The sequence below is a fragment of the Aegilops tauschii genome, chromosome 5, assembly GCF_002575655.3.
Source record: "Aegilops tauschii subsp. strangulata cultivar AL8/78 chromosome 5, Aet v6.0, whole genome shotgun sequence".
NCBI classification, from domain to species: Eukaryota; Viridiplantae; Streptophyta; class Magnoliopsida; order Poales; family Poaceae; genus Aegilops; species Aegilops tauschii.
The window spans coordinates 542,423,952-542,568,130 of record NC_053039.3 but is presented as its reverse complement, the minus strand read 5'-3'; positions in this window follow the sequence as shown (position 1 = coordinate 542,568,130).

Sequence of the window (144,179 nt, the reverse complement as noted above, 5' to 3'; positions counted from 1 at the left end):
TTTTTTTTTAGTCCGGAGTCTCATCTCGACTTGTGGGGGAATCATAGTCTCCATCATCCTTTCCTCACTTGGGACAATGCTCTAATAATGATGATCATCACACTTTTATTTACTTACAACTCATGAATTACAACTCAATACTTAGAACAAAATATGACTCTATGTGGATGCCTCCGGCGGTGTACCGGGATATGCGATGAATCAAGAGCGACATGTATGAAAGAATTATGAATGGTGGCTTTGCCAAAAATAGAATGTCAACTACATGATCATGCAAAGCAATATGACAATGATGGAGCGTGCCATGATAAACGAAACGATGGAAAGTTGCATGGCAATATATCTCGGAATGGCTATGGAAATGCCATAATAGGTAGGTATGGTGGCTGTTTTGAGGAAGATATAAGGAGGTTTATATGTGATAGAGCGTATCATATCACGGGGTTTGGATGCACCTGCGAAGTTTGCACCAACTCTCAAGGTGAGAAAGGGCAATGCACAGTACCGAAGAGGCTAGAAAATTGCGGAAAGGTAAGTGTGCATATAATCCATGGACTCACATTAGTCATAAAGAACTCATATACTTATTGAAAAATTTTATTAGCCCTCGAAGCAAAGTACTACTACGCATGCTCCTAGGGGAAGGGTTGGTAGGAGTTAACCATCGCGCGATCCCGACCGCCACACAAAGGATGACAATCAATAAATACCTCATGCTCCAACTTCGTTACATAACGGTTCACCATACGTGCATGCTACGGGAATCACAAACTCCAACACAAGTATTTTTCAATTCCACAATTACTCAACTAGCACAACTATGATATTACCACCTTTATATCTCAAAACAATTATCAAGCATCAAATTTCTCATGATATTATAATTAAAGCAAATTGCCATGCTATTTTAAGACTCTCAAAATAATATAAGTGAGGCATGAGAGATCAATAGTTTCTATAAAACAAATCCACCGCAATGCTCTAAAAGATATAAGTGAAGCACTAGAGCAAAAACTATATAGCTCAAAAGATATAAGTGAAGCATATAGAGTGTTCTAACAAATTCCGAATCAAGTGTGACTCTCTCAAAAGGTGTGTACAGCAAGGATGATTGTGGCAAACAAACAAATAAAGAATCAAATAATACAAGCCGCTCCAAGCAAAACACATATCATGTGGTGAATAAAAATATAGCTCCAAGTAAAGTTGCCGATGGAAGTAGACGAAAGAGGGGATGCCTTCCGGGGCATCCCCAAGCTTTGGCTTTTAGATGTCCTTAGATTATCTTGGGGTGCCATGGGCATCCCCAAGCTTAGGCTCTTGCCACTCCTTGTTCCATAATCCATCAAATCTTTCACCCAAAACTTGAAAACTTCACAGCACAAAACTCAGCAGAAAATCTCGTGAGCTCCGTTAGCGAAAGAAAACAAAACACCACTTCAAGGTACTGTAATGAACTCATTCTTTATTTATATTGGTGTTAAACCTACTGTATTCCAACTTCTCTATGGTTTATAAACTATTTTACTAGCCATAGATTCATCAAAATAAGCAAACAACACACGAAAAACAGAATCTGTAAAAAACAGAACAGTCTGTAGTAATCTGTAACTAACGCAAACTTCTGGAACTCCAAAAATTCAGCCAAAATAGGAAGACCTATAATTTTTTCTATTGATCAGCAGCAATTGGAATCAATATTTTATCGCGTTCTGGTGATTTTTAACAATTATTTTCGTGAACAGAAAGTTTCTGGAATTTTCAGCAAGATCAGATAACTATCATCCAAGAAGATCCTATAGGTTAAACTTGGCACAAACACTAATTAAAACATAAAACACATCTAACCAGAGGCTATATCAAATATTTATTCCTAAACAGAAGCAAAAAGCAAAAAACTAAAAATAAAATTGGGTTGCCTCCCAACAAGCGCTATCGTTTAACACCCCTAGCTAGGCATAATAGTAAGGGTAAATCTAGGTATTGCCATCTTTGGTAGGCAATTCTTCAATGAGACATCTATCACCCTTAGGAGTTTCTTTCTTTTTATTAATTATCAAACTTCTAGGCACAAAACCGAAAAATTCATTTGTAGCAAATGGTTCCTTAATGATAGCAAAAAGATTGGGATGAATACTTATAGATTTGAGATCCGCAGTTTCCTTATTAGAGGATTCACCCTTATTTTTAGGAACATACATAAGCTTGGCAATTTTAGTTGGAGGACTTGGAGTATTCTTTACGGAAGAAAAAGAGGTTCCCAAGTTGGTAATAATACCCTCAAGTTTATCGATTCTAGTGGAATCCTGATTTATTCTTTCATTAACTATGGGTTCCTTCTCCTTAATATTTTTCAAAGTGACTCCTACTTTAGATCCATATTGGGTAATTTGGTTGTGAATCTTTTTATCCAAATTTTCAATTAACTCTACGGTAGCAACTTTATTTTCAATAATTTCAAGTCTTTCCATTACATGCTCCAAAGTTAACATAGTTCCATTAACCAAAAGAGGTGGTGAGCCAAACAAATCTATCATAGCATTATAAGAATCAAAAGTATGGCTACCCAAGAAATTCCCTCCGGTAATGGTATCAAGGATATATCTGTACTAAGGAGTAGCGCCTACATAAAAATTGCGGAGAAGAACGGAAGTAGATTGTTTCCTGGTAGATCTATTTTGAGCATTGCAAATTCTATACCAAGCGTCTTTCAGATTTTCTCCTTCCGTTTGCTTAAAATTAAGTACTTCATTCTCGGGAGACAACGGAGAAGATAGGGAACTAGCCATAACGACAAGCAAGTGAAAAAAAAGAGGCGAACGAAAGAGAGAGGGCGAATAAACGGCAAGGGTGAAGTGGGGGAGAGGAAAACGAGAGGCAAATGGCAAATAATGTAATGCGGGAGATAAGGGTTTGTGATGGGTACTTGGTATGTTGACTTTTGCATAGACTCCTCGGTAACGGCGCCAGAAATCCTTCTTGCTACCTCTTGAGCACTGCGTTGGTTTTCCCTTGAAGAGGAAAGGGTGATGCAGTAAAGCAGCGTAAGTATTTCCCTCGGTTTTTGAGAACCAAGGTATCAATCCAGTAGGAGGCCATGCACGAGTCCCTCGCACCTACACAAACAAATAAAATCCTCGCAACCAACGCAATAAAGGGTTGTCAATCCCTTCACGGTCACTTACGAAAGTGAGATCTGATAGATATGATAAGATAATATTTTTGGTATTTTTATGATAAATATGCAGAGTAAAGAAAGCAAAATAAAAATAGCGCCAGAAATAGCTTGTTGACGGGAGATTAATATGATGGAAAATAGACCCGGGGGCCATAGGTTTCACAAGTGGCTTCTCTCGAGAGCATAAGTATTACGGTGGGTAAACAAATTACTGTTGAGCAATTGACAGAATTGAGCATAGTTTTGAGAATATCTAGGTACGATCATGTATATAGGCATCACGTCTGTGACAAGTAGACCGACTCCTGCCTACATCTACTACTATTACTCCACACATCGACTGCTATCCAGCATGCATCTAGAGTATTAAGTTCAAAAGAACAGAGTAATGCTTTAAGTAAGATGACATGATGTAGAGGGATAAACTCATGCAATATGATATAAACCCCATCTTGTTATCCTCGATGGCAACAATACAATACGTGCCTTGCTGCCCCTGCTGTCACTGGGAAAGGACACCGCAAGATTGAACCCAAAGCTAAGCACTTCTCCCATTGCAAGAAAGATCAATCTAGTAGGCCAAACCAAACTGATAATTCGAAGAGACTTGCAAAGATAACCAATCGTACATAAAAGAATTCAGAGAAGATTCAAATATTGTTCATAGATAAACTTGATCATAAACCCACAATTCATCGGTCTCAACAAACACACCGCAAAAGAAGATTACATCGAATAGATCTCCACGAGAATCATGGAGAACTTTGTATTGAGAACCAAAGAGAGAGAAGAAGCCATCTAGCTAATAACTATGGACCCAAAGGTCTGAGGTAAGCTACTCACACATCATCGGAGAGGCTATGGTGTTGATGTAGAAGCCCTCCGTGATCGATGCCCCCTCCGGCGGAGCTCCGGAAAAGGCCCCAAGATGGGATCTCATGGGTACAAAATGTTGCGGAGGTGGAATTAGGTTTTTGGCTCCGTATCTGGTAGTTTGGGGGTACGTAGGTATATATAGGAGGAAGAAGTTCGTCGGTGGAGCAACATGGGGCCCACCAGGGTGGAGGGCGCCCAGGGGGGTAGGCGCGCCCCCCAACCTCGTGCCTTCGTGGTTGATGTCTTGACGTAGGGTCCAAGTCCTCTGGATCACGTTCGTTCCGAAAATCACGTTCCCGAAGGTTTCATTCCGTTTGGACTCCGTTTGATATTCTTTTTCTGCGAAACTCTGAAATAGGCAAAAAACAACAATTCTGGGCTGGGCCTCCGGTTAATAGGTTAGTCCCAAAATAATATAAAAGTGTATAACAAAGCCCATTAAACATCCAAAACAGAATATAATATAGCATGGAACAATAAAAAATTATAGATACGTTGGAGACGTATCATGTCACTCTGAGGCTTATGGAGGACACCACGCTGGAGATAGAACTGCACATAAGGTCTTGCAATCCGGTTTTTATTGGCCTACTCTCTTCAAGGATGCCCGTAAGTTTGTCTTATCTTGTGATGAATGTCAAAGAATTGGTAATATTAGTAGACGTCAGGAAATTCCTATGAATTATTCACTTGTTATTGAACCATTTGATGTTTGGGGATTTGATTATATGGGACCGTTTCCTGCCTCTAATGGATATACACATATTTTAGTTGCTGTTGATTACATTATTAAGTGGGTAGAAGCTATTCCAACTAGTAGTGCTGATCATAACACTTCTATTAAGATGCTTAAAGAAGTTATTTTTCCGAGGTTTGGAGTCCCTAGATATTTAATGACTGATGGTGGTTCACATTTTATTCATGGCGCTTTCCGTAAAATGCTTGCCAAGTATGATGTTAATCATAGAATTGCATCTCCTTATCACCCACAGTCTAGTGGTCAAGTAGAATTGAGTAATAGAGAACTCAAATTAATTTTGCAAAAGACTGTTAATAGATCTAGAAAGAATTGGTACAAGAAACTTGATGATGCATTATGGGCCTATAGAACTGCATATAAAATCCTATGGATATATCTCCGTATAAAATGGTTTATGGAAATGCATGTCACTTACCTCTCGAACTGGAACATAAGGCATATTGCGCCATTAAAGAGCTCAACTATGATTTCAAACTTGCCGGTGAGAAGAGGTTATTTGACATTAGCTCACTTGATGAATGGAGAACCAAGCCTATGAGAATGCCAAGTTGTTTAAAGAAAAAGTTAAAAGATGGCATGACAAAAGAATACAAAAGCGTGAGTTTAATGTAGGTGATTATGTATTGCTATACAACTCTCGTTTAAGATTTTTTGCAGGAAAACTTCTCTCTAAATGGGAAGGCCCTTACGTTATCGATGAGGTATATCATTCCGGTGCCATAAAAATCAACAACTTCGAAGGCACAAATCCAAAGGTGGTGAACGGTCAAAGAATCAAACATAACATCTCAGGTAACCCAATAAATGTTGAAACTAATGTTATTGAAACCGTAACCCCGGAGGAATACATAAGGGACACTTTCCAGAACGTTTCAGACTCCGAAAAGGAATAGGTACATGGTACGGTAAGTAAACCGACTCCAAAATAGTTCTAATGGCAATTTTTCTCTGTTTTGGAATATTTAGAAAAATAGAAAAATAAGAAGCAGTCCGGGAAGGACACGAGGGCTCCACGAGGGTGGAGGGCGCGCCCTACCCCCTGGGCGCGCCCCCTGCCTCGTGGGCACCTCGTGTGCTTTCCGGACTCCGTTTTCTTGCACAATACCTATTTTGGTAGGTAAAAATCCATTATATAATCTCCCGAAGGTTTTGACCACCGTATCACGTGAATATCCTCTGTTTTTGTTTCGAGCTGTTTCTGCCACAGATTAGAGCAAGATGTCTTCTCAAGAGTCAGTCGGGGAGAGCTGGGTGTCTCATCCGGCATCGATATCAAGGACAAATAGCGATGCTGAACACTTTGGGCTAGCAACGGAGGAAGAGATGGAGGCTGATTTGAAGAGGATAGATGCCATGGAGGAGGATCAAGAAGTCACTTATCGCTTCCGAGCTGGATTCACAATGGGGGAACTACAAAGCTCGGCTATTCCAAACTCGGTTATCCCTTCCAATGTTAGATTTCTTTCTTATGAGAATATGAAAAAGAGTGTTACTTGTTCCCCCGCAGCTATGCAACATCCATGGGTGCAAGGAGCTTTAACCGTCACGGGTGAGCTCCGTAAGGAGATAATGGATCTCAAGCAGCAACTCAATAAGCTCGAGGAAGAGAATCGTATCCTGAGGAGTATCATCGCCAAGAATATCACACCATCACCGAAAAACGAGATCTAATCACATGGGTATGGGCACTCCCCTTGGCAACTGCCAAGCTTGGGGGAGGTGCCCCGGTATCGTATCATCATCACATCTCTATCTTTACCGTTTTTCTTAGTTCGATCCTTTTAGTAATATCTTGATCTAGTAGAATAAAGTTTTTGGTGTGATCTAGTTTTGAGTTTTGCTTTATGATCCTTGTATGTAATCGAGTCCGTGAGCTATATAATAAAGATTAGTGTTGAGTCAAGGGCTTGATTATTTTGCCATGATCTTGAGGGAATAAAAGAAAAGAGAAAATAATAATAATAAAAAAGAAGTAAAGAGATCATATTGATCTTATGGAGAGTAATGACTTCACATAGAAAGAGTATGATGATTAAAAGTTGTTGAGAGTTGACAAACATAGCTTTGGTCATCGTTGCAATTAATAGGAAGTAATAAAGAAAGAGAGGTTTCACATATAAATATACTATCTTGGACATCTTTTATGATTGTGAGCACTCATTAAAATATGACATGCTAAAGAGTTGATGTTGGACAAGGAAGACAACGTAATGGGTTATGTTTTCGTATATCTGAACTAAAGTATATTGTCATGGATCATCCAACATGTTGAGCTTGCCTTTCCCCCTCTTGCTAGCCAAATTCTTTGCACCAAGTAGAGATACTACTTGTGCTTCCAAATACCCTTAAACCCAGTTTTGCCATGAGAGTCCACCATATCTACTTATGGATTGAGTAAGATCCTTCAAGTAAGTTGTCATCGGTGCAAGCAATAAAAATTGCTCTCTAAATATGTATGATTGATTATTGTGGAGGAAATAAGCTTTATACGATATTGTGATGTGGAAGAAATAAAAGCGACAGACTGCATAATAAAGGTTCATATCACAAGTGGCAACATAAAGTGACGTTCTTTCGCATTACTATTTTGTGCATCCAACCCTGAAAGCGCATGACAACCTCTGCTTCCCTCTGCGAAGGGCCTATCTTTTACTTTTATCTCCTACCTTATGCAAGAGTCATGGTGATCTTCACCTTTTCTTTTTACATTTTATCCTTTGGCAAGCTCAGTGTGTTGGAAAGATCCTGATATATATATCTAATTGGATGTAAGTTAGCATGAACTATTATTGTTGACATTACCCTTGAGGTAAAAGGTTGGGAGGCGAAACTATAAGCCCCTATCTTTCTCTGTGTCCGATTAAAACTCTGTAACTACAAGTATTGCGTGAGTGTTAGCAATTGTGAAAGACTAAATGATGGTTGAGTATGTGGACTTGCTGAAAAGCTCTGACATAGACTCTTTCCGATGTTATGATAAATTGCAATTGCTTCAATGACTGAGATTATAGTTTGTTGGTTCTCAATGAAGTTTTTGATTCATACTTGACGTTGTGAATAGATTATTACTTGAGCATAAGAAATCATATGACAATATCCATATATGTTGCTGTTATAAGAATGATCATGATGCCCTCATGTCCGTATTTTATTTTATCGACATCTCTACCTCTAAATATGTGGACATATTTATCGTTATCGGCTTCCGCTTGAGGACAAGCAAGGTCTAAGCTTGGGGGAGTTGATACGTCCATTTTGCATCATGCTTTTATATCGATATTTATCGCATTATGGGCTGTTGTTACACGTTATGTCACAATACTTATGCCTATTCTCTCTTATTTTACAAGGTTTTCATAAAGAGGGAGAATGCCGGCAACTGGAATTCTGGGCTGGAAAAGGAGCAAATATTAGAGACCTATTCTGCACAACTCCAAAAGTCCTGAAACTCCATGGAAGTTATTTTTGGAAATAATAAAAAATACTGAGCGAAGAAAATACCAGAGGGGACCCACACCCTGGGGACAAGGGTGGGGGGCGCGCCCTACCCCCCTGGGCGCGCCCCCTGCCTCATGGCCCCCCTGGTGGCCCTCCGGTGCCCATCTTCTGCTATATGAAGTCTTTCGTCCAAGGAAAAATCATAAGAAAGCTTTCGGGACGAGACTCCGCCGCCACGAGGCGAAACCTTGGCGGAATCAATCTAGGGCTCTGGCGGAGCTGTTCTGCCGGGGACACTTCCCTCCGGGAGGGGGAAATCATCGCCATCGTCATCACCAACGCTCCTCTCATCGGGAGGGGGCCAATCTCCATCAAAATCTTCACCAGCACCATCTCCTCTCAAACCCTAGTTCATCTCTTGTATCCAATTCTTGTCTCTAAGTCTGAGATTGGTACCTGTAGGTTGCTAGTAGTGTTGATTACTCCTTGTAGTTGATGCTAGTTGGTTTATTTGGTGGAAGATCATATGTTCAGATCCTTTATGCATATTAATACTCCTCTGATTATGAACATGAATATGCTTTGTGAGTAGTTACGTTTGTTCCTGAGGACATGGGAGAAGTCTTGCTATTAGTAGTCATGTGAATTTGGTATTCGTTCGATATTTTGATGAGATGTAGGTTGTCTCTCCTCTAGTGGTGTTATGTGAACGTCGACTACATGACACTTCACCATTATTTGGGCCTAGAGGAAGGCATTGGGAAGTAATAAGTAGATGATGGATTGCTAGAGTGACAGAAGCTTAAACCCTAGTTTATGCGTTGCTTCGTAAGGGGCTGATTTGGATCCATATGTTTCATGCTATGGTTAGGTTTACCTTAATACTTATTTTGTAGTTGCGGATGCTTGCAATAGGGGTTAATCATAAGTGGGATGCTTGTCCAAGTAAGGACAACACCCAAGCACCGGTCCACCCACATATCAAATTATCAAACTACCGAACGTGAATCATATGAACGTGATGAAAACTAGCTTGACGATAATTCCCATGTGTCCTCGGGAGCGTTTTCTTTCATATAAGAAATTGTCCAGGCTTGTCCTTTGCTACAAAAAGGATTGGGCCATCTTTCTGCACTTTATTTACTTTTGTTACTTGTTGCTGTTACAAATTATCTTATCACAAAACTATCTGTTACCTATAATTTCAGTGCTTGCAGAGAATACCTTGCTGAAAACCGCTTATCATTTCCTTCTGCTCCTCGTTGGGTTCGACACTCTTACTTTTTGGAAGGACTACGATAGATCCCCTATACTTGTGGGTCATCACAGACTCATATTTAGAAGAAGCTCTACAAGGCCCATGTTGCTGAGAAGATGGCGCGTCGCAGGCAGATTCAGTTGATGAGGCACCTCAATGTGCCAGATGTGAAGAGTGGCTCCGAGAAGACCATCACTCCTGAGGATACATGGTGCTTGGAGAACTGGCAGTGGTCTGATAAAGCGCCTACTACCTCCTCTGTCCGTGTTCCTGAGGCGGCTACTACGAGATCTGTGGAGTCTGAGGAGGCTGAGGAGCCGAACGATGATGTTGATGATGATGCTTCTGACAACTCTGCGGCAACTGGCGAGGAGATCTATTGAGCCCTGGGGCGCTAGCTTCGCTCTTTTCCTTTTTGGTGTCTTGATGCCAAAGGGGGAGAGGGCTCCATTAGGTCACGGGAGTTGCATCGGGGTTTTATTTGCAGTTGGTCTTGTGAGTTTATTTGCAGTTGCTCTTTCTAGTGTCTTGTGGACTTATCCCGTGTTGTGATCTCGTGCATGGTGTAAGACATGCGTCCCTTATCCTTTTATCTATGCACTCATCTATCAATAGAGTTTATGTGTTGTTGGTGCCCGTATCCTTGTCTCTACTGCTTTCTGTTTTGTTGTGTTTGTTTTGCTGTCTCCGGTTGGTCTATAAAATCCAGGGGGAGCATTGATCCTAGTGTGCACACTTTGCATTCCAAAAGAAAACTCTAAATAGTGCTCACACTCAGGGGGAGCCCCTTCTTTATTTTCTAGAACTCCCAGGCTTCTCGTGTGGTTGTCATCATCCACCAAAAAGGGGGAGATTGTAAGGGCATCTTCTGCCTTATGGTTTTGGTGATGATGACAAAACACGTGTGGACTAATCGTGCGCCATAGTTATCTCAGGTACACATTGTGTGGCGCAAGACGGTTAGGATTTCCCTCTATGCGAAAAAGATCAAAGACGAAGTTTCCGATGTTGTTTTTCCTTTGGTCGTAGGATATCTGTACTATTAAGAGGGAATCCACATCGGAAGGTATTGGGTGAATCACTTCACGTACACATTCTCTGCACCCACCATATACCCTCAGTTCAAGGAGAGAGAGATTCCCCGTCCTCTGTCCTGTGCAGTTCTGCCCATGGCGGTAGTACCGCTGGCCGACAGTTCCGGTCTTACTACCGCTCCAAGTACCGCTCAAGGGTGACTCCCTTATGTACCGGGTACGGTGGTAGACTGGTGGTGGAATGGTAGTTCTGGTTTGTCTTGACAAATCGGTACTACCGGTGCTCAGGGCGGTAGGACCACCTCGGACTCCACCACTCAGGGACTGCTAGCCCAGCGGTAGTTCCGGCCCAACCTCCACTCCAACTACCGGCCTGAGGGGTTTACTTTCTGTATGTGGCCCGGTAGTCGAGCGGTGGTGGTGCGGTAGTTCCGGTTTATTCCGATAGACTGGTACTACCGGGTGCGCCACCGGAAGTACCGCCCTGGTGCCCTAGCAGGGGTTTCCCACATTCACCGGTTGTACCGGTGTCTATTGTGGAAGTACCGGTCCTATGCGTTTCTGCACATAACAGTTGGATCTATGGGGGGCCTATTTAAGGAGGTGCTTCTCCTAGCTCCCACCTAGGACTGGGCATCCCAGTTACCAGCCATTTTCTCGTGAATGATGAGCGGAGTCCACTCATCGTGAGAATAACCCACCTAGCATGGAAGATACTGACAGCCCCTAGTCGCTACATGAGCGATTCGGGCATACAAAACAGATTATTATTTGAAGGTTTAGAGTTTGGCACATGCAAATTTACTTGGAATGGCAGGTAAATACCGCATATAGGTAGATATGGTGGACACTCATGGAATAAACTTGGTTCAAGGAATTTGGATGCACAAGCAGTATTCCCGCTTAGTACAGATATTTTGGCTAGCAAAGGATTCTAAATAGCAAGCACCACATGTTAGAGGATCCATAACAATATAACTTCTATACAAATATACCCAAGTGTAACTCATTATGTTGTCTTCCTTGTCCAACTTCAACTAATTTGCTCAGGTTTGAAAATAATTAATGGGGCTCACAATCATAGAAGATGTCCAAGATAGTATATTTATATGTGAAATCTCTCTTCATTCAACATTCTTTCATGAATTGTTGAAGTGACCAATACAATGTTTGCTAACCTTCAAAAAATTTACCACCTCCACTTCTTATATGTGAAGGCATTACTCCCCATGGGAAAGGCATATGAAACATATATAATCTCAGATTTATGACATTCATATCATTCAACCATTACTCATAGGATATAAGTGAAGCACACGAGTAAATGACAAACTACTCCAAAAAGATATAAGTGAAGATCAATTAGTAGTTAAATAATTATGTAGCCATGTGAAGACTCTCTCTCATTTAAGAGTTTCAGATCTTGGTATTTTATTCATACAGCAAGCAAAGCAAAAGAAAATAAAATGACGCTCCAAGCAAAACACATATCGTGTGGTGAATAAAAATATAGCTCCAAGTAAAGTTACCGATGAACGAAGACGAAAGAGGGGATGCCTTCCGGGGCATCCCCAAGCTTAGGCTCTTGGTTGTACTTGAATATTACCTTGGGTGCCTTGGGCATCCCCAAGCTTAGGCTCTTGCCACTCCTTATTCCATAGTCCATCAAATCTTTACCCAAAACTTGAAAACTTCACAACACAAAACTCAACAGAAAACTCGTAAGCTCCGTTAGTATAAGAAAATAAATCACCACTTTTGGTACTGTTGTGAACTCATTCTAAATTCATATTGGTGTAATATCTACTGTATTCCAACTTCTCTATGGTTCATACCCTCCGATACTACTCATAGATTCATTAAAATAAGCAAACATCACATAGAAAACAGAATCTGTCAAAAACAGAATAGTCTGTAGTAATCTGTCTCAAACGTATACTTATATAACTCCAAAAATTCTGAAATAAATTTTTGGACCTGAGGAATTTGTCTATTAATCTTCTTCAAAAATAATCAACCTAATATCACTCTCCAGTAAAAAGTTGTAGCTAATCGCGTGAGCGCTAAAGTTTCTATTTTTTACAGCAAGATCGCAAAGACTTCACCCAAGTCTTCCCAAAGGTTCTACTTGGAACAAACACTAATTAAAACAATAAAACCACATCTAAGCAGAGGCTAGATGAATTATTTATTACTAAACAGGAGCAAAAAGCAAGGAACAAAAATAAAATTGGGTTGCCTCCCAACAAGCGCTATCGTTTAACGCCCCTAGCTAGGCATGATGATTTTAATGATGCTCACGTAAAAGATAAGAATTGAAACATAAAGAGAGCATAATGAAGAATATGACTAGCACATTTAAGTCTAAACCACTTCCTATGCATAGGGATTTTGTGAGCAAACAACTTATGGGAACAATAATCAACTAGCATAGGAAGGCAAAACAAGCATAACTTTAAAATTTTAAGCACATAGAGAGGAAAGTTGATATTATTGCAATTCCTACAAGCATATATTACTCCCTCCTAATAATTTTGAGTAGCATCATTAATGAATTCAACAATATAACCATCACATAAAGCATTCTTTTCATGATCTACAAGCATAGAAAATTTACTACTCTCTACATAAGCAGAATTCTTCTCATTCGGAATAGTGGGAGTATCATAAGAAACTTGAATACTATAAATTGTTTCCATATTAAAAGAGTAATGTTCAGAAAAAGGGTAATCATAATCATGACAAGTTTTATAAATATAATCATCACTACTTTTTATAGCATAAGTGTCATCACAATAATCATCATAAGTAGCAACTTTGTTCTCATCATAATCAATTGAAACCTCTTCCAAGATAGTGGGATCATTACTAAATAAAGTCATGACCTCTCCAAATCCACTTTCATAATTGTCACAATAAGATTCAACATCCTCCAAAATAGTGGGATCATTACTTCCTAAAGTTGACACTCTTCCAAACCCACTTTCATCAATATAATCATCATAAGTAGGAGGCATGGTATCATCATAATAAATTTGCTCATCAAAACTTGGGAGGTTAAAAATATCATCTTCATTAAACATAGCATCCCCAAGCTTGGGACAAACATTAATTGCAGAAAATATATTCTCAAACATGTCATTCTCATCAAACATATCATCCCCAAGCTTGGGCCTTTTCATATCATAAGCATAATCACTCTCATCATTAATAGTATGGATAGCACCAATAGTATAGCAATTATCATCATCACAATGAGTAATAGGAGCAACATCTTTTGGGAGGGATACCTTGTTACCTTTGCTTCTCCGTCTTTTATTTTTCTTCTTCACATCATGTGTGGGTTTAATCTTCTTTTTGGAGCTCCTTATTAGTGAGATTGGTTGAATAGAAGGCTCCTCCTCGTTACCTGATTCATCATAATAAATAACAGGAGGATATTGGGAAGTCTCTTCCCTTTCATTAGTATTCTCTTCATCTTCTATTTGTTTTCTTGTCTTTATGTAATTGGAAATATAAGGATTTTCAATGCAATTCACTTCACAATACATATAAATTTCCTCTAGATCAAAATCAAGAACTTTATCAAGGACAAATTCTGGCATAACCTTAGTTATACGTTTCATTTCTTCATAACCCACAAGCAAACTAAGTCCATTATGATGCGCAAGGGAAATCAAGTCATCACAATTTTTGGACATGATACGATCATGAAACAATTTGCATTGGGGATTTAAATGATCACGTTCATTGCAAAGTTCACAAGGATGGCAAAGAAATTTTAAATTTTCAGCACAAGCATCTAGCCTTTCTTGCAACCATTTAGTTCCTAAGTACTTATGCCTCTTGCAAAATCTATCTTCCCTATTTGGTGTGTACTTGCAAACACTATGCACTCCACAAAAATTGACATGCTTATAAGAGACATTTTCATCATGACTAGTGCAATCATCATTAGTGCTATGGATATTCAAAGAGTTCATAATAATGACATTGCAATCATGCTCATCATTCAAAGATTTAGTGCCAAACATTCTAACGCATTCTTCTTCTAACACTTGAGCACAATTATTGGAATTCTTATTTTCATGAAAGATATTAAAAAGATGAAGCATATGAGGCACCCTTAGTTCCATTTTTTTGTAGTTTTCTTTTATAGACTAAACTAGTGATAAAACAAGAAACTAAAAGATTCGCTTGCAAGATCTAAAGATATACCTTCAAGCACTCACCTCCCCGGCAACGACGCGAGAAACTGCTTGATGTCTACTACACAACCTTCTTCTTGTAGACGTTGTTGGGCCTCCAAGTGCAGAGGTTTAGAGGACAGTAGCAAATTTCCCTCAAGTGGATGACCTAAGGTTTATGGGATAATTAGATTTATGCCCCTAGTTGTGTCCCACTCGTCTGTTTTACCCCTAATTCCCAAAAGTCACCGGTTCTGTCCAAGTCACTTTGCTCCTCTTATGCTTTTGCCCTTTGACCGTTTGACCGTCAGTTTGAAAACTTCATAACTAATTCATACTAAATCAGAAAAATGCAAATAAGATACCAAAATGTTCAGAAAAACATCACCTATATGTCAGTGTCATTTGCATTCAAGAAAAAAGTGTTGGAAAGTGCCCATCCGAGTTTTAGCTCTTATGCTACCACCATGAATAGTAAAATCTAAAAAAGTTCGAAAAAATTCAAAAAAATTGGTGGCAAAGAATGAAAAATGTTTTAAGTGCCTGCCAAGTTTCATCAGGGAATAACATTCGTGGGTGCCGCGGCAAAAAAACAATCAGCACTCCAAAACAAATGTTCTAAGTGCTTGCCAAGTTTCATTAGGGAACGACATTCGTGGAAGTCGTGGCAAGAAAATAATCTATTTTGGAGTGCTGATTGTTTTTTTGCCGCGGCACCCATGAATGTTATTCCCTGATGAAACTTGGCAGGCACTTAAAACATTTTTCATTCTTTGCCACCAATTTTTTTTGAATTTTTTTGAACTTTTTTAGATTTTACTATTCATGGTGGTAGCATAAGAGCTAAAACTCGGATGGGCACTTTCCAACACTTTTTTCTTGAATGCAAATGACACTGACATATAGGTGATGTTTTTCTGAACATTTTGGTATCTTATTTGCATTTTTCTGATTTAGTATGAATTAGTTATGAAGTTTTCAAACTGACGGTCAAACGGTCAAAGGGCAAAAGCATAAGAGGAGCAAAGTGACTTGGACAGAACCGGTGACTTTTGGGAATTAGGGGTAAAACAGACGAGTGGGACACAACTAGGGGCATAAATCTAATTATCCCATAAACCTTAGGTCATCCACTTGAGGGAAATTTGCTACTGTCCTACAAACCTCTGCACTTGGAGGCCCAACAACGTCTACAGGAAGAAGGTTGTGTAGTAGACATCAAGCAGTTGCTGGCGCTGTTGCCGGGGAGGTGAGTGCTTGAAGGTATATCTTTAGATCTTGCAATCGAATCTTTTAGTTTCTTGTTTTATCGCTAGTTTATTCTATAAAAGAAAACTACAAAAAATGGAATTGAGGGTGCCTCATATGCTTCATCTTTTTAATATCTTGCATGAAAATAAGGATTCGGATAATTGTGCTCAATTGCTAGAAGAAGAATGCATTAGAATGTTTGGCACTAAATCTCTGAATGATGAGCATGATTTCAATGCTGTTAGTATGAACTCTTTGAATATCGATAGTACTAATGATGATTGCACTAGTCATGATGAAAATATCTCTTTATAAGCATGTCGATTTTTGTGGAGTGCATAGAGTTTGCAAGTACATACCAAATAGGGGAGATAGATTTTGCAAGAGGCATAAGTATTTGGAAACTAAATGGTTGCAAGAAAGGCTAGATGTTTGTGCTGAAAATTTAAACTTTCTTAGCCGTACTTGTGAACTTTGCAATGAACGTGATCATTTTAGTACCCAATGCAAATTGTTTCATGATCGTATCGTGTCCAAAAATTGTGATGACTTGATTTCCCTTGCACATCATAATGAACTTAGTTTGCTGTTGGGTTATGAAGAAATGAAACGTATAACTAAGGTTATTCCGGAATTTTCCCTTGATAGAGTACTTGATATTGATCTAGAAGAAATTTATATGTATTGTGCGGTGAATTGCATTGAAAATCCTTATATTGCCAATTACATAAAGAAAAGAAAACAAATAGAGGATGAAGAGAATACTAATGAAAGGGAAGAGACTTCCCAAGATTCTCCTATTATTTCTTATGATGAATCAGGTAACGAGGAGGAGCCTTCTATTCAACCAATCTCATTAATAAGGAGTTCCAAAAAGAGGATTGAACCCACACATGATGTGAAGAAGAAAAAGAAAAGACGGAGAAGCAAAGGTAGAAATGTATCTCTCCCAAATGATGTTGCTCCTATTACTCATCGTGATGATGATAATTGCTATACTATTGGTGCCATCCATACTATTAATGATGAGAGTGATTATGCTTATGATATGAAAAGGCCCAAGCTTGGGGATGCTATGTTTGATGAAGATGATGTTTTTGGGAATATATTTGCTGCAATTAATGTTTGTCCCAAGCTTGGGGATGCTATGTTTAATGAAGATGATATTTTTAACCTCCCAAGTTTTGATATGCAAATTTATAATGATGATAGCATGCCTCCTACTTATGATGATTATATTGATGAAAGTGGGTTTGGAAGAGTGTCAACTTTAGCAAGTAATGATCCCACTATTTTGGAGGATGTTGAATCTTATTATGATAATTATTAAAGTGGATTTGGAGAGGTCATGACTTTATTTAGTAATGATTCCAGTATCTTGGAAGAGGTTTCAATTGATTATGATGAGAACAAAGTTGCTACTTATGATGATTATTGTGATGAAACTTATGCTATAAAAAGTAGTGATGATTATATTTATAAAACTTGTCATGATTATGATTACCCTTTTTCTGAATTATACTCTTTTAATGTGGAAACAATTTATAGTATTCGAGTCTCTTATGGTACTCCCACTATCCCGAAAGAGAAATTTTTTGCTTATGTGGAGAGTAATAAAATTTCTATGCCAGTAGATCATGAAAAGAATGCTTTAGGTGCTGGTTATATTGTTGAATTCATTCATGATGCTACTGAAAATTATTATGAGGGAGGAATATATGCCTGTAGGAATTGCAATAATATCAAGTTTCCTCTCTATGTGCTTAAAGTTTTGAAGTTATGCTTGTTTTGCCTTCCTATGCTAGTTGATTATTGTTCACATAAGTTGTTTGCTCACAAAATCTCTATGCATAGGAAGTGGGTTAGACTTAAATGTGTTAGTCATATTCTTCATGATGCTCTCTTTATGTTTCAATTCTTATGTTTTATATGAGCATCATTGAAATCATCATGCCTAGCTAGGGGCGTTAAACGTTAGCGCTTGTTGGGAGGCAACCCAATTTTATTTTAGTTCTTTGATTTTTGGTTCTGTTTAGGAATAAATAAATCATCTAGCCTCTGGTTATATGTGGTTTTATGTTTTATTTAGTGTTTGTGCCAAGTAGAACCTTTGGGAAGACTTGGGTGAAGTCTTTATGATCTTGCTGTAAAAAACAGAAACTTTAGCGCTCACGCGATTAGCTACAACTTTTTACTGGAGAGTGATATTAGGTTGATTATTTTTGAAGAAGATTAATAGACAAATTCCTCAGGTCCACAAATTTATTTCAGAATTTTTGGAGTTATATAAGTATACGTTTGATACAGATTACTACAGACTATTCTGTTTTTGACAGATTCTGTTTTCTATGTGATGTTTGCTTATTTTAATGAATCTATGAGTAGTATCGGAGGGTATGAACCATAGAGAAGTTGGAATACAGTAGATATTACACCAATATGAATTTAGAGTGAGTTCACAACAGTACCTAAGTGGTGGTTTTATTTTCTTATACTAACGGAGCTTACGAGTTTTCTGTTGAGTTTTGTGTTGTGAAGTTTTCAAGTTTTGGGTAAAGATTCGATGGACTATGGAATAAGGAGTGGCAAGAGCCTAAGCTTGGGGATTCCCAAGGCACCCCAAGGCAATATTAAAGGACTACCAAGAGCCTAAGCTTGGGGATGCCCCGGAAGGCATCCCCTCTTTCGTCTTCGTTCATCGGTAACTTTACTTGGAGCTATATTTTTATTCACCACATGATATGTGTTTTGCTTGGAGCGTCATTTTATTGTATTTTGTTTTGCTTGCTGTTTGAATAAAATACCAAGGTCTGAAATTCTTAAATGTTAAAGAGAGTCTTCACATAGTTACATAATTATTCGACTACTCATTGATCTTCACTTATATCTTTCGAAGTAGTTTGTTGTTTGCTCTAGTGCTTCACTTATATCCTTTTAGAGCATGGCGGTGGTTTTATTTTGTAGAAATTATTGATCTCTCATGCTTCACTTATATTATTTTGAGAGTCTTTTAGAACAGCATGGTATTTGCTATGGTTATAAAATTGGTCCTAATATGATGGGCATCCAAGTTAGGTATAATAAAAACTATCATAAGAAGTGAATTGGATGCTATGATCAATTTGATGCTTGATAATTGTTTTGAGATACAAAGGTGGTAATGTTAGAGTCATGCTAGTTGAGTAGTTGTGAATTTGAGAAATACTTGTGTTGAGGTTTGCAAGTCCCGTAGCATGCACGTATGGTAACCGTTGTGTGACAAATTTGAAGCATGAGGTGTTTCTTTGATTGTCTTCCTTATGAGTGGTGGTCGGGGACAAGCGATGGTCTTTTCCTACCAATCTATCCCCCTAGGAGCATGCGCGTAGTGCTTGGTTTTTGATGGCTTGTAGATTTTTGCAATAAGTATGTTAGTTCTTTATGACTAATGTTGAGTCCATGGATTATACGCACTCTCAACCTTCCACCATTGCTAGCCTCTTCGGTACCGTGCATTGCCCTTTCTCGCCTTGAGAGTTGGTGCAAACTTCGCCGGTGCATCCAAACCCCGTGATATGATACGCTCTATCACACATAAGCCTCCTTATATCTTCCTCAAAACAGCCACCATACCTACCTATTATGGCATTTCCATAGCCATTCCGAGATATAATGCCATGCAACTTTCCACCGTTCCATTTATTATGACACGCTTCATCATTGTCATATTGCCTTGCATGATCATGTAGTTGACATCGTATTTGTGGCAAAGCCACCATGCATAATTTTCATACATGTCACTCTTGATTCATTGCCCATCCCGGTACACCGCCGGAGGTACTCATATAGAGTCATATTTTGTTCTAGTATCGAGTTGTAATCATTGAGCTGTAAATAAATAGAAGTGTGATGATCATCATTAATAGAGCATTATCCCAATAAAAAAAGGCAAAAAGGGCCAAAAAAAAGAGAAAGGCCAAAAAAAGGGGAGGCCCAAAAAAAGAGAAGGGACAATGCTACTATCCTTTTTCCACACTTGTGCTTCAAAGTAGCACCATGATCTTCATGATAGAGAGTTTCTTGTTTTGTCACTTTCATATACTAGTGGGAATTTTTCATTATAGAACTTGGCTTGTATATTCCAACTGTTGGGGAACGTAGTAATTTCAAAAAATTTCCTACGCACACGCAAGATCATGTTGATGCATAGCAACGAGAGGGGAGAGTGTAGTCCACGTACCCTCGTAGACCGAAAGCGGAAGCGATATCACAACACGGTTGATGTAGTCGTACGTCTTCACGATCCGACCGATCAAGTACCGAACGCACGGCACCTCCGAGTTCAGCACACGTTCAGCTCGATGACGTCCCTCGAACTCCGATCCAGCCGAGTGTTGAGGGAGAGTTTCGTCAGCACGACGGCGTGGTGACGATGATGATGTTCTACCGACGCAGGGCTCCGCCTAAGCTCCGCAACGATATTATCGAGGTGTAATATGGTGGAGGGGGGCACCGCACACGGCTAAAATATCGTATATCAATTGTGTGTCTAGAGGTGCCCCCCTGCCCCCGTATATAAAGGAGCAAGGGGGGAGGCCGGCTGCCCTTGGGCGCGCCAAGGAGAGGGGGGGAGTCCTCCTCCTAGTAGGAGTAGGACTCCCCTTTCCTAGTCCAACTAGGAAGAGAGAGGGGGAAGGAAAGAGAGGGAGAGGGAGAGGGAAAGAGGGGCCGCGCCCCCTTCCCCTAGTCCAATTCGGACTCCTCATGGGAGGGGGCTCGCCACCTCCTGGCTGCTGCCCTTTCTCTCCCCTCAAGGCCCACTAAGGCCCAATACTTACCCAGGGGGTTCTGGTAACCCCTCCGGCACTCCGGTTTTATCCGAAACTTCTCCGGAACACTTCCGGTGTCCGAATATAGTCGTCCAATATATCAATATTTATGTCTCGACCATTTCGAGATTCCTCGTCTTGTCCGTGATCACATCCGGGACTCCGAACAACCTTCGGTACATCAAAACATATAAACTCATAATATAATTGTCATCCTAACTTTAAGCGTGCGGACCCTACGGGTTCGAGAACTATGTAGACATGACCGAGACACCTCTCCGGTCAATAACCAATAGCGGAACCTGGATGCTCATATTGGTTCCTACATATTCTACGAAGATCTTTATCGGTCAGACCGCATAACAACATATGTTGTTCCCTTTGTCATCGGTATGTTACTTGCCCGAGATTCGATCGTCGGTATCTCGATACCTAGTTCAATCTCGTTACCGGCAAGTCTCTTTACTCGTTCCATAATACATCATCCCGCAACTAACTCATTAGTCACAATGCTTGCAAGGCTTATAGTGATGTGCATTACCGAGTGGGCCCAGAGATACCTCTCCGACAATCGGAGTGACAAATCCTAATCTCGAAATACGCCAACCCAACAAGTACCTTTGGAGACAGCTGTAGAGCACCTTTATAATCACCCATTTACGTTGTGACGTTTGGTAGCACACAAAGTGTTCCTCCGGTAAACGGGAGTTGCATAATCTCATAGTCATAGGAACATGTATAAGTCATGAAGAAAGCAATAGCAACATACTAAACGATCGGGTGCTAAGCTAACGGAATGGGTCAAGTCAATCACGTCATTCTCCTAATGAGGTGATCCCGTTAATCAAATGACAACTCATGTCTATGGCTAGGAAACATAACCATCTTTGATTAACGAGCTAGTCAAGTAGAGGCATACTAGTGACACACTGTTTGTCTATGTATTCACACATGTATTATGTTTCCGGTTAATACAATTCTAGCATGAATAATAAACATTTATCATGATATAAGGAAATAAATACTACTTTAATATTGCCTCTAGGGCATATTTCCTTCAGTCTCCCACTTGCACTAGAGTCAATAATCTAGATTACACAGTAATGATTCTTACACCCATGGAGTCTTGGTGCTGATCATGTTTTGCTCGTGGAAGAGGCTTAGTCAACGGGTCTGCAACATTCAGATCCGTATGTATCTTGCAAATTTCTATGTCTCCCACCTGGACTAAATCCCGGATGGAATTGAAGCGTCTTTTGATGTGCTTGGTTCTCTTGTGAAATCTGGATTCCTTGGTAAGGCAATTGCACCAGTATTGTCACAAAAGATTTTCATTGGTCCCGATGCACTAGGTATGACACCTAGATCGGATATGAACTCCTTCATCCAGACTCCTTCATTTGCTGCTTCCGAAGCAGCTATGTACTCCGCTTCACATGTAGATCCCGCCACGACACTTTGCTTAGAACTGCACCAACTGACAGCTCCACCGTTCAATGTAAATACGTATCCGGTTTGCGATTTAGAATCGTCCGGATCAGTGTCAAAGCTTGCATCAACGTAACCACTTACGATGAGCTCTTTGTCACCTCCATAAACGAGAAACATATCCTTAGTCCTTTTCAGGTATTTCAGGATGTTCTTGACCGCTGTCCAATGATCCACTCCTGGATTACTTTGGTACCTCCCTGCTAAACTTATAGCAAGGCACACATCAGGTCTGGTACACAGCATTGCATACATGATAGAGCCTATGGCTGAAGCATAGGGAACAACTTTCATCTTCTCTCTATCTTCTGAAGTGGTCGGGCATTGAGTCTTACTCAAGCTCACACCTTGTAGTACAGGCAAGAACCCTTTCTTTGCTTGAAACATTTTGAACTTCTTCAAAACTTTGTCAAGGTATGTGCTTTGTGAAAGTCCAATTAAGCGTCTTGATCTATCTCTATAGATCTTAATGCCTAATATATATGCAGCTTCACCGAGGTCTTTCATTGAAAAACTCTTATTCAAGTATCCCTTTATGCTATCCAGAAATTCTATATCATTTCCAATCAGCAATATGTCATCCACATATAATATCAGAAATGCTATTGAGCTCCCACTCACTTTCTTGTAAATACAGGCTTCTCCAAAAGTCTGTATAAAACCAAATGCTTTGATCACACTATCAAAGTGTTTATTCCAACTCCGAGAGGCTTGCACCAGTCCATAAATGGCTCGCTGGAGCTTGCACACTTTGTTAGCTCCCTTTGGATCGACAAAACCTTCCGGTTGCATCATATACAACTCTTCTTCCAGAAATCCATTCAGGAATGCAGTTTTGACATCCATTTGCCAAATTTCATAATCATAAAATGCGGCAATTGCTAACATGATTCGGACAGACTTAAGCATCGCTACGGGTGAGAAGGTCTCATCGTAGTCAATCCCTTGAACTTGTCGAAAACCTTTCGCAACAAGTCGAGCTTTATAGACAGTAACATTACCATCAGCGTCAGTCTTCTTCTTGAAGATCCATTTATTTTCAATGGCTTGCCGACCATCGGGCAAGTCAACCAAAGTCCATACTTTGTTCTCATACATGTAGCCCATCTCGGATTTCATGGCTTCAAGCCATTTTGCGGAATCTGGGCTCACCATCGCTTATTCATAGTTCGTAGGTTCGTCATGGTCTAGTAACATAACCTCCAGAACAGGATTACCGTACCACTCTGGTACGGATCTTGATCAGGTTGACCTACGAGGTTCAGTAATAACTTGATCTGAAGTTTCATGATCATTATCATTAACTTCCTCACTAATTGGTGTAGGTGTCGCAGAAACTGATTTCTGTGATGATCTACTTTCCAATAAGGGAGCAGGTACAGTTACCTCATCAAGTTCTACTTTCCTCCCACTCACTTCTTTCGAGAGAAACTCCTTCTCTAGAAAGGATCCATTCTTAGCAACGAATATCTTGCCTTCGGATCTGTGATAGAAGGTGTACCCAACAGTCTCCTTTGGGTATCCTATGAAGACACATTTCTCCGATTTAGGTTCGAGCTTATCAGGTTCAAGTTTCTTCACATAAGCATCGCAACCCCAAACTTTAAGATACGACAACTTTGGTTTCTTGACAAACCATAGTTCATAAGGCGTCGTCTCAACGGATTTCGATAGTGTCCTATTTAGAGTGAATGCAGCCGTCTCTAAAGCATAACCCCAAAACGATAGCGGTAAATCAGTAATAGACATCATAGATCGCACCATATCTAATAAAGTACGATTACGACGTTCGGACACACCATTACGTTGTGGTGTTCCGGGTGGCGTGAGTTGCGAAACTATTCTGCATTGTTTCAAATGTAGGCCAAACTCGTAACTCAAATATTCTCCTCCACGATCAGATCGTAGGAATTTTATTTTCTTGCTACGATGATTTTCAACTTCACTCTGAAATTCTTTGAACTTTTCAAATGTTTCATACTTATGTTTCATTAAGTAGATATACCCATATCTGCTCAAATCATCTGTGAAGGTGAGAAAATAATGATATCCGCCACGAGCCTCAATATTCATCGGACCACATACATCTGTATGTATGATTTCCAACAAATCTCTTGCTCTCTCCATAGTTCCGGAGAACGGTGTTTTGGTCATCTTGCCCATGAGGCACGGTTCGCAAGTACCAAGTGATTCATAATCAAGTGATTCCAAAAGTCCATCAGTATGGAGTTTCTTCATGCGCTTTACACCGATATGACCCAAACGGCAGTGCCACAAATAAGTTGCACTGTCATTATCAACTCTGCATCTTTTGGCTTTGACATTATGAATATGTGTATCACCACTATCGAGATTCATTAAAAACAGACCACTCTTCAAGTGTGCATGACCATAAAAGATATTATTCATATAAATAGAACAACCATTATTCTCTGATTTAAATGAATAACCGTCTCGCATTAAACAAGATCCAAATATAATGTTCATGCTCAACGCTGGCACCAAATAACAATTATTTAGGTCTAAAACTAATCCCGAAGGTAGATGTAGAGGCAGCGTGCCGACGACGATCACATCGACTTTGGAACCATTTCCCCGCGCATTGTCACCTCATCCTTAGCCAATCTTCGCTTAATCCGTAGCCCCTATTTCGAGTTGCAAATATTAGCAACAGAACCAGTATCAAATACCCAGGTGCTACTGCGAGTATTAGTAAGGTACACATCAATAACATGTATATCACATATACCTTTGTTAACCTTGCCATCCTTCTTTTCCGCCAAATACTTGGGGCAGTTCCGCTTCCAGTGACTAGTCTGCTTACAGTAGAAGCACTCAGTTTCAGGCTTAGGTCCAGACTTGGATTTCTTCTCCTGAACAACAACTTGCTTGCTGTTCTTCTTGAAGTTCCCCTTCTTCTTCCCTTTGCCCTTTTTCTTGAAACTAGTGGTTTTACTGACCATCAACACTTGGCGCTCCTTTTTGATTCTACCTCCGCTGCCTTTAGCATTGCGAAGAGCTCGGGAATTGTCTTATCCATCCCTTGCATGTTATAGTTCATCACGAAGCTCTTGTAGCTTGGTGGCAGTGATTGAAGAATTCTGTCAATGACGCTATCATCCGGAAGATTAACTCCCAGTTGAATCAAGTGATTATTATACCCAGACATTTTGAGTATATGCTCACTGACAGAACTATTCTCTTCCATCTTGCAACTATAGAACTTATTGGAGACTTCATATCTCTCAATCCGGGCATTTGCTTGAAATATTAACTTCAACTCCTGGAACATCTCATATGCTCCATGACGTTCAAAACGTCATTGAAGACCCGGTTCTAAGCCGTAAAGCATGGCACACTGAACTATCGAGTAGTCATCAGCTTTGCTCTGCCAGACGTTCATAACTTCTGGTCTTGCTCTTGCAGGAGGCCTGGCACCTAGCGGTGCTTCCAGGACGTAATTCTTCTGTGCAGCAATGAGGATAATCCTCAAGTTACGGACCCAGTCCGTGTAATTGCTACCATCATCTTTCAACTTTGCTTTCTCAAGGAACGCATTAAAATTCAACGGAACAACAGCACGGGCCATTTATCTACAATTAACATAGACAAACAAGATACTATCAGGTACTAAGTTCATGATAAATTCAAGTTCAATTAATCATATTACTTAAGAACTCCCACTTAGATAGACATCCCTCTAATCATCTAAGTGATTGCGTGATCCAAATCAAGTAAACCATGTCCGATCATCACGTGAGATGGAGTAGTTTCAATGGTGAACATCACTATGTTGATCATATCTACTATATGATTCACGCTCGACCTTTCGGTCTCCGTGTTCCGAGGCCATATCTGCATATGCTAGGCTCGTCAAGTTTAACCTGAGTATTCCGCGTGTGCAACTGTTTTGCACCCGTTGTATTTGAACGTAGAGCCTATCACACCCGATCATCACGTGGTGTCTCAGCACGAAGAACTTTCGCAACGGTGCATACTCAGGGAGAACACTTTTATCTTGAAATTTTAGTGAGAGATCATCTTATAATGCTACCGTCAACCAAAGCAAGATAAGATGCATAAAAGATTAACATCACATGCAATCAATATAAGTGATATGATATGGCCATCATCATCTTGTGCTTGTGATCTCCATCTCCCAAGCACCGTGCTTGTGATCTCCATCTCCGAAGCATCGTCATGATCACCATCGTCACCGGCGCGACACCTTGATCTCCATCGTAGTATCGTTGTCGTCTCGCCAACTTATTGCTTTTACGACTATCGCTACCGCTTAGTGATAAAGTAAAACAATTACATGGCGATTGCATTGCATACAATAAAGCGACAACCATATGGCTCCTGCCAGTTGCCGATAACTCGGTTACAAAACATGATCATCTCATATAATAAAATATAGCATCATGTCTTGACCATATCACATCACAACATGCCCTGCAAAAACAAGTTAGACGTCCTCTACTTGGTTGTTGCAAGTTTTACGTGGCTGCTACGGGCTTAGCAAGAACCGTTCTTACCGACGCATCAAAACCACAACGATAGTTTGTCAAGTTGGTGCTGTTTTAACCTTCGCAAGGACCGGGCATAGCCACACTCGGTTCAACTAAAGTGAGAGAGACAGACACCCGCCAGTCACCTTTAAGCAACGAGTGCTCCCAACGGTGAAACCAGTCTCGCGTAAGCGTACGCGTAATGTCGGTCCGGGTCGCTTCATCTCACAATACCGCTGAACCAAAGTATGACATGCTGGTAAGCAGTATGACTTATGTCGCCCACAACTCACTTGTGTTCAACTCGTGCATAGCATCAACGCATAAAACCAGGCTCGGATGCCACTGTTGGGGAACGTAGTAATTTCAAAAAATTTCCTACGCACACGCAAGATCATGGTGATAAATAGCAATGAGAGGGGAGAGTGTAGTCCATGTACCCTCGTAGACCGAAAGAGGAAGCGTTATCACAACGCGGTTGATGTAGTCGTATGTCTTCACGATCCGACCGATCAAGTACCGAACGCACGACACCTCCGAGTTCAGCACACGTTCAGCTCGATGACGTCCCTCGAACTCCAATCCAGCCGAGTGTTGAGGGAGAGTTTCGCTAGCACGATGGCGTGGTGACGATGATGATGTTCTACCAACGCAGGGCTTCGCCTAAGCTCCGCAATGATATTATCGAGGTGTAATATGGTGGAGGGGGGCACCGCACACGGCTAAAATATCGTATATCAATTGTGTGTCTAGAGGTGCCCCCCTGCCCCCGTATATAAAGGAGCAAGGGGGGAGGCCGGCTGCCCTTGGGCGCGCCAAGGAGAGGGGGGAGTCCTCCTCCTAGTAGGAGTAGGACTCCCCTTTCCTAGTCCAACTAGGAAGAGAGAGGGGGAAGGAAAGAGAGGGAGAGGGAGAGGGAAAGAGGGGCCGCGCCCCCTTCCCCTAGTCCAATTCGGACTCCTCATGGGAGGGGGCGCGCCACCTCCTGGCTGCTTCCCTCTCTCTCCCCTCAAGGCCCACTAAGGCCCAATACTTCCCCGGGGGGTTCTGGTAACCCCTCCGGCACTCCGGTTTTATCCGAAACTTCTCCGGAACACTTCCGGTGTCCGAATATAGTCGTCCAATATATCAATCTTTATGTCTCGTCCATTTCGAGACTCCTCGTCTTGTCCGTGATCACATCCGGGACTCCGAACAACCTTCAGTACATCAAAACATATAAACTCATAATATAACTGTCATCGTAACTTTAAGCGTGCGGACCCTACGGGTTCGAGAACTATGTAGACATGACCGAGACACCTCTCCAGTCAATAACCAATAGCGGAACCTGGATGCTCATATTGGTTCCTACATATTCTACGAAGATCTTTATCGGTCAGACCGCATAACAACATATGTTGTTCCCTTTGTCATCGGTATGTTACTTGCCCGAGATTCGATCGTCGGTATCTCGATACCTAGTTCAATATCGTTACCGGCAAGTCTCTTTACTCATTCCGTAATACATCATCCCGCAACTAACTCATTAGTCACAATGCTTGCAAGGCTTATAGTGATGTGCATTACCGAGTGGGCCCAGAGATACCTCTCCGACAATCGGAGTGACAAATCCTAATCTCGAAATACGCCAACCCAACAAGTACGTTTGGAGACACCTGTAGAGCACCTTTATAATCACCCATTTACGTTGTGACGTTTGGTAGCACACAAAGTGTTCCTCCGGTAAACGGGAGTTGCATAATCTCATAGTCATAGGAACATGTATAAGTCATGAAGAAAGCAATAGCAACATACTAAACGATCGGGTGCTAAGCTAATGGAATGGGTCAAGTCAATCACGTCATTCTCCTAATGAGGTGATCCCATTAATCAAATTACAACTCATGTCTATGGCTAGGAAACATAACCATCTTTGATTAACGAGCTAGTCAAGTAGAGGCATACTAGTGACACACTGTTTGTCTATTTATTCACACATGTATTATGTTTCCGGTTAATACAATTCTAGCATGAATAATAAACATTTATCATGATATAAGGAAATAAATAATACTTTATTATTGCCTCTAGGGCATATTTCCATCACCAACGATGGGCTTCCTCAAATGCCCTAGGTCTTCATGAGCAAGCAAGTTGGATGCACACCCACTTAGTTTCTTTTGTTGAGCTTTCATACATTTATAGCTCTAGTGCATCCATTGCATGGCAATCCCTACTCCTTGCATTGACATCAATTGATGGGCATCTCCCTAGCCCGTTGATTAGTCGCGTCAATGTGAGACTTTCTCCTTTTTTTGTCTTCTCCACACAACCCCCATTATCATATTCTATTCCACCCATAGTGCTATATCCATGGCTCACGCTCATGTATTGCGTGAAGGTTGAAAAAGTTTTAGATTACTAAAGTATGAAACAACCGCTTGGCTTGTCATCGGGGTTGTGCAAGATGAGAGCATTCTTGTGTGACGAAAATGGAGCATGACAAAACTATATGATTTTGTAGGGATGAACTTTCTTTAGCCATGTTATTTTGAGAGGACATGATTACTTTGTTAGTATGCTTGAAGTATTACTATCTCTTATGTCAATATGAACTTTTATTTTGAAACATTTGGATCTGAACATTTATGCCACAATAAAGAAAATTACATTGAGAAATATGCTAGGTAGCATTCCACATCAAAATTCTGTTTTTATCATTTACCTACTCGAGGACGAGCAGGAATTAAGCTTGGGGATGCTTGATACGTCTCCAACTTATCTATAATTTTTGATTGTTCCATGCTATTATATTACCTGTTTTGGATGTTTATGGGCTTTACTTTACACTTTTATATCATTTTTGGGACTAACCTACTAACCGGAGGCCCAACCCAAATTGCTGTTTTCTTGCCTATTTCAGTGTTTCGAAGAAAAGGAATATCAAACGGAGTCCAAACGGAATGAAACCTTCGGGAGAGTTATTTTTGGAACGGAAGCAATCCAAGAGACTTGGAGTGTACGTCAGGGAAGCAACGAGGTGGCCACGAGGCAGGGAGGCGCGCCTGCCCCCCTGGGCACGCCCCCACCCTCATGGGCCCCTCGTGGCTCCCCTGACCGACTTCTTTCGCCTATATATATCCAAATACCCTAAAACTTCGGGGAACAGAATTGATCGGGAGTTCCGTCGCCGCAAGCCTCTAGCCACCAAAAACCAATTGGGACCATGTTCCGGCACCCTGCCGGAGGGGGGGGGATCCCTCACCCGTGGCCATCTTCATTATCCCGGCGCTCTCCATGACGAGGAGGGAGTAGTTCACCCTCGGGGTTGAGGGTATGTACCAGTAGCTATGTGTTTGATCTCTCTCTCTCTCTCTCTCTCTCTCTCTCTCTCTCTCTCGTGTTCTTGAGGTGGTACGATCTTGATGTATCACGAGCTTTGCTATTATAGTTGGATCTTATGATGTTTCTCCCCCTCTATCTCTTGTAATGGATTGAGTTTTCCCTTGAGGTTATCTTATCGGATTGAGTCTTTAAGGATTTAAGAACACTTGATGTATGTCTTGCATGTGCTTATCTGTGGTGACAATGGGATATCACGTGATCTACTTGATGTATGTTTTGGTGATCAACTTGCGGGTTTCGTAACCTCGTGAATCTATGCTTAGGGGTTGGCACACGTTTTCGTCTTGACTCTCCGGTAGAAACTTTGGGGCACCCTTTGAAGTACTTTGTGTTGGTTGGATAGATGAATCTGAGATTGTGTGATGCATATCGTATAATCATACCCACGGATACTTGAGGTGACATTGGAGTATCTAGGTAACATTAGGGTTTTGGTTGATTTGTGTCTTAAGGTTTTATTCTAGTATGAACTCTATGATAGATTGAACGGAAAGAATAGCTTCGTGTTATTTTACTACGAACTCTTGAATAGATCGATCAGAAAGGATAACTTTGAGGTGGTTTCGTACCCTACCATAATCTCTTCATTTGTTCTCCTCTATTAGTGACTTTGGAGTGACTCTTTGTTGCATGTTGAGGGATAGTTATATGATCCAATTATGTTATTATTGTTGAGAGAACTTGCACTAGTGAAAGTATGAACCCTAGGCCTTGTTTCCTAGCATTGCAATACCGTTTTTGCTCACTTTTATCATTACTTACCTTGCTGTTTTTATATTTTCAGATTACAAAAACCTATATCAACCATCCATATTGCACTTGTATCACCATCTCTTCGCTGAACTAGTGCACCTATACAATTTACCATTGTATTGGGTGTGTTGGGGACACAAGAGACTCTTTGTTATTTGGTTGCAGGGTTGTTTGAGAGAGACCATCTTCATCCGATGCCTCCCACGGATTGATAAACCTTAGGTCATCCACTTGAGGGAAATTTGCTACTGTCCTACAAACCTCTGCACTTGGAGGCCCAACAACGTCTACAGGAAGAAGGTTGTGTAGTAGACATTAGTGGACGTGGGGAAGGCGACGATAATGAAGCCGAAGGAACCATTGTTCCACAGCCGGCTGATCCCCCCGAACGTCTTCAAGGTTTCCGTGGCCAGTGTCAAACCGGGCCACGAGAATTTGCCTCCTCTGGTACTAGTGGGGGATGACGACGAGACCCCGTGGCAGCTTGGTGATTGTTGCAATGGGTGGGTCCTGTTGTGGCCAAAGAGTCTGCTTCGTCTAGAGGCGGCCGGGAGCACACCGACAAGCACGCAGTTAGGTATGAACATCAACACCTCACCTACCCAATTAGCGTCGGCTGTCGTGCTGGGTGATAGCGGAGGGGGTGAGGAAAAGGCTCCGTTAGTCGCTGGTGACGTCGCCATAGATGAGGATGAGGATGACGATGGCACTCAACAGTATGTCTATACTGGCGCCTACTTAGGGTTTGAGCATCATGAGTCGGCGCCTGAATTGCTGTCTACGGAGGCTGAACGTATTATGGACGACCTCCCGGTAGTAAAGAAGTCTAGGAAGAGATCGAGTAAAGGCAAAAAAGCTGATTCTATGATCCAGCCGCCTCAGCAGCCTCGGGTTCAAGACCATATAGCTATCCTCGGTGCGGATAAATGGCATATCCCCGGTCAACCAATCCTACCTGCAGCAGCGCTAGGGGGCAGATTCGGCGATCTCAGGAGACTTCATGACGATGTGTTGCGTATAGAGAAAGGCCTCATCACCTCGAAAGATCCAGGATACCCACTCTATGTGGTTAACGTTCCGCGGCAATTGTCGTACATCGACAAATTCCCCGCAGAGAAGTTCTTCCTTCGATTCGATTACATATTCGACATGTTTCACGTGAAGAAGCTGGATTTTACGTTTGTCCGCCTTTATGCCTTGCACATGAACTACATCATCGGGGTTGAGCAGATACCTCATATCTGTGTCGCTGACCCGTACTTCATGCACGAGGGCTTCTTGGGAGTCTGCGCAAAGCACCGTGAATACGCGAGGGAATACATCGTCAATTTCATGCTCGCCAATAAGGACAAGGAGGTGATTCTCTTGCCTTATCATCCCCTGTAAGTCATCCGTGTGGATATCCTTCCTTCGATTTCAATCATTCATTTGCACAGTGGAGGCTAATTAATTTGAGGTGTACTTATTTTGCACAGTGGCGGGCATGCCGTCCTCATCATCCTCTACCCCCGATACTCCCACGCTTTTTACTTGGACTCGTTGATGAACATTAACAAAAATGATTACACCCACATCAAGGATGTTCTCGACAGTGCTATGTTTTACTACGACGCACGGTGTGGAGAGGTCAAGGACAAGAAGAGAAGGAACGGCAGGCCCACCTTCGGCCATAAGACCGACTTCTGCTGCATCCAGCAACCGAGTGATTCTCGTAATGATGGATTCTATGTCCTACACAACATGCTGGAGTACAGACGGGATCACCAGAACCTTCGCATGTCACCTACATCCGGCGATGCCCATATTCTGCAATGGGCAAAGAACATAGGAGATATCGAGGATCATCGACTTCGAGTTGAGTTCTATCACATCCAGCGCGAACTTGCCCAAATCATCATGAAGGAGGTCGTCGGAAAAACAGCGATGTTCTACGAAGAAGGACAAATGTCGCGGGAAGACGTCCGAACACGGGTAGCCTCTCAGCGTCTCGACCTGAAGCCTTTCACTAGGCTCGGGAACTATCTCCCTGACTTGGATGGATGGCATGACATGTTGGAGTGATTGTCGATATATGACAATGTGTCCGTTTAGTCCATACTTTCTGTATGACGAAACTTTGAGTTATGCACGACGAAACTTTATTTGTGATGTAACTAAACCATCCTCCTCGACTAGCGACGAGCACTCTAGTTAGGGCATTTTGGGTACGATCAACTTTGTTATTTATGCTTATGATATGTTGCTTCTATTTTTTCCAAGTCTGTCTCTTTCTGTTTCTCAACTATATATGTTGCATATCATCGACTCATGTGACGATGCAGGTGCATAGATCACCGATGGCGAAGAAGTGCTACGCCAGGAGTATATATACGATGAGTGGCCGGAGTGTCAGGCCCAGGTGTACTGGTTTCCGGTTTCCGAGCGATAGGCAGTAGTTAGTTTAGGTTCACGCTAATGCGAGAGAGGGATACAAACTCATGTATTGCATAGTTCCGCTCTCACTCGAAGTGATAGCTCTCGCGTATATCATTGTTTAGATCGATGACGATGTAGTTGCAAGTAATCGATACTTGTATCGCTATTTTCGAGATGATAACGAGAGACCACTTTGTGTTGGATGATGATTATAATGATGACAGGATTTGATGAGACTAGTTGTATGTATATGCTATGATTACATTTGTATGTGTATGATATGCTAAAGATTATTGTATAAAGCCTATTCAAATACAAAACAAATATGCAGAAAAAAACTAATAAAACTAGCAGTAGCGAGGGGAACAAAGTTAGCAGCAGCGCCGCCTTACCAGTAGCGCTTCCTGCTAAAAAGCGCTGCAGATATTAGTAGCAGCGCTCTTCACTAAGGCGCGCTACTGCTAGTTATGTATAGCAGTTGCCTGGGACGACAGGCGCTACTGCTATACGTTAGCTGTAGCGCCTTATCAGTAGCGCGTCGTCCCGCGCTACTGATAGGCAAAATACCCGCGCTACTGCTAGGGTTTTCCCTAGTAGTGATTTCATGATGCTCATCGGCGTGCGTGAGTAATTCCATCCTAGGCTTGCTGGACGGTGATGGGTTGGATGAGATTTACCATGTAATCGAGTTAGTTTTGTTAGGGTTTGATCCCTAGTATCCTTTATGTTCTGAGATTGATGTTGCTATGACTTTGCTATGCTTAATGCTTGTCACTAGGGCCCGAGTGCCATGATTTCAGATCTGAACCTATTATGTTTTCATGAATATATGTGAGTTCTTGATCCTATTTTGCAAGTCAATAATCACCTACTATGTGTTATGATCCGGTAACCCCGAAGTGATAATAATCGGGACCACTCCCGGTGATGACCGTAGTTTGAGGAGTTCATGTATTCACTAAGTGTTAATGCTTTGGTCCGGTTAGTGTTAATGCTTTGGTCCGGTACTCTATTAAAAGGAGGCCTTAATATCCCTTAGTTTCCAATAGGACCACGCTGCCACGGGAGAGTAGGACAAAAGATGTCATGCAAGTTCTTTTCCATAAGCACGTATGACTATATTCGGAATACATGCCTACATTAATTGATGAACTGGAGCAAGTTCTGTGTCACCCTATGTTATAACTGTTGCATGAGGAATTGCATCCGACATAATTCTCCATCACCGATCCAATGCCTACGAGCTTTTCACATATTGATCTTTGCTTAGTTACTTTTCCGTTGCCACCGTTACAATTACTACAATACTGCTACTGTTACTTTTGCCACCGTTACCGTTACTTCCATACTACTTTGCTACTAAATACTTTGCTGCAGATATTAAATCTTACAGGTGTGGTTGAATTGACAACTCAACTGCTAATACTTGAGAATATTCTTTGGCTCCCCTTGTGTCGAATCAATAAATTTGGGTTGAATACTCTACCCTCGAAAACTATTGCGATCCCCTATACTTGTGGGTTATCAAGACTAGTTTCTGGCACCGTTGCCGGGGAGCATAGCTCTATTCTTTGAGTCACTTGGGATTTATATCTGTTGGTCACTATGAGGAACTTGAAAGATGAAAGAACAAAGATTTTTCCCTCAACTACGAGGGGAGGTAAGGAACTGCCATCTAGCTCTGCACTTGATTCACCTTCTGTTTTGAGTAAGCTTGCGACACCTAAACCTGCTTCTGCTATTAATTCTGATATGTCGCATGTTATTGATGATGCCACTTCTGCTATGCATGATACTTATGATGAAACTACTTCTATGCTTGAAACTACTGTGCCATTAGGTGAATTTCTTGATGAACAACTTGCTAGGGCTAGAGAGAATGAAATTATTGAAACTGATAATATTGATGAAAGTGATGATGAAGATTCTCCCCCTAGATATAAATTGCCTATTGTGCATGAGGTTTAGGTTATGGATGAAGAAAGTGCTAGAGAGTTTCTTGCTTGCAATGATAGATATGATCTTAAGATATTATTAGCTAAGCTGAAAGAAAAATCTTTGAATGCTAGAATGAAATATGACCCTGCTTTTGCTACTTCACCTATCTATATTTCCGATAAGGATTATGATTTCTCTGTCGACCCTGGGATAATTACTTTGGTTGAATCTGATCCTTTTTATGGCTATGAATCTGAAACTGTTGTGGCACATCTTACTAAACTAAATGATATAGCCACCCTATTCACTAATGATGAGAAAACTCGTTACTACTATATCCTTAAGCTATTTCCGTTCTCATTAAAGGGTGGTGCTAAAACATGGTTTAATTCTCTTGATCCTGGCTGTGTGCGTAGTCCCCATGATATGATTTATTACTTCTCTGCTAAATATTTCCCCGCTCATAAGAAACAAGCTGCCTTAAGGGAAATATATAATTTTGTGCAAATTGAAGAAGAGAGTCTCCCACAAGCTTGGGGGAGGCTTCTAAGATTACTTAATGCTTTGCCTGATCATCCTCTCAAAAAATGAAATACTTGATATCTTTTATAATGGACTAACCGATGCTTCCAGAGACCACCTGGATAGTTGTGCTGGTTGTGTTTTCAGGGAAAGAACTATTGATCAAGCTGAATTGCTATTGAATAATATGTTGAGTAATGAAAATGATTGGACACTTCATGAACCAACTCCTAAGCCAACTCCGAAAAAAAGTGCTATTCTATTTCTCAGTCCTGAAGATATGCAAGAGGCAAAGAAATCTATGAAAGAAAAGGGTATTAAAGCTGAAGATGTTAAGAATTTACCACCTATTGAAGAAATACATGGTCTTGATAACCCGACACAGGTAGTAAAGGTAAATTCTCTCTATAGATTTGATGAAGGTGATATCCCTCGTTATAAGTCTGCTAGCCAATGCTTAGATGAGTTTGATAATTTTATTGTTAAACAAGAAAACTTCAATTCTTATGTTGGTAGACAATTGAAATGAAATGCTTATATGATTGAACACTTGCATGATTATATGTCTAGAGTTAAAGGTGAAATTAAACTCATTAGTAAACATGCTTCTATGGTTACCACAAGTAGAACAAGTGCTTAAAGCTCAAAATGATTTGCTCAATGAATTAAATAATAAGAAAAATGATAATGCTGTTAGAGTTATGACTAGAGGGGGTAAAATGACTCAGGAACCTTTGTATCCCGAGGGCCACCCCAAGAGAATTGAGCAAGATTCTCACCGAACTAATGTTGATGCACCTAGTCCTTCTAAAAAGAAGAAAAAGAAAAATGATAGGACTTTGCATGCTTCTAGTGAACCTGCTATTGACACACCTGAGAATCCCAATGATATTTCTATTTCTGATGCGGAAACACAATCTGGTAATGAACATGAACCTAGTGATAATATTAATGATGATGTTCATGTTGATGCTCAACCTAGCAATAACAATGATGTAGAGATTGAACCTGCTGTTGATCTTTATAACCCACAATCAAAGAATCAACATTATGATAAGAGAGACTTCGTTGCTAGGAAGCACGGTAAATAAAGAGAACCATGGGTTCAGAAACCCATGCCTTTTCCTCCTAAACCATCCAAGAAAATGTAACATCCCAAATTTTCAATTTGGAATGTTATACATAGGTCATTCATGCATATCATATTTTATTGCATTTCGTTTCGCGATCCTCGAAATTCTAAGCAACTCAATGACCCTCGGAGAGAGTTGGGGATTTCACCGGTTTCATATTTGAATTTTCTCGAATATCGAAACAAGGATCACTTTGGTTTTATTATTTTCTCTCCGAAAGTATTTCGTATTAGAAAGTATGAGAGGAGATAATATGACTTGTCCAAAATAAATGAAATATTGGAGGAAAAATACTAAAATCAAATAATATATTTTATTTGGGTTTTATCGCTATTTTATTTGAATTAGGAAAAATATGCGTTTTTCAAAATTGCATTATACGCCCAAATAAATGTTCACCTTGTCCGCAATATTTTTAGAGGACGGGGAAAATTTATTCCATGATTTTTGGAGTCCGTTTAGTATTTCTTTTCTTCCTTTTTCTACGCCTCGGAATATTAAAAAAAAGTAACCGACCTAACCGGGCCGTGCCCGACTAGGACACCGCCCTGTTGGGGAACGTAGTAATTTCTAAAATTTTCCTACGCACACGCAAGATCATGGTGATGCATAGCAAGAAGAGGGGAGAGTGTTGTCCACGTACCCTCGTAGACCGAAAGCGGAAGCGCTATCACAACGCGGTTGATGTAGTCGTACGTCTTCACGATCCGACCGATCAAGTACCGAACGCACGGCACCTCCGAGTTCAGCACACGTTCAGCTCGATGACATCCCTCGAACTCCGATCCAGCCGAGTGTTGAGGGAGAGTTTCGTCAGCACGACGGCGTGGTGACGATGATGATGTTCTACCGACGCAGGGCTTCGCTTAAGCTCCGCAACGATATTATCGAGGTGTAATATGGTGGAGGGGGGCACCGCACACGGCTAAGAGATCAATAGATCAATTGTTGTGTCTGGGGTGCCCCCCTGCCCCCGTATATAAAGGAGCAAGGGGGAGGCGGCCGGCCAAGGGGAGAGGCGCACCAAGGGGGGAGTCCTACTCCCACCGGGAGTAGACTCCTCCTTTCCTTGTTGGAGTAGGAAAAGGGAAGGGAGAAGGAGAAAGAAGGAAGGGGGCGCCCCCATCCCTAGTCCAATTCGGACTAGTCCATGGGGAGGGGTGCGGCCTCCCTTTGGGGCCTTTCTCTCCTTTCCCGTATGGCCCATTAAGGCCCCATACGAATTCCCGTAACTCTCCGATACTCCGAAAAATACCCGAATCACTCGGAACCTTTCCGAAGTCCGAATATAGTCGTCCAATATATCGATCTTTACGTCTCGGCCATTTCGAGACTCCTCGTCATGCCCCGATCTCATCTGGGACTCCGAACTCCTTCGGTACATCAATATACATAAACTCATAATAAAACTGTCATCGTAACATTAAGCGTGCGGACCCTACGGGTTCGAGAACTATGTAGACATGACCGAGACACCTCTCCGGTCAATAACCAATAGCGGAACCTGGATGCTCATATTTGTTCCCACATATTCTACGAAGATCTTTATCGGTCAGACCGCATAACAACATATGTTGTTCCCTTTGTCATCGGTATGTTACTTGCCCGAGATTCGATCGTCGGTATCTCGTTACCTAGTTCAATCTCGTTACCGGCAAGTCTCTTTACTCGTTCCGTAATACATCATTCCGCAACTAACTCATTAGTTACAATGCTTGCAAGGCTTATAGTGATGTGCATTACCGAGTGGGCCCAGATATACCTCTCCGACAATCGGAGTGACAAATCCTAATCTCAAAATACGCCAACCCAACAAGTACCTTTGGAGACACCTGTAGAGCACCTTTATAATCACCCATTTACGTTGTGACGTTTGGTAGCACACAAAGTGTTCCTCCGGTAAACGGGAGTTGCATAATCTCATAGTCATAGGAACATGTATAAGTCATGAAGAAAGCAATAGCAACATACTAAACGATCGAGTGCTAAGCTAACGGAATGGGTCAAGTCAATCACATCATTCTCCTAATGATGTGATCCCATTAATCAAATGATAACTCATGTCTATGGCTAGGAAACATAACCATCTTTGATCAACGAGCTAGTCAAGTAGAGGCATACTAGTGACACTCTGTTTGTCTATGTATTCACACATGTATCAAGTTTTCGGTTAATACAATTCTAGCATGAATAGTAAATATTTATCATGATATAAGGAAATAAATAATAACTTTATTATTGCCTCTAGGGTATATTTCCTTCAGTCTCCCACTTGCACTAGAGTCAATAATCTAGTTCACATCGCCATGTGATTTAACATCAATAGTTCACATCACCATGTGATTAACACCCATAGTTCACATCATCATGTGACCAACACCCAAAGGGTTTACTAGAGTCAGTAATATAGTTCACATCGCTATGTGATTAACACCCAAAGAGTACCAAGGTGTGATCATGTTTTGCTTGTGAGATAATTTTAGTCAACGGGTCTGTCACATTCAGATCCGTAAGTATTTTGCAAATTTCTATGTCTACAATGCTCTGTACGGAGCTACTCTAGCTAATTGCTCCCAATTTCAATATGTATCTAGATCGAGACTTAGAGTCATCTAGATTAGTGTTAAAACTTGCATCGACGTAACCCTTTACGAAGAACCTTTTGTCACTTCCATAATCGAGAAACATATCCTTATTATAATTTTGACCGCTGTCCAGTGATCTACTCCTAGATCACTATTGTACTCCCTTGCCAAAATCAGTGTAGGGTATACAATAGATCTGGTACACAGCACGGCATACTTTATAGAACCTATGGCCGAGGCATTGGGAATGACTTTCATTCTTTTTCTATCTTCTGCCGTGGTCGGGCTCTGAGTCTTACTCAATTTCACACCATGTAACACAGGCAAGAAACTCTTTCTTTGACTGTTCCATTTTGAACCACTTCAAAATCTTGTTAAGGTATGTACTCTTTGAAAAAAATTATCAAGCGTCTTGATCTATCTCTATAGACCTTGATGCTCAATATGTAAGCAGCTTCACCGAGGTCTTTCTTTGAAAAACTCCTTTCAAACACTCCTTTATGCTTTGCAGAATAATTCGACATTATTTCCGATCAACAATATGTCATTCACATATACTTATCAAAAATGTTGTAGTGCTCCCACTCACTTTCTTGTAAATACAGGCTTCACCGCAAGTCTGTATAAAACTATATCCTTTGATCAACTTATCAAAGCGTATATTCCTACTCCGAGATGCTTGCACCAGTCCATAGATGGATCGCTGGAGCTTGCATATTTTGTTAGCACCTTTAGGATTGACAAAACCTTCTGGTTGCATCATATACAACTCTTCTTTAATAAATCCATTAAGGAATGCAGTTTTGTTTATCCATTTGCCAGATTTCCTAAAATGCGGCAATTGCTAACATGATTCGGACAGACTTAAGCATCGCTGCGAGTGAGAAAATCTCATCGTAGTCAACACCTTAAACTTTGTCAAAAACCTTTTTCCGACAAGTCTAGCTTTGTATATAGTAACACTACTATCAGCGTCCGTCTTCCTCTTGAAGATCCATTTAATCTCAATGGCTTGCCGATCATTGGGCAAGTCAATCAAAGTCCATACTTTGTTCTCAAACATGGATCTCATCTCAGATTTCATGGCCTCAAGCCATTTTGCGGAATCTGGGCTCACCATCGCTTCTTCATAGTTCGTAGGTTTGTCATGGTCTAGTAACATAACCTCCAGAACAGGATTACCATACCACTCTGGTGTGGATCTTACTCTGGTTGACCTACGAGGTTCAGTAATAACTTGATCTGAAGTTTCATGATCATCATCATTAACTTCCTCACTAATTGGTATAGGCGTCACAGAAACTGGTTTCTGCGATGAACTACTTTCCAATAAGGGAGCAGGTACAATTACCTCATCAAGTTCTACTTTCCTCCCACTCACTTCTTTCGAGAGAAACTCCTTCTCTAGAAAGGATCCATTCTTAGCAACTTGCCTTCGGATCTATGATAGAAGGTGTACCCAACTGTCTCCTTTGGGTATCCTATGAAGACACATTTTTCCGATTTGGGTTTGAGCTTATCAGGATGAAACTTTTTCACATAAGCATCGCAACCCCAAACTTTAAGAAACGACAACTTTGGTTTCTTGCCAAACCACAGTTCATAAGATGTCGTCTCAACGGATTTAGATGGTACCCTATTTAACGTGAATGCAGCTGTCTCTAATGCACAACCCCAAAACGATAGTGGTAGATCGGTAAGAGACATCATTTATCGCACCATATCTAATAAAGTACGGTTACGATGTTCGGACACACCATTACACTGTGATGTTCCAGGTGGCGTGAGTAGTGAAACTATTTCACATTGTTTTAACTGAAGGCCAAACTCGTAACTCGAATACTCTTCTCCACGATCAGATCATAGAAACTTTATTTTCTTGTTACGATGATTTTCCGCTTCACTCTGAAATTATATGAACTTTTCAAATGTTTCAGACTTCTGTTTCATTAAGTAGATATACCCATATCTGCTCAAATCATCTGTGAAAGTCAGAAAATAATGATACCTGCTACGAGCCTCAATTTTCATCGGACCACATACATCTGTATGTATGATTTCCAACAAATCTGTTGCTCTCTCCATAGTTCCGGAGAACGGCGTTTTAGTCATCTTGCCCATGAGGCACGGTTCGCAAGCATCAAGTGATTCATAATCAAGTGATTCCAAAATCCCATCAGTATGGAGTTTCTTCATGCGCTTTACACCAATATGACCTAAACGGCAGTGCCACAAATAAGTTGCACTATCATTAATAACTTTGCATCTTTTGGCTTCATTATTATGAATATGTGTATCACTATGATCGAGATCCAACAAACCATTTTATTGGGTGTATGACCATAGAAGGTTTTATTCATGTAAACATAACAACAATTATTCTCTAATTTAAATGAATAACCGTATTGCAACAAACATGATCAAATCATATTCATGCTCAACGCAAACACCAAATAACACTTATTTAGTTTCAACACTAATCCCGAAAGTATAGGGAGTGTGCGATGATGATCATATCAATCTTGGAACTACTTCCAACACACATCGTCACCTCGCCTTTTACTAGTCTCTGTTTATTCTGCAACTCCCATTTCGAGTTACTACTTTAGCAACTGAACCAGTATCAAATACCGAGGGGTTGCTATAAACACTAGTAAAGTACACATCAATAACATGTATATCCAATATACCTTTGTTCACTTTGCCATCCTTCTTATCCACCAAATAGTTGGGGTAGTTCCGCTTCCAGTGACCAGTCCCTTTGCAGTAGAAGCACTTAGTCTCAGGCTTAGGACTAGACTTAGGCTTCTTCACTTGAGCAGCAACTTGCTTGCCGTTCTTCTTGAAGTTCCCCTTCTTTCCTTTGCCCTTTTCTTGTAACTAGTGGTCTCGTCAACCATCAACACTTGATGTTTTTCTTGGTTTCTATCATCGTCGATTTCAGCATCACGAAGAGCTCGGGAATTACTTTCGTCATCCCTTGCATACTATAGTTCATCACGAAGTTCTACTAACTTGGTGATGGTGACTAGAGAATTCTGTCAATCACTATTTTATCTTGAAGATTAACTCCCACTTGATTCAAGCGATTGTAGTACCCAGACAATCTGAGCACATGCTCACTGCTTGAGATATTCTCCTCCATCTTTTAGCTATAGAACTTGTTGGAGACTTCATATCTCTCAACTCGGGTATTTGCTTGAAATATTAACTTCAACTCCTGGAACATCTCATATGGTCCATGACGTTCAAAACGTCTTTGAAGTCCCGATTCTAAGCCGTTAAGCATGGTTCACTAAACTATCAAGTAGTCATCATATTGAGCTAGCCAAACGTTCATAACGTCTGCATCTGCTCCTGCAATAGGTCTGTCACTTAGCGGTGCATCAAGGACATAATTCTTCTGTGCAGCAATGAGGATAATCCTCAGATCACGGATCCAATCCGCATCTTTGCTACTAACATCTTTCAACATAATTTTTCTCTAGGAACATATCAAAAATAAACACAGGGAAGCAACAACGCGAGCTATTGATCTACAACATAATTTGCAAAATACTATCAGGACTAAGTTCATGATAAATTTAAGTTCAATTAATCATATTACTTAAGAACTCCCACTTAGATAGACATCCCGCTAATCATCTAAGTGATTACGTGATCCAAATCAACTAAACCATGTCCGATCATCACGTGAGATGGAGTAGTTTCAATGGTGAACATCACTATGTTGATCATATCTACTATATGATTCGCGCTCGACCTTTCGGTCTCCGTGTTCCGAGGCCATATCTGCATATGCTAGGCTCGTCAAGTTTAACCTGAGTATTCTGCGTGTGCAACTGTTTTGCACCCATTGTATTTGAACGTAGAGCCTATCACACCCGATCATCACGTGGTGTCTCAGCACGAAGAACTTTTGAAACGGTGCATACTCAGGGAGAACACTTTTATCTTGAAATTTTTAGTGAGAGATCATCTTATAATGCTACCGTCAATCAAAGCAAGATAAGATGCATAAAAGATTAACATCACATGCAATCAATATAAGTGATATGATATGGCCATCATCATCTTGTGCTTGTGATCTCCATCTCCGAAGCACCGTCATGATCACCATTGTCACCGGCGCGATACCTTGATCTCCATCGTAGTATCATTGTCGTCTCGCCAACTTATTGCTTTTACGACTATCGCTACCGCCTAGTGATAAAGTAAAACAATTACTTGGAGATTGCATTGCATACAATAAAGCGATAACCATATGGCTCCTGCCAGTTGCCGATAACTCGGTTACAAAACATGATCATCTCATACAATAAAATATAGCATCATGTCTTGACCATATCACATCACAACATGCCCTGCAAAAACAAGTTAGACGTCCTCTACTTTGTTGTTGCAAGTTTTACCTGGCTGCTACGGGCTTAGCAAGAACTGTTCTTACCTACGCATCAAAACCACAACGATAGTTTGTCAAGTTGGTGCTGTTTTAACCTTCGCAAGGACCGGGCGTAGCCACACTCGGTTCAACTAAAGTGAGAGAGACAGACACCCGCCAGTCACCTTCAAGCAACGAGTGCTCGCAACGGTGAAACCAGTCTCGCGTAAGCGTATGCGTAATGTCGGTCCGGGCCGCTTCATCTCACAATACCGCCGAACCAAAGTATGACATGCTGGTAAGCAGTATGACTTATATCGCCCACAATTCAGTTGTGTTCTACTCGTGCATAACATCAACGCATAAAACCAGGCTCTGATACCACTGTTGGGGAACGTAGTAATATCTGAAATTTTCCTACGCACACGCAAGATCATGGTGATGCATAGCAACGAGAGGGGAGAGTGTTGTCCACGTACCCTCGTAGACCGAAAGCGGAAGCGTTATCACAACGCGGTTGATGTAGTCGTACGTCTTCACGATCCGACCGATCAAGTACCGAACGCACGGCACCTCCGAGTTTAGCACACGTTCAGCTCGATGACGTCCCTCGAACTCCGATCCAGCCGAGTGTTGAGGGAGAGTTTCATCAGCACGACAGCGTGGTGACGATGATGATGTTCTACCAACACAGGGCTTCGCCTAAGCTCCGCAACGATATTATCGAGGTGTAATATGGTGGAGGGGGCACCGCACACGGCTAAGAGATCAATATATCAATTGTTGTGTCTGGGGTGCCCCCCGGCCCCCGTATATAAAGGAGCAAGGGGGAGGCGGCCGGCCAAGGGGAGAGGCGCGCCAAGGGGGGAGTCCTACTCCCACCGGGAGTAGGACTCCTCCTTTCCTTGTTGGAGTAGGAAAAGGGAAGGGAGAAGGAGAAAGAAGGAAGGGGGCGCCCCCTCCCTAGTCCAATTCGGACTAGTCCATGGGGAGGGGTGCGGCCTCCCTTTGGGGCCTTTCTCTCCTTTCCCGTATGGCCCATTAAGGCCCAATATGAATTCCCGTAACTCTCCGGTACTCTGAAAAATACCCGAATCACTCGGAACCTATCCGAAGTCCGAATATAGTCGTCCAATATATCGATCTTTACGTCTCGGCCATTTCGAGACTCCTCGTCATGTCCCCGATCTCATCCGGGACTCCGAACTCCTTCGGTACATCAACATACATAAACTCATAATAAAACTGTCATCGTAACGTTAAGCGTGCGGACCCTACGGGTTCGAGAACTATGTAGACATGACCGAGACACCTCTCCGGTAAATAACCAATAGCGGAACCTGGATGCTCATATTGGTTCCCACATATTCTACGAAGATCGTTATCGGTCAGACCGCATAACAACATACGTTGTTCCGTTTGTCATCGGTATGTTACTTGCCCGAGATTCGATCGTCGGTATCTCGTTACCGGCAAGTCTCTTTACTCGTTCCGTAATACATCATCCCACAACTAAGTCATTAGTTACAATGCTTGCAAGGCTTATAGTGATGTGCATTACCGAGTGGGCCCAGAGATACCTCTCCGACAATCGGAGTGACAAATCCTAATCTCGAAATACGCCAACCCAACAAGTACCTTTGGAGACACCTGTAGAGCACCTTTATAATCACCCAGTTACGTTGTGACGTTTGGTAGCATACAAAGTGTTCCTCCGGTAAACGGGAGTTGCATAATCTCATAGTCATAGGAACATGTATAAGTCATGAAGAAAGCAATAGCAACATACTAAACGATCGAGTGCTAAGCTAACGGAATGGGTCAAGTCAATGACATCATTCTCCTAATGATGTGATCCCGTTAATCAAATGACAACACATGTCTATGGCTAGGAAACATAACCATCTTTGATCAACAAGCTAGTCAAGTAGAGGCATACTAGTGACACTCTGTTTGTCTATGTATTCACACATTATCAAGTTTCCGGTTAATACAATTCTAGCATGAATAATAAACATTTATCATGATATAAGGAAATAAATAATAACTTTTTTATTGCCTCTAGGGCATATTTCCTTCACGCCTAGCCAGCCTTTATAAGCTGCGCTGCCCGAGCCGCCTCAGCCCACCGAAGCCCGCGCCGCGCCCAACCGTAACCCTAGCCGCGCGACCCCGCCGCCGCCGCCAACCCGCCCCGCCGTCTCGCGCTGCCGCTGGAGCAGCCGCCGCCCCGCGACCCCGCCGCTGTCGCCGGAACCCCGCTGGAGGTAGCCTCCGCCGCCTTGCCGTTCGCCAGTTTTTCGCGAGAAAACCGTTTTTTTGGTTCGTTCGGTTTTTTTAGAAACCCTAGATCCATTTTTTTATTGATCGGTTCGGTTTTTGCGCCGGCTTATTTATTTAGCGGACGTTTGTCTATACGTTCATTTTAACGAACATTGTTCGCCCGTTAGCCGCAGACAGCGAACGTTCGTTCGTTAGCCTATTCGTCGGTTTTTCTTTTTCCAGGGTTTTTCCGCGATTATTTTCGATCGCGATTTCTGCCCTAAACTTCGTTTTAGTTTATCTTTTCGCTCGTTTATCGGAATCAGGCGATTCAAGTGCCTAGATCTTTGTCTCGAAGCCTCTTGCTGTTTAACCAACTTGAACAAGATTTTGGTACTGTAAAATTTGACTTTGGTCCAGATTAGTAAACGGATCTTGTTTCTTTCGCAGTTTGAGTTTCGTTGCTTCGTTTGATTTGATTCTTTTGCTAACCGGAGTTCTTCAGTTGAACTTTCTAGTTAGATCTTCTTATTTTAGTTTTACCCTTGCATCTATGCTTGAGTGCTTATGTATGCTATTGTTTGTTTGCGATAGAATTCCCGGGTTGCGAAGCGTGCTACTACGAGTCTCTAGGTTTTGCAGATCGTCAGCAAGGCAAGTAACACATTGATCATACTCTTTTCATACCCATTTTTTATGCATTAGTACCAATCCTCAAACATTGCATGATTAGGATGTGTTTAACTTGTGGGTATTGAGAAGTAGATGGTGAGGTAGAACCTATTGCCCTGTTTATTATCAAACCCTTGGGAGTTACTTCTACGTTATGCTTATATTGCTATGCTATGCTCGTAGACATGGTTTGGGTGAGTGAATCCATGACAGATGTGAGATTGTTAATTAATGGTTAACTTAAGGTGGCAACTTTAATACACATCTGGGTGGATTGCTTGTGGGCACCTGGAGATTCCAGTGTTGTCCTAGGATATCCCGGAGTACCCGTGTGATCATCCTACGGTCCGCCACCCAGGCTCAAAGGGATCATAAGATTATTCATGCTAGAAACTTCCGTGTGCAGCCACAAGCTATTATGGGCTCTAGCATAGTTGAGTATGTCGCATGACCTCTTCCAGTTGTAGGCTAGCAGATGTAGGGGATGTAGGTTGGTACTGTCTACCCAGGGTTAGAGTTAATGCTTCTGAAAGACTGTGTCTCGGTCATCCGTTTCTCAAACACCATGTAGTGCGAGAAATCCAACGGAGGAGATCGAGTCTTGTGGGGAAAAGTGCGGAAACCTCTGCAGTGTATAAACTAATCATGGTTAGCTGTGTCCCTGGTTATGGACATCTTGAGTATATGGTTCTTGGATTAATATATGGATCTCATCACTCTAAATTAATTTTGTTGGGTTGATAATTACTTTTAATTGGGATTGAGTTGGAGGAACCTTCTCAATGTTGATCAACTACCATGATAGTTAAATAAAATATATTCCTTTGTTGTAGGAAAAAATTGGCTTTTCGCAAAACATATTAACCTTACAGCCTCCACCAGCCATATATGCATATAGTGATAGCCTTTATCTGTTCATTGCTCTACTGTGTTATATTGCCAGCATATTCCATGTGCTGACCGGTTTTCTACATGAGCCATAGGTCACTATTCTCTACTCATTTCTGACTCCTCTCCATTTTCTATTCTTTAGGATGGCGGATTCAAGGAACAAGTTTGCACAACCGGATGAAGACACACCCTTTGGACGACACTTGAAGGAAGTCACTAGGTACTTGAACATAGGAATACCAAGCTTCACCGGGACCTACACCGCCAAATTACCAGAAGAGGAGCGTTGGATGATTCGAGTTCAAGTTCCAGGAAGGACATTCACGCCAGCCACTGAGCCCATAGAGTTTTCCTTTGATGCACCAACCTGGAGTCTAGGCAAGAGCATGGCAGCCCACATTGCTATGGGACGTATTGGAGAAGTCTACAATCAGGAGCTGAAGGACACTATCTACCAGATATGTAGCCGCCGGGACGAGCAATGGGAGATGATCAGCACCCGGAAGGACAGGTCCATTGCAGCTTTCATCCAGGAGTTAAACCAGCACATTCGACGGCAGGAGAACCAGATGTGCGCAGGCATGATAGATTTAAAGAAGGCAATGACCAGGATCATGGAGATAGAAGAGGAACTCAAGTCTACACGCGATGGATATGAGGAGGAAATCACCATACTAGTGGAGAAGAATGACGACCTGACAAGGAAGCTAGGAGTATTCCTGGGAGACCCCGCGCCAGGAGGAGAAGACGACGATTCCACTTGTCCGGAGAACTACAACATCATCGATGACACCGACTCAGACCCCGACAGTAGTGATGATGACTATGAAGATGAAGCTGTAGCAGATATTATGGAGTCTTCCACCGATCAAAATTTCTAGTAGACTACCATATGACCAAGTAGTTTTTCCCCATGTATATAGTATAGTCTGAGCACTGTACGATAGTTAGACCGATTGTATGCCCTTGCTTGATTGATTGAGTGATATGATATGATTGTGTTTGTCTCATGTGCATATGGGTAGTGTTTTCTCACTAGACCTCATTCTATTCTAATCTCTCCCCTCTAACCCACCAGTTACCCTTAACCATTGGCAACCATGTTTTCCCCTCAGACCTGATAATTTTGGAATCACAAGGATTAGATGTGATACTGGGAATGGATTGGCTATCGAAGTATGGAGGAAACATTGATTGCGCTAGCAAGTCAATTCTGCTCACTACCCCGGAGGGAAAACAGATTAAGTATGTATCCAGGGATGCACCAAGGAGGACCCATGTAAATTCCCTCTCCAGAGTTGTCCAGGAGGAAGTGCCTGTTGTGAAGGATTACCCAGATGTTTTTCCAGAAGAGTTACCAGGCATGCCGCCAGATCGAGACATTGAGTTCTTGATAGAACTGTTGCCATCCACCGAACCTATATCAAAGAGACCCTACCGGATGCCCGCAAATGATCTAGAGGAGATCAAGAAGCAGATTAAGGAGTTATTGGAGAAGGGATACATCCGACGAAGTTCATCACCATGGGGAGCCCTAGTGCTCTTGGTTAAGAAGAAGGATGGATCATTGAGAATGGTTGTAGATTATCGTGCGCTGAATGAAGTGACGATCAAGAACAAGTACCCACTACCGATGATCAATGATTTGTTTGACAAGCTGCAAGGAGCTGAAGTGTTTTTGAAGATTGATCTGTGATCAGGATATCACCAGCTGAAGATCCGAGAAAAGGATATACCTAAAACAGCAGTCACCACAAGGTACGGGTTATATGAGTATACGGTTATGTCATTCGGATTGACTAATGCCCCTGCCTATTTCATGAGTATGATGAACAAGGTGTTCATGGAGTTCTTGGATAAGTTTGTTGTGGTGTTCATTGATGATATCTTGGTATACTCGAAGAATGAAGAGGAACACAAGGAGCATTTGCGTTTAGTTCTCGAGAAGCTCAGGGAACATCAGTTGTATGACAAGTTCAGTAAATGTGAGTTTTGGTTGAAGGAAGTTGGATTCCTTGGACACGTTATATCAGGAGAAGGTATAGCAGTAGACCCCACCAAGGTTCAGTCAGTCACTGAGTGGTTAGCACCCACCTCAGTTGGAGAAATCCGCAGTTTTCTTGGACTAGCAGGATATTACCGGAGATTTATTGAGAATTTCTCTACAATTGCGAAGCCCATGACGGAGTTGTTGAAGAAAGACACTAAGTTCAAATGGACTGAAGATTGTGAAGCAAGTTTCCAGGAGTTGAAGAAACGTCTGACTACAGCCCCAGTGCTGATTCTGCCGGATATACGCAAGGATTTCCAAGTGTATTGCGATGCATCTCGCTTAGGACTTGGAGGAGTGCTTATGCAGGACGGAAGAGTTGTGTCTTATGCCTCACGAAAACTTCGACCGCATGAGTTGAATTATGCCACGCATGATTTGGAATTAGGAGCCGTAGTGCATACGCTTAAGACCTGGAGACATTTTCTTATTGGAAACCGTTGTGATGTGTACATGGATCATAAGAGTTTGAAGTACATATTCACACAGAAGGAGCTGAACTTCAGGCAGAGGAGATGGTTGGAGCTTATAAAGGATTATGATATGAAGCTGCACTATCATCCAGGAAAGGCCAATGTCGTAGCAGACGCATTGAGCCGGAAGGGTTATGCCAATACCCTCATAAGCGGAGGAATGCCAAAGGAGTTAGCAGAAGATCTCAGGGAACTTCGTTTGGAGATTGTTCCTAGAGGTTTTGTTGCAGCAATGGAAGTTCAGTCGACATTGTTGGGAAAGATTCATGAAGCTCAGAAGGATGACACGGAAATTGCTGAGATAAAAGAGAGGATGAGAAAAGGAAAGGCCAAAGGTTTTCGTGAGGATGAGCACGATACCTTGTGGCTTGAGGACCGCATTTATGTGCCCAATAATGCAGAGATCAGGAAGCTGATACTTCAAGAAGCTCATGATTCGCCATACTCGATACACCCCGGAAACACCAAGATGTATTTGGATTTGAAGGAGCATTTCTGGTGGACTGGTATGAAGAAGGATATTGCGGAATATGTAGCTATATGTGACGTATGTTAGAGAGTGAAGGAAGAACATCAGAAGCCAGTAGGATTACTGCAACCTATGCCGATACCCGAATGGAACTGGGATAAGCTTGGCATGGATTTTATCACCGGATTACCCAGGACCCAATCGGGATATGATTCTATCTGGGTAGTAGTGGATCGCTTGACCAAGATAGCTCACTTTATCCCAGTGAAAACCACCTATACCAGTGTGAAGTTGGCCAAGATATACATGACCAGAATCGTATGTCTGCACGGAGTTTCGAGGACCATCATATCAGATAGAGGAACATAGTTTACTTCAAAGTTTTGGCACCAGCTGCACAAGACCTTGGGTACCAGGCTGGAGTTCAGTACAGCCTTTCATCCACAGACAGATGGACAGACTAAGAGAGTCAATCTAGTTCTGGAGGACATGTTGAGAGCTTGTGCGCTAGAGTACGGGTCTAGTTGGGATGATAATTTGCCATACGCGGAGTTCTCATACAACAATAGCTACCAGGCCAGTTTGAAGATGGCACCTTTCGAAGCCCTGTATGGAAGAAGGTGCAGAACACCGTTGATGTGGGATGAAGTTGTACACCGTCAGTTGTTTGGACCGGATTTGATCAAAGATTCTGAAGAGAAGGTTAAGCTGATTCGAGATAGACTGAAGGTAGCTCAGTCCAGGCAGAAGAGTTATGCCGATTCAAAACGCAAGGAGGTAGTCTATGAAATTGGAGACAGAGCATACCTGCGAGTGTCGCCTCTGCGTGGAGTTAAGCGTTTTGGAGTTAAAGTAAAGTTAGCCCCGAGATTTGTAGGACCATACCAAGTTTTGGAACGCATGGGAGAGGTTGCCTACAAGTTGGAGTTCCCGAAGGACTGTCAGGAGTTCATGATGTGTTTCACGTTTCCCAGTTGAAGAAGTGTCATGCAGTGATGGCCAATATCCCTCTGAGAGACACAGTACCCCTGGAAGCAATTCAGTTGGACAGTGATTTGACATATGAGGAGAAACCAGTCAAGATTCTCGAGTTTGCCAGCCGAGTTACTCGCAGCAAAGTTATTAAGTTTTGCAAAGTTCAGTGGAGCCACCATACCGAGGATGAAGCCACCTGGGAGCAAGAGGATGATCTACGCAAAGACCACCCACACCTATTTTCTAGCCAACCCGAATCTCGAGGGCGAGATTCATCTTAAGGGGGGTAGGTTTGTAACATCCCAAATTTTCAATTAGGAATGTTATACATAGGTTATTCATGCATATCATATCATATTTTATTGCATTTCGTTTCGCGATCCTCGAAATTCTAAGCAACTCAATGACCCTCGGAGAGAGTTGGGGATTTCACCAGTTTCATATTTGAATTTTCTCGAATATCGAAACAAGGATCACTTTGGTTTTATTTTTTTCTCTTCGAAAATATTTCATATTAAAAAGTATGAGAGGAGATAATATGACTTCTCCCAAATAAATGAAATATTGGAGGAAAAATACTAAAATCAAATAATATATTTTATTTGGGTTTTATCGCTATTTTATTTGAATTAGGAAAAATATGCGTTTTTAAAAATTGCATTATAGGCCCAAATAAATGTTCACCTTGTCCCCAATATTTTTAGAGGACGGGGAAAATTTATTTCAGGATTTTTGGAGTCCGTTTAGTATTTATTTTCTTCGTTTTTCTATGGGTCGGAATTTTTTTTAAAAGTAACCGACCTAACCGGGCCGTGCCCGACTAGGACACCGCCCAGCTGGCCTTTATAAGCCGCGCCGCCCGAGCCGCCTCAGCCCACAGAAGCCCGCACCGCGCCCAACCCTAACCCTAGCCGCGCGACCCCGCCGCCGCCTTGCGCGCCGCCGCCGCCAGCCCGCCCCGCCGTCCCGCGCCGCCGCCGGAGCAGCCGCCGCCCTGCGACCCCGCCGCCGCCGTCGCCGGAACCCGGCCGGAGGTAGCCACCGCCGCCTTGCCGTTCGCCGGTTTTTTGCGAGAAAACCATTTGTTTTTTTGGTTCGTTCGTTTTTTTAGAAACCCTAGATCCTTTTTTATAGATCGGTTCGGTTTTTCCACCGGCTTATTTATTTAGCGGACGTTCGTCAGTACGTTCTTTTTAACGAACGTTGTTCGCCCGTTAGCCGTAGACAGCGAACGTTCGTTCGTTAGCCTGTTCGTCAGTTTTTCTTTTTCCAGTTTTTTTCCGCGATTATTTTCGATCGCGATTTCTGCCCTAAACTTCGTTTTAATTTATCTTTTCGCTCGTTTATCGGAATCAGGCGATTCAAGTGCCTAGATCTTCGTCTCGAAGCCCTCTTTCTGTTTAACTAACTTGAATAAGATTTTGGTACTGTAAAATTTGACTTTAGTCAAGATTAATAAACGGATCTTGTTTCTTTCGCAGTTTGAGTTTCGTTGCTCCGTTTGATTTGATTCTTTTGCTAACCGGAGTTCTTCATTTGAACTTTCTGGTTAGATCTTCTTATTTGAGTTTTACCCTTGCATCTATGCTTGAGTGCTTATGTATGCTATTGTTTGTTTGCGATAGAATTCCCGGGTTGCGAAGCGTGCTACTACGAGTCTCTAGGTTTTGCAGATCGTCAGCAAGGCAAGTAACACATTGATCATACTCTTTTCATACCCATTTTTATGCATTAGTACCAATCCTCAAACATTGCATGATTAGGATGTGTTTAACTTGTGGGTTTTGGGAAGTAGATAATGAGGTAGAACCTATTGCCCTGTTTATTATCAAACCCTTGGGAGTTACTTCTACGTTATGCTTATATTGCTATGCTATGCTCGTAGACGTGGTTTGGGTGAGTGAATCCATGACAGATGTGAGATTGTTAATTAATGGTTAACTTAAGGTGGCAACTTTAATACACATCTGGGTGGATTGCTTGTGGGCACCTGGAGAATCCAGTGTTGTCCTAGGATATCCCGAAGTACCCTTGTGATCATCCTAAGGTCCGCCACCCAGGCTCAAAGGGATCATAAGATTATTCATGCTAGAAAAATCCGTGTGCAGCCACAAGCTATTATGGGCTCTAGCATAGTTGAGTATGTTGCATGACCTCTTCCAGTGGTAGGCTAGAAGATGTAGGGGATGTAGGTTGGTACTGTCTACCCAGGGTTAGAGTTAATGCTTCTGAAAGACTGTGTCTCGGTCATCCATTTGTCAAACACCATGTAGTGCGAGAAATCCAACGGAGGAGATCGAGTCTTGTGGGGAAAAGTGCGCAAACCTCTGCAGAGTGTATAAACTAACAATGGTTAGCCGTGTCCCCGGTTATGGACATCTTGAGTATCAGGTTCTTGGATTATCATATGGATCTCATCACTCTAAATTAATTTTGTTGGGTTGATAATTACTTTTAATTGGGAGTGAGTTGGAGGAACCTTCTCAATGTTGATCAACTACCATGATAGTTAAATAAAATATATTCCTTTGTTGTAGGAAAAAATTGGCTTTTCGCAAAACATATTAACCTTACAGCCTCCACCAGCCATATATGCATATAGTGATAGCCTTTATCTGTTCATTGCTCTACTGTGTTATATTGCCAGCGTATTCCATGTGCTGACCGGTTTTCGGGCTGCAACGTATCATGTTGCAGACTTTTCAGACGAAGAGTAAGGTTCGCTAGGCCGTTGTCGTGCACTCAGCCATGCCGTTGGAGTTGATGGACTCACTTTATCTTCCAAGCCTTCCACTGTTATCGTTTTTAGATGGCCTTAAGCCATATTTATTGTAATAAGTTCTCTCTGGAGACTATCGATGTAATAAGTGTGTGATTGCTACTCTGTTATAAATCCTTCGAGTACTGTGTGTGTCAGCATTACCGATCCAGGGATGACACTGAAGCACAGAGGCTTGACCGTCTGAGGTCGGGTCGCTACAGAAAAAGGATGATGAGGATTTTGAGCGCTTTGCTGAAATGATTAGACCTATCTTTTTATGTATGCGGTTGACTGATATGCTTAAAATGAATCCTTATGCTAAGTATATGAAAGAAATTGTTACATGTAAGAGAAAGATATCGGAAGCTAAAATTTCCACCATGCTTGCTAATTATACTTTTAAGGGTGGAATACCAAAGAAACTTGGAGATCCAGGAATACCCACTATACCATGCTCCATTAGAAGAAACTATGTTAAAACTGCTTTATGTGATCTTGGAGCCGGTGTTAGTGTTATGCCTCTCTCTTTACATCGTAGACTTGATTTGAATAAGTTGACACCTACTGAAATATCTTTGCAAATGGCCGATAAATCAACTGCTATACCTGTCGGTATTTGTGAGGATGTGCCTGTTGTGGTTGCAAACGTTACTATTTTAACGGACTTTGTTATTCTTGATATTCCTGAGGACGATAGTATGTCGATTATCCTTGGTAGACCCTTTTTGAATACTGCAGGGACTATTATTGATTGCAACAAAGGCAATGTCACTTTTCATGTTAATGGTAATGAGCATACGGTACACTTTCCGAGGAAACAACCTCAAGTCCATAGCATAAATTCTATTGGAAAAATTCCAACAATTACTATTGGAGGTTTTGAATTTCCTCTTCCTATTGTCAAGAAGAATATGATATTCTTATTGTTGGGTATGTGCATATCCCCGTTGAGGTAACCTAGTGCTATTCTAAATTTCTCCGATTCCATGTTATTCAGAATGAGTTTGTTAACAAGACTTGATCAACCTTGTTAGTGGATTCCTTTTGATGAGCATGAGATGGATGAAGTTAGAAAGCACAACCTTCTGTACCCTCCTTTTACTTTCTGTTATTTAGAATAAATAAAGCAAAAATAGTATTTTCGGTCTGTTTTCTGAATTATCCTTGCAATAAAAAATACCCAAAAAATAAAAGTTCTCCAAATGCCCTGAAATTGAAATATGATTTTTTGTAGAATATTTAAGAATTATTGGCACTGAGAACACACCTGGGGGCTACACCACCTGGCCACGAGGGTCTAGGGTGCGCCCACCCCCCTGGGGCGCGCCCCTGCCTCGTCGGCCCCATGTGGCCCCCCTCCACTTATTCCAGCACCCACACACTTCGTCTTCCTCCAGAAAAAATGACCACCTAGCTCAAACCCGTGTTCTAGCTCATTTTGCTGCCATTTTCGATCTCCTTGCTCAAAGCTCCACTCACAAAACTACTTTGGGGGATTGTTCTTCGGTATGTGACTCCTCCAATGTTCCAATTAGTTTTTGTTCTAGTGCTTTATTTATTGCAAATTTTTGCTGCTTAGGTGACCCTGTTCTTGAGCTTGCATGTCAATTTTGTTGAGTTTGGTTCACTTTTATTTCAAGTTACTAAAAATTTCAGAAATTTTCAGAAAATGATGAAGAGATTATTGAGGGGCCCTTCGAGCCGAAGCTCGAAGGATAAGCAAAGTGAAGAGAATAAGAAGCCCAAATATAATCTTCCTCGCACCACGGAAGTTCGTCCGTGTGAATGGCCTTGTGATGAGTTCTGGAGAGCAGCCAGGATTCATGATGATTTTTATTATTTGGCTGAGAGTGCAGGCCTCACCGACTTCCTCCGTGACTAGAGTGAACAGTATCTCCTACTCACTAATATTTTTGTGCAAAATTTTCATTTCCATGCTAGGAGATCACCACCTTCAGTGGAGTTTTATTTATATGATGAATTTAAGGAGATGACCTTATATGATTTTTGTCGGGTGTGCAAAATACCCTTTGAGGGCAGCATAGAGGAACCACACCGTAATGATGTGGAGGGATTTATTAATGAAATTGATGTAGGCGAAACGAGGAAAGTTTCCGGTGCAAGAATTACTAGCATACATTTTCCTGTTCTACGTTACTTTGCAATAGTTGCTGGTAGATGCTTGATTGGTCGCGGGAACAGTAGAAATCTTAGTGCTCCTGATATTGTTATTTTGCGCCATGCTTTGTTTCGTGATACAACTTTCAGTCTAGGCACCATTATTGCTAAACGATTAAGTCTGAACCATACAAAGGGCCCCATTCTCAGTGGCATCTTTGCCTCGCGCCTTGCTGCACACTTTAATATACCTATTAGGCATTATGAGAAAGAAGAAAAGCTGCTGCCCCCTGTCTTTCTAGATTATAAGAGTATGGTAGCACATGACTTTATTGTTAAAGATAAGAAGAAGATGCTTAAGTATAAATTGATATTTGATAAAAATTATTGTGAGATTATTACCTTGCCTGCGCCCTCTTTGTTTGACATATTTTCAGGCATGTACCTCATCCTGTCGGACGCCATTTATGCGTACTGGAGCCTGACACCAATTCCAGAGCCTGAGCTGGAGCCACCCCTGGACCCTTATCGATAGTCTGTTTATCAGTGGGATCCGGAGGAGCTCGCTAACCAGTGGCACCCCGAGGATCCTCCTCAGTACACTGGAGAAGGCCACATTGATCCTTGGGCATAGGCCAACTTAGGCCAAAAGCCTAAGCTTGGGGGAGTACGTATTTCTCACCAACATTACATTCATGTTCAAACACTCATTCTAGTTGTCGGTGCTCATAGTTTTTCATTGTACTATCCATGCTAGTTTATTTTCTTTTCTAGTCTTCTTCTTGTGTGTTTGAAAAACCTTAAGAAAAATCAAAAAAAAATTAGTTGTAGCTTTTAGCTAGTTTACTTTCTATGCATGTAGTAGTAATAATTAAAAGAAAACCCAAAAATATTTCTCGTTCTTATTTTGCTTGTTGGGAGCTTTCCCGTGTAAATAGTTTTATTTCTTTTCTTTTCTTTGGGGGTAGAGATGAGAAGACCATAATTAAAATGTTGAAGTGGCTCTTATATGCATTATTGTTGATTTAACAAAGAGCCCATATTACCTTGTCTTCTCCTGTGTATTAAAATGCCTGTAGATTCCAGCTTAGTCCAATGCACATTCACTATTATTATTGTCCACACCGTTTGGTCGTGCAAGTGAAAGGCAATAATGACGATATATGATGGACTGATTGAGATGAGAGAATCGAAGCTGGTATAAACTCGACCTCTCTTGTTTTTGTAAATATGATTAGTTCATCATTCCCGATTCAGCCTATTATGAATGAAACATGTTTGCAATGACAATTAGAGATTATAGTTGCTCATGCCATGCTTAATTAGCTAGGAGTTTATAATGGTTTACCTTGCGTGCCAACATGCTATTAAAATGGTTGTGATGTGGTATGATAGAGTGGTATCCTCCTTTGAACAATTCGAGTGGCTTGACTTGGCACATGTTCACACATGTAGTTGAAACAAAATCAACATAGCCTCCACAATATTTATGTTCATGGTGGATTATATCCTACTCATGCTTGCACTCAGTGTTGATTAATTTTAATGCATGTTCATGACTGTTGTCGCTCTCTAGTTGGTCGCTTCCCAGTCTTTTTCTACCCTTCACTTGTACTAAGCGGGAATACTGCTTGTGCATCCACTTCCATAAACCCCAAAGTTATTCCATATGAGTCCACCATACCTTCCTATATGCGGTATCTACCTGCCGTTCCATGTAAATTTGTATGAGCCAAACTCTAAACCTTCAAATGAAATTCTGTTTTGTATGCTCGAATAGCTCTTGTATCAACTAGGGCTGTCTGTATCTTCCATGCTAGGCGGGTTATTCTCAAGAGGAGTGGACTCTGCTCCTCACTCACAAGAAAATGGCTGGTCACCGGGATGCCCAGTCCCATGCTCAAACCAAATCAAAATAATTGCAAACAAAACTCCCCTGGGACTGTTATTAGTTGGAGTCACCCGTTGTTTCGGGCCAGCCATGGATTGATGCTTGTTGGTGGTGGGGGAGTATAAACTTTACCATTCTGTTTGGGAACCGCCTATAATGTGTGTAGCATGGAAGATATCGAGATCTCTCGGTTGTTATGTTGACAATGAAAGTATGCCGCCCAAAAATTATTTATATCTGTTTCAAAAATAGAGCTCTGGCACCTCTACAAATCCCTGCTTCCCTCTACGAAGGGCCTATCTATTTACTTTTATGTTGAGTCATCACCCTCTTATTAAAAAGCACCAGCTGGAGAGCACCGCTGTCATTTGCATGCACTACTGTTAGTTTACATTGAGTATGACTGGATCTCTTTTACCATGAATTACAATGTTTAGTCAGTCCTTGATCTTCAGAGGTGCTCTGCATTTATGTTTTGCGGTCTCAGAAAGGGCTAGCGAGATACCATCTTGTTATATCATATTATGATTGTTTTGATAAAGTGTTGTCATCCGAGATTTATTATTATTGCTCGCTAGTTGATTATGCCATTGATATGAGTAAACATGAGACCTAAGTGTTATTGTGAATATGGTTAGTTCATAATCTTTGCTGAAAACTAGAGTGCTGGCTTTACATATTTACAACAACAAGAGCAAATAGAGTTTATAAAAGTTTTTCTTTATCACTTTCAGTTTATCAACTGAATTGCTTGAGGACAAGCAAAGGTTTAAGCTTGGGGGAGTTGATACGTCTCCATCGTATCTACTTTTCCAAACACTTTTGCCCTTGTTTTGAACTCTAACTTGCATGATTTGAACGGAACTAACCCGGACTGACGCTGTTTTCAGCAGAATTTCCATGGTGTTATTTTTGTGCAGAAATAAAAGTTCTCGGAATGACCTGAAACTTCACGGAGAATATTTTTGGAATAAATAAAAAATACTGGCGAAAGAATCAAGACCAGGGGGCTCACACCCTGTCCACGAGGGTGGGGGCACGCCTACCCCCCTGGGCGCGCCCCCTGCCTCGTGGGCCCCCTGGAGCTCCACCGACCTCAACTCCAACTCTGTATAATCACGTTCGGGGAGAAAAAATCGGGGAGAAGGATTCATCACGTTTTACGATACGGAGCCGCCACCAAGCCCTAATCTCTCTCAGGAGGGTTGATTGTGAGTTCGTTCGGGGCTCCGGAGAGGGGAATCCGTCGCCATCGTCATCATCAACCTTCCTCCATCACCAATTTCATGATGCTCACCGCCGTGCGTGAGTAATTCCATCGCAGGCTTGCTGGACGGTGATGGGTTCGATGAGATTTACCATGTAATCGAGTTAGTTTTGTTAGGGTTTGATCCCTAGTATCCACTATGTTCTGAGATTGATGTTGCTATGACTTTGCTATGCTTAATGCTTGTCACTAGGGCCCGAGTGCCATGATTTCAGATCTGAACCTATTATGTTTTCATGAATATATGTGAGATCTTGATCCTATTTTGCAAGTCAATAGTCACCTACTATGTGTTATGATCCGGTAACCCCGAAGTGACAATAATCAAGACCACTTCCGGTGATGACCGTAGTTTGAGGAGTTCATGTCTTCACTAAGTGTTAATGCTTTGGTCCGATACTCTATTAAAAGGAGGCCTTAATATCCCTTAGTTTCCAATAGGACCCCGCTGCCACGGGAGGGTAGGACAAAAGATGTCATGCAAGTTCTTTTTCATAAGCACGTATGATTATATTTGGAATACATGCCTACATTACATTGATGGACTGGAGCTAGTTCTGTGTCACCCTATGTTATAACTGTTGCATGAGGAATCACATCCGACATAATTCTCCATTACAGATCTAATGCCTACGAGCTTTTCACATATTGATCTTTGCTTAGTTACTTTTCCGTTGCCACTGTTACAATTACTACAATACTGCTACTGTTACTTTTGCCACTGTTACTGTTACTTCCATACTACTTTGCTACTAAATACTTTGCTGCAGATATTAAGTCTTACAGGTGTGGTTGAATTGACAACTCAACTGCTAATACTTGAGAATATTCTTTGGCTCCCCTTGTGTGGAATCAATATATTTGGGTTGAATACTCTACCCTCGAAAACTGTTGCCATCCCCTATACTTGTGGGTTATCAGTATGTCTCCTTATAAAATGGTTTATGGAAAAGCTTGTCATTTGCCTCTTGAGTTAGAATATAATGCACATTGGGCAGTTAAGGAACTAAATTATGATTTCAAACTTGTCGGTGAAAAGAGGATATTTGATATTAGCTTGTTAGATGAATGGAGAACCCAAGCTTATGAAAATGCCAAGTTATTGAAAGAAAAGGTCAAAAGATGGGATGATAAAAGAATCCAAAAGTGTGAGTTCAAAGTCAAAGAATATGTTCTTTTGTACAACTCTCATTTCAGGTTCTTGGCAGGAAAGCTCCTCTCTAAGTGGGAAGGACCCTACGTCATCGGGGAGGTTTATTGGTCTGGAGCTATCAAAATAAATAACGCCGAAGGTACAAACTCGAAGGTTGTTAATGGGTAACGAATAAAACATTATATATCAGGTACGCCCATTAATGTTGAAAGTAATATTATCCAAACATTGACACCGGAAGAACACATAAAAGAGTCCTTCTGGAACACTCCATAATCGTGAAAATAAGGAGGTACGTGATATGGTAAGTAAACGGACTCCGAAAAATCCGCAAAAATATTTTTTGTTAGTTTTGGAGTATTTAGAAAATTAGGAAAATAAGAAACTTCCAGGGAGCATACCCTGGTGGGCACAAGACACGAGGGCGCGCCTGGCACTGGCTTGCCACGCGCGCCCAGGTGGGTTGTGCCACCTTGGGCACCTTCCGGACTTCGTTTTTCTATAGTTTGCTTGTTTCCCAAGATAAACAATCTTTATATACCCCCTGAGCCTGTTGACCACTGTATCGCGGAGAAATCTTCTGTTCTCTTTTCTTGCTGTTTCTATCAGATCCCATCCATTATGGCTGCTTCAAGCTCCTCCAAGGGCAAGTTCTTCAAGAACGCCATCAACCCATACTTGCGGGAGGTGGTGCAGCACCCTCGGGTCATCCAGATGCATTAGTGGTGCTGCACATCCGCGACGTGCAAGGGGACGAGAACCGTGGAGGCCAGGCTTGAAGCTATGGAGCAAGAAGTCTTCCGATGCAAAGGTATGGTGAAGCGTGGACTTAATGTCAATCACCTCATGACCACAGACTTGGCTCGTGATCTCAAGGTGGATGGAAAGTCCATGAAGGACATTGTCTTCACCTTCAACGAGCAAATCAACTTCCTCGAAAGCCAGATCTATTATCTTCAAAACCAAGTCTTTGAATATGAGGCGAGATTTAAAGGTATGACTTTGGCTGCCTATTGCTGGACCGGTGAGACTTATTCCTCCTCCTATGATGGTGGACCTCTGCCATGGAAACCCGAGGACAAGATCGCACCCACTTCACCACCACCACATTCTTCTTCACAACCAAAAGAAAATTGAGTTTCGGGTATGGGCACTCCCCTTGGCTTTCGCTAAGCTTGGAGGAGGTGCCCCGGTATCGTATCATCCCTACTATCTTTTGCCTTTACTTATTTCAGTTAGATCTTATGGTAAGTGATGACACCACATAAGGAAAAGTATAGGTAGGAAATTTTATTAGAGATTGAGAAACATAGCATTGGTCAATGATGCAACTCATGAAAGAATTAATAAGGGAACAGAAGATTCACATATAAATATACTATCCTATAAATCTTTTATTATTGTGAGCCCCCATCAAAATATTAAATGCCAAGATTGTTGACATTGGACAAGGAAGACAACTTAATGATTTATGTTTGTTCATATTCAGATAGAAGTTATATTGTCATAGATCCTTCAACATGTGGTGTTTGCCCCCTATCTTTGCTAGCCAAAAATTCCGCACTAAGTAGAGATACTACTTGTGCATCCAAAAACCCTTAAACCCAAATCCTATTTTCAAGAGTCCACCATACCTACCTATGGATTGAGCAAGATCCCTCAAGTAAGTTGTCATCGGTGCAAAAAGGCAATAAAAATTGCTTCTAAATGTGTGAGATCATTTAGTGTAAGAGAAAATTGAGCGTTGCATGAACTTGTGATGGTGAAGAATAAAAGCGACAAACTACATAATAAGGTCGCTATCAAAAGGGGCAATGCAGCATGACGTTCTTTTGCACTAAGAGGTTGAGCATACAAACAAATACGTGCATGGCAACCTCTGCTTCCCTCTGCGAAGGGCCTATCTTTTACTTTTATGAAAGAGTCAAAGTTTTTCTCTCTATTCCTTTTTATTTTTCTCCTTTGGCAAGCATCATGTGGTGAGGAAAGATCTAGGCACAATGTCCAGTTGAATATGGGTGGCATGAGTTATTATTGTTGGCATCACCCTTGAGGTGAGTACGTTGGGAGGCGAAACTATAAGCCCCTATCTTTCTATGTGTCCGGTTGAAACGTTTTGCTCATGTGTATGCGGTGAGTGTTAGCAATTACAGAAGACTATATGATGGTTGAGTATGTGGACTTGCCTAAAGGCTCTGATACGTGACCCTTCCTGAAAAGATGATGAATTGTAGTTGCAAAGTTGTCTGAGAACATAGTTTGTTGGTTCCTAATAGAGTTTATGCTTTATCCTTCAATTGTGTGATGAATTGTCACTTGTTCCTTGGAAGTCTATGATAAAAGTTCTATGATAAAAGTCTTATGTTTAAATTTGTTGCTGTTATAATAATCTACATGATGCTTCTATGTCCGTGTTTTGTTTTTATCGACACCTCTCTCTCTAAGCATGTGGACATGTTTTTTGATTTCGGTTTTCGCTTGAGGACAAGCGAGGTCTAAGCTTGGGGAGTTGATACGTCCATTTTGCATCATGTTTTACTATTGTTAGTTATGATGTTTTTATGCATAATAATGCTTTTTGGAGTAATTCTAATGCCTTTTCTCTCATAATTTGCAAGGTACACACAAAGAGGGAGAATTCCGGCAGCTGGAAATCTGGACCTGGAAAAGCTACGCCAGGCTACCTATTTTGCACAACTCCAAACAAGCTGAAACTTCACAGAGAATTTTTATGGAATATATGATGAATATTGGAGCAAATAAGTACCAGAGGGGGCCCACCAGGTGGGCACAACCTACCTGGGCGCGCCAGGGAGCCAGGGAGCCCATGCGCACCCTGGTGGGTTATGCTCACCCAGGCCCACCTCCGGTGCCCATCTTCTGGTATATAAGTCATTTTGACCTAGAAAAAAATAAGAGGATGAAAGTGCGTTATATCGACTAGAGGGGGGGTGAATAGGCGATTTTTATAAATTCTTCACTGAGGAATTTGTGGGTGAGGAAATTCCTTAGCGAAGAACTACTTGCAGCAGAATAAGTACTCAAAAGTATGCATAGCAGAACACAAGCATAGTCATCATGATGAAATGAAAACAAGCACAGAGTACAGAAAGCGTAAACACAAGATAACACAGGATGAAGACAAACAGACAGGGGAAATTGAACTAAGGAAATTGAGAAAGTCTTCAAACACAGATATGAACAAGCATACAACACAGTAATGAGGAAATGGAAGAGTTGAGGAAATAGAACCAGTAAGCTTGGTGAAGACAATGATTTGGTAGACCAGTTCCAACTGATGTCTCAGTTGTACGTCTGGTTGGAGCGGCTAGGTATTTAAACCTGAGGACACACAGTCCCGGACACACAGTCCTGGACACACAGTCCTGGACACACAGTCCTCACCGTATTCTCCTTGAGCTAAGGTCACACAGACCTCGCCCAGTCACTCGTGGTAAGTCTTCAGGTGACTTCCAAACCTTCACAAACTCGGTCACTCGGCGATCCACAATTTCCTCTTGGATGCTGTAGACCATGACGCCTAACCGTCTGGAAGAAGCACAGTCTTCAAAGGTAACAAGCGTCAGATCCACGCAGGATGAATCTCTTCAGTGATGCTCAATCACTTTAGGTTTGTAGGTGTTTGGGTTTGGGGTTTTCCTCACTTGATGATTTTCGCTCAAAGTCCTCGGAGGATGGGATGCTCTCAAATGAAAAGTGTCGGTTTCTCTCGGAGCAGCCAACCAGCTAGTGGTTGTAGGGGGCGGCTATTTATAGCCTAGGGAGCAGCCCTACATGATAAGACATAAATGCCCTTCAATGATATGACCGTTTGGTGGGTAGATATTTTGGGACAGCTGGCGCATAGCACAGCAACGGTCGGAAATTTGAGGCTCAAATTCCTCAGGGCTATCATGTTCCTCACTGTGTAGGCAATCCGCACTGGCGAATTCCTAACTCCTCAGTCAGAACAAATTCCTCAGGGACCAGAAGAACTTCGGCTCTGTCACTGAAGAATATGACTGAACTGTATGAGATTTCCAATGGATTCACTCGAAGGGATTGGTAGGTGTAGGATTTTGAGTTGAGCATCACATGGAAATTTTTCCTTAGTATTTCCTTGACCCACTTTAACAGTACGGTGTTTCCTATGACTCAAGAAAGAGAAAATGAAACTACGAAAACAAAAGTCTTCACGCTTCATGTTCCTCAAATGAATACCAAGTCTTCAAGGTCACACCAATTTCTTCACTTTCAAAGTCTTCAGAAATACCAAAGTCTTCAGTCGAAGAACTTCATTTTTAGGGGTCGACTTTCTTTGTAAATATCAAACTCCTCATAGACTTATAGACCTGTGTACACTCATAAACACATTAGTCCCTTAACCTATAAGTCTTCAATACACCAAAAACACTAAGGGGCACTAGATGCACTTACAATCTCCCCCTTTTTGGTGATTGATGAGAATATAGGTTAAGTTTTCAACGGGGATAAACATATGAAGTGTAAATACTGATATTGAGGAATTTGATTGCAAGATATAGAAGAACTCCCCCTGAAGATGTGCATAGTGAGGAATTTGCTTTTGAAGCAATGCACACTTGAAGAGTTGAATCATGGAGATCTCCCCCTATATCTTGTAATTCATACACGCATTTGACATAATATATGAAGAATTTGAAATGCATGATGAAATATGGTGACTGATGTAATTCAGCATGCGTGCAATAACATTAACGAGGAATAAGCATGCAGAAGAAACAACCAAAGTATCAGGCCACCATAGAGTTTTAAGTTTACAACTCGATCCAACAAAGTCATCAGAAGAACGAGAGTTGTAACTTAGAAAAAATGCCCATATAAGATAGACCCGCTTGAAGACTAACTCAAATTTCTCCCCCTTTGTCATCGAATGACCAAAAGGTTCAAAAATGAGGACTAACGCCCCTGAGGAATAAAAGGTGATGAAGGAGCATCAACATTGTTGGGGTCGTTTGTTGTAGTAGGGCCTGCCGCAGTGTCGTCCAAGTCTTCATGTTCATCAGTGTCACGTGATGAAGAATAGGAGCTGGCCACCAAGGAAGGAACCTTGACATTCTTGTACTTCTTCGAAGGAGGTGCAGCCTAGTCAAGATCTTCCTGGAGACCCATTTTCTTCAGATCTTCTTCACTATAGACTTGAGACAGAACAGCCCAGGTGCGGTTGAGGGTTTCATGAAGGTAGTAGTGGTTTTTCTTCACTGCATTGTGGGTAGCAGTCATGTTGTGAAGAATTGAACCAAACTGACGCTTGACCCATTTATGATTGGGATCAACCTTCTGGTGAAGACTGAGGAGAAGCTCACGGTCAGTCATCACCCTGGGTGCTGTGCCTTGAGGATTTTGCTTGGGTGCGTTTGCGGCAGAGTCATGGGTGGCAGAGTCATCATTGGTGGAGTAGGATGCAGCCTTGCGAAATTGTCCATCCAATGGACGAATGCCTTCATCAATTACAGCAGTAGCCTTGCCCTTTTCATCAGCTGAGGAAAATGTCCGTTTGAGGACTTCAATCGGGGGCAAGTAGCTGCAATGGTTCAGTGTATCAGCTTTATAGTTGATTGAAAACCTTGTTCTGATGAATCTCATAATCCATAGTGCATAAGGCTTCAACTCAAATGGTGACATTGCCACATTGGCCAGAGTCCTCATGAAGAAATCATGGAAGTTGACGGGAATGCCATGAATGATATTGAAAAGCAGATTCTTCATGATGCCAACGACTTCTTCTTCATTCGATTCGTGGCCCTTGATAGGACTCAATGTCTTCGTCATAATGCAATAGACAGTCCGAGGCACATACAACAATTCCTTCACAAGGAATTTTGTTCTTGGGGCCTGACCTGGCTTCAAAGGCTTCATCAGCACTTCCATATAGTGATCGGTAAGCTCAGGTTCATTGTAGACGCAACAAGCACCTTCAAGGGGTGGACTGAGAGTCAAAGCACGAAGCAATTCAGTAGCTGGTGCTTTGTAGTGAGTGTTTTCACACATCCAGTCCAGCACCCATGAATTCACATCTTCAGAGTTGCCGGTGATGTGCAGTGTTGCATAAAATTGAAGAATTAGCTCTTCATTCCAATCACATATGTCAGTGCAGAAATTTAACAGTCCAGCGTCATAAAGAACACTGAGGACTGGCACGAAGCACGACAGAGATTCTATATCCACGTGAGGAATGTGCTCATGATCGAAGACTTTGTCTTTGGTGAACAGCACTGAGGAATAGAAATTTGCCTGGCTGGCAGTCCAGAAACGCCTCTTCCTTATGCAAGCAGAGTCATAAGGGTTGTAATCAGTGAAGAATACATGCTCGCCAAAGAAGGCATCAGCCTTGAATGTTTGCTTCCTTGAGAATGGATCCTTTGGCTTGGGCAGTGGAGTGTCAGTTAGTTGCATGATGACCTCAGGAATCGCAATCTCAGGTTCTTCAGGCTGAGGAATTTCTGGTTCCTCTTTAGTGGCAGCCTGGTTCTTCAATTCTTCATTCTCATTTTCTTCAGCACTAGCGGCTGGAATGTCTTCATGAGCTTCATCAGATCCCATTTGAACCGTAGTGGCTGGGGACTGAGGAATTTGCTGCAGTGGAGTGAAGACTGGAGAATTGGGGTGCTGACTTTCCCAAAAGTCATCATTCATCACTGGTGTGGTACAGCCAATGTCCACATCTTCTTCTTCAATTTCTTCAACGCCAGCCTCTTCAGCAGTAAACTGAGGCATAGGCGAGGATACTGTGGGGGTTGAAGGGATTTTATCCACTTCAATTCTTCATCCATCTGCTCTGACGTAGCAGCAGAAGGATTTTCTTCATCAGATCCGCTAGGGATCACATATTCTTCATCAAAAGGGATGATTTCCTTTCATGGCATGGAGGAAACTGGAACAACATCAATTGGATGAGCAAATGAGCTTGTCAATTTCTTCATCTTCTTCGGTGCTGAAGAATCAGAAGGAGCTGATGCTTTCCTTTTCTTCATAGCTGCACGCTCTGCAGCCTTGGTATTCTTCACATCTGATGCAGATGGAAGGATTGGAGTTGGAGTAGGCGCAGGAGGAGCAGAGGAATGTGGTTGATTTTCTTCTGGCACAACTGATGCAGTTGCCCTGACCTCTTCATTTTCTTCAGACGCACCATTAGTGGGTGCCCTGGCAATTTCTTCAGTGGCTGGAATGCAGTCATCAGCCCTGGAACTCACATTTTCTTTAGCAGCCTGATTGTCATCAGCGATGCTGGCATGTTCTTCAGTTGGCTGAGCAGATGCTTCAGCCTGAGGAATTTCCTGTTGCGTTGGAGCTGCAACATTGGTGGTGAACTTCTCAGTCAGTTTAACAAACCTGACCTTGGCTCCTTTCCAATTAGCATAGTAAGCGTTGAAATCATCGCTCAGGACTTTGATTTCAGACTGGATCTTTACAAGTTCATCAGTTGTCATAGAGACAACGTTGTTCTTCAGCAACTTCTCCTTCATGTACTGTGCTTTCTTGAGCTGCCTGGCCTTCTCATATTTCCATTTTTTCTTCTTGGATGAAATAGGTCATCATGTGACTTTGGCCAGGTGTCAACTTGAAATCAGGCATAGGAGTGTTTGGGTCCTTGTGCCAGAGATCAATATAGTCGAGGATCAACTTTGGATCCAAAAGCAGTGGCACATCTGTGCCCTTGGCTCTAGCGGCCCTGACTTGCCTATCTCTGATGATCTCAGCAAGTTCTTCATCATCAGCTTCGTCTTCTTCAGACGACACTTGGAAGGCGACCTGCTTCTTGTGAGGACTTGGGCGAGAGCCTCGTCCAGCAGTGGTCTTTGTCTTCGGCAGAGAGGGTCCTGTTGAAGAATTTGGTGCAGCTGAGGAACTAGCCGAAGCTCCTGAGGCAATAGAGATGCCTGTAGTCCTTTGGCACGTGGCGAGATGCACAGGTGCTGAGGATTTTGTCGGAGCAGCTGAGAACTTTGGAGGAGCAGGAGCGGCTTGAGGAATTGGCCGTGAGGGCTGAGCTAAGGAAATTGGCCGTGAGGGCATTGAAGAAGAGGCACTTGGCTTGTGCGCAGGCTTCTTTGCCATGGATTTCTTCGGCCTTACAGAGGCCTCAGCAGCAGCAGCAGTGGAATCTTTGTTGAATTTCTTCACTGCATCTTTTGCCTCTTTGGCCAACTTGGCCTGGCGCTTGGCCCATTCTTCAGGAAAATCCTCACCACGCTTGATGCTAGTGGGATCTGCCTCTTGGCCAGGTGCCAATGGTGGTCTTGAGCATGGAGGAGTAACATCGAATTTCTTCATGTATTTTGGGGTCACATACCTGTACTCCCTCCACTCTTTTGCCCATCTCCTTTCTATCCTCTGAATGCGCACCTTGTGCTGATTTTTGTCTTCCTCAGGGGGTGTGCAGTACCCAGCATAAATGTCCTCAGGGATTTCAAAGGCAGTATTGACCTCAGGCCTCTTTCCTCCTTTCTGTGGCTTCTTTCCATCAACCATTTTCTTCAGTTGAGGAATTTGAACAATTGAACTCTCTGAAGAAGTTTGCAACTTTTCTTCGAGGAACGCTGCAAATGAGTTAAGTTGATGAGAACCTAGTGATTCAGCAGCGAACATGAGTACTTGTGAACAGAGTATAGTTGCGAGGAATTTGGAGAGGTCATATGCGTTCTCAGAAGGTTTTTCAAAAAGAACAAGTTTGAGGAATTTGACCAGATGAGTCTTGAAGAATTTCACTAAGTGTTCTTTGTCTTAGGTTCTAGAGTTGTATAGATCGAAGATCCACACAATTAAGGAATCTTGAAGAACAATGATGCTTAGAGAAACGAATCAAGAACAGATGACAAGTGAGGTGTTCAGTGTGTGAAAAATTTGAGGAATAAACACCTTTGAAGATTTTGTAGAAGTCATTTGAATCAAAGAGGGCAGTAAAAGTAACTTTTAATTACCCTGAACGAAGAACACGACGAACTGGGATGTGGAGAAGTGAAGCTCGTCTGTGCAGATCTTCCACGCCCGAACTTGACGGAGGAAGACGGCTACGGCGGCGGCGGAGTGAAGATTTCCGCGGCCGGCGCGAGTACGGCGGCGACGAGGTCGAGGCAGTGAAGCTCTTCCTCACCGGCGACGATGATGTAGCGGCGGCGCTAGGGTTTGAGAAGCTCGAGCTGGAGAGAGGTCGAGCGGAGTAAAAGAGGTGAGGAAGGGGAGAGGGGGTATTTATAGCCAGGGTGAAAAACTGTTCGCCCGAAGAAATTGGACGAACGTGCCCCTGACCCTTCTCATTCGCTTGACATGTGTCACCCACGTACTGAGAAGTGGAGATCGTGTTAGATCGTGGGTGAATAGATAAGTATATCGTGGGAAGCGGAACAATTTGAGCGGCAAAGCCGAAAATTTGGATAAGATAAGTTAAAAGTTCCGTTCGCAAATTCTTCAGCTGACAAGGACACAGTGAAGATGTAACATCCCAAATTTTCAATTTGGTATGTTATACATAGATCATCATTGCATATCATGTTTTATTGCATTTTGACAAATCCTCGATAAATCCTAAGCAACTCAAGGAACCTCGGAGAGAGTTGGGGATTTTCTCGAATTTTCGTATTTGATTTTCATCAAATAATAAGACGAGGATTTTGGTTTTAATTATTTTCTCTCCGGAAAAATATTTCATTTTAAAAAAATAAACGAGAGGAGAAAATATGACTTCTCCAAAACAATTGAAATACTGGAGGAAAAATGTTAAAATCATTTATTGGAATTTATTTGGATTTTATTTGCAATTTTTATTGCATTAAAAATATTGCATGTTTTCAAAATATTTATTTTGTGTTAAAAAAATGTCCACCCTATTCTAGATTTTCTAACTAGACGGGGAAAATTTATTTTATATTTTTCTGTCTTTTATTTATTTTTCTACGAATTATTTTCCGCGATACAATTTTAAAAAAAAGGACGCGCGCGCCCGCTGGGCCGAGCCCAGGCCGCCAGCCCACCCCGCGCCCCTCTCCTCTCCCCGCACGGCCGCCGCCGCGCCGTGTCCGCCATGGACACGGGAGCTCCGCCGCTCGGCTTGCCCCCTTCCCCAAGCCACCGGGCTCCCCCCTTTATATACCCCCCCTCTCTCTCCCCTCATCTCGTTCGCCGCCGCCGCCGCCGCACTTGCCATCGCCGCCGCCGCCGGAAGCCCGAACCGCCGCCGCCGCCGTTCGTCGCCGGAGCCGCCCCTCGCCGCCCCTCGCCCTCCCCGAACCTCGCCGCACCCCGCGCCCCCGCCGGAGCCCCGCCGAAGCCGTCCCGACGAGGTACGGCCTCGCCTCGTTTTTGCCGGTTTTTGTTAAAAAAACCTTCGTTTAAAAAAAAACCTAGATCGGTTTTTTTTCGGTTTTATTATTTTGCGAGCGTTCACCGAACCGTCCGTTTTAACGAACGCGTTCGTCGGTTTTTCTCTGTTAACGAACGTCCGCTCTTTAGCCGTTCGTCCGTTTTTCTTTTTCGTCGGATTTTTCTGTGATTATCTCAGATTCGATTTCTGATCGAATCTTCGATTTTGTTTAACTTCTCGCTCGTTTATCGGAATCAGGCGATTCAAGCACCTAGAGTTTCGTCTCGAAATTCTCTTTCCGTTTAACCTACTCAAACAAGTTTTGCTACAGTAAAATTTGACCTAGATCCATATTAGTAAACGAAGCTACTTTCTTTCGCCGTTTGACTTTCGTTGCTTCTTTCGAGTTGATTCTTTTTGCAAACCGGAGTTCTTAAGTTGAAATTTCTGGTTGGATCTTTCATTCGAGTTTTACCTGTGCATTAGATGAGTACTGATTGTATGCTTGTTTGTTTGCGATAGAGTACCCGAAGTGTGCCGCTTGTTACTTCGACTCGTTAGGTTTTGCGGATCATCAGCAAGGCAAGTAACACTTTGATCATACTTTTCATACCCAGTTTTATTGCATTAGATCTTTTCCTCAAACCATTGCATGATTAGGATCTAATTAAATTGTGGGTATTGGGAAGTAGTTGAGGTAGTACCTATTACCTGTTTTCTATTCAAACCCTTGGGAGTTACTTCTACGTTGCTATTATATTGCCATGCTATGCTCGTAGACGTGGATTGGGTTTGAGACATATTCATGACAGATGTGAGATGTTTATTAATGGTTCAACTTAAGGTGGCAACTAAAACTCACATCTGGGTGGATTGAGGCACCTGGAGAACCCAGTGTTGTCTGTATGTATAAGGACCGCCACCCAGGCTCAAAGGGATCATAAGATTATTCATGCTAGAAACTTCCGTGTGCAGCCACAAGCTATTATGGGCTCTAGCATAGTTGAGTAGGTTACAGGATCTCTTGAAGAGGTGGGCTAGCAGATGTAGGGGAAAGTAGGTGTACCGGTCCATCCAGAGTAAAGAGTGATTGTTTCTGAAAGACTGTGTCTCGGTCATCCGTTTGTCAAACATCATGAAGTGCGAGAATCAAGCGGAGGCGATCGAGTCTTGTGGGGAAAAGTGCGCAAACCTCTGCAGAGTGTACAAACTAATCATGGTTAGCCGTGTCCCCGGTTATGGACAACTTGAGTATCTAGTACCTGGATTGACGAAGCTGGAGCAGACATCATGGAGTCTTCAACGGATCAGAATTTCTAGTAGACCACCATATCAGTAGTAGTTTTCCCGCATTTAATAGTATAGTTCAAGCACTTTGTAACGCTAGCTAGATCGATTGTTTTGCCTTGTTTGAATTGATTGAGTGATATTGATTGCATTTGTCTCATGAGCATATGGGTAGTGTTTTCTCTCTAGACCTCATTCTATTCTTAACTCTCATCTTTTCTAAACCTATCAGATGCCTCCGAGACGCGACACCGGATTTGTTTTTCTGCCAGAGATCACCCAGTTGATTCAGCAACAGAATGCCCTGATGCAAGTGTTAGTGCAGAACCAAGGCATCAACAACAACAACAACAACAACCCACCGCCACCACCACCTATTGATCACTTAGCCCGTTTCTTAAGGCTAAACCCGCCGGTGTTTTCCAGTAGCACCGAGCCGATTGTTGCAGATGATTGGCTCCGCAAAGTTGGAAGGGAGTTGACCACTGCAGGATGCACAGATGCGGAAAGAGTGCGTTTTGCCACACATCAGCTAGATGGACCTGCAGCATCATGGTGTTTTCTCTTCTTTCTCTTTCTTTCTTGCACAGAGTACTTCCCTGGCTACTCTACCGCCGCCAACCAAATCATCGAGGTCCGCCGCCAAGCGCGAAGGCAGGCTGGCTTCGAGATCGCACCGAGCGCTGGCCGTTCGCTGGAGGAGCAGCTCTTGGCGATCCAGGCCCGTCTCCAGCCGGCTCACCGATTGCTCCGTCAGCTTCAGCATGCCGGGGCGCAAGTATTGGCTGCCCTCTGGCCCGGCGAAGTGGTTCCTCGCACCCCCAGTCGGACTGCCGACTGGCTGGAGGTGGCAGTCGGCCACTTTGAAGCCTGGAAAGCCTCGGCGGCTCGGTCTGGCGCCAGGCGGGCGCTGGAGTTCGTCAAGGCCTGGTACCCCGGCCTGAGTCTGGACCTGCTGGCTACCTGGCGGCAGCAAGCCGACACGGAGCTGGAGCCGGCGCGGCCGGCTACCGTCCGGCGGGCATCGGCGATCGCTGACTACACCGACACCAGCGTCTTCGCCCCTGAGGTGGATGACAACGGCGTCGCCCAGCCGGAGGAGCGGTTCGGGCTGAACCCGGCAGACGGTGAAGACTCGGCGGAGGAGATCGACTCCAGCGACGAGGGCGAGGAGGAGGAGGAGGAGGGTGAAGACGCCGAGCCGGATGGTGGAGCGGCCGACCAGCCTCAGCCTGACCGCGCCTCCAGCACCACGTCACGCGCGGGTGCGTCGCCTGCCACTGGTGGTGACCAAGCCGAGACCCGCTAGCCGGCCACTCCTTCAGCCGGCGACGCCGTCTCCACCGACCAGCCTGGCTCCCGCACCGCGCCTTAGTCTAGTCTGCTATCTTTTGTTTTCCTGTGTTATCACTTTTGGAAAAATATTCTGTTAAGTCTGCACAATTCCACCCATTGGGCGTGTATTCGAACTATGTCGATTGCCGGCCTGTTGGGGGCTTTATATGTATATATAACTTATGCATGCGTTTGGCTTTTCCTCATACTTTGGTTTTCATCCTTCTGTTGTTTCCTTTGCCGCCCTCCCTTGGTTGCCGCCTCCCTAGTCAAACAGTTGCTCTGCAATCTGTGGCTGGAGGAGTGCTTGGCCAATTGGGGGGGGGCAAGTACTCTAGCTTTGTTGGATTAGAGCTAAGTGTTTAGTAAGCCAGCCAGCCAGCTGTTCTGACAGCCGGCAAGCATGGTTGGAGGCCGTCTTTTTGCTATATAAGTTCGTTAGTCCTTAGCCATTTTTCGTGTGGGCATCCTTTCTGCCTTGTCTCTTGCTAGTCGGACAGTCGGTTCTTCGAGCTGCGACTTTCAACAAGAGAGGACTCGGGAGCCGGCACACTACTTGTCTGACTTCAGGTAGAACTTTTAATATAGCTCAAGGCGGCCAGTCCCCGGGCCGACTAGTCGAACCTGGTGCCAGACAAGAAATCAAATGTAATAATACATTCATTGTATGACACTCGTCATTCATAGATAAATAAAGGCAGTCCCCGAGTACTGTTCGGGGGGCCTGTTGGTTCGTGCTTAATACAAAAGGGTAGCATGATACATACTACTTTCAACTGTAAAATCTTCTCAGGAGGTTCGCGTTCCATGGTCGCTCCGATTCCTTGCCGGAGTCGTCTCTTTTGCGTGCTCTTGGTTTTTGCGCGTCGATCAAGTAGTAGGAGTCGTTGCCTAGTGCCTTGCTGATGACGAAGGGGCCTTCCCAAGGGGCCGAGAGCTTGTGCTGGCCGGCTGTTCGCTGGATCAGCCGGAGCACAAGGTCGTCCTCTTGGAAGGATCTTGGCTTGACCTTGCGGTTGTGGTAGCGGCGCAGCCCTTGCTGGTAGATGGCGGACCGGCTGAGTGCTAACAGCCGGCCTTCTTCTAGTAGGTCGACGCCGTCTTCTCTTGCTTCCTTGGCCTCCGCCTCCGTGTACATGGTGACCCGAGGTGAGTCGAACTCGATGTCGGTTGGGATGACAGCCTCGGCCCCATATACAAGGAAGAAAGGAGTGAAGCCGGTTGACTTGTTGGGGGTAGTGCGCAGACTCCAGAGGACAGCCGGCAGATCATCGAGCCAGCAGCCAGCCGATCGCTCCAGTGGTACAACCAGTCGAGGCTTGATGCCGGAGAGGATGAGTCCATTTGCTCGCTCGACCTGGCCGTTTGACTGCGGGTGGGCAACGGACGCTAAGTCCAGTCAGATGCCCTGCGTCGCGCAGAAACGTGCCAGTGCTCCTTTGGCAAAGTTTGTGCCGTTGTCGGTGATGATGCTGTGCGGTATGCCGTACCGAGTAGTGATGTCGGTGATGAATGTTACGGCAGTCGGCCCGTTGAGCTTCTTGATCGGCTTCGCTTCGATCCACTTTGTGAACTTGTCCATGGCGACAAGTAGATGTGTCAAGCTGCTGCGGGCTGTCTTGAAAGGGCCCACCATGTCCAGTCCCCAGACGGCAAAGGGCCAGGTGAGGGGAATGGTCTTGAGTACAGAAGCCGGCAGGTGTTGCTTGGAACTGAAGACTTGGCATCCTCTGCAGCTCTTGACTATCTCTTTGGCATCTTCCAAGGCAGTCAGCCAAAAGAAACCATGGCGGACAACCTTGGCCACAAGTGATCTTGAGGCTGCGTGGTGGCCGCATTTGCCTTGGTGGATATCCTTGAGGATTGCCACTCCTTTTTCTTGCTCGACACAGCACTGGAAGACTCCAGTGACGCTGCGCTTCACAAGCTCTCTGTTGATTATTGCATATGCTCCGGCTCGTCGTTGCACTAGTCTTGCTGAGATCTCATCAGTCGGCAGCTCTCTGCTGACTAGGAACTTGAGGATGGGCTGGGCCCATGATGGAGCTGTGACTTCTTCTTCTGTTAGTGTAGCCACCATGACTCGGGTGGGTGGGTTGGGTGGCGTGGAGTTGGAGTCGGCCACCGCTTCTTGTGTTGCTGCAGTCCCCGGGCCGACTGCTGCAGTCCCCGGGCCGGGTTCTGAAGTCCCCGGGCCGGGTGCGACTACGGCAGTCCCCGGGCCAGTTGTCGAAGTCCCCGTGCCACCTGCGGGGTTCCTCCAGTCGGATCCGGCTGCATCTGGTACAGACGGTACGAAGATTGAGTCCGACTCTGGAGACGGCTTGATGGACGGTTTGAGGAGGCGCTGGAGGGAGACGCCAGTCGGTATGGCTTGTCGGGTGGAGCCGATCCGTGCTAGGGCATCTGCTTGGTCGTTGTCGGCCCTTGGCACATGAAGGAACTCACACCCTTCGAAGTACCCGCTGATCTGCTGGACGAGGAATCGATAGCTCGCCATGTTCGCGTCCTTGGCGTCCCAGTCGCCAGACGACTGCTGGACCACCAAGTCTGAGTCGCCGTAACACAGGATCCGGCGTATGCCGAGCTCTTTGGCTAGCCGGAGCCCATGTACGAGCGCCTCGTACTTGGCCACGTTGTTGGAGGCGGCGAAGTGGATCTGCAGCGTGTACTTGAGCTTGTCGCCTTTGGGAGAGGTGAGGACGATGCCGGCTCCCAAGCCGGTGCGCATCTTTGACCCGTCAAAGTGCATCCGCCAATGGGTAGAGTCGGGAGCCGGCGGCAGGTACTCGGTCTCGGCCCAGTCGACGAGGAAGTCGGCCAATGCTTGGGACTTGATGGCGGTGCGGGGCTGGTAGAAGATCGTGTATGGCGCCAGTGCAATGGCCCATTTAGCCACCCGGCCGGATGCATCCCGGCTGCCTATGATCTCGGCGAGCGGGGCGGTGCACACGACCGTGATGGGATGCTCTTGGAAATAGGGCTTCAGCTTCTTGGCGGCGAAGTACACCCCATAGCACATCTTCTGGTAGTGCGGGTAGTTCTGCTTTGAGCTGGATAGCACTTCGCTTAGATAGTACACCGGCCTCTGGACTAGCTGGGCTCGGCGTTCTTCCGGGCGCTGGACCACAACAACAGTACTGACCACTCGGCTAGTCGCGGCGATGTAGAGGAGCATGGGCTCCTTTTCAGTCGGCGCTGCCAGGACAGGCGGAGTGGTCAGCATTTTCTTCAACTCATGCAAGGCTTGGTCGGCTTGGTCATTCCACTCGAAGTGAGTGGACTTCTTCATGAGTCGGTACAGGGGGAGAGCCTTCTCTCCTAGTCGGCTGATAAAGCGATTCAGGGAGGCCAAGCACCCGGTGAACTTCTGCACATCTCGCAGTTTGGTGGGAATCTCCATCCTCTCGATGGCCTTGATCTTTACAGGGTTGCACTCGATGCCGCGTTCGGAGACCAGGAAGCCTAGCAGCTGGCCGGCTGGTACTCCGAACACGCACTTCTCGCGGTTGAGCTTGATTTGGAATCGGCGCAAGTTGGCGAATGTTTCTTTCAGGTCTTCCAGCAAGGTGCCGCGCTTCTTTGTCTTCACCACAATGTCGTCTACATAGACGTGGGCATTTCTGCCGAGTTGTTTCACGAGGCATTTCTGCATGCAACGCTGAAAAGTGGCACCGGCATTCCTCAAGCCGAATGTCATAGTCAGGTAACAGAAAGCTCCAAATGGTGTGATGAAGGCAGTCTTCAGGCGGTCTGCTAGGTCCAACTTGATCTGATGGTACCCTGAGTAGGCATCCAAAAAACTCAACCGCTCGCATCCGGCTGTGGAGTCTATCACTTGGTCAATCCGTGGCAGAGCAAACGGATCCTTGGGGCAGGCCTTGTTCAGGCTGGTGTAGTCTATACACATACGCCACTTGTTATTCTTCTTCAATACCAGAACTGGGTTGGCAAGCCACTTTGGAAAAAACACTTCCATGATAAAGCCGGTGGCGAGGAGCCGGGCTATCTCTTCTCCTACGATTCTTCGCTTCTCTTCGGAAAGTCGGCGGAGGGGCTGCTTGACCGGCTTCGCGTCAGCTCGGACATGTAATTTGTGCTCGGCGAAATCCTTCGGGACACCCGGCATGTCCTTTGGGGACCATGCGAAAATGTCTCGATTCTCACGGAGGAAGTCGACGAGCTCGCCTTCCTATTTACAGTCCAAGTTCGCCCCAATGACAGCGAACCTCTCCGGATTCTCCGGGTCCAGAGGTATCTTCTTCGTCTCTTTGGCAGGTTGGAAAGAGCCCTGCGCATCACAATCTTTGGGGTTGGGGGACAGGGCCGGCTGCTTGCTGGCCATGGCCACAACCCGCTCCAGCATCTTCTTCTCTTCTGCCACTGCGAGGGACTCGGCCAGCCGGCTACTGGCCATGGCGCACTCGATGGACTTCTTGTAATCGCCGGCTACCGTGATGATCCCCTTTGAGCTCGGCATCTTCATCTTCAGGTAGGCGTAGTGGGGCACAGCCATGAACTTGGCCAGAGCAGGTCGGCCAAGCAAAGCATGGTAGGGGCTCTCCAGATCCACTACTTCGAACCAGATCGCTTCTCGGCAAAAATGATCTTTGTCTCCGAAGAGAACATCCATTTTAATCTTGCCGATTGGGGAGCAAGACAAGCCGGGGACGATACCATGGAACACGGTTCGGCTTGGCATAAGCTGCTTCTCCTTGATGTTCAGCTTCTCCATGGTATCGCGGTACAGTATATTGATACTGCTTCCGCCATCTATCAGGACGCGGGAGAATCGGGCAGCTCGCCTCTCCGTCGCGAGGGTAACATCCAAGACCAATGCATAGGAGCCAGCGGATGGCATCACCTTTGGGTGTGTCGGGTGGTTGGTGCGACATATGCCAAGGGATGGCTTATCATTGTGGGAGCCAATAAAACGTCGCCGGTGCCCGGAAACGGGATGAGGCGAAGACATGCACGCCGGCGAATCTTACCCAGGTTCGGGGCTCTCCGAGGAGATAACACCCCTAGTCCTGCTCTGCGGGGTCTCCGCATGATCACTAGATCGATAAAGGGTAGCTACAATCGCTCCTAGAGCTGTTGGGGTCAAGGGAGAAGAAGAACAAGGCTAGCTCTTGCTTCTCTCTATCTGTATGTGTGTGCTATGCTTAGAAGCCAACTATGCTCAGCGGCCAACTATGCTTCCGAGCGAGCCGGAAGCCAACCCTTTGCATGGGTGCTCCGGGGGGTTTATATAGGCCTACCCCCTGGGGGTACAATGGTAATCCGACTGGGAACGGGTCCCAGCCGTCAGTGTCTATGCTCGTCGGCTTCTCCGCCGGCTGCTGGGTCCCGCCGGCCGCCGGCTACTTGGTCGACAGGCCGGCCCCACCGCCTAGGGCTTTGTCGGCGGCTGCTTACTGTAGCCGCGCCTCTGATGATGAGGGCTTTGTCGAGGTGAGCGTGGCTACAGTGGGCCGCCTCGGAGGCTATCACTGTAGCCTCACCTCGTCTTGTCTCCTTAATGGGGCTCCTGCTTCGAGGGAGGGCATAGCCGGCTTCTGGAGGCCGGCTATACCCTTGGCCGACTAGGAAAAGCCGGGCCGCCTTCACGCCTCTCTCTGGCCGAAGGGGCCCGCAGTCCTTGGGTCGTACAGGAATGGGTCGTGGATGACGTTGAGGCTAGCGTGGCTACAGTGCCGAGCCGCACGGGAGACGTCCGTCCCGTACAGCCTCCTGTAGCCATGCCCGCCTCGGGCTTCGGGGGTAGTGGGCCACACTGTGGCCACGCCCCGTCACGTCGCCGTTATGTGGGAGTGGTTGCGGTCTTGGCCGGCTCCTAGGAGTCGGCGTCCTTCTTAGTCGGCTTCTTGGAGTCGGCCACCCCGTAGTCGTCCTAGGGAGGAGTCGGGGAGGCTGGGTCGCCTTCCGGGAGTCGGCTTTAGAGGTAGCCGGCCGGGGAAGGCGGCCCAAATGCTTGGAGTGCTTGAAGGACCAAAGGCCTGATAAATTTTCTGAAGAGCCAGGGGTAGTCGGTTAGGCTACCCGTGGCCACTTACTCCGACAGTAGTCCCCGAAGCTGATCGGGCTTCGAGGTGGAGTAGGGTTCGAGAAGCTCGAACAGCTTCCTATCATGACAAGCCGGCAGCTGGGAGCCGGCCTTGGTCAGGCACGCCGCCTGAGCCGAAATCTTCTGGAGTCGGAGGGCGGGAACCCGCTGGCACGTGCGCCGGGCCGCGGGCCGGCCACGGGCCGACGGCGCGCCACGTAGCCGGAAAGCCTGCCAGTCCACGCGCGTGACGGGACGTTGCCGCAGCGAGGGGGCCCTCCACGTCCGCGCCCCGGCCCAGGTGCGGATCTTTTGTATCCCGAAACTGCCCGCACGTTCCGCGCGGCAGTTTTGGCTCGCACTTATGCGTAATAACCGCGAGGCGTGGGGGGAGTGGGCGCAGTTAATCCCACGTCTCCCCCCCACGTCCGGCCTCTTCGGCCGCGTGAGGCTATAAGTAGGGGGAGGTGGAGGGCGGCAGACCCTCGCACGCTCCTCCTACTCCCTTTGCCTTCTCGCCTTGCTTGTTCTTGCGACAGCGCCTCGCCGCCGCGCTCTTCCTTCACACGCTTCTCCGCCGCCGTGCTAGGTTCCTCTATTCCTCCCCACGTAGAGCAGCTTGGCGGGGATTGGGATGGCTCCATCGTCCACAACGACCACATCGACTTCCTCCGCGACACCCGGCGCCTGCCCAGCGCGGACAAAGTGGAGGTCCGCCTTGCGCCGGAGAAGGAGGTCAGGCCGGCGCCGCGGGATGGCGAGCGGGTGGTCTTCCGCTCGCACTTCCTGCGCGGCTTCGGACTGCCAGTGAGCGCCTTCTTCCGCTCATGGCTGGACTTCTATCAGCTCCAGCCGCACCACCTCACCCCCAACGCGGTGGTGCTGCTGTCGGCCTTCATCACCCTGTGCGAGGGCTATCTCGGCGTCCTCCCCACCCTCGAGCTCTGGGGGGAATTCTTCCAGTCGAAGCTTGGCACGCGCGTGCGGGGCGTGCCGGCTCAGACCGGCGCCTTCATCGCGTCACGGAGATCAGGCGCCGACAACCCCTTCCCCATCATCACGCTGATCCAATCGGTGAAGAAGTGGCAGAAGTCATACTTCTACGTGCGGAACATCGCTCCACGGGGCGACTACATCAACCTGCCGGCTTACGTAGCCGGCCCACCGGCGGGGAGGCTGCCCCAGTGGTCCTTCCGGGCGGTGACGCTGTCGCAGGGAGGAAACGCCGCCATCGCCCGCCTGCGGGTGATGGTCCAGTCGGAGGGCCTGACGGGGCCCGACCTTCTGGCCGCGTTCGTCACGCGCCGGGTCCTCCCGCTCCAGAGCCGGCCTCATCTGATCTGTCAGATGAGCGGCCAGCTCGATCTGAGCCGGATGTGCACCAGGGAGATGCCGCAGCCCGACGCCGCCGACATGGTGAACTACCTCGCCAACTGCCAGCTTCCCGACGACTGGCAATTCGGCAAGGAGCCATACAGCCGCGCCAATCCTCCGCCTACGGTACGCTCCCCTTCTCTTTTTCTCTTTTTCTCTCTCAGCTCTGTCGCCGAGTTCCTCTGGGCCGACTCTAACTCAGTCGGCTCGCTCTTTTGACAGAATCCTCTGCTTCGGCCGGCCGGCGGAGCGGACGTGGAACGCCGCTTCGTCCCCGACCGGACCGAGCACGACCAGGAGGACCCCGATCTGGGGGCGGTCCATATGGAGGACGCCGCCGAGCCGGCGGCGAAGCAGGCGGCGCCGGGTTCTCCGCGACCTTCGACAACTGGCCGGACGAGGACGAAGCCGAAGCCGTCCCGCCCCGCCAGCCGGCCTCCGGATGCGGCAAGGGCTCCTCCGGCGCGCAGCCTACTCGGGGTAGAGGCCAGAAGCGTCGCGCCACCCAGGGCATGTTCGGCAGCCGGACGAAGAAGCTGAGGGGTGGGGCGGCGGCCACCAGGCGGGAAGAAGCGGCCGCGAAGGCGGCTCGTTTCCGCAAAGTGGTGAAGCAGCCGCAGGCTGTGTCAGCGTAAGCTTTCTCTCTTTCTGTGTATTCTCCTTCTTTCTTTTCTTGGGTGGTTTTCTGAACCTTTGTCTTCCTTTCTTTGATCAGAGCTCCACTGTCACTCGAGCGGGCGGCTGCCGGCTCCGTTGTCGAGTCGCCAGGGGGCTCTGGGAGCACCACCCGCCGCGTAGATCCCTGTGCCGCCCTCCTGGAGGCGACGGAAAGGAACGCGCGGGAGGTGCGGGAGGAGCAGGAAGCGCGGGAGGCGGAGGCACGGAGGGCAGCCGCCGCCCAGGCAGCTCGAGAGGAGGAGGCGGCGAAGGCGCTCGCCGAGGCTGCAGCCAAGGCCCAGGCAGAGGCCGAGGCCGAGGCCGAAGCGGCGGCAGGGGAGGCCTTGATGGTCACCCCCCTGCGCACCATGGCGCCAGGGGACGCGGATCCCTCGCCAGGGGGAGCCAGCGGTTCCCAGCCGGGTCCGGGCGGGAGCGGCGACGACGTCATCTTCTTGAGGGAGGCGCCGGGGCCGACTCCTCCGACTAGGGCGGCCCAAGGCGGCCAGACTGAGCCTGTGCCCGCACAGTCGGCGGAAAGCGAGCCGGCCGCGGGAGCTGAGGTGGCGGTCCGGGTTCCGCCGAGCCGGCGCGTAGGGAAGGCCGCGTCGGAGCCGCAGAAGGCGGCGTCGGAGCCACGGCCGGCCATGGGCTCCAGCTCGTCGGCCCGAGACACGGAGGCGGCCAACGCTACCTCGGGGTGGACGCCGGGTGGAGGGACAGCGGTGGTGAACGTCGCTGCACAAAACGTCCGGACCCGGCTGCAAAGCCAAGCCGCGGCGCTGAGGCAGTTCACCGATGAATTCCTTGCCCCGCGGGCAGCCATCCGGGTTAGTATTCTCATCTTGTTCTTGATTTCTCTCGTGGGGGCGCGTCAGCGCGCCCACTGGGTGTAGTCCCCGAGTTCCGAGTCGGCTGCTGAGCAGGCGGCTTGGAACTTCTTGGAGATTTTTTTTTGCTGCTTTTGTTCTCACGTCGGTCTTCTGTCCGTCTTGCAGGACTACCACAACCTCCGAGCGGCTGCCTTCAACTCCCAGGCTCGGGAGCTGACGCAGAAGACCGCCGATCTCACTGAAAGCCGAGGTATGTGACTTGATCTCTATCTCATGTGGGGGCGCGTCAGCGCACCCACTGGGTGTAGTCCCCGAGATTCGGGCCAACTGCTGAGCAGTCGGCTCGGATCTTCCTTGATGATTTCTCATTGTTCTTCTTCTTCTATCTCTGCAGCGGCCAACGCCAGTCTGAGGGCACAGCTGGGGGAGTCCCAGACTGCTCTTCGTGCCAAGGATGCGGAGCTCAACGCCTTGGTGCAGGAGCGCGACCGCCTGGTCAAGAAGCTGGCCGACCAGGAGGAAGGCCACAAGGCTGCGCTGAAGGCTGCGCAGGATCGCGAAGCCACCCTCCAGGCCGAGTTCGAGACGGAGGCGGCCGGCTGGGACGAGGCTAGGCAGACTCTGGTCTCCGGCTATGGCCAGATTGAGGACCTGGTTGACGGTAAGTCGTCTACTCCTTCATCCTTTCTTGCCAACTACCACTTCGGCTCGTTTTCCTGATTTGGGGTTCTTCTTTTCTTTTCTTCTTTGCGCAGAGTACTTCCCCGGCTATTCCACTGCCGCCAACCGGGCTATCGAAGCTCGTCGCCAGGCGAAGAGGCAAGCCGGCTTTGAGATCTCGCCGACCGCCGGCCGCTCGCTGGAGGAGCAGCTCCTGGCGATCCAGGCTCGCATCCAGCCGGCCCACAGGCTGCTCCACCGGCTTCAGCGTGCCGGGTCGCAGGTCCTGGCCGCCCTCTGGCCCGGCCAAGTGATCCCGCGCACTCCCAGTCGGACCGCCGACTGGCTAGAGGTGGCCGTCGGGTGCTTCGAGGCTTGGAAGGAGTCAGCGGCTCGCTCCGGCGCTGGGCGGGCGCTGGAGTTTGTCAAGGCCTGGTACCCAGGCCTGAATCTGGACCAGCTGGCCACCTGGCGGCAGCAAGCCGACACGGAGCTGGAGCCGGCGCGGCCGGCCATCATTCGGCGGGCTTCGGCGATCGCCGACTACACCGACACCAACGTCTTCGCCCCCGAGGTGGACGACAATGGAGTCGCCCAGCCGGAAGATTGGTTCGGGCTGGACCCGGCGTGCGGCGAGGACTCGGCGGAGGAGATCGACTCCAGCGACGAGGGCGAAGAGGAGGAGGAGGAGGAGGGTGAAGACGTCGAGCCGGCTGGCGGAGTAGCCGGCCAGCCTGACCGCACCTCCAGCACTATGTCGCGTGCGAGCATGTCTCCTGCCGCAGCAGGCGGTCAAGCTGGGACCAGCTAGGCGGCCACTCCTTCAGCCGGCGAGCTGCCTTCACCGACCAACTCGGCCTTCGCGCCTTTGTCTTCTTTCTTTTGTTTCCTGTCTTGTTACTTTTGAACAATGTTTTTGGTTAAGTTTGCGCAGTTCCACCCACTGGGTGTATTGAAACTCAAGTCTGTTGCCGCCTATCGGGGGCTTTATGTATATAAGTTATGCAATCGGTCTTCCCTTGTACTTTCGCTTTTTGTCCTTTTTTCTTTTTTCCTTTGCCGCCCTCCCTTAGTTGCCGCCTCCCTAGTCAAACAGTTGCTCTGCAATCTGTATCCGGGGGGTGCCTGGCCGATTGGGGAGGGGGAAGTACTTTTAGCTCTACCGGACTTAAGCTAAGTTTTTTAGCAAGCCGGCCAGCCCGCTGCTGTGACAGCCGGCAGGCGTATATGGAGGCCGCCTTTTTGCTATATAGGTTAGTTGTTCCTTAGCCGTTTTTCGTGTGGGCATCCTTTCTGTCTTCTCTCTTGCTAGTCGGACAGTCAGTTCTTTGAGCTGCGACTTTCAACAAGAGAGGACTTGGGAGCCGGCGCACTATTTTGCTGACTTCGGGAAGAACTTAGAATATAGCTCAAGGCGGCCAGTCCCCGGGCCGACTAGTCGGACCCGGTGCCGGACAAGAATTCAAAATGTAATAATACATTCATGGATATGACACTTGTCATTCATGGATAAATAAAAGGCAGTCCCCGAGTACTGTTCAGGGGGCCTGTTGGTTTGTAACGTAATACAAAAGGGGTAGCGTGATACATACTGCTTTTCAGCTGTAAAATCATCTTACGAGGTTTGCGTTCCATGGTCGCTCCGACTCCTTGCCGGAGTCGTCTCTTTTGCGTGCTCTTGGCTTTTGCGCGTCGATCAAGTAGTAGGAGTCGTTGCCGAGTGCCTTGCTGACGACGAAGGGGCCTTCCCAAGGGGCCGAGAGCTTGTGCTGGCCGGCTGTTCGCTGGATCAGCCGGAGCACAAGGTCACCCTCTTGGAAGGATCTTGGCTTGACCTTGCGGTTGTAGTAGCGGCGCAGGCCTTGCTGGTAGATGGCGGAGCGGCTGAGGGCTAACAGCCGGCCTTCTTCCAGTAGGTCGACGCCGTCTTCTCTTGCTTCTTTGGCTTCCTCCTCCGTGTACATGGTGATCCGAGGCGAGTCGAACTCGATGTCTGTTGGGATGACAGCCTCGGCACCGTACACAAGGAAGAATGGAGTGAAGCCGGTTGACTTGTTGGGTGTAGTGCGCAGACTCCAGAGGACAGCCGGCAGCTCTTCGAGCCAGCAGCCGGCCGATCGCTCCAGTGGTACAACCAGTCGGGGCTTCATGCCGGAGAGGATAAGTCCATTTGCTCGCTCGACCTGGCCGTTTGACTGCGGGTGGGCAACGGACGCTAAGTCCAGTCGGATGCCCTGTGTCACGCAGAAATGCGCCAGTGCGCCATTGGCGAAGTTCGTGCCGTTGTGGAACTTGCAGGGAGCATCGAGTGCTTGTTCGTAGGAGAAGGACGGCTGCCAAGGCGGCCGGCCTCCCTTCTTCTTGGGAGCAGGCCGCTCTTCGGGCTGCTCGTCCTCAATGGTGGCCACCTGCCGACTGGAGGAAGTCGGCATGGGGCCCTTGCGCTTGTGGTCGTTCTGGTAGGGGCGCCGGTTGGGGTCGCCAGCCGGCTGCTTGGGAGCCGGGGCGACCACTTTCCCCGAGGCGTCCACTCGGAGCTCGGTCTTCATGGAGGAGTTGGCAGTAGCGTATTTGTCGGCGATGACGAGTAGCTCGTCGAGGGTAGCCGGCTCGTCGCAGAGGAGTCGGTGCTTGAGGAGGGTGCCCTCTCGGCACCCGGCAGTGAAGTACTCGATGGCCTGGACCTCGTGCACTCCCTCGCAGGAGTTGCGGAGCTCGGCCCATCGCGTGAGGTAGTCGCGGGTCGACTCGTTGGGCCCCTGGACGCAGAGGGAGAGCTGGCGAGGCTTGGGAGGCCGCTTGTAGGTGCTGGTGAAGTTGCGGATGAAAACTTCGGTGAAGTCCAGCCAGCTGTTGATGCTGTAGGGCTTGAGGCTATTGAGCCATGTGCGCGCCGTGCCCTGCAGCATCAGGGGGACGTACTTCACAGCAACGCGCCGGTTGCCGTTGGCGATGCTGACGGCTGTGGAGTAGTCGATGAGCCAATCTTCCGGCTTCACCGAGCCGTTGTACTTGGGCGTGTCTCTGGGGAGCGAGAACCCTTTGGGAAAGGGCTCGTCGCGGATGCGGGGGCCAAAGCATGGCGGGCCGACATCGTCTTCTTCTTCTAACGCCAAGGATCGAGCCAGGCGATCGATCCTGTGGCGGGCGTCGTTCTCGCCGATTCCTTCTCGGTGGCCGAGTCGGTCGCCAAGAGTCGGATGGGCGACAGGCGGTGGAGTGAGGCGTCTTTCTCTTCGAGGCGGGGGAGGAGGCTGGTTTCCTTGGTGTTCAACCGCCCGAGGGCGGCCATCCGCGTCGCGCTCGATAGTGACGCGAGTCCGGCTGCGGCTGGCAGCCGGCTCCTTGTCTTTCTTCTGCCGCACGTCGCTCGCAGTCGGCGAGCGGGACGTCGCGGCGTGCTCCCGGCGCGGGGGAAGGCTATCAGCTCGGGCGCCGGCTTCGTGCCGTTCTGCAGCCGCATCGATCAGCTGCTGGATCCGTCTCGTCATGTAGGGGAGCTCATCGGCTCCCAGCCCATTGAGCTCCTCTGCAGCCGCCTGAGCGGCTCGCAGATTCTCGAGCGGGGTGGCGTAGATGGGGCGATCTGCGCCCAGTATGCTGGCAACGGCCGCGCCGCGCTTCTGGACGAAGCCGGCTCGGCTCGGCCCGCTAGGCGGCGGCGTCCCGAAGGTGGCACGGTCAACTTCGCGCTGGTGGGCCTCGGTGAGACGTCTCATCGAGGCTATCTTCTTGCCCTCCGCGATGAGGGCCAGGCGGCGTGCCTCCAGGGTCTCGGCGTCGGCGTCGGCCGGGATGGGGACGGAGAGGTCGTGCATCGCCGCTCGCTGAGCGTCGCGGGCGTTCTCGCCCGAGTCGGAGACGTGGCTGATGACCATCACTTCGGTGACAGCGCTGCTGCCGCTTTCAGCTCGAGGCAGTGGGTCGTCGAAGACCACCACGTCGGAGGGGTAAGCGTCGAGCGACGCGGTGTCGGAGTCGACGAGCATTGGGTCGGTGGAGCCGACAGACTCCATGTCCGCAGCAGGCTCGCTGGAGACGTGAAGTTGGTCGAGGAGGCTGACGAGGCGGCTCTCGGGGTAGTCAGTGCCTGCGTCGGACGCAGGCTCGTCGGAGATGCGAGTCTCGCCGAGCAGATCGGCGAGGCGGCTCGCTGTGCAGGCGTCGTCGACGCCTTGCAGCGCGTCGGGGCAAGCGCCATCGGGCGCAGCAGGCTGGCTGCGCTCGCGGGGAAGGAAGAGGGTTCCCGTCCAGAACAGGTCTCCGGACGACGGTGCACCTGGCCCCACGGTGGGCGCCAAATGTCGGGTGGTTGGTGCGACATATGCCAAGGGATGGCTTATCATTGTGGGAGCCAATAAAACGTCGCCGGTGCCCGGAAACGGGATGAGGCGAAGACATGCACGCCGGCGAATCTTACCCAGGTTCGGGGCTCTCCGAGGAGATAACACCCCTAGTACTGCTCTGCGGGGTCTCCGCATGATCACTAGATCGATAAAGGGTAGCTACAATCGCTCCTAGAGCTGTTGGGGTCAAGGGAGAAGAAGAACAAGGCTAGCTCTTGCTTCTCTCTATCTGTATGTGTGTGCTATGCTTAGAAGCCAACTATGCTCAGCGGCCAACTATGCTTCCGAGCGAGCCGGAAGCCAACCCTTTGCATGGGTGCTCCGGGGGGTTTATATAGGCCTACCCCCCGGGGGTACAATGGTAATCCGACTGGGAACGGGTCCCAGCCGTCAGTGTCTATGCTCGTCGGCTTCTCCGCCGGCTGCTGGGTCCCGCCGGCCGCCGGCTACTTGGTCGACAGGCCGGCCCCACCGCCTAGGGCTTTGTCGGCGGCTGCTTACTGTAGCCGCGCCTCTGATGATGAGGGCTTTGTCGAGGTGAGCGTGGCTACAGTGGGCCGCCTCGGAGGCTATCACTATAGCCTCACCTTGTCTTGTCTCCTTAATGGGGCTCCTGCTTCGAGGGAGGGCATAGCCGGCTTCTGGAGGCCGGCTATACCCTTGGCCGACTAGGAAAAGCCGGGCCGCCTTCACGCCTCTCTCTGGCCGAAGGGGCCCGCAGTCCTTGGGTCATACAGGAATGGGTCGTGGATGACGTTGAGGCTAGCGTGGCTACAGTGCCGAGCCGCACGGGAGACGTCCGTCCCGTACGGCCTCCTGTAGCCATGCCCGCCTCGGGTTAGGGGGTAGTGGGCCGCATTGTGGCCACGCCCCGTCACGTCGCCGTTATGTGGGAGTGGTTGCGGTCTTGGCCGGCTCCTAGGAGTCGGCGTCCTTCTTGGCCGGCTTCTTGGAGTCGGCCACCCCGTAGTCGTCCTAGGGAGGAGTCAGGGAGGCTGGGTCGCCTTCCGGGAGTCGGCTTTAGAGGTAGCCGGCCGGGGAAGGCGGCCCAAATGCTTGGAGTGCTTGAAGGCCCAAAGGCCTGATAAATTTTCTGAAGAGCCAGGGGTAGTCGGTTAGGCTACCCGTGGCCACTTACTCCGACAGGGTGGTCGGCCTGGCTCCAGCTGATTGGCTTCTCTGACCAGTGCATGAACTCGGGAGCGCTAGAGGCGACAGCGTTGACCTCTTGATGCTGACGGCGCCGACTACGCTTGTCATCGGCTTGGCTGGTGAAGATGACGTAGGCGGCGTGCTCTTCAGGGAACTCGTCTTGGATGGCTCCGACCGCCGGCCGAGCCGCCGGCTGCTGGGGGGCTGGAGGCGGCGGGCCGGGAGGCGGAGGCGGCAACAACCCTTCGCCCTTGGAGATTCGCGTGAGCTAGTGGCATTTTTGGGTCGTATGGTTGGACGGCTTCGCGCCGCTATGGAACTTGCAGGGGGCGTCGAGAGTCTGCTCGTAAGAGAAAGCCGGCTGCCAAGCCGGCCTGCCACCCTTCTTCTTGGGAGCGGGCCGCTCTTCGGGCTGCTCATCTTTAACTGTGGCCACCTGCCGACTGGTGGAAGTCGGCATGGGGGCCTTGCGCTTATGATAGTTCTGGTAAGGGCGCCGATTGGGGTCACCAGCCGGCTTCTTGGGAGCCGGAGCAATCACCTTCCCAGAGGCGTCTACTCGAAGCTCGGTCTTCATCGAGGAGTCGGTCATGGCGTACTTGTCCGCGATGACCAACAGTTCGTCGAGGGTAGCCGGCTCGTCACAGAGGAGTCGGTGCTTGAGGAGGGTGCCCTCTCGGCACCCGGCGGTGAAGTACTCGATGGCCTGAACCTCGTGCACCCCCTCGCAGGAGTTGCGGAGCTCGGCCCACCACGTGAGGTAGTCGCGGGTCGACTCGTTGGGCCCTTGGACGCACAGGGAGAGCTGGCGAGGCTTGGGAGGCCGCTTGTACGTGCTGGTTAAGTTGCGGACGAAGACTTCCGTGAAGTCCAGCCAGCTGTTGATGCTGTAGGGCTTGAGGCTATTGAGCCATGTGCGCGCCGTGCCTTGTAGCGTGAGGGGGACGTACTTCACGGCGACGCGCCGATTGCCGTTGGCTATGCTGACAGCTGTGGAGTAGTCGATGAGCCAATCTTCCGGCTTCACTGAGCCGTTGTACTTGGGCGTGTCTCTGGGGAGCGAGAACCCTTTGGGGAAGGGCACGCCGCGAATGCGGGGGCCAAAGCATGGCGGGCCGACATCGTCTTCTTCTTCTAACGCCAAGGATCGAGAAAGGCGGTCGATCCGGTGGCGGGCGTCGTTCTCGCCGATTCCCTCTCGGCGGCCGAGTCGGTCGCCAAGAGTCGGGTGCGTGACGAGCGGCAGGGTGAGGCGTCTCTCTCTTCGAGGTGGGGGAGGAGGCAGGTTTCCTTGGCGCTCCACCGCTCGAGGACGGCCTTCCGCGTCGCGCTCGATGGTGATACGAGTTCGGCTGCGGCTAGCAGCCAGCTCCTTGTCTTTCTTCTGGCGGGCGCCGCTCGCAGTCAGCGAGCGGGACGTCGCGGCGTGCTCTCGGCGCGGGGGATGACTATCAGCGCGGGCGCCGGCTTCATGCCGTTCTGCAGCCGCGTCGATCAGCTGCTGGATCCGTCTTGTCATGTAGGGGAGCTCGTCGGCTCCCAGCCCATTTAGCTCTTCGGCGGCCGCCTGAGCGACTCGCAGATTCTCGAGCGGGGTGGCGTAGACGGGGCGATCTGCCCCCTGCATGCTGGCAATAGCTGCGCCGCGCTTCTGGACGAAGCCGGCTCGGCTCGGTTCGCTAGGCGGCGGCGTACCGAAGGCAGCGCGGTCAAATTCGCGCTGGTGGGCCTCAGTGAGGCGTCTCATGGAGGCTATCTTCTGACCCTCCGCGATGAGGGCGAGGCGGCGTGCCTCTAGGGTCTCGGCGTCGGCGTCGGCCGGGATGGGGACGGAGAGGTCGTGCATTGCCGCTTGCAGGGCATCGTGGGCGTTCTCGCCCGAGTTGGCGACGTGGCTGATGACCAACACTTCGGTGACAGCGCTGCTGCCACTGTCAGCTCGAGGGAGAGGATCGTCGAAGACCACCACGTCGGAGGGGTAGGCATCGAGCGATGCCGTGTCGGAGTCGACGAGCATCGGGTCGGTGGAGCCGACCGACTCCAAGTCTGCAGCAGGCTCGCTGGAGACGTGAAGCTGGTCGAGGAGGCTGACGAGGGGGCTCTCGGGTGCGAGTCTCGCCGAGAAGATCGGCGAGGCAGCTCGCCGCGCAGGCGTCGTCGACGCCTTGCAGCGCGTCGAGGCAAACGCCATCGGGCGCAGCAGGCTGGCTGCGCTCGCGTGGGAGGAAGAGGGTTCCCGTCCAGAACAGGTCTCCGGACGACGGTGCACCTGGCCCCACGGTGGGCGCCAAATGTCGGGTGGTAGGTGCGACATATGCCAACGGGTGGCTTATCATAGTGGGTGCCACTAAGACGTCACCGGTGCCTGGAAACGGGATGAGGCGGAGACATGCACGCCGGCGAATCTTACCCAGGTTCGGGGCTCTCCGAGGAGATAACACCCCTAGTCTTGCTCTGCGGGGTCTCCGCATGATCACTAGACCGGAAAGAGTAGCTACAAACGCTCCTAGAGCCGTTGGGTTCAAGGGAGAAGAAGAACAAGGCTAGCTCTTGCTTCTCGCTCTCTATGGTATGTGTGTAATGCTCAGAAGCCAACCCTTTGCATGGGTGCCCCGGGGGTTTATATAGGCCTACCCCCCGGGGGTACAATTGTAATCCGGCTGGGCACTGGTCCCACCCGTCAGTGTCTACGCTCGCCGGCTCCTCCGCCGGCCGTTGGGGCCCGCCGACTGGTGGGTCCCGCCGGCTGCCGGCCTCTTGGTCAACAGGCCGGCCCCACCGTCTAGGGTCTTGTAGGCGGCTACTTACTGTAGCCTCGCCCCTGATGACGAGGGCTTCGTCGAGGTAAGCGTGGCTACAGTGTGCCGCCTCGAGGGCTCTCACTATAGCCTTACCTCGTCTTGTCTCCTTAATGTGGCACATGCTTCGAGGGAGGGAGTAGCCGGCTTCTGGGGGCAGGCTACGCCCTTGGCCGACTGGGGGAGGCCGGGCCACCTTCGCGCCTCTCTCTGGCTGTAGGGGCCCGCCGCCCGTGGGCCGTAAGGCGTCTGTCATGGGTGACATTGAGGCCAGCAGGGCTACAGTGCCGAGCCGGACGGGAGATGGCCGTCCCGTACGGCGTCCTGTAGCCATGCCTACCTCGGGCTTCGGGGGTAGTGGGCCGCGCTGTGGCCTCACCCCGTCTTGTCACCATTATGTGGGTGTAGTTTTGGTGGGTGCAGTCTTGGCCGGCTTCTTGGAGTCGGCGTTCTTCGTGGCCGGCTCTGGGGAGTCGGCGTTCTTCATGGCCGGCTCTGGGGAGTCGGCATCCTTTATGGCCGGTTTCCTGGAGTCGGCCACCCCGTGGTTATCGTGGGGGGAGGTTGCTGAGGATGGGTCGCCTTCTGAGAGTCGGCTTCAGAGGTGGCCGGCCGGGGAAGGCGGCCCAATGCCTGAAATACTTGCAGGCCCAAATGGCCTGATAATTTTTGGAATAGCTAGGGGCAGTCGGTTAGGCTACCCGTGGCTATTTACTCCAACAAATTGAGCACAGCAAGAACCAGCAGCAATGTACTCAGCTTCAGTAGTAGACAGTGATACGCAGTTCTGTTTCTTCGAGCTATGACATGTACCAGATGTTGACTTGCAATCCACACGATCACATGCATAGTCAGAGTCAGAATATCCAACGAGATCAAAAGTCGAGCCCTTGGGGTACCATAATCCTAGTGTTGGTGTGTGAGATAGATATCGAAGAATATGTTTCACAGCCTTATGGTTTGATTCCTTCGGTGTAGCTTGAAATCGGGCACACATGCAAACACTAAGCATAATATCTGGCCAAGATGCACATAAGTACAATAAAGAACCAATCATGGAGCGGTATACCTTTTAATCGAAGTCAATACCATTTTCATCAGTGCACAGATGGCCATTTGTGGGCATAGGAATTTTGACGCCTTCGCAATCTTGCATGCCGAATTTCCTCAGTACATCCTTGAGATATTTCTCCTGAGATATGAATATGCCAATGCGCTGTTGACGAATTTGAAGACGTAATAAGAATTTCAACTCTCCCATCATAGACATTTGATATTCTTCACTCATGATATAGCCAAATTCATCACTATAACGTTCGTCGGTACAGCCAAAGATGATATCATCAACATATATTTGGCATACAAACAATTCATCATCATATGATTTAGTGAAAAGAGTAGGGTCGAGTGAACCGGGTTTGAAGCCTTTCTTCATGAGGAATTCCTTCAGAGTATCATACCACGCCCGAGGGGCCTGCTTGAGGCCATAGAGGGCCTTATTTAGTCTGAAGACTTTGTCAGGATGCTTAGGATCTTCAAAACCTGGGGGTTGAGCAACATATACTTCTTCCTCAATCTTACCATTAAGGAATGCACTTTTCACATCCATTTGATATAAAGTGATATCATGATGGTTAGCATAAGCAAGTAATATGCGAATAGCTTCAAGTCTAGCAACAGGTGCAAAAGTTTCATCGAAATCAATTCCTTCAACCTGTGTGTAGCCTTGAGCTACTAGCCGTGCCTTATTCCTCACCACAAGGCCATTTTCATCTTGCTTGTTGCCGTAGATCCACTTTGTGCCAATGATATTGTGTTTGCGAGGATCTGGACGATTGACCAGTTCCCAAACGTTGTTGAGCTCGAACTGATGTAATTCTTCTTGCATGGCCTGAATCCACTCAGGCTCCAGAAATGCTTCATCTACCTTAGTGGGCTCTGTGATAGAGACAAAATCATAGTGCCCGCAAAAGTTAGATAAATGTGAAGCTTTTGAGCGTGTGAGAGGACCTGGTGCTTCAATGTCATCGATGATCTTTTCAACTTGCACTTCTTTTGCAACGTGAGGATGAGTAGGTTGTCGTCGAGGAATTTGATCAGCATTTTCTTCAGCACCATTTTCTTCAGCAATTTCTTCAGGTGCATTAGCTCGACGTTCTTCACGTTCTGGAATGAATTCTTCAGCAGATTCTTCGGTAGGAATGACATCCTCAGTAGCCTTGAACTTGATAGTTTACTCAGGTGCTGGTTCATCTATCACAGAGGGTAGGTGCTCTCTCTGCGAGCCATTAGTTTCATCAAACCGGACATCTACAGTTTCAACAACCTTGTGAAGAACGGTGTTGAAGACTCTGTAGGTGTGCGAGTCCTTTCCGTAACCAAGCATAAAACCTTCATGTGCTTTCGGTGCAAATTTAGCATTGTGATGAGGATCTCTAATCCAAAATTTAGCACCGAAGACTTTGAAATAACTCACATTGGGTTTCTTGTCAGTGAGGAGTTCATAGGCAGTCTTCTTGAAGAATTTGTGAAGATATACCCTGTTGATGATGTGGCACGCAGTATAAATTGCCTCAATCCAGAAGTGTCGAGGCGTCTTGTACTCATCAAGCATAGTGCGAGCCATCTCAACAAGAGTTCTATTCTTGCGCTCCACGACGCCATTCTGCTGAGGAGTATAAGGAGCAGATAACTCATGAGTAATACCAAGTTCATCAAGATAGTCATCAAGACCAGAATTCTTGAACTCAGTTCCATTGTCACTTCTGATGTGCTTGATCTTCACACCAAAGTTGGTTGAAGCCCTCGAGGAAAATCGTTTGAAGACTTCCTGCACTTCATGTTTGTAAGTAACAATGTGTACCCATGTGTAACGAGAGTAATCATCAACAATAACAAGCCCATAGAGAGATGCGTCATTTGTGACAGCTGAGTAATGGTTAGGACCAAAGAGGTCCATGTGAAGCAATTCGAATGGTCGAGTAGTGGTCAAGATAGTCTTCGCTGGATGCTTAGCTTTGGTCATCTTTCTAGCTCCACAAGCTCCACACAGGTGATCCTTGAGGAATTTGACATTCTTAATGCCAATGACATGCTTCTTCTTCGCAAGCGTGTGCAAATTCCTCATGCCTGCATGACCAAGTCGTCGATGCCATAGCCAACCTTCTGAAGCTTTTGCGAGTAGGCACACGGCCGGTTGCGGTCCTGTAGAGAAATCAACAATATACAAGTCTCCTCTCCTAAAGCCTTCGAAGACTTTGGAATTGTCAGCTTCCATAACCACAACACAACGATACTTGCCAAAGACAACTACCATATACGGATCACAAAGCATTGAGACAGACATGAGGTTGTATCCTAAGGACTCGACAAGCATGACTTTGTCCATGTGTCGATCCTTTCTGATCGCAACCTTACCTAGACCCAATACCTGACTTTTGCCTTTGTCAGCGAAGATGATATGCTTCAGATGCGGTGGTGATAAGGGAGCATCAATCAATAGATTCTTGTCACCAGTCATGTGATTTGTACATCCACTATCGAGGACCCACTCAGTGGCTTTGGGTTGATCATCCTCGGCACCCTTTGCCATGAAGCAATAGGTGGGAGCGTAGCCATCATTGCCTTCATCAGCCTTGTTGGTGAGATCATTTTCTTCATTGTTGAAGATAGACTTGCTGATGAATGCAGTAGCGAGGGCTAGGCTAGCCACACTGGATTCAGAATCCTCAGATGCCTCCTCTTCCTCATTTTCTTCAGATTCAGCCTTAGAGTCCATTTCCTTGCCAATGAATGCCCGAGTCTTTTTGGGGCTGCTCTTCCTGTGAGATGAAGACTTTGAGGATTTTGATGATGAAGATTTTGAGGATTTCTTCTTTTTCTTTGCATCATCAGAACTGTAATCCTTGTATTTCTTCTTCTTTGATTCCTTTTCTCACTGAGGACAATCTTGAATGTAGTGTCCTGGTTTCTTGCATTTGAAACAAAGCCTCTTCTTGTAGTCACTGGATGAGGAATCATTACTCCTTGAGGGTCTTCCAAAGCGACCACGTCTTTAGAACTTCTGGAATTTCTTCACGAGCATTGCTAGATCATGGCTCAGTTCTTCAGGATCACCAAGGCTGCTGTCAGAGTCTTCATCTTCAGACTCAGAAACTGCCTTGGCCTTCAGTGCACGTGATCTGCCATAGCTCGAACCATAGAGATCTCTCTTTTCAGCAAGCTGGAACACATGAGTATTTAGCCTTTCGAGGATATCAGCGGGATCAAGTGACTTGTAATCAGCACGCTCTTGTATCATCAATGCCAGAGTATCAAATGATGAATCAAGCGATCTCAGCAGTTTCTTCACCACCTCATGGTCGGTGATGTCAGTGGCACCGAGCGCTTGAAGCTCATTTGAGATGTCAGTGAGGCGATCGAAGGTTTGTTGAACATTTTCATTGTCGAGTCTTTTGAAGCAGTTGAAGAGATTGCGAAGAACATCAACTCTAGAGTCACGCTGTGTTGAGACTCATTCATTGACTTTGGACAGCCTATCCCAGATAAGCTTAGTAGTTTCCAAAGCACTCACGCTTCCACACTGTCCTTTGCTCAGATGGCCACATATGATATTCTTCACTTGAGAATCGAATTGCTTGAATCTCTTCACATCGGTAGCATTCAGTGAGGGTGAGACAGAGGGAACACCATTTTCCACAACATACCAGAGATTGTTATCAATTGCCTCAAGATGCATTCGCATCTTATTCTTCCAATAGGGGTAGTCCGTCCCATCGAAGGTAGGACACCCAGCAGAGACCTTGATCATACCTGCGGTCGACATAACTAAAACTCCAAGCGGTTAAACCAAAATCACACAGAACAAGGGAGTACCTTGCTCTGATACCAATTGAAAGTGCGTTATATCGACTAGAGGGGGGTGAATAGGTGATTTTTATAAATTCTTCCCTAAGGAATTTGTGGGTGAGGAAATTCCATAGCGAAGAACTACTTGCAACAGAATAAGTACTCAAAAGTATGCATAGCAGAACACAAGCATAGTCATCATGATGAAATGAAAACAAGCACCGAATACAGAAAGCGTAAACATAGGATAACACAGGATGAAGACAAACAGACTGAGGAAATTGAGAAAGTCTTCAGCCAAAGTCTTCAAACACAGATATGAACAAGCATACAACACAGTAATGAGGAAATGGAAGAGTTGAGGAAATAGAACCAGTAAGCTTGGTGAAGACAATGATTTGGTAGACCAGTTCCAACTGTTGTCTCAGTTGTACGTCTGGTTGGAGCGGCTTGGTATTTAAACCTGAGGACACACAGTCCCGGACACATAGTCCTCACCGTATTCTCCTTGAGCTAAGGTCACACAGACCTCACCCAATCACTCGTGGTAAGTCTTCAGGTGACTTCCAAACCTTCACAAACTTGGTCACTCGGCGATCCACAATTTCCTCTTGGATGCTCTAGACCATGACGCCCAACTGTCTGGAAGAAGCACAGTCTTCAAAGGTAACAAGCGTCAGATCCACGCAGGATCAATCTCTTCAGTGATGCTCAATCACTTTGGGTTTGTAGGTCTTTGGGTTTGGGGTTTTCCTCACTTGATGATTTTCGCTCAAAGTCCTCAGAGGATGGGATGCTCTCAAATGACAAGTGTCAGTTTCTCTCGAAGCAGCCAACCAGCTAGTGGTTGTAGGGGGCGGCTATTTATAGCCTAGGGAGCAGCCCGGCATGATAAGACATAAATGCCCTTCAGTGATATGACCGTTAGGTGGGTAAATATTTTGGGACAGCTGGCGCATAGCACAACAACGGTCGGAAATTTGAGGCTCAAATTCCTCACGGCTATCATGTTCCTCACTGTGTAGGCAATCCGCACCGGCGAATTCCTAACTCCTCAGTCAGAACAAATTCCTCGGAGACCAGAAGAACTTCGTCTCTGTCACTGAAGAATATGACTGAACTATATGAGATTTCCAATGGCTTCACTCGAAGGCATTGGTAGGTGTAGGATTTTGAGTTGAGCATCACATGAAATTTTTTCCTTAGTATTTCCTCGACCCCCTTTAACAGTACGGTGTTTTCTATGACTCAAGAAAGAGAAAATGAAACTACGAAAACAGAAGTCTTCACGCTTCATGTTCCTCAAATGAATACCAAGTCTTCAAGGCCACACCAATTTCTTCACTTTCAAAGTCTTCAGAAAGTCTTCAAAAATACCAAAGTCTTCAGTCGAAGAACTTCATTTTTAGGGGTCGACTTTCTCTGTAAATATCAAACTCCTCATAGACTTATAGACCTGTGTACACTCATAAACACATTAGTCCCTTAACCTATAAGTCTTCAATACACCAAAATCACTAAGGGGCACTAGATGCACTTACAGAGGAGGACTTTCGGGATGGAGCGCCGCCGTCTCAAGGTGGAACTTGGGCAGGAGCACTTTTGCCCTCCAGCGGAGCGATTCCGCCGGGGGAACTTCCCTCTCGGAGGGGGAAATCATCGTCGTCATCATAACCAAAAACTCTCCCATCATGGGGAGGCAATCTCTGTCAACATCTTCAACAACACCATCTAATCCCAAACCCTAATTCATCTCTTGTGTTCAATCTTGTTACCAGAACTATAGATTGGTTCTTGTGGGTGAGTAGTAGTGTTGATTACATCTTGTAGATGATTACTATATGTTTTATTTCGTGGAAGATTATATGTTCAGATCCAATATGCTATTTAATACCCCTCTTATCTTGAGCATGATTATCATTTGTGAGTAGTTACTTTTGTTCTTGAGGTCACGAGAGAAATCATGTTGCAAGTAATCATGTGAACTTGATATGTGTTCGATATTTTGATATTATGTATGTTGTGATTCCCTTAGTGGTGTCATGTGAACATTGACTACATGACACTTCACCATATTTGGGCCTAAGGGAATGCATTGTGGAGTAGTTATTAGATGATGGGTTGCGAGAGTGACATAAGCTTAAACCCTAGTTTATGCGCTATTCCGTAAGGGACCGATTGGATCCAAAAGTTTAATGCTATGGTTAGAATTTATTCTTAATACTTTTCTCATAGTTGCGGATGCTTGCGAGGGGGTTAATCATAAGTAGGAGGTTTGTTCAAGTAAAAACAACACCTAAGCACCGGTCCACCCACATATCAAATTATCAAAGTAGCAAACACAAATCGAACCAACATGATAAAGGTGACTAGATGAAATTCCCGTGTACCCTCAAGAACGCTTTGCTTACTATAAGTAACTATTTGGCCTTTCCTTTGCCTCAAAAGAACTGGGCTACCTTGCTGCACTTTTGTTATCACTATCGTTACTTGCTCGTTACAAATTATCTTGCTATCAAACTACTCGGTTACTTACAATTTCAGTACTTGCAGACATTACCTTGCTGAAAACCACTTGTCATTTCCTTCTGCTCCTTGTTGGGTTCGACACTCTTACTTATCGAAAAGAGCTACAATTGATCCCCTATACTTGTGGGTCATCAGCTACGAATGACCCTATTTTGCTGCAACCAGCGATCTATTTGCTGGAACCGGCATCAATTTCTGCTGTCATCGGCCATGCGATTTGCCGGAACAAGGGCTGCCCTCGCCGCCAACAAGTGTTTTTGCTAGAACCTGTGTATGTTTGTGCTGGAACTAGCCTTTCTTTTTGCTAAAATGCTTCTTTTGTTTGCTACAATCGAAAATGAGAGTCTCCCTGCTGAGTTATTTTGCTGGAACCAGCGACTTTTTTGCTGGAATCTTATAATGATTTGGTTCAACCGGCCACTGAGCATTTGTTGCTTTTTTTAGATTTTTTTGCTGGACAGGATGGTGCAAGACGATGACCGCGGTGAGCCGGAGGCGTGGTTACGCCGTGGATGTAGCAATGATGGCCCCCGCGCGCTGGATCTGGCCGTTTTTAGAGTTGCATCCATGGTGAATCGTGCGTAAAATCAATGGTGGATGTTATGCAATCTCAGCGGACAGAGGGGGGGTGGGACTTCGCTGGAGCTCGTCTGGCACGGCCACAACGACGACCAGGAGGGGCTGGTGGTGTGCCTGCGGGCAGCTTGTGAATCCCCTTCCTTGTTTTTTCTGTTTCCTATGCGTGTGGGAGCGAGAAGGAAGATGGGGAAGGGAGGAAGACTACGCTGAGATCTGACGGTTCTCATTTTCTAAATCGGATGGCTAGGAGCAGACCGGCAGAATGTTTGGGCCGGCACGCTGGCGCCTATCATCGCCCAATTAAATTCTGAAGCCACATATTAAGATAAATTTTGATGAGTAATGAACAATGCTATTACTTTAACCCCCATGATCTGTTCCAATAAGAGATGGCGGCAGAAGCAAGATTTCCTTGCGAAAAGAGCACCGACATTAGGGTGTAGTTTCTCAAAGGGAAATTGAGTTTCATCAAGAATAACATCACGTGATATGTAAACATGACCGGTAGCAACATGAAGACATTTGACACCTTTATGTTGTGCACTATAGCCAATAAAGACGCATTGTGTGGAATGAAACATGAGTTTCCCATTGTTGTAGGGATGAAGATTGGGCTAGTAAGCACAACCAAAGACACTGAGTGGAGCATAGTATTGTTTGATATGAAGGAAACGTTCGATGTGAGTTTCATTTTTGATGACACGACTAGGCAGGATATTTATGAGATGAACAACGGCTAAAAATGCTTCATCTCAATATTTTAGTGGCATGGATGCGCAACAAGAAGGGCAAGACCTATTTCAACAATATGTCTTTGTTTACGTTCTGCTGGTTCGTTCTGGTGATGGGCATGAGGACAAGATACACGATGGGAAATGCCTAATAGCAGGTGGCGGTGTCGCAAGCTTACTCAAAATAGAAGGTGAATCAAGTGCAGAGCCAGATGGCAGTTCCTTACCTCCCCTCATAGTAGAGGGATAAATCTTGGTTCTTGGATCTTTCGGATTCTTCATAGTGATCAACAGATATAAATCCCAAGTGACTCAGACAATTGAGCTATGCTCCCCGGCAACGGCGCCAGAAAAATGTCTTGATAACCCACAAGTATAGGGGATCCCAACAATTTTTGAGGGTAGAGTATTCAACCGAAATTTATTGATTAGACACAAGGGGAGCCAAAGAATATTCTCGAGTATTAGCAGTTGAGTTGTCAATTCAACCACACCTGAAAGACATAATATCTGCAGCAAAATATTTAGTAGCAAAGTAGTATGGAAGTAGCGGTAATGATGGAAAAAGTAACAGTAGCAGTTTTGTAATGATTGTAACGGCAGTAGCAACAAAAGTAACTTATCAAAGATCAATATGCGAAAAGCTCGTAGGCAATGGATCAGTGATGGATAATTATGTCGGATGGCATTTATCATGCAATAGTTATAATCTAGGGTGACACAGAACTAGCTCCAATTCATCCATATAATGTAGGCGTCTATTTCGTATATAGTCATACATGTTTTGTCCTATCCTCCCGTGGCAGCATGGTCCTAATGAAAACTAAGGGCTATTAAGGCCTCCTTTTAATAAAGAACCGGACCAAAGCATTAGCACTTAGTGAATACATGAACTCCTCCAACTACGGTAATCACCGGAAAGAATCCCAATTATTGTCACCTTGGGGTATGCAGATCATAACACATAATAGGTGTCTACAACTTGCAAGATAGGATCGAGAACACAAATATATTCATGAAAACATAATTGGTTCAGATCTGAAATCATGGCACTCAGGCCCTAGTGACAAGCATTAAGCACAGCAAAGTCATAGCAACATCAGTCTTAGAACATAGTGGATACTAGGGATCAAACCCTAACAAAACTAACTTGATTACATGATAAATCTCGTCCACCAACCATTTTCCAGCAAGCCTACGATGGAATTACTCACTTCCGGCTATGAGCATCATGAAATTGGTAATGGAGGAAGGTTGGTGATGATGATGGCGACGAATCCCCCTCTCCGGAGCCCCGAACGGACTCCAGATCAGCCCTCCCGATGAATAACGGGAGGCAGCGGCGGCTCCATATCGTAAAACGTGATAAAACCTTCTCTCTGATTTTTTCCTCCCCGAATAGGGTTATATGGAGTTGGAGTTGAGGTCGGAGGAGATCCAGGGGCCCCACAAGGCCTCTAGACGCGCCCCAGGGGGGCACCCCTGGCTTGTGGCCAATGGGTGGACCCCCTCTGGTTGATTCTTGCGCGAGTGTTTTTTATTAATTCCAAATATATTCTCCGTAAATTTTCAGGTCAATCCGAGAACTTTTATTTCTGCACAAAAATAACACCATGGCAATTCTGCCGAAGACAGCGTCAATCCGGGTTAGTTCCATTCAAATAATGCAAATTAGAGTCCAAAACAAGGGCAAAAGAGTTTGGAAAAGTATATACGATGGAGACGTATCACATCCAACAATGCATATTCGAATAATATAGAGAAGAAAAGACGCACTTGATACATGAGAGGCACACAGAGGGGCAGCATATCCAAACCTTTCTAATTTTTTAACTACATCCATCAATCCATATCCGAGGGAGATAGAGGAGACAGAGGGAGACAGATGGTGGTGGCTGGCCCTAGAGGAGACGGGGAAACTGGGCGCGGTGGTGGCAGCCTACTTTCGGGCGAAGGGAAGGGAGGGCCGGCTTGGGAGGATTCGAGCAGGAGGGCGGCTGGGTCAGGGCGGTTCACGTTGGAGCTCGGGTCAGGCGGGGAAGGACTTGAGGAGGAGTAGCCCGGCAAGGAGGAGATGATGAGGAGGGCAGCTGGGTCGGGGCGGTGTTCTGCTTCCGTGGTGAGCAGCAGCGGCAGCTGGCGGCGGGGAGCAGCCTGGCGGCGCCAATGTCGGTGTCAAAACCGGCGGATCTCGGGTAGGGGGTCCCGAACTGTGCGTCTAAGGTCGATGGTAACAGGAGACAGGGGACACGATGTTTACCCAGGTTCGGGCCTTCTCTATGGAGGTAATACCCTACTTCCTGCTTGATTGATCTTGATGAATATGAGTATTACAAGAGTTGATCTACCTCGACATCGTTATGGCTAAAACCCTAAGAGTCTAGCCTGTATGACTATGATTATGATTCTTGTCCCTATGGACTAAGCCCTCCGGTTTATATAGACACCGAAGGGGACTAGGGTTGTACAAACTCGGTTACAGAGAAAGGAATCTTCATATCAGGATGCCAAGCTTTCCTTCCACGCTAAGGAGAGTCCCATCCGGACACGAGAGATAGTCTTCGGTCTTGTATCTTCACAACCCACCAGTCCGGCCCACGTAACATAGTCCGGACGCCCGAGGACCCCCTAATCCAGGACTCCCTCAGTAGCCCCTGAACATGCAGGCTTCAATGACGAGGTGTCCGGCGCGCAAATTGTCTTCGACATTGCAAGGCGGGTTCCTTCTCGAATACTCCAACACAGTCTACAGACGCAACAAACGTGCCCGGCTCTGAAAAACAAATTCCCCACACAACCGCAGAGAGTATAATATTTCACGAGTCCAATCCGCTGACAACTTTTGATAAGGTGACACCACGTCATCATCCGGTCATTATTTTGAACCGTTTTTCGGCCTGCCGCTTCGAGATGCGGTCTCATTGGCACGTCTTGTCAAAGCAGAGATCGTGTCCCCTTATTGCGGGATTCTCATCAATACGGGCATGGGTAATCCAACCATGTCGTTTGCACAACCCTTGGGAACAGGCGAGTTTTAAGGCGAGTGGGGAGGCGCTTGATATTTCACTGCCTTTATAAGGAGATAAGGATTCCCTTCTTTCACCCACGCCTTCTCTCTCTGCCCTCCCATTCTCGAGCTCCAGCGCCCAAGTCCTCACCTTTTCCGCCTCAAGAAAGCACTCGACCATGTCCGGAGCTGGAGCGCAAGGCAAGTGGATGGCCTCCTCGGGCAAGGAGAAGGACATCACCAAGCTTCGGGAGGCCGGGTATCCGGCGAAAGAAATCACCCACCGGCTTCCGGCCAAGGGGCAAATCGTCCCTGCCCCGAAGCCCAATGAGAGGGTGGTGTTCATCCCCCATTTCGTCCGCGGGAGAGGGTTTCCTCTCCACCCTTTCGTCCGTAGACTCATGTTCTATTACGGGCTAGATTTCCATGATCTAGCCCCAAACTCCTTCCTCAATATCTCGGCATTCATTGTCATGTGCGAGGCTTTCCTCCGCATTCCACCCCACTTCGGACTGTGGCTCAAGATATTCAACGTGAAGCCGAAGGCGGTGGATGGCCAACACGCGGAGTGCGGAGGCGCCATGGTGAGCAAGCTGCCCAATGTCACATGGCCCAAGGGAACTTTTGTGGAGACCGTCAAAGAGTGGCAGAAACTGTGGTTCTATATCACAGAGGCCCGCGACACCACCTGGGCCGCGGCTCCCGAATTCAAGTCCGTAGCTCCAATGCGGCTCACCTCCTGGATAAAGAAGGGCCCGAATTGGTCCTCGTCGGACGATCTGATCGCGCTGCAAACGCGCATCCAAAGCATGGTGGACAAAAACATCAAGCTTGTCAACGTAATCCAGGTGATGTTAGTTCGCCGAATCCTTCCATGCCAGACCCGGACTTGCCCTTTGTGGGAATTCGATCCGGAGAAGCACCAGACCTTGGAAAGGCTCTTCGAAACCACGCATGAAGATATCTGGAAGTTGCTCTTCAAGGGAAACGGGACACCGCCGGAGACGGACGAGGACCGCGGGCACGATCTGGCCCATCCTGCCAGTGCAGTAAGTCTTTCGCGTTTCAAGGTGTATCCTCTACTTGCTTATTCAAGGAAGATACCTAAATTCCACTAGTTATTTATTTTTTCAGGTATGGACAGAGAAAGCGGAGCGGATTAAGTGTCCAGCTCCGCTGCCCGAAGAACCAGCCATCCCTCTTCTGACGAAGATGCTGGTCCCGGCGCCTTACCAGGCACCGGAATGGCCCCCGTCATAAAGGAGCTTCGGACAGGACGTCCGAAGACAATGAGACTCCCTCCTTCGCCATCGAAGACGACGATGAGGACGAGGAGGAAAGCAGCTCTCCCCCTGAGGGGGGAAGGAAGAAGAGGGCGGCCTCCACAAATCTGGAGGCAGAGGCGTCCAAGAGGGGGAAGAGCTCCCTCGCGGATAAATCCGCGTGGGACGTCGACCGCATCATGAGTACTCAAAATACCCTGACATGTTCATGTATTCGGCCTCTTCGGTTTGTAGTTTTAACGTGTTAAATCATGCGCTTGTAGTCCGGCCCACGACAGCTCCCTGCGATCCTCATCAGGAGGTTCGCTGGATTCAAAGGCGATGGCCAGCGAGTCACCGTTGGCCGCTCAATCTCCCACAGCCAAGGGCGACGACGAGGTGCTGTCCCAAAGGACCTTCCCGGGCCAGGGAGAGGTTCAGGAGGCGGTCAGGGTGGCGCCAGAGGGTGACTCTTCGGCCGCCGGACACCCGGGAGAGAGGACCCTCATGGAGACTGGCGATGGGGGTCGTGTCCAGTTCGGACCGCAGCCGAATATGGTTCCGGAGACCTATATGGCTCCGGAATCCGGCAAGCAGCCTCCTTCGAAAGAAGGAGGTGTGCCTATTCCACCGCTGACCTCTGTCCAGCCAGAGGCACCGGATAATCTGTTGGAAGCGCTGCGAGGCGCTTCCATTGTGGAGGAACACCGTATCCTTATGGGTACGGTGGTTGAGAGGGTTCAGTACGTCAAGAGCGGACTGACTGAAGCCTGCACCAGCCTGCTGACAGGCTTTGAGGTAAGCGATGTGAAAGAGAAGGTCATAGTATAGACAGTGTAGCCCCTGAGACACTGTCCGGTGTTCGGCAAGAAAAGCTGGACAGAGGATCAAGTAATTTTCGCAGGAAACTAACTAAATATGTCTTATGAAAACAAGCATCGCTGGTGGCCGCCACCTCTCATGCTGCTGAGGTCTCCGGACTAAAGCAGAGTCTGGAGCGGGCCAAAGAAGAGTTCGGCCTTGTAAAAAGGCAGCTGGAGGACAAGCAAGGTATGTGGAGACTTGCTGTATATTCGGAAAGAATAAATGATGTGTATTGATTGTAGTGTCATGATATTTTTAGGAGCGGTGACTGAGGTTGAAACCCCCAAGAAAGTGCTGCCGAGGCCGAGGAGAGGGCGGTGAAGGAACAAGCCGCCCGGAAAAAGCATGAGGCTAGGGTTGGGGAGGTCCAACTGGAGCTCCAGGACGCTTTGAAAAAGTACGAGTCCTTGGAGCGCCAGCATGCGGACCAAGAGTCCGAACTTGAGAAGGCCCGCCAAAGCGCACAAGAGGCCCGGACCAAAGCCCAAGGCGCCCTCCAGGAAATCCAGGAGGCCAAGAAGATCGCGGCGGGTAAGGCTTTTATTATGCAAAGCAAGTATGTGAAGAAGAGGTATCTCTTACTGACCTGGATTTGGAGTTCTCCAGGGGCGTTTGCGGATTTGCCGTGCAGCGTTTCTGACGCTGCTGAATTCTTCCGAGCCGAAGAGGGGAGCTCAACGGAGAAGCTGTTCTGGTCGCAATACCTTGCGCCAGAACATCCGGTGCCCTTGAGCGACCAGCTAAAACAGCTGGTCAAACTGCATAGGGTGGCCGAACTGGCCATGAAGGACTTAATAATCCGGCTGTCGCCAGCCGAAGCTATACCCAGCAACTACTTTGGTCTCATGAAGCGGCTAGTCGACGCCTGCCCTCGGCTTGACGCCATCAAGCGGTCGGTTTGTATCGAAGGTGCGTGGATGGCCTTCGCCCGTGTCAAAATGCAGTGGGTGAAGATGAATGCTGCCATGGTCGCGACCGAAGGACCGCCCGCGGGCAAGGAGCACCGCACGCCCGAGCGATGTTTTAGCGAAGTCCTGGAGGGATCCCACCTTGTGGCGGAGCAATGTTCGAAAGATGTAATCTTTGAATGAATACAGTTACATTGTCCCGCCCTGTATTATAAAAACAAGTTCGGCTATGTAATATAATGTTTGTTTAATATTTTACCTCCTGTGCGGCCGTGTTTATAAAATTTTGAGAGTTGGCCAGTCGTTGGCTTCAGCCCCCATGTAGGTAGTACGGGGGTGTTCCGGATGAAATCTAAACACTCTTGATCCAATTTGTTTGGTCCTTGAAGGAGGTGTTTAGCGCAACGAACCAGGCAATCGGACTATGTGGCTTTATCACCCTCACTTAGCCATAGGAGTTCTATAATGAAAATTTAGGCGCAGCCCCTAGTATCCAAACTAGGGTATTGTAAACACCTGATCGGGTAAGAGTCGATTCATCGCATAATGCGGAAAAAATCTCTAAAGATTTGAAACCTCCGAAGAGCTGACCGTCTCTCGCCGCATCATGACAGTCGGTTTTCGACTTTCTCTACTGAGGTGCTCATCCGGATAAACCAGGACACAATCGTAGTAGTTCTCCCTTTACTACCCTAGCCGATATAGTGGAACGTAAGGTAGTAAGCACAGGAGCCGGGCAACCCAACTATTGACCAAAGACATGATTCGGAGCCAATGCATATAATGCTAAATTTGGGGTGCCGAACTGTATTGTAAAAAGTGTTCAGACTTTGTTGCCGTATTATGGGTCGCAATGGAGCCCCTAGCAGATTAAAGCGTACCAAAGTGTACGGTCGCAACTTTGAGAAGATTATCAAAGAAAAAGGAAAAAAGGGGTAGTAAGCTAGTGCCGCAGAAGTTGGGCCGCAAACTGTTTCCATTATAGTTTGATTAATACGTCAAAGCGTATTTGTACACGTGGTGTAATAAGCAACCGGGCTATTTAACATGCCACAACCAAGGGAGAGCTGCGTGTGGGTCCTGAAAGCAGGTAGAGTGATTGTTAAAGAGACCATCTAAGAATTCCCTTGTACGCCAGTGCTTCTTGCCATCTTGGTGTATCCATCCTGCCTAGTGGACCGATGGTCAGGTCGTCAGAATAAACCTGCGGAAAAAAGACCTAAAAATGATAAAAAAAAGAAAAATTTGAAAGTATGTGTGTCCAGGAGCGGTCGAGTCGTATTATGGATCACAAGCTAGTTATGCCTCCGTCTGTGCCCATGGTATTTTGAGTGCGTAGTTATGTACGCACGGTACGAATGCCGCTACTTGGCTGGGACTGGGACGGAGGCCAAATTGCTAGTCGAGCTCTTGATGAGCTCGGCTATCTTGCTGCCGAGTAGTCCAGACTCGTTTGACAGTGTTCGGGAGCTCGGCCGACGAACTAAGGTTCTGCTTGAGAAGGCCGCTCTGTACTTCTGCTGCTAATGAAGCGGTGTGCTCCTCGGTACGGAGGGAGCGTTCCGTGTTTCCATTGACTGTTATGACGCCATGTGGTCCAGGCATCTTGAGCTTAAGATAAGCGTAGTGTGGCACCGCGTTGAAGCGCGCAAATGCGGTTCGTCCAAGCAGTGCATGATAGCCGCTGCAAAAGGGGACGATATCGAAGATCAACTCTTCGCTTCGGAAGTTGTCCGGAGATCCGAAGACAACCTATAGTGTGATTGAACCCGTACAGCGGGCCTCTACACCTGGTATGACTCCTTTAAAGGTAGTCTTTGTGGGCTTAATTCTTGATGGATCAATGCCCATTTTGTGCGCTGTATCCTGATAGAGCAGGTTCAGACTGCTACCACCGTCCATGAGGACTCGCGTGAGGTGAAATCCATCAATGATTGGGTCGAGGACCAGTGCGGCTGAACCGCCATGACGGATACTGGTCGGATGGTCCCTGCGATCAAAATTGATCATGCAGGAAGACCATGGGTTAAACTTTGGGGTGACTGGCTCCATGGCATAGACGTCCCTGAGCGCGCGCTTGTGTTCCCTCTTGGGGATGTTGGTAGAGTATATCATGTTCACAGTTTTAAATTGGGGGGGGGGAGGGACTTCTTCTGTCCCCCTGTGTTTGGTGGCCGGGGCTCCTTGTCATCGTCCTCGCTTTGCGATCCCTTCTCCTTGTTCTCGGCATTTAACTTGCCAGCCTGTTTAAAAACCCAACAATCTCTGTTGGTGTGATTGGCTGGTTTGTCGGGGGTGCCGTGTATCTGGCATGGGCGATCGAGTATGCGGTCCAAGCTGGATGGGCCCTAATTGTTCCTTTTGAACGGATTCTTCCGCTGGCCGGACTTGGAGCCGCTGAATCAGGCGTTGACAGCCGTGTCGTCGGTATTATCACCGTTGTTTCGACGCTTGTGTCTGTTGCCTCGGGGCTTGCCGTTGCTATTTCTGGCTTCCGCAGTGCCGGGTTCGCTTGCATTGTTGTTGCTACGGGCTATCCAGCTATCTTCGCCCACGCAAAAGCGGGTCATAAGTGCCATAAGGGCTGCCATGGACTTTGGCTTCTCTTGGCCGAGGTGTCGGGCGAGTCATTCGTCCCAGATGCTGTGTTTAAAGGCCGCCAAGGCTTCGGCATTCGGACAGTCGACGATCTGGTTCTTTTTAGTTAAGAACGTAGTCCAGATTTTCCTGGCTGACTCTCCGGGCTGTTGAATTATGTGACTTAAGTCATCGGCATCCGGAGGTCGAACATATGTACCTTGGAAGTTGTCAAGGAAGGCCTCTTCCAAGTCCTCCCAGCTACCGATAGAGTTTTCAGGCAGACTGTTCAGCAAGTGTCGGGCTGGTCCTTTGAGTTTTAGTGGGAGGTATTTGATGGCATGGAGATCATCGCCGTGGGCCACATGAATGTGAAGAAGAAAATCCTCGATCCATACAGTGGGGTCTGTTGTCCCATCGTATGATTCGATGTTTACGTGTTCAAACCCTTCTGGGAATTTGTGCACCATTACCTCATCAGTGAAGCAAAGGGGGTGTGCGGCGCCTCTATATCGGGCCACGTCACGACATAGCTCGGATGGAGTCCGTCTGCGGTTCTCAGCCCAGTCGTGAGTATGATTATTGCGTCCGGCTAGATAGCCGTTATCGCGCGTCGGGGCACATCCCCGTGATCCATAGATCGATCTGTTCTGACCTGCTCTACTATCCAAGTCCTACCGCAGGTCATATGTATGTCCCCGAGCTGTTTTGTCTCTGCCTTTACGGTGAGGTGGGGCGGGCTGGTGTTCGGCTTGAGTCGCCGCTTTATCCCGACCCCATGGTGGTCGGTCAGCCGCATTGCGCGATGATGATATGGGCTCCAACGCCTCATCATCGAACGGAGGTAGCAGTTTGCGCTTCGGGTAACTTTTGGCTGGGCGCTTTAGGCCGTATTCCTCGGCTATCAGGACATCAGTCCATCTATCATTGAGCAGATCTTGATCAGCTTGAAGCTGCTGCTGTTTATTTTTCAGGCTCCTTGCAGTGGCTATTAGCCGGCGCTTAAAGCGTTCCTGCTCGAGAGGTTCCTCAGGCACAATAAAATCCTCGGTGCCGAGGCTCACCTCGTCCTCAGAGAGAGGAAGATAATTATTGTCCTCCGAGTCTTCGTGTGTGGCCTGTTCATCAGGGCTAACTTGCCCATCTTCCCGTTCATCTTATTCGGAAGTTGCCTCAACAGGATCTTCATTGTCTTCGGCACCGTATGGAGTGTTATCTTCTCCTCTGCTGGTGTTGCTGTCTTTGCTACGACGTGGTTTAGAGCGGCGCCGCTGACGCCGGCGCTTTGGTTGTATCTCAGGAGGTTTATCCTTAACTGGATTTTCCTTGTCATCGCCGCTATTCTCTTTTGGTGCATCCACCATGTATACGTCATACGAGGAAGTGGCCGTCCAGCGTCCGGTTAACGGCGGGTTTTGGGCCTCTTCTTCCCTGGCATCGTCATCCATACCGTCGATGTCGTCGGAGCCGTAATCGAGCATGTCGGTTAGGTCCTCGACAGTGGCTATAAAGTGGGCGGTGGGTGGGAAACGAGATTCTCCGTCATCAGCCTCCAGTTCGAACCGGATATAATTCGGCTGTGAGTCCCCCGCTAAGGAGAGTGTTTTTAGTGAGTTTAGCACGTCACCTAAAGGTGAGTCTCAGAAGATGTCCGCGGAGCTGAATTTGACGATCAATGTCTGATCAAGCTCGACGTGCGCGGACGCGCATAGTTCGGAACCTGTAGCTGGAAACGAGTCCGAGGTTCCGGTGACACGGATCCCACTCGAGGTTGGGTCTGTGTGCGGCTCCAACGTCGCTGAGTCTGCGGCCTCCTTGGCGGGGCTGAACCTCCCGTCCTCGGATGGCGCGATCTGCTCCGGATCTAGGGCCGGGGCAGTTGCAGGCGCTATCTCCTGGGTATGGTTCGATGATAGATTTAGGTCATGTTCATCGTGGTGACAGGGAGCGTCTACTGCCGCGGTCTCGAATGCGTCGAAGATCAAGTCTTCGCGGATGTCCGCGACATAGTTCAAGCTTCCGAGTCTGACCTGATGGCCAGGGGTGTAGCTATCGATCTGCTCTAGATGGCCAAGCGAGTCGGCCCGCAGTGCGAAGCCGCCGAATACGAAGATCTGTCCGGGGAGGAAGGATTCTCCCTGAACAGCATTGTTATAGATGATTGACGGGGCCATCGAACCTCTTGACGACGACACAGTGGAACTCTCAATGAAAGCACCAATGTCGGTGTCAAAACCGGCGGATCTCGGGTAGGGGGTCCGGAACTGTGCATCTAAGGTCGATGGTAACAGGAGACAGGGGACACGATGTTTACCCAGGTTTGGGCCCTCTCTATGGAGGTAATACCATACTTCCTGCTTGATTGATCTTGATGAATATGAGTATTACAAGAGTTGATCTACCTCGAGATCGTAATGGCTAAAACCCTAAGAGTCTAGCATGTATGACTATGATTTTGATTCTTGTCCCTATGGACTAAGCCCTCCGGTTTATATAGACACCGGAGGGGACTAGGGTTGTACAAAGTCGGTTACAGAGAAAGGAATCTTCATATCAGGACGCCAAGCTTGCCTTCCACGCCAAGGAGAGTCCCATCCGGACACGGGAGATAGTCTTCGGTCTTGTATCTTCACAGCCCATCAGTCCGGCCCACGTAACATAGTCCGGACGCCCGAGGACCCCTAATCCAGGACTCCTTCAGCCAAACCTAGCAAAACGGAGGTTGGGGACGAGAGGAGTGTGCGGGCACATGAGGAAGGAGTTGCGCTGTGACACCCAAGTTTTTATTTGGATTTTTCAAAAGATTTCTATTTGACTTGAGGGGAGTGATTTAAATTTTTCCTTTAAGAGAACTCTCACTCTCAAATATTTTTTTTTCCTTATGGCAAAAGTTTTATTTGGATTCACCCAAGGTCTGCCTTTGGTCTTGGAAGTTCTTGCCTTTCATTTGGACTCAGGACAAAATGTTTTTCTTTTGGGGAAAAATAACTTTTGGAACCCTTTTTGAAATTTGCACTATGGCTTTTGGAAAATCCTTTGCCACTTTCAACAATTCCTTCTTGCCATGGCATTAGTGCAAATCCTCTCTCCTAACCACTCCCTCACCTCTGGATCATGATTTGCATCAAATCCAGCAAGTTGAACCTCCCCATGTGATTATTTCCATTCAAATTATATTCAAACAAATTTCTGTCTTCTATTCTACCACTTGGAGATTTACAAAGGAACCCCATTTTCTGTTTTGATTTTTGCCCCCAAACCAACTCTCCTCCCTGGTCCTTTGTACCCTCAACCTAGAACCATGAAGATCCACTGGTCTTCAGTTCAAAATTTTCAAATTACACTTGCTGCAAGTTTGGACCAGATTTGCCAAATTTGGTGAAATTCATTCCAAACCTTCTCCAAAAATTCCAAGTAAAATCAGGCAGCCTCTGGGTGCATTGAGTGGTCATCTCACCAAGTTACAGCTCCAGAAAAATTTATCTCATAGCCAAAACCTTATGTCGAACACCTGCAGTGCACTGTCTTTGTCAAAGTTCAGAAAGTTCAGAGATTCAGTCAGTGGCTGCTGTCGTTTTCTTTAGAGGAGGACGTCGATCTCGCCAGTGCCACCGCGTCGCCTTGCTCCTCGTCCCCGCCCCCTTGTTCCTGCACCGCACGAACGCCTGGCGCTTTGCGGGCGTCGGCGACGAGCAGCAGAAGGTGCGCCGCCCCATGACCGACGCCGGCGGCGGTTTTGCGGACGCCAGCAGGAGACACGGCGCCGACGACGCCACCCAGCGCCGCCCAAACCACCGGAGCTCGCCGCGTGGCCTTCCACTCCCCCGAACGCGCTGCCGCTCTCGTCGTGAACCGCAGGGCGCGGAGCGCGCTCTCTGCCACCGTTGAGCCCGTGCGGTCACCTCACCGTGGACCGACGCCATTACGCCAATACCGACCCCGTTTAGCTGCAAGACGAATCCAGTAACCTCCACTGATGCTACCCGACCGCTCAAACCCCCTGCCAACCCACTGCTCCGCCGTAATCGATCGCCGGAGATTCTCCGTTCACGGCCACCCCGTCGATCTGCCTATAAATAGAGGCCCCGAGCTTCAACTTGAGCACCCACCAGCACTGCACTCCCCCTAGAGCACGCCTAGCCACTGGAAGAGCCCCGAGGAGGTCTCCTTCCTCGACTCCGGCCGCCGCGACCTGCCACGGGATCCAGCCCGATTCGCCCCCGTGTGTGCTCCTCCGCCTCCATTCTCTTGCCAGTAGCTTCACCATGCATCCCTCTTTCTGACCCGCACTTCAATTTGAAGCTTGCAGCCCTCCACCGGAGTTCCCCATCCTCACCCGAGCCGCCGTCCGCCGGAGAAAGTGCCGCCGTCGACGTAGTGCTCCCCGTTGGACGAGTCCACCACCCACCGACGCGGAAGAGGACGCTGAAGCTCTTGGTACCCTCCGTTCCTCCTAACTCACCGTGGTTCGACGCCGGCGTCCACCGCAGTCTTCGGGCGCCGGCGAGCTTTTCAAACCTGACATGTGGACCCCGCATGTCAGTCTCTGTTCTTTTATTCGCGAACCGTTTTCTGTTGGCGCCTTCGGGCAGAATACGTTTTCTCCTTTGCGCTTGCGCATTCCCAGCCGAAGCGTTTTCTGTTTTCTCAGTTAAAACCCTGGAACTTTTCTGTTTCATTACAGATAAGTCCCTGGACAGAAACCTTTATAACTTTTTAATAAAAAGGTATTTTTGAGTGATTCTTTTTCTAACAATCTTCAAATTTTGTCTAGTTTTCTATGGGATTTATTTGAAAAATATTTGGAAAAGTTTCTGTGCATGTGTTGGTTTTCACGTTAGTACCCGTTTCGTGATTGCCGTAGGTTCCGGGAGAGGTGACGGAGCCGCGAACTTCGCCGAGCTAGACTCCGACTTCTCCGAACCAAGCAAGCATGTTTTGAACATTTGATATGACAGGTGTTTTACATGTTCACGTGAGAGTTTGTGCGTGGCAAATGAGTGCCGGTAAATACCTCGTTGCTTGTAAGGCAACGACCCGGTTGTTCCAAAGTTGCGATGACCTCTGATGAGAGGTGGCCTAATCATGTGGTGACATGAAGGGCAGCAAGGTGGTACTGTTGTAGCATACCAGCCTTGCGTCATCCGACTTTCTTCGACGTTAACGTGGTTGGAGCCACGTTATCGATCTTTTCCCGCATGTTCCAAAGTTGCGATGATCTCTGATGAGAGATGGCCTAATCATGTGGTGACATGAAGGGCAGCAAGGTGGTACTGTTGTAGCATGCCAGCCTTGCATCATCCGACTTTCTCCGACGTTAACATGGTTGGAGCCACGTTACCGTTCTTTCCCCTTTCCGTGCTACCACATGTCTCATTGCCAGGATGCGGTTTAGTAAGTTGGTAACCTCTTTCCGTGTACACACCAAACAAAGAGGCCGGGATGATGGTATCGTCCAGGATTAAAGCCAGTCATTCGGTCAGGGGGCATGGGTGTTTCCGGTTGGGACCGAGAGGGGGGCACCCCCTTAAAGCGCGTGTATAGAAATTTGATCCCATGCTACGCGAGGTTGTAGCCTCCCCGTCTCAAAGTTTTTCTTGAATGTTGCCGAGGGTGATCCCTGGCTTCGGATGGTTGAATTGGGTGTGTACTGGTTAGACGTGTTTCTTCCAAAACACCGTAGACGGAACTAGTCCCCGTGACTACTGAAATCCGTTGGCTGTGGTTAAGTACAAACTCTGCAGAGTCAATTCTTTCCAAATCATCGTATCCATGATCAAGTAATGAAAACATTATATCCCTACCTATCCGCGTGGAAAACTTGTCCCCGGTGAACAAGCTCAAGTGGTAAATCCAGTTTTATTGTTATTCCTGTGGATGGACTAACTTTATCTTTGTCTCATGATTGTGATAATTTATGTTCCCGAACTATTGTATTATTGAGCTGTGATATAAGCCCTTTATGTGACGTCGCGCAGACGTCCGACTGTGGCGTGTTCTTATTTCTTACTTTAAATATAAGCCTTTTATGTGATGTCGCTCAGACATCCGACTGCGGCAAGCACTGTCTATTATTTTCTGTTATAAGCCCTTTATGTGGTGTCACCCCGACGCCCGACTGTGGCATTATTATTCCGCATTTTCCGCTCGAGGAGTCTTTCAGACACTCGTTTGGCACCCGCATTAATATTCCGCATTTTCCGCTCGAGGAGTCTTTCAGACACTCGTTTGGCACCAGTATTACTATTCTGCAGTTTCCGCTCGAGGCGTCATTCAGACCCTCGCTTGGCACCCAGTATTTATTACCGTTATGTCTAATCGCACCGGTTAACTTGTTCATATGCTTCATGTTTACATTTGTTATATCTTATGTCCGAACTGTCTTGCGAGTACTTTCATAGTACTCACCTGGCTTGTTGATTTGGCCAGATGTTGACGAAGGCGATCTCTTGGATGAAGAGTTTGATAGCGCGTCCGATGCCTAGAGGAGTCCCAGTCAGTCCTGCGCGATCCCTGACATTGGTCACTTGTATTGTATATGCTTCCGCCACCCGCAATAAGTCTCCTCGAGCCTCACTCCGACGCTCGAAGAGCTGTAGTCTTCCGGAATCATATCACCCGCTTCGCGGGGATATTTCCACCACCGTTATTATCGTAAGTTAGTAGTTTGCCACCCTATCCGCCGCCTTGTTTTAGCGGCGTGCATGTAATAAATTGTTGGGCAGTCTCTGCTCAACCTTGTATTATATTTAGTACTCCTGGTATTTTTCTTCTGTGACCAAGATAATGTCTACCAGTGAGAAGGAATCCTTCCTCGCTGGTCCGTAAAAGGGATTGGTCTCTCAATAAATATTTTATTGAAAAACCGGCCGTGACAGGCTTGGTATCAGAGCCAGGCTGACTGTAGGAAGCCACTAGGTGCGATCGCTAATCGGTTGTTAGCGTCTTTTGTGCTTTTTCAGCATTTTTGCAATTGTAGTTATTTTCTGTTGGTCATCATAAATTTATGACATGACTACTCAGAATTTTTGCCTACTTTTGTAGATGGCTGGCAGCAGCTGTGAGAATCGAGTGTTCACCAACGTGCCCGAGGGGTTTGTCAAGCTCCTCGTCTCCATCACCAAGCTCGCGATCGGGCCAGTAGCTCGCCCGGAGTTCACGCTCTATCAGCACAAGCTCAGTGACGACGTGTCTATGCACCAAGCCGTGGTGCAGTTCAAGGGAGGACGTTCTGCTTCTCGTCACTTCCGTTTTATGGGAAGGGCCATGCCTACGGAGAGGCATGCCATGCAGATGGCTGCCCGCGAGGCGATAGCTCGCCTTCGGGACATCCTTCCCACGATGAAGACTCGTCGCTACCGCTACCTCCCATGCCATGTGCCTTACACCAGCCACTATGCGTTCGCTTGCCATCGGGGAGAACGAGATGAAGCCATCGAGATGGTTGTGGAGTATCTCAAGGCTCTGGAGGAGTCTTTCGACAACCTCGTAGATGATCTTGTGGCTGCCCGCATGGACTTAGTCCGGGGCGGTCCTACCAGCAGGAAGGAGCTTCTCCACACGGCGCCGCCTCTGACATTCGTCTCGTCTTCAGCCTCGTATGCACCGGCCGTTTTGGCCACTGCTCGCCGTCTGCCTACCACTGAGGAGTTCGACCGAGTCATCGCTCCTACCCCAGTCAGAGCCGCACCGCCTGCCGCACGCGCTCTACCACCAGTCGCCCCCGCACCATCACCGCCGCGCAGCGTCGCACACCAGGAGCCAGCTAGAGAGGAGGAGGTTGATTCTCCTGGACCGCTGAGCCTTGCCATCGGCAAGGGGAAGGAGATCTTCACCATCTCCGACTGAGAGCCCTGAGTAGCCACGTGTTATGCCTGCTTGTATGACGTGTTGTTTTATCTGTACGCTAGTTTTTATTGGTGTGGTTGCTGCCTTCCGGAGTAGTACGCTAGTTTTTAAATAACATGTCAGGATGTGTACGCGCATCCTGAGTGCTGTATCATGTGTCTGCTTTTTGCATGTAAGTTTTATGTTAAGCACTTCTTCTCCGTGAAGAATCATTTGTGTTTCTTTGAAAACCTTGAAGCCTCATTAATTATCGCCTTGGCAAGATTTTTCTTGTGCCACACAATTTTTCTCATGGGTTTTGCAAATAATACCCCAGACTGGAAAAATGTCTCGCCCATGGACTTGCTCTATGCCCAATCAGCCAGAAGAGGTTTACGGGACGCAGACCAGCAACAATTTCACTCAGGGTCAGTCCAGCCAACCAGACAGCGAAGCAGCACTGTCTCAAGTATGCCGTCTCTTCGAGCAAAGCCAGCAACAGCACCAAGAGATGATGAATCATGTCATCAATATGGGAAACCACCGTGAACCCTATCAACCACATTCCAAGTTATCTGAGTTACAGAAGACTCGCCCCTCAACTTTTGCTCACACCGATAGACCGCTGGAAGCCGATGATTGGCTTCGTGAGATTGAAAGGAAACTGATTATTGCTCAATGCTCAGATCATGAGAAGGTGCTTTATGCACCACACTACCTTACTGGAGCAGCCGCAGCATGGTGGGAAAACTTCCTACACATGCATCCCAGGGAACACAACATCACCTGGGAAGAATTCAAGGAAGGCTTCCGTGGGGCACACATCCCCAGGAGAATCCTAAAGATCAAGAAGAGAGAGTTTGATGACCTAAAGCAAAGAGGCATGTCCGTCACAGAATACAACGGTCAGTTCACCCAGCTGTCTCGTTATGCCTACGACGAGCACATGACAGAAAACAAGAAGATGGAAAAATTCCTGGACGGCCTGGCACCAGCGTTAAGATGCCAACTGATCGTACACACCTTTCCGGATTTTAAGACGCTGGTGGACAAGGCCATCACCTTGGAGAATGAGCGCCGTAGTCTAAAAGATATCCGTAAGCGGAAGAGGGACAAGACGACTCTTGCCCGCAGCAACTGAGGCAAGACTGAGGTCCCAAGGACAGACGCAAGGAGATCCACGACTACTGAGCCAAGGCCCGTCGGACAGTTTCATGCCAGGGACAAGGAGTTCACATACCGTCCAGGGGTCACCTGCTATGCTTGTGGTCAACAAGGGCATTATGCTAAACAGTGTCTGAAGCAGAGAGACTCGGCACCCAAGCCGAACAATGGTGGGAACAATCCAGCCCCCAAGCGCAACAACTTCAACCCCAGCAACAACCACAGGAAGGGTCACCTGAACCATGTGACCAGGGAAGAAGCGCAGAATGCCCCAGACATCGTGCTCGGTACGTTCCCTGTCAACATAGTACCTGCCACGGTTTTGTTTGATTCTGGAGCTTCCCATTCGTTCGTTTCGAAGAGTTTTGTTTCGCAACACGGTTTTCCGATACTTCCCTTGGAAAAATCTATGATCATCAAGTCCCCCGGAAATAAGCAAATCGCTCAAGGTTACTGCCAAGGAGTGGTCATTGAGTTCGAAGGACTACAATTCCACGCGAATCTCATCGTGTTGGAAAGTAAAGGACTGGATGTCATTTTAGGGATGGACTGGTTGACCACCAACAAAGGATTCATCGACTGTTTCAATCGGACAGTGATTCTCACTCACCATCACGGCAAGACTATAAGAGTTTCCGCTCAAGAAAGGCCACAATCCCAGAAACCAAAACTGAACAAAATGGACATTGCGGAACTGAGAAAAGTTCCAGTGGTATGCGAGTTCCCTGATGTGTTCCCGGAAGAACTACCAGGCATGCCACCAGACCGAGAGATAGAATTCAGCATTGAACTAGCACCTGGCACCGCCCCCATCTATAAAAAGCCGTATAGAATGGCACCCTCAGAATTGGTGGAGTTGAAGAAGCAGATAAAGGAATTGTTGGACAAAGGATTTATTCGAGCCAGCTCCTCACCTTGGGCTCGCCTGTGTTGTTCGCCGAAAAGAAAGATGGGACACTAAGGCTGTGCATAGACTATCGAGCCCTCAATATGGTCACCATCAAAAACAAATATCCGATGCCACGAATAAATGATTTGTTTGACCAGCTCGCACAGGCCAAGGTATTCTCAAAAATTGATTTGAGATCGGGATATCACCAATTGAAGGTACGGACGGAGGATATTCCCAAGACAGCTTTCACTTCCAGATATGGGTTATACGAGTTTACAGTGATGCCTTTTGGACTAACGAACGCCCCCGCATATTTCGTCCACCTCATGAACAAAGTGTTCATGAAATTCATGGACAAATTTGTGGTGGTATTCATTGACGACATTCTGGTTTACTCAAGGACACCAGAAGAGCATGCTGAGCACCTCAGAATTGTTTTGGGAGAATTGAGGAAACATCAGTTGTACGCCAAATTTTGCAAATGCGAATTTTGGCTAAGACAAGTTGGTTTCTTGGGCCATATATTGAACCAAGAAGGCGTGGCCGTAGACCCAGAAAAGGTCAAGGCCATACTAGACTGGAAGCCACCCGCGAATGTTACAGATGTGCGGAGTTTCCTAGGAATGGCCGGATATTACAGGAGGTTTATTGAAGGATTCTCCACTGTGGCAAAACCTATAACACAGTTACTCAAGAAGGACAAGAAATTTGTATGGACGGAAGCATGCGAGCAGAGCTTCCAAGAACTCAAGAAGAAACTGACAACCGCACCGGTCTTAACCGTACCAGACATACACAAGAGCTTTGAAGTGTATTGTGACGCGTCCCGAAAAGGTCTCGGATGTGTGCTAATGCAGGATGGCAAGGTTGTCGCATATGCCTCCAGGCAGCTGCGAAAACATGAGGAAAATTACCCAACACATGACCTGGAGCTAGCAGCAGTTATACACGCACTCAAGGAGTGGAGGCACTTTCTGTTGGGAAATCGCTGTGAAATATATAGGGACCATAAGAGCCTCAAATATATTTTCACACAGCCAGAGCTGAATTTACGCCAACGACGCTGGTTGGAACTGGTCAAGGACTATGACGTCGGTATCCACTACCACCCAGGGAAAGCAAATGTAGTGGCCGATGCCCTTAGTCGAAACCCCAGCCCGGACAGTGACGGTCAGCAAAATTTGAGGCCTGAGTTTCAGCGAGAGTTCACTAGGCTCAACATGATGTTAGTCTCTGAGGGCACCGTATCGAACCTGGAGATACAACCCACCCTAGTGGAACAAATCAAGAAGGCTCAACAGGGACATCCCAGTATCGAAGGCATAAAGAAGAAAATGAATCTTAGTAAGACTTCAGAATTCGTCACGGACAGTGAAGGAACATTGTGGTACCGGGACAGGCTTTGCGTACCTAACATTGAGGAACTCAAGCAACAGATCTTGACGGAAAGCCACATCGCCCCATACTCGATCCATCCTGGAGGAACCAAAATGTACAAGGACATCCAGGAAAGATTTTGGTGGCACGGTATGAAAAGAGATATAGCCACATTCATCGCTTGTTGCGATTCATGTCAGCGCATCAAGGCCGAGCACCAAAAGCCAGCGGGGCTACTCCAGCCTAACAGGATACCGGAGTGGAAATGGGATGAAATCGGAATGGACTTCATTGTCGGATTACCCCGATCACAACGCGGAAATGACGCCATATGGGTCATCACAGACCGACTAACCAAGGTTGCTCATTTCATTCCCGTGAAGACTACCTACTCCACACAAAGACTGGCAAAACTTTATCTCTCCCGTATAGTTTGCTTGCACGGAGTCCCAAAGACTATAATATCAGACCGAGGCACCCAATTCGTCTCCAAATTTTGGGATCACCTACAACAAGCTCTGGGCACGCAACTGGCTTTCAGTACAGCATACCACCCTCAGACCGATGGACAAACAGAACGTGTAAACCAAATCCTAGAGGATATGCTAAGAGCCTGTGTGCTCACCTATGGATCCAGTTGGGAAGAGAGTTTGCCGTATGACGAATTTGCTTACAACAACAGTTACCAAGCCAGCTTGCAAATGGCACCCTTTGAAGCGTTGTACGGACGAAGATGTCGTACCCCTCTGAATTGGTCAGAAACAGGTGACAGCCGTATCTTCGGCCCAGACATGCTTAAAGAGGCCGAGGAGAAAGTTAAACAAATCAGGGACAGACTCAAGACAGCACAGAGCCGACAAAAGAGCTACTATGATCAGAAGCATCGTGAGGTCAGCTTTGAACCTGGTGATTCCGTATACCTCCGAGTATCTCCTATGAGGGGTCTGCAACGGTTCAAAATCAAGGGGAAGCTAGCCCCAAGATTTATTGGACCATTTTGTGTAAAGGCACGAAGAGGCACGGTGGCCTACCAACTAGACCTCCCCAAGGAGCTGTCAGACGTCCATGACGTGTTCCACGTCTCACAGTTAAGAAAATGTGTGAGCAACCCAGAAAAACATGTACCTCATGAGGACATTGATATGCAACCAGATCTCACCTACAGAGAAAGGCCAGTAAAGATTTTAGAAGAGTCTGAACGGAGGACCCGTCAGAAAACGACAAGATTTTTCAAGGTTCAGTGGAGCAACCACACTGAGGATGAAGCTACATGGGAAAGGGAAGATTTCCTTCGAGCAGAGTATCCACATCTATTTGAGGATCAGCAGAAATCTCGAGGACGAGATTTTTCCTAAGGGGGTAGGTGTTGTGACACCCAAGTTTTTATTTGGATTTTTCAAAAGATTTCTATTTGACTTGAGGGGAGTGATTTAAATTTTTCCTTTAAGAGAACTCTCACTCTCAAATATTTTTTTTTCCTTATGGCAAAAGTTTTATTTGGATTCACCCAAGGTCTGCCTTTGGTCTTGGAAGTTCTTGCCTTTCATTTGGACTCAGGACAAAATGTTTTTCTTTTGGGGAAAAATAACTTTTGGAACCCTTTTTGAAATTTGCACTATGGCTTTTGGAAAATCCTTTGCCACTTTCAACAATTCCTTCTTGCCATGGCATTAGTGCAAATCCTCTATCCTAACCACTCCCTCACCTCAGGATCATGATTTGCATCAAATCCAGCAAGTTGAACCTCCCCGTGTGATTATTTCCATTCAAATTATATTCAAACAAATTTCTGTCTTCTATTCTACCACTTGGAGATTTACAAAGGAACCCCATTTTCTGTTTTGATTTTTGCCCCCAAACCAACTCTCCTCCCTGGTCCTTTGTACCCTCAACCTAGAACCATGAAGATCCACTGGTCTTCAGTTCAAAATTTTCAAATTACACTTGCTGCAAGTTTGGACCAGATTTGCCAAATTTGGTGAAATTCATTCCAAACCTTCTCCAAAAATTCCAAGTAAAATCAGGCAGCCTCTGGGTGCATTGAGTGGTCATCTCACCAAGTTACAGCTCCAGAAAAATTTATCTCATAGCCAAAACCTTCTGTCGAACACCTGCAGTGCACTGTCTTTGTCAAAGTTCAGAAAGTTCAGAGATTCAGTCAGTGGCTGCTGTCGTTTTCTTCAGAGGAGGACGTCGATCTCGCCAGTGCCACCGCGTCGCCTTGCTCCTCATCCCCGCCCCCTTGTTCCTGCACCGCACGAACGCCTAGCGCCTTGCGGGCGTCGGCGACGAGCAGCAGAAGGTGCGCCGCCCCGTGACCGATGCCGGCGGCGGCTTTGCGGACGCCAGCAGGAGACACGGCGCCGACGACGGCACCCAGCGCCGCCCAAACCACCGGAGCTCGCCGCGTGGCCTTCCACTCCCCCGAACGCGCTGCCACTCTCGTCGTGAACCGCGGGGCGCGGAGCGCGCTCAATGCCGCCGTTGAGCCCGTGCGGTCACCTCACCATGGACCGACGCCATTACGCCAAGACCGACCCCGTTTAGCTGCAAGACGAATCCGGTAACCTCCACTGATGCTGCCCGACCGCTCAAACCCCCTGCCAACCCACTGCTCCGCCGTAATCGCTCGCGAGAGATTCTCCGTTCACGGCCACCCCGTCGATCTGCCTATAAATAGAGGCGCCGAGCTTCAACTTGAGCACCCACCAGCACTGCACTCCCCCTAGAGCACGCCTAGCTACTGGAAGAGCCCCGAGGAGGTCTCCTTCCTCGACTCCGGCCGCCGCGACCCGCCACGGGATCCAGCCCGATTCGCCCCCGTGTGTGCTCCTCCGCCTCCATTCTCTTGCCAGTAGCTTCACCATGCATCCCTCTTTCTGACCCGCACTTCAATTTGAAGCTTGCAGCCCTCCACCGGAGTTCCCCATCCTCACCCGAGCCGCCGTCCGCCGGAGAAAGTGCCGCCGTCGACGTAGTGCTCCCCGTTGGACGACTCCACCACCCACCGACGCGGAAGAGGACGCTGAAGCTCTTGGTACCCTCCGTTCCTCCTAACTCACCGTGGTTCGACGCTGGCGTCCACCGCAGTCTTCGGGCGCCGGCGAGCTTTTCAAACCTGACATGTGGACCCCGCATGTCAGTCTCTGTTCTTTTATTCGCGAACCATTTTCTGTTGGCGCCTTCGGGCAGAATACGTTTTCTCCTTTGCGCTTGCGCATTCCCAGCCGAAGCGTTTTCTGTTTTCTCAGTTAAAACCCTGGAACTTTTCTGTTTCATTACAGATAAGTCCCTGGACAGAACCCTCTATAACTTTTTAATAAAAATGTATTTTTGAGTGATTCTTTTTCTGACAATCTTCAAATTTTGTCTAGTTTTTTATGGGATTTATTTGAAAAATATTTGGAAAAGTTTCTGTGCATGTGTTGGTTTTCACGTTAGTACCCGTTTCGTGATTGCCGTAGGTTCCGGGAGAGGTGACGGAGCCGCGAAATTCGCCGAGCTAGACTCCGACTTCTCCGAACCAAGCAAGCATGTTTTGAACATTTGATATGACAGGTGTTTTACATGTTCACGTGAGAGTTTGTGCATGGCAAATGAGTGCCGGTAAATACCTCGTTGCTTGTAAGGCAACGACCCGGTTGTTCCAAAGTTGCGATGACCTCTGATGAGAGGTGGCCTAATCATGTCGTGACATGAAGGGCAGCAAGGTGGTACTGTTGTAGCATACCAGCCTTGCGTCATCCGACTTTCTTCGACGTTAACGTGGTTGGAGCCACGTTATCGATCTTTTCCCGCATGTTCCAAAGTTGCGATGATCTCTGATGAGAGATGGCCTAATCATGTGGTGACATGAAGGGCAGCAAGGTGGTACTGTTGTAGCATGCCAGCCTTGCGTCATCCGACTTTCTCCGACGTTAACATGGTTGGAGCCGCGTTACCGTTCTTTCCCCTTTCCGTGCTACCACATGTCTCATTGCCAGGATGCGGTTTAGTAAGTTGGTAACCTCTTTCCGTGTACACACCAAACAGAGAGGCCGGGATGATGGTACCTTGGCCCAGGATTAAAGCCAGTCATTCGGTCAGGGGGCATGGGTGTTTTCGGTTGGGACCGAGAGGGGGGGCACCCCCTTAAAGTGCGCGTATAGAAATTTGATCCCATGCTACGTGAGGTTGTAGCCTCCCCGTCTCAAGGTTTTTCTTGAATGTTGCCGAGGGTGATCCCTGGCTTTGGATGTTTGAATTGGGTGTGTACTGGTTAGACGTGTTTCTTCCAAAACACCGTAGACGGAACTAGTCCCCGTGACTACTGAAATCCATTGGCTGTGTTTAAGTACAAACTCTGCAGAGTCAATTCTTTCCAAATCATCGTATCCATGATCAAGTAATGAAAACATTATATCCCTACCTATCCGCGTGGAAAACTTGTCCCCGGTGAACAAGCTCAAGTGGTAAATCCAGTTTTATTGTTATTCTGTGGATGGACTAACTTTATCTTTGTCTCATGATTGTGATAATTTATGTTCCCGAACTATTGTATTATTGAGCTGTGATATAAGCCCTTTATGTGACGTCGCGCAGACGTCCGACTGTGGCGTGTTCTTATTTCTTACTTTAAATATAAGCCCTTTATGTGATGTCGCTCAGACGTCTGACTGCGGCAAGCACTGTCTATTATTTTCTGTTATAAGCCCTTTATGTGGTGTCGCCCCGACGCCCGACTGTGGCATTATTATTCTGCATTTTCCACTCGAGGAGTCTTTCAGACACTCGTTTGGCACCCGCATTAATATTCTGCATTTTCCGCTCGAGGAGTCTTTCAGACACTCATTTGGCACCAGTATTACTATTCTGCAGTTTCCGCTCGAGGCGTCATTCAGACCCTCGCTTGGCACCCAGTATTTATTACCGTTATGTCTAATCGCACCGGTTAACTTGTTCATATGCTTCATGTTTACATTTGTTATATCTTATGTCCGAACTGTCTTGCGAGTACTTTCATAGTACTCACTTGGCTTGTTGATTTGGCCAGATGTTGACGAAGGCGATCTCTTGGATGAAGAGTTTGATAGCGCGTCCGATGCCTAGAGGAGTCCCAGTCAGTCCTGCGCGATCCCGGACATTGGTCACTTGTATTGTATACGCTTCCGCCACCCGCAATAAGTCTCCTCGATCCTCACTCCGACGCTCGAAGAGCTGTAGTCTTCCGGAATCATATCACCCGCTTCGCAGGGATATTTCCACCACCGTTATTATCGTAAGTTAGTAGTTTGCCACCCTATCTGCCGCCTTGTTTTAGCGGCGTGCATGTAATAAATTGTTGGGCAGTCTCTACTCAACCTTGTATTATATTTAGTACTCCTGGTATTTTTCTTCTGTGACCAAGATAATGTCTACCAGTGAGAAGGGATCCTTCCTCGCTGGTCCGTAAAAGGGATTGGTCTCTCAATAAATATTTTATTGAAAAACCGGTCGTGACATGCGCTCGGGTCTGTTGGGTCAGGGAGTGGCATTTTGGCCATAATTTCAGTGCCCAATAGGGGTACTTGCTTAAAACGAACAGTTTTATTTTGAGGGATTGCCCAGAATTACGAGAATTGCCAAAATTTGGCCATTCTAGATTGCACTTGCAATTGTGAGATGATTGTGGACAATTCCTGGGGCAGAGATGACTTCTTTTGTAATTATGATTCTCCGGGCAGTAATTCTTCACAATTGAGCCAAAAGAACTGGCCCATAATGTGACAGCGGCCGGGGGTCGGAGGAGGATTGTCGGCGCCGACGAAGTCTTTCTTTTAGGTTTTCTTGTAATAGTTGCAACCGCCGGCCCCGACATGAGCGCAACTGCAACTCAGCACACCCCAACACAACTGCAAGACCTATTAATGTGACCGCAATTGGGGGTTAGGGGGAGGGTTGTCCGCGCCGGCAAAGTCTTCCTTTTAGTTTATTTTTATAGTAGTTGCAACTGTTGGGATCATAGCAGAAATTAAAAAATTTCTACGCATCACCAAGCTCAATCTATGGAGTAACTAGCAACGAGAGAGAGGAGAGTGCATCTTCATACCAGTTAAGATCGCGAGACGGAAGCGTTGCAAGAACACAGATGAGGGAGTCGTACACGTAGCGATTCAGATCGCGGCAGAATCCAATCCAAGCACCGAACAACGGTGCCTCCGCGTTCAACACACGTGTAGCCCGGTGACGTCTCCCGCGCCTTGATCCAGCAAGGAGGAGGGAGAGGTTGAGGAAGAAGGCTCCAACAGCAGCACGACGGCGTGGTGGTGGTGGAGTGACAGGTCTCCGGCAGGGCTTCGCCAAGCACACGCGGAGGAGGAGAGGTGTTGGGGAGGGGGGCTGCGCCTTGGATGTGGTTCTGCAGCTCTCCTCTCACCCCTCTATTTATAGGGAGAAGGGGGAAGGGGGCCGGCCCCTCTAGATGAGATCTAGAGGGGGGGCGGCGGCCAAGGGGGAGGGAGCTTGCCCCCCAAGCAAGGGGGGCGCCCCCCTTTAGGGTTCCCCCCAAACCCTAGGCGCATGGGACCTAGGGGGGGTTGGCTCCCAGCCCACTTAGGGCTGGTTCCCTTCCACCTACATCCCATAAGGCCCTCCAGGGCAGGTGGACCCTCCCGGTGGACCCCCGGAACCCCTCCGGTGGTCCCGGTACAATACCGGTATACCCCCGAATATTTCCGGTGACCGTATGATGACTTCCCATATATAAATCTTCACCTCCGGACCATTCCGGAACTCCTCGTGACGTCCGGGATCTCATCCGGGACTCCGAACAACATTCGGTAATCACATACAAACCTTCCTTATAACCCTAGCGTCATTGAACCTTAAGTGTGTAGACCCTACGGGTTCGGGAATCATGCAGACATGACCGAGACACCTCTCTAGCCAATAACCAACAGCAGGATCTGGATACCCATGTTGGCTCCCACATGTTCCACGATGATCTCATCGGATGAACCACGATGTCGAGGATTCAAGCAATCCCGTATACAATTCCCTTTGTCAATCGATACGTTACTTGCCCGAGATTCGATCGTTGGTATCCCAATACCTCGTTCAATCTCGTTACTGGCAAGTCACTTTACTCGTTCCGTAATGCATCATCCCGTGACTAACTACTTAGTCACATTGAGCTCATTATGATGATGCATTACCGAGTGGGCCCAGAGATACCTCTCCGTCATACGGATTGACAAATCCCAATCTCGATCCGAGCCAACCCAACAGACACTTTCGGAGATACCTGTAGTGCACCTTTATAGCCACCCAGTTACGTTGTGACGTTTGGTACACCCAAAGCATTCCTACGGTATCCGGGAGTTGCACGATCTCATGGTCTAAGGAAATGATACTTGACATTAGAAAAGCTTTAGCAAACGAACTACACGATCTAGTGTTATGCTTAGGATTGGGTCTTGTCCATCACATCATTCTCCTAATGATGTGATCCCGTTATCAATGACATCCAATGTCCATGGTCAAGAAACCGTAACCATCTATTGATCAACGAGCTAGTCAACTAGAGGCTCACTAGGGACATGTTATGGTCTATGTGTTCACACATGTATTATGATTTCCGGATAACACAATTATAGCATGAACAATAGACAATTATCATGAACAAGGAAATATAATAATAACCATTTTATTATTGCCTCTAGGGCATCTTTCCAACAGTCTCCCACTTGCACTAGAGTCAATAATCTAGTTACATTGTGATGAATCGTACACCCATAGAGTTCTGGTGTTGATCATGTTTTGCCCGTGGAAGAGGTTTAGTCAACGGATCTGCGACATTCAAATCCGTATGTACTTTGCAAATATCTATGTCTCCATTTTGAACATTTTCACGAATGGAGTTGAAGCGACGCTTGATGTGCCTGGTCTTCTTGTGAAACCTGGGCTCCTTGGCAAGGGCAATAGCTCCAGTCTTGTCACAGAAGAGAGTCATTGGCCCCGATGCATTGGGAATAAGTCCTAGGTCGGCAATGAACTCCTTCATCCAGATTGCTTCATGTGCTGCCTCCGAGGCTGCCATGTACTCTGCTTCACATGTAGATCCTGCCACGACGCTTTGCTTGCAACTGCACTAGCTGACTGCCCCACCATTCAAAGTATACACGTATCCGGTTTGTTACTTAGAGTCATCCAGATCTGTGTCGAAGCTAGCATCGACGTAACCCTTTACGACGAGCTCTTCGTCACCTCCATAAACGATAAACATATCCTTAGTCCTTTTCAGGTACTTCAGGATGTTCTTGACCGCTGTCCAGTGTTCCATGCCGGGATTACTTCGGTACCTTCTTACCAAACTTACGGCAAGGTTTACATCAGGTCTGGTACACAGCATGGCATACATAATAGACCCTATGGCCGAGGCATAGGGGACGACACTCATCTTTTCTCTATCTTCTGCCGTGGTCGGGCATGGAGCCGTGCTCAATCTCACACCTTGCAATACAGGAAAGAACCCCTTCTTGGACTGATCCATATTGAACTTCTTCAATATCTTGTCAAGGTATGTGCTTTGTGAAAGACCTATGAGGCGCCTCGATCTATCTCTATAGATCTTGATGCCTAATATGTAAGCAGCTTCTCCAAGGTCCTTCATTGAAAAACACTTATTCAAGTAGGCCTTTATACTTTCCAAGAATTCTATATCATTTCCCATTAATAGTATGTCATCCACATATAATATGAGAAATGCTACAGAGCTCCCACTCACTTTCTTGTAAACACAGGCTTCTCCATAAGTCTGTGTAAACCCAAACGCTTTGATCATCTCATCAAAGCGAATGTTCCAACTCCGACGTGCCTGCACCAGCCCATAGATTGAGCGCTGGAGCTTGCATACTTCGTCAGCATTCTTAGGATCGACAAAACCTTCCGGCTGCATCATACACAATTCTTCCTTTAGGAAGCCATTAAGGAATGCCGTTTTGACGTCCATTTGCCATATTTCATAGTCTTAGAATGCGGCAATTGCTAACATGATTCGGACGGACTTCAGCTTCGCTACGGGTGAGAAGGTCTCATCGTAGTCAACTCCTTGAACTTGTCGATAACCCTTAGCGACAAGTCGAGCTTTATAGATGGTAACATTTCCATCCGCGTCCGTCTTCTTCTTAAAGATCCATTTATTTTCTATCGCTCGCCGATCATCGGGCAAGTCTGTCAAAGTCCATACTTTGTTTTCACACATGGATCCTATCTCGGATTGCATGGCTTCAAGCCATTTGTTGGAATCTGGGCCCGCCATTGCTTCTTCATAGTTCGAAGGTTCACCGTTGTCCAACAACATGATTTCCAGGACAGGGTTGCCGTACCACTCTGGTGCGGAACGTGTCCTTGTGGACCTACGAAGTTCGGTGGTAACTTGATCATGATCGTCATCATTAACTTCCTCTCTAGTCGGTGCAGGCACCACAGAAACATTTTCTTGTGCTGCGCTACTTTCTGGTTCGAGAGGGGTCATCTCATCAAGTTCCACTTTCCCCCCACTTACTTCTTTTGAGAGGAACTCTTGCTCCAGAAAGGACCCGTTCTTGGCAACGAAGATCTTGCCTTCGGATCTGAGGTAGAAGGTATACCCAATGGTTTCCTTAGGGTATCCTATGAAGACGCATTTTTCCGACTTGGGTTCGAGCTTTTCAGGTTGAAGTTTCTTGACATAAGCATCGCATCCCCAAACTTTAAGAAACGACAGCTTAGGTTTCTTTCCCAACCATAATTCATACGATGTCGTCTCAACGGATTTCGACGAAGCCCTATTTAAAGTGAATGCGGCAGTCTCTAAAGCATAACCCCAGAATGATAGCGGTACATCGGTAAGAGACATCATAGATCGCACCATATCCAATAGAGTGCGATTACGACGTTCGGACACACCATTACGCTGAGGTGTTCCAGGCGGCGTGAGTTGTGAAACAATTCCACATTTCCTTAAGTGTGTGCCAAATTCGTGACTCAAATATTCCCCTCCACGATCTGATCGTAAGAACTTTATTTTCCTTTCATGTTGATTCTCAACCTCACTCTGAAATTCCTTGAACTTTTCAAAGGACTCAGACCTGTGTTTCATTAAGTAGACATACCCATATCTACTCAAGTCATCAGTGAGGGTGAGAACATAACGATAGCCACCGCGAGCCTCAACGCTCATTGAACCGCACACATCAGTATGTATGATTTCCAATAAGTTGGTTTCTCGCTCCATTGTTCCGGAGAACGGAGTCTTGGTTATTTTGCCCACGAGGCATGGTTCGCATGTGTCAAATGATTCATAATCAAGAGACACCAAAAGTCCATCTGCATGGAGTTTCTTCATGCGTTTGACACCAATGTGACCAAGGCGGCAGTGCCACAAGTATGTGGGACTATCATTATCAACCTCACATTTCTTGGCATTCACACTATGAATATGTGTAACATCACGTTCGAGATTCATTAAGAATAAACCATTCACCAGCAGGGCATGACCATAAAACATATCTCTCATATAAATAGAACAACCATTATTCTCGGATTTAAATGAGTAGCCATCTCGCATTAAACGAGATCCACATACAATGTTCATGCTCAAAGCTGGCACTAAATAACAATTATTGAGGTTTAAAACTAATCCCATAGGTAAATGTAGAGGTAGCATGCCGACGGCGATCACATCGACCTTGGAACCATTCCCGATGCGCATCGTCACCTCGTCCTTCGCCAGTCTCCGCTTATTCCGCAGCTCCTTCTTTCTTGAAGTTCTTCTTACCCTTGCCTTCCTTGAACTTAGTGGTCTTATTCACCATCAACACTTGATGTTCCTTTTTGATCTCCACCTCCGCTGATTTCAGCATCGAATATACCTCACGAATGGTCTTTTCCATCCCCTGCATATTGAAGTTCATCACAAAGCTCTTGTAGCTAGGTGGGAGCGACTGAAGGATTCTGTCAACGACCGCGTCATCCGGGTGATTAACTCCCAGCTGAGACAAGCGGTTGTGCAACCTAGACATTTTGAGTAAGTGTTCGCTGACATAACTATTCGCCTCCATCTTACAACTGTAGAACTTGTCGGAGCCTTCATATCTCTCGACCCGGGCATGAGCTTGGAAAACCATTTTCAGCTCTTGGAACATCTCATATGCTCCGTGCTGCTCGAAATGCTTTTGGAGCCCCGGTTCTAAGCTGTAAAGCATGCCGCACTGAACCAGGGAGTAATCATCAACACGTGTTTGCCAGGCATTCATAACGTCTTGGTTTGCTGGGATGGGTGCTTCACCTAGCGGTGCTTCAAGGACATATGCTTTCTTGGCAGCTATGAGGATGATCCTCAAGTTCGGGACCCAGTCCGTATAGTTGCTACCATCGTCTTTCAGCTTGGTTTTCTCTAGGAACGCGTTGAAGTTGAGGTTGACATTAGCGTGGGCCATTTGATCTACAAGACATATTGTAAAGATTTTAGACTAAGTTCATGATAATTAAGTTCATCTAATCAAATTATTAATGACTCCCACTCAGACAGACATCTCTCCAGTCATCTAAGTGATACATCATCACGTGAGACGGACTAGTCATCATCGGTGAACATCTTCATGTTGATCGTATCTGCTATACGACTCATGCTCGACCTTTCGGTCTCTTGTGTTCCGAGGCCATGTCTGTACATGCTAGGCTCGTCAAGTCAACCTAAGTGTATTGCATGTGTAAATCTGGCTTACACCCGTTGTATGCGAACGTTAGAACCTATCACACCCGATCATCACGTGGTGCTTCGGAACAACGAACCTTCGCAACGGTGCACAGTTAGGGGGGAACACTTTCTTGAAATTTTAGCGAGGGATCATCTTATTTATGCTACCGTCGTTCTAAGCAAATAAGATGTAAAACATGATAAACATCACATCCAATCAAATAGTGACATGATATGGCCAATATCATTTTGCTCCTTTTGATCTCCATCTTCGGGGCGCCATGTTCATCATCGTCACCGGCATGACACCATGATCTCCATCATCATGATCTCCATCATCGTGTCTTCATGAAGTTGTCTCGCCAACTATTACTTCTACTACTATGGCTAATGGTTAGCAATAAAGTAAAGTAATTACATGACGTTTCAGTTGACACGCAGGTCATAAATAAATTAAGACAACTCCTATGGCTCCTGCCGGTTGTCATACTCATCGACATGCAAGTCGTGATTCCTATTACAAGAACATGATCAATCTCATACATCACATATATCATTCATCACATCCATCTGGCCATATCACATCACATGACACTTGCTGCAAAAACAAGTTAGACGTCCTCTAATTGTTGTTGCAATTTTTACGTGGCTGCTATAGGTTTCTAGCAAGAACGTTTCTTACCTACGCCAAAACCACAACATGATATGCCAATTTCTATTTACCCTTCATAAGGACCCTTTTCATCGAATCCGATCCGACTAAAGTGGGAGAGACAGACACCCGCTAGCCATCTTATGCAACTAGTGCATGTCAGTCGGTGGAACCTGTCTCACGTAAGCGTACATGTAAAGTCGCTCCGGGCCGCTTCATCTCACGATGCCGCCGAATCAAGATAAGACTAGTAACGGCAAGTAAATTGAGAAAATCGACGCCCACAACAACTTGCGTTCTACTCGTGCATAGAAACTACGCATAGACCTAGCTCATGATGCCACTGTTGGGGATCATAGCAGAAATTAAAAATCTTACCAAGCGTCTTGATCTATCTCTATATATATTGATGCCCAACTTGTAAGCAGCTTCACTAAGGTCTTTCTTTGAAAAACTCCTTTCAAACACTCCTTTATGCTTTCCAGAAAATTCTCCATCATTTCTGATCAACAATGTTGTTGGGGAACGTAGTAATTTCAAAAAAATTCCTACGCACACGCAAGATCATGGTGATGCATAGCAACAACAGGGAAGAGTGTTGTCCACGTACCCTCGTAGACCGAAAGCGGAAGCGTTATGACAACGCGGTTGATGTAGTCGTACGTCTTCACGATCGACCGACCCTAGTACCGAAAGTACGGCACCTCCGCGATCTGCACATGTTCGGCTCGGTGACGTCCCATGAACTCACGATCTAGCAGAGTGTCGAGGGAGAGCTTCATCAGCACGACGGCATGATGACGGTGATTATGAAGCTACCGGTGCAGGGCTTCGCCTAAGCACTGCAACAATATGACCGAGGTGGATTATGGTGGAGGGGGGCACCGCACACGGCTAAGAGATCAATGATCAACATGTGTGTCTATGGGGTGCCCCCTTCCCCCGTATATAAAGGAGTGGAGGAGGGGGAGAGGGCCGGCCACCTAGGCGCGCCCAAGGGGGAAGTGTTGGGGAACGTAGTAATTTCAAAAATTTCCTACGCACACGCAAGATCATGGTTATGCATCGCAATGAAAGGGGAGAGTGTTGTCCACGTACCCTCGTAGACCGAAAGCGGAAGCGTTATCACAACGCGGTTGATGTAGTCGTACGTCTTCACGATCCGACCGACCAAGTACCGAACACACGGCACCTCCGAGTTGAGCACACGTTCAGCTCGATGACTTCCCTCGAACTCTGATCCAGCCGAGTGTTGAGGGAGAGTTTCGTCAGCACGATGGCGTGGTGACGATGATGATGTTCTACCGATGCAGGGCTTCGCCTAAGCTCCGCTACGATATTATCGAGGTGTAATATGGTGGACGAGGGCACCGCACACGGCTAAAATATCGTATATCAATTGTGTGTCTAGAGGTGCCCCCCTGCCCCCGTATATAAAGGAGAAAGGGGAAGGCCGCCGGCCTAGGAGGAGAGGCGCGCCAAGGGGGGAGTCCTACTCCCATCGGGAGTAGGACTCCTCCTTTCCTTGTTGGAGTAGGAAAAGGGAAGGGAGAAGGAGAAAGAAGGAAGGGGGCGCCCCCCTCCCTACTCCAATTCGGACTAGTCCATGGGGAGGGGTGCGGCCTCCCTTTGGGGCCTTTCTCTCCTTTCCCGTATGGCCCATTAAGGCCCAATACGAATTCCCGTAACTCTCCGGTACTCCGAAAAATACCCGAATCATTCGGAACCTTTCCGATGTCCGAATATAGTCGTCCAATATATCGATCTTTACGTCTCGACCATTTTGAGACTCCTCGTCATGTCCCCGATCTCATCCGGGACTCCGAACTCCTTCGGTACATCAACATACATAAACTCATAATAAAACTGTCATCGTAACGTTAAGCGTGCGGACCCTACGGGTTCGAGAACTATGTAGACATGACCGAGACACCTCTCCGGTCAATAACCAATAGCGGAACCTGGATGCTCTTATTGGTTCCCACATATTCTACGAAGATCTTTATCGGTCAGACCGCCTAACAACATACGTTGTTCCCTTTGTCATCGGTATGTTACTTGCCCGAGATTCGATCGTCGGTATCTCGATACCTAGTTCAATCTCGTTACCGGCAAGTCTCTTTACTCGTTCCGTAATACATCATCCCGCAACTAACTCATTAGTTACAATGCTTGCAAGGCTTATAGTGATGTGCATTACCGAGTGGGCCCAGAGATACCTCTCCGACAATCGGAGTGACAAATCCTAATCTCGAAATACGCCAACCCAACAAGTACCTTTGGAGACACCTGTAGAGCACCTTTATAATCACCCAGTTACGTTGTGACGTTTGGTAGCACACAAAGTGTTCCTCCGGTAAATGGGAGTTGCATAATCTCATAGTCATAGGAACATGTATAAGTCATGAAGAAAGCAATAGCAACATACTAAACGATCGAGTGCTAAGCTAACGGAATGGGTCAAGTCAATCACGTCATTCTCCTAATGAGGTGATCCCGTTAGTCAAATGACAACTCATGTCTATGGCTAGGAAACATAACCATCTTCGATTAACGAGCTAGTCAAGTAGAGGCATACTAGTGACACTCTGATTGTCTATGTATTCACACATGTATTATGTTTCCTGTTAATACAATTCTAGCATGAATAATAAATATTTATCATGATATAAGGAAATAAATAATAACTTTATTATTGCCTCTAGGGCATATTTCCTTCAGTCTCCCACTTGCACTAGAGTCAATAATCTAGTTCACATCGCCATGTGATTTAACATCAATAATCCACATCACCATGTGATCAACACCCATAGTTCACATCGCTATGTGACCAATACTCAAAGGGTTTACTAGAGTCAATAATCTAGTTCTCATCGCTATGTGATTAACACCCAAAGAGTACTAAGGTGTGATCATGTTTTGATTGTGAGATAATTTTAGTCAACGGGTCTGTCACATTCAGATCCGTAAGTATTTTGCAAATTTCTATGTCTACAATGCTCTGCACGGAGCTACTCTAGCTAATTGCTCCCACTTTCAATATGTATCTAGACCGAGACTTAGAGTCATCTAGATTAGTGTCAAAACTTGCATCGACGTAACCCTTTACGACGAACCTTTGGTCACTTCCATAATCGAGAAACATATCCTTATTCCACTAAGGATAATTTGACCGCTGTCCCGTGATCTACTCCTAGATCACTATTGTACTCCCTTGCCAAAATTTGTGTAGGGTATACAATAGATCTTGTACATAGCATGGCATACTTTATAGAACCTATGGCCAAGGCATAGGGAATGACTTTCATTCTCTTTCTATCTTCTGCCGTGGTCGGGCTTTGAGTCTTACTCAATTTCAAACCTTGTAACACAGGCAAGAACTCTTTCTTTGACTGTTCTATTTTGAACTACTTCAAAATCATGTTAAGGTATGTACTCATTGAAAAAACTTATCAAGCCTCTTGATCTATCTCTATAGATCTTGATGCTCAATATGTAAGCAGCTTCACCGAGGTCTTTCTTTGAAAAACTCCTTTCAAACACTCCTTTATGCTTTGCAGAATAATTCTACATTATTTCCGATCAACAATATGTCATTCACATATACTTATCAGAAATGTTGTAGTGCTCCCACTCACTTTCCTGTAAATACAGGCTTCACCGCAAGTCTGTACAAAACTATATCCTTTGATCAACTTATCAAAGCTTATATTCCAACTCCGAGATGCTTGCACCAGTCCATAGATGGATCGCTGGAGCTTACATATTTTGTTAGCACTTTTAGGATTGACAAAACCTCCTGGTTGCATCATATACAACTCTTCTTTAATAAATCCATTAAGGAATGCAGTTTTGTTTATCCATTTGCCATATTTCATAAAATGCGGCAATTGCTAACATGATTCAGACAGACTTAAGCATAGATACGAGTGAGAAACTCTCATCGTAGTCAACACCTTAAACTTGTTGAAAACATTTTGCGACAATTCTAGCTTTGTAGATAGTAACACTACTATCAGCGTCCGTCTTCCTCTTGAAGATCCATTTAATCTCAATGGCTCGCCGATCATTGGGCAAGTCAATCAAAGTCCATACTTTGTTCTCATACATGGATCTCATCTCAGATTTCATGGCCTCAAGCCATTTTGCGGAATCTGGGCTCACCATCGCTTCTTCATAGTTCGTAGGTTCGTCATGGTCTTGTAACATAACCTCTAGAACAGGATTACCGTACCACTCTGGTGCGGATCTTAATCTGGTTTACCTACGAGGTTTGGTAGTAACTTGATCTGAAGTTACATGATCATCATCATTAACTTCCTCACTAATTGGTGTAGGAGTCACAGGAACAGATTTCTGTGATGAACTACTTTCCAACAAGGGAGCAGGTACAGTTACCTCATCAAGTTCTACTTTCCTCCCACTCACTTCTTTCGAGAGAAACTCCTTCTCTAGAAAGGATCCATTCTTAGCAACGAATGTCTTGCCTTCGGATCTGTGATAGAAGGTGTACCCAACTGTCTCCTTTGGGTATCCTATGAAGACACATTTCTACGATTTGGGTTTGAGCTTATCAGGATGAAACTTTTTCACATAAGCCTCGCAACCCCAAACTTAAAGAAACGACAACTTTGGTTTCTTGCCAAACCACAGTTCATACGGTGTCGTCTCAAACGGATTTAGATGGTGCCCTTTTTTTCGTGAATGCAGCTGTCTCTAATGCATAACCCCAAAATTATAGTGGTAAATCAGTAAGAAACATCATAGATTGCACTATATCCAATAAAGTACGGTTATAACGTTCGGACACACCATTATGCTGTGGTGTTCCAGGTGGCATGAATTTGTGAAACTATTCCACATTGTTTTAATTGAAGACCAAACTCGTAACTCAAATATTTGTTTCCACGATCAGATCGTAGAAATCTTATTTTCTTGTCACGATGATTTTCCACTTCACTATGAAATTATATGAACTTTTCAAATGTTTCAGACTTCTGTTTCATTAAGTAGATATACCCATATCTGCTCAAATCATCTGTGAAGGTCAGAAAATAATGATACCTGCTACGAGCCTCAATATTCATCGGACCACATACATCTGTATGTATGATTTCCAACAAATCTGTTGCTCTCTCCATAGTTCCAGAGAACGACATTTTTAGTCATCTTGCCCATGAGGCACGGTTCGCAAGCATCAAGTGATTCATAATCAAGTGATTCCAAAATCCCATCAGTATGGAGTTTCTTCATGCGCTTTACACCAATATGACCTAAACGGCAGTGCCACAAATAAGTTGCACTATCATTATTAACATTGCATCTTTTGGCTTCATTATTATGAATATGTGTATCACTACGATCGAGATCCAACAAACCATTTTATTGGGTGTATGACCATAGAAGGTTTTATTCATGTAAACAGAACAACAATTATTCTCTAATTTAAATGAATAACCGTATTGCAACAAACATGATCAAATCATATTCATGCTCAACGCAAACACCAAATAACACTTATTTAGTTTAACACTAATCCTGAAAGTATAGGGAGTGTGCGATGATGATCATATCAATCTTGGAACTACTTCCAACACACATCGTCACCTCGCCTTTTACTAGTCTCTGTTTATTCTACAACTCCCGTTTTGAGTTACTACTCTTAGCAACTGAACCAGTATCAAATACCGAGGGGTTGCTATAAACACTAGTAAAGTACACATCAATAACATGTATATCCAATATACCTTTGTTCACTTTTCCATCCTTCTTATCCACCAAATAGTTGGGGTAGTTCCACTTCCAGTGACCAGTCCCTTTGTAGTAGAAGCACTTAGTCTCAGGCTTAGGACCAGACTTAGGCTTCTTCACTTGAGCAGCAACTTGCTTGCCGTTCTTCTTGAAGTTCCCCTTCTTCCCTTTGCCCTTTTCATGAAACTAGTGGTCTCGTCAACCATCAACACTTGATGTTTTTTCTTGATTTCTACCTTCGTCGATTTCAGCATCACGAAGAGCTCGGGAATTACTTTCATCATCCCTTGCATACTATAGTTCATCACGAAGTTCTACTAACTTGGTGATGGTGACTAGAGAATTCTGTCAATCACTATTTTATCTGGAAGATTAACTCCCACTTGATTCAAGCGATTGTAGTACCCAGACAATCTGAGCACATGCTCATTGCTTGAGCTATTCTCCTCCATCTTTTAGCTATAGAACTTGTTGGAGACTTCATATCTCTCAACTCGGGTATTTGCTTGAAATATTAACTTCAACTCCTGGAACATCTCATATGGTCCATGACGTTCAAAACGTCTTTGAAGTCCCGATTCTAAGCCGTTAAGCATGGTGCACTAAACTATCAAGTAGTCATCATATTGAGCTAGCCAAACGTTCATAACGTCTGCATCTGCTCCTGCAATAGGTCTATCACCTAGCGGTGCATCAAGGACATAATTCTTCTGTGCAGCAATGAGGATAATCCTCATATCACGGATCCAATCCGCATCTTTGCTACTAACATCTTTCAACATAATTTTCTCTAGGAACATATCAAAAATAAACACAGGAAAGTAACAACACAAGCTATTGATCTACAGGATAATTTGCAAAAATACTATCAGGACTAAGTTCATGATAAATTTAAGTTCAATTAATCATATTACTTAAGAACTCCCACTTAGATAGACATCCCTCTAACCCTCTAAGTGATCACGTGATCCATATCAACTAAACCATGTCCGATCATCACGTGAGATGGAGTAGTTTCAACAGTGAACATCACTATGTTGATCATATCTACTATATGATTCACGCTCGACCTTTCGGTCTCCGTGTTCCGAGGCCATATCTGCATATGCTAGGCTCGTCAAGTTTAACCTGAGTATTCCGCGTGTGCAACTGTTTTGCACCCGTTGTATTTGAACGTAGAGCCTATCACACCCGATCATCACGTGGTGTCTCAGCACGAAGAACTTTTGCAATGGTGCATACTCAGGCAGAACACTTTTATCTTGAAATTTTAGTGAGAGATCATCTTATAATGCTACCATCAATCAAAGCAAGATAAGATCCATAAAAGATTAACATCACATGCAATCAATATAAGTGATATGATATGGCCATCATCATCTTGTGCTTGTAATCTCCATCTCCGAAGCACCGTCATGATCACCATCGTCACCAGCGCGACACCTTGATCTCCATCGTAGTATCATTGTCGTCTCGCCAACTTATTGCTTTTACGACTATCGCTACCGCTTAGTGATAAAGTAAAACAATTACATGGCGATTGCATTGCATACAATAAAGCGACAACCATATGGCTCCTGCCAGTTGCCGATAACTCGGTTACAAAACATGATCATCTCATACAATAAAATATAGCATCATGTCTTGACCATATCACATCACAACATGCCCTGCAAAAACAAGTTAGACGTCCTCTACTTTGTTGTTGCAAGTTTTACGTGGCTGCTACGGGCTTAGCAAGAACCGTTCTTACCTACGCATCAAAACCACAACGATAGTTTGTCAAGTTGGTGCTGTTTTAACCTTCGCAAGGACCGGGCGTAGCCACACTCGGTTCAACTAAACTGAGAGAGACAGACACCCGCCAGTCACCTTTAAGCAACGAGTGCTCGCAACGGTGAAACCAGTCTCGCGTAAGCGTACGCGTAATGTCGGTCTGGGCCGCTTCATCTCACAATACCGCTGAACCAAACTATGACATGCTAGTAAGCAGTATGACTTATATCGCCCACAACTCACTTGTGTTCTACTCGTGCATAGCATCAACGCATAAAACCAGGCTCGGATGCCACTGTTGGGGAACGTAGTAATTTCAAAAATTTCCTACGCACACGCAAGATCATGGTGATGCATAGCAATGAGAGGGGAGAGTGTTGTCCATGTACCCTCGTAGACCAAAAGCGGAAGCGTTATCACAACGCGGTTGATGTAGTCGTACGTCTTCACGATCCGACCGATCAAGTACCGAACACACGGCACCTCCAAGTTCAGCACACGTTCAGCTCGATGACGTCCCTCAAACTCCGATCCAGCTGAGTGTTGAGGGAGAGTTTCATCAGCACGACGGCGTGGTGATGATGATCATGTTCTACCGACGCAGGGCTTCGCCTAAGCTCCGCTACGATATTATCGAGGTGTAATATGGTGGAGGGGGCCACTGCACACGGCTAAAATATCGTATATCAATTGTGTGTCTAGAGGTGCCCCCCTGCCCCCGTATATAAAGGAGGAAGGGGAAGGCCGCCGGCCTAGGAGGAGAGGCGCGCCAAGGGGGGAGTCCTACTCCCACCGGGAGTAGGACTCCTCATTTCCTTGTTGGAGTAGGAAAAGGGAAGGGAGAAGGAGAAAGAAGGAAGGGGGCGCCCCCCCTCCCTAGTCCAATTCGGACTAGTCCATGGGGAGGGGTGCGGCCTCCCTTTGGGGCCTTTCTCTCCTTTCCCGTATGGCCCATTAAGGCCCAAAGGCCCAATACGAATTCCCGTAACTCTCCGGTACTCCGAAAAATACCCGAATCACTCGGAACCTTTCCGATGTCCGAATATAGTCATCCAATATATCGATCTTTACATCTCGACCATTTCGAGACTCCTCGTCATGTCCCCGATCTCATCCGGGACTCTGAACTCCTTCGGTACATCAACATACATAAACTCATAATAAAACTGTCATCGTAACGTTAAGCGTGCGGACCCTACGGGTTTGAGAACTATGTAGACATGACCGAGACACCTCTCCGGTCAATAACCAATAGCGGAACCTGGATGCTCATATTGGTTCCCACATATTCCACGAAGATCTTTATCGGTCAGACCGCATAACAACATATGTTGTTCCCTTTGTCATCGGTATGTTACTTGCCCGAGATTCGATCGTCGGTATCTCGATACCTAGTTCAATCTCGTTACCGGCAAGTCTCTTTACTCGTTCCGTAATACATCATCCCGCAACTAACTCATTAGTTACAATGCTTGCAAGGCTTATAGTGATGTGCATTACCGAGTGGGCCCAGAGATACCTCTTCGACAATCGGGGTGACAAATCCTAATCTCGAAATACGCCAACCCAACAAGTACCTTTGTAGACACCTGTAGAGCACCTTTATAATCACCCAGTTACGTTGTGACGTTTGGTAACACACAAAGTGTTCCTCCGGTAAACGGGAGTTGCATAATCTCATAGTCATAGGAACATGTATAAGTCATGAAGAAAGCAATAGCAACATACTAAACGATCGAGTGCTAAGCTAACGGAATGGGTCAAGTCAATCACGTCATTCTCCTAATGAGGTGATCCCGTTAATCAAATGACAACTCATGTCTATGGCTAGGAAATATAACCATCTTTGATTAACGAGCTAGTCAAGTAGAGGCATACTAGTGACACTCTGTTTGTCTATGTATTCACACATGTATTATGTTTCCGGTTAATACAATTCTAGCATGAATAATAAACATTTATCATGATATAAGGAAATAAATAATAACTTTATTATTGCCTCTAGGGCATATTTCCTTCAGGGAGTCCTACTCCCGATGGGAGTAGGATTCCCCCTTCCCTAGTAGGAGTAGGAGAGGGAAGGAAGGGGGAGAAGAAGAGAAGGAAAGGGGGGCCGGCGCCCCTCCCAATTCGGATTGGGCTTGGGGGGTGCGCCCCCACCTTGGCCACCTCCTCCTCCTTTCCACTAAGGCCCATTAACACCCATTGACTCCCCGGGGTGTTCCGGTAACCCCCCGGTACTCCGGTATATGCCCGAACTCTCTCGAAACCTTTCTGATGTCCAAACATAGTCATCCAATATATCGATCTTTATGTCTCGACCATTTCGAGACTCCTCGTCATGTCCGTGATCATATCCGGGACTCCGAACTACCTTCGGTACAACAAAACACATAAACTCACAATACCGATCGTCACCGAACGTTAAGCGTGCGGACCCTACGGGTGACCGAGACACGTCTCCGGTCAATAACCAATAGCGGTACCTGGATGCTCATATTGGTTCCCACATATTCTACGAAGATGTTTATCGGTCAAACCGCATAACAGCATACGTTGTTCCCTTTGTCATCGGTATGTTACTTGCCCGAGATTCGATCGTCGGTATCTTAATACTTAGTTCAATCTCGTTACCGGCAAGTCTCTTTACTCGTTCCGTAATGCATCATCCCGCAACTAACTCATTAGTCACATTGGTTGCAAGGCTTATAGTGATGTACATTACCGAGAGGGCCCAGAGATACCTCTCCGACAATCGGAGTGACAAATCCTAATCTTGATCTATGACAACTCAACAAGTACCATTGGAGACACCTGTAGAGCACCTTTATAATCACCCAGTTACGTTGTGACGTTTGGTAGCACACAAAGTGTTCCTCCGGTATTCGGGAGTTACATAATCCCATAGTCATAGGAACATGTATAAGTCATGAAGAAAGCAATAGCAATATACTAAATGATCAAATGCTAAGCTAACGGAATGGGTCAAGTCAATCACATCATTCTCTAATGATGTAATCCTGTTAATCAAATGACAACTCGTGCACATGGCTAGGAAACTTAACCATCTTTGAGTCAACGAGCTAGTCAAGTAGAGGCATACTAGTGACACTCTGTTTGTCTATGTATTCACACATGTACTAAGTTTCCGGTTAATACAATTCTAGCATGAATAATAAACATTTATCATGATATAAGGAAATATAAATAACAACTTTATAATTTCCTCTAGGGCATATTTCCTTCAGTCTCCCACTTGCACTAGAGTCAATAATCTAAATTACACATTAATGATTCTAACACCCATGGAGTCTTGGTGCTGATCATGTTTTGCTCATGAGAGAGGCTTAGTTAACGGATCTGCAACATTCAGATCCGTATGTATCTTGCAAATCTCTATGTCTCCCTCCTTGACTTGATCGCGGATGGAATTTAAGCGTCTCTTGATGTCCTTGGTTCTCTTGTGAAATATGGATTCCTTTGCCAAGGCAATTGCACCAATATTGTCACAAAAGATTTTCATTGGACCCGATGCACTAGGTATGACACCTAGATCGGATATGAACTCCTTCATCCATACTCCTTCATTTGCTGCTTCTAAAGCAGCTATGTACTCCGCTTCACATGTAGATCCAGCCACGACGCTTTGCTTAAAACTGCACCAACTGACGACTCCACTGTTCAATATAAATACGTATCCGGTTTGTGACTTAGAGTCATCCGGATCAGTGTCAAAGGTTGCATCGACGTAACCATTTATGACGAGCTCTTTGTCACCTCCATAAACGAGAAACATATAGTTAGTCCTTTTCAGGTATTTCAGGATGTTCTTGACCGCTGTCCAGTGATCCACTCCTGGATTACTTTGTTACCTCCCTGCTAAACTGATAGCAAGGCACACATCAGGTCTGGTACACAGCATTCAATACATGATAGAGCCTATGGCTGAAGCATAGGGTGTTGGGGAACGTAGTAATTTCAAAAAAAAATTCCTACGCACACGCAAGATCATGGTGATGCATAGC